The sequence below is a fragment of the Triticum aestivum genome, chromosome 5A (genome assembly GCF_018294505.1).
Source record: "Triticum aestivum cultivar Chinese Spring chromosome 5A, IWGSC CS RefSeq v2.1, whole genome shotgun sequence".
Lineage (NCBI taxonomy): Eukaryota > Viridiplantae > Streptophyta > Magnoliopsida > Poales > Poaceae > Triticum > Triticum aestivum.
In genome coordinates this window covers 464,606,584-464,750,762 of record NC_057806.1, presented here as the reverse complement: position 1 = coordinate 464,750,762, position 144,179 = coordinate 464,606,584, and the positions used below count along the sequence as shown (strand labels likewise).

The 144,179-nt window shown below is 46.4% G+C and overlaps 3 protein-coding genes, 1 long non-coding RNA gene and 2 pseudogenes across 19 annotated transcripts; 4 read left to right on the top strand and 2 right to left on the bottom strand.

Moving 5' to 3' along the window:
* Window positions 1-36,888: 36,888 nt before the first annotated feature.
* Window positions 36,889-43,591, bottom strand: LOC123104049 (uncharacterized). Of its 15 annotated transcripts, none has more exons than XR_006450091.1 (5): window positions 43,107-43,479; window positions 42,951-43,006; window positions 42,335-42,341; window positions 37,462-37,536; window positions 36,889-37,333 (listed from the first exon to the last, which is right to left on the bottom strand). XR_006450091.1 is itself a non-coding variant. In XM_044525771.1 (5 exons), the coding sequence occupies exons 1-4, from the start codon at window positions 43,573-43,575 to the stop codon at window positions 37,462-37,464; spliced, it is 612 nt and encodes a 203-aa protein (XP_044381706.1). In that variant the 5' UTR covers window positions 43,576-43,591; the 3' UTR covers window positions 36,889-37,384. The 15 variants fall into 15 exon arrangements, 4 of the variants coding, with proteins under 4 accessions (XP_044381706.1, XP_044381705.1, XP_044381704.1 ...); XM_044525771.1 differs by having other exon boundaries at window positions 36,889-37,384; window positions 42,335-42,346; window positions 43,107-43,591; XM_044525770.1 differs by having other exon boundaries at window positions 36,889-37,381; window positions 42,335-42,346; window positions 43,107-43,591.
* LOC123104051 (uncharacterized) lies at window positions 43,436-47,022 on the top strand. 2 transcript variants are annotated; one of them, XR_006450093.1, is made up of 5 exons: window positions 43,440-43,829; window positions 43,918-44,202; window positions 44,772-44,873; window positions 45,239-46,042; window positions 46,146-47,022. It is a non-coding gene; the product is annotated as an uncharacterized lncRNA (long non-coding RNA). The 2 variants fall into 2 exon arrangements; XR_006450092.1 differs by having other exon boundaries at window positions 43,436-43,829; window positions 44,772-46,042.
* A 4,717-nt stretch (window positions 47,023-51,739) lies between these two features.
* Window positions 51,740-53,030, bottom strand: LOC123101393 (indole-3-acetic acid-amido synthetase GH3.8-like; annotated as a pseudogene).
* Window positions 53,031-59,092: 6,062 nt separating this feature from the next.
* On the top strand, window positions 59,093-72,453 carry LOC123107187 (wall-associated receptor kinase 2-like; annotated as a pseudogene).
* On the top strand, window positions 61,810-63,899 carry LOC123107188 (uncharacterized). Its single transcript, XM_044529190.1, has one exon. It carries the CDS (start codon window positions 61,940-61,942, stop codon window positions 63,656-63,658), a length of 1,719 nt encoding a protein of 572 aa, XP_044385125.1. The 5' UTR covers window positions 61,810-61,939; the 3' UTR covers window positions 63,659-63,899.
* A 4,959-nt stretch (window positions 72,454-77,412) lies between the features above and the next one.
* On the top strand, window positions 77,413-89,571 carry LOC123104048 (putative wall-associated receptor kinase-like 16). The gene is made up of 4 exons (XM_044525768.1): window positions 77,413-77,986; window positions 87,265-87,724; window positions 87,847-87,993; window positions 88,274-89,571. Exons 1-4 carry the CDS (start codon window positions 77,492-77,494, stop codon window positions 89,452-89,454), a joined length of 2,283 nt encoding a protein of 760 aa, XP_044381703.1. The 5' UTR covers window positions 77,413-77,491; the 3' UTR covers window positions 89,455-89,571.
* Window positions 89,572-144,179: the final 54,608 nt, after the last annotated feature.

Here is a 144,179-nt window from a genome sequence, read left to right as displayed (position 1 = left end):
GATCATTATGATGATGCATTACCGAGTGGGCCCAGAGATACCTCTCCGTCATACGGAGTGACAAATCCCAGTCTCGATCCGTGTCAACCCAACAGCTACTTTCGGAGATACCTGTAATGCACCTTTATAGTCACCCAGTTACGTTGTGACGTTTGATACACCCAAGGCACTCCTACGGTATCCGGGAGTTACACGATCTCATGGTCTAAGGAAGAGATACTTGACATTGGCAAAGCTCTAGCAAACGAACTAAACGACCTTTGTGCTATGCTTAGGATTGGGTCTTGTCCATCACATCATTCTCCTAATGATGTGATCCCGTTATCAACGACATCCAGTGTCCATAGCCAGGAAATCATGACTATCTGTTGATCACAACGAGCTAGTCAACTAGAGGCTCACTAGGGACATATTGAGGTCTATGTATTCACACGTGTATTACGATTTCCGGATAATACAGTTATAGCATGAATAAAAGACAATTATCATGAACAATGAAATATAATAATACTTTTATTATTGCCTCTAGGGCATATTTCCAACAGTCTCCCACTTGCACTAGAGTCACCAATCTAGTTACATTGTGATGAATCGAACACCCATAGAGTTCTGGTGTTGATCATGTTTAGCTCGCGAGAGAGGTTTAGTCAACGGATCTGCGACATTCAGATCCGTATGTACTTTGCAAATTTCTATGTCTCCATCTTGAACATTTTCACGGATGGAGTTGAAACGACGCTTGATGTGCCTGGTCTTCTTGTGAAACCTGGGCTCCTTGGCAAGGGCAATAGCTCCAGTGTTGTCACAGAAGAGTTTGATTGGCCCCGACGCATTGGGTATGACTCCTAGGTCGGTGATGAACTCCTTCACCCAAATCGCTTCATGCGCTGCCTCCGAGGCTGCCATGTACTCCGCTTCACACGTAGATCCCGCCACGACGCTCTGCTTGCAGCTGCACCAGCTTACTGCTCCACCATTCAACATATACACGTATCCGGTTTGTGACTTAGAGTCATCCGGATCTGAGTCGAAGCTAGCGTCGACGTAACCCTTTACGACAAGCTCTTCGTCTCCTCCATAAATGAGAAACATGTCCTTTGTCCTTTTCAGGTACTTCAGGATATTCTTGACTGCTGTCCAAACTCACGACAAGGTTTACATCAGGTCTGGTACACAGCATGGCATACATAATAGATCCTATGGCTGAAGCATAGGGGATGACACTCATCTCTTCTTTATCTTTTGCCGTGGTCGGTGACTGAGCCGAGCTCAATCTCACACCTTGTAACATAGGCAAGAACCCCTTCTTGGACTGATCAATTTTGAACCTCTTCAAAATCTTATCAAGGTATGTGCTTTGTGAAAGACCTATGAGGCGTCTCGATCTATCTCTATAGATCTTGATGCCTAATATGTAAGCAGCTTCTCCAAGGTCCTTCATTGAAAAACACTTATTCAAGTAGGCCTTAATGCTGTCCAGAAATTCTATATTATTTCCCATCAAGAGTATGTCATCTACATATAATATGAGAAATGCTACAGAGCTCCCACTCACTTTCTTGTAAACGCAGGCTTCTCCATAAGTCTGCATAAACCCAAACGCTTTGATCATCTCATCAAAGCGAATATTCCAACTCCGAGATGCTTGCACCAGCCCATAAATGGATCGCTGGAGCTTGCATACTTTGTTAGCGTTCTTAGGATCGACAAAACCTTCTGGCTGCATCATATACAGTTCTTCCTTAAGATGCCCGTTAAGGAATGTTGTTTTGACGTCCATCTGCCATATCTCATAATCATAGTATGCGGCAATTGCTAACATGATTCGGACGGACTTTAGCTTCGCTACGGGAGAGAATGTCTCGTCGTAGTCAATCCCTTGAACCTGTCGATAACCCTTAGCGACAAGTCGAGCTTTATAGATGGTGACATTACCATCCGTGTCTGTCTTCTTCTTAAAGATCCATTTGTTTTCTATCGCTCGCCGATCATCGGGCAAGTCTGTCAAAGTCCATACTTTGTTTTCATACATGGATTCTATCTCGGATTTCATGGCTTCAAGCCATTTGTTGGAATCTGGGCCCGCCATCGCTTCTTCATAGTTCGAAGGTTCACCGTTGTCTAACAACATGATTTCCAGGACGGGGTTGCCGTACCACTCTGGTGCGGAACGTGTCCTTGTGGACCTACGAAGTTCAGTAGCAACTTGATCCGAAGTACCTTGATCATCATTATTGGTTTCCTCTTCAGTTGGTGTGGGCATCACAGGAACATTTTCCTGAGCTGCACCACTTTCCCGTTCGAGAGGTAGTACTTCATCGAGTTCTACTTTCCTCCCACTTACTTCTTTCGAGAGAAACTCTTTTTCCAGAAAGCATCCGTTCTTGGCAACAAAGATTTTGCCCTCGGATCTTAAGTAGAAGGTATACCCGACAGTTTCCTTAGGGTATCCTATGAAGACGCATTTTTCCGACTTGGGTTCGAGCTTTTCAGGTTGAAGTTTCTTGACATAAGCATCGCATCCCCAAACTTTTAGAAACGACAGCTTAGGTTTCTTCCCAAACCATAATTCATACGGTGTCGTCTCAACGGATTTAGACGGTGCCCTATTTAAAGTGAATGTAGCTGTCTCTAGAGCGTATCCCCAAAATGATAGCGGTAAATCAGTAAGAGACATCATAGACCGCACCATATCCAATAGAGTGCGATTACGACGTTCGGACACACCGTTTCGCTGAGGTGTTCCAGGCGGCGTGAGTTGTGAAACGATTCCACATTTCCTTAAGTGTGTGCCAAATTCGTGACTTAAATATTCTCCTCCACGATCTGATCGTAGGCACTTTATCTTTCGGTCACATTGATTCTCCACCTCATTCTGAAATTCCTTGAACTTTTCAAAGGTCTCAGACTTGTGTTTCATTAAGTAGACATACCCATATCTACTTAAGTCATCAGTGAGAGTGAGAACATAACGATATCCTCCGCGAGCCTCAACGCTCATTGGACCGCACACATCGGTATGTATGATTTCCAATAAGTTGGTTGCTCGCTCCATTGTTCCGGAGAACGGAGTCTTGGTCATCTTGCCCATGAGGCATGGTTCGCACGTGTCAAACGATTCATAATCAAGAGACTCTAAAAGTCCATCGGCATGGAGCATCTTCATGTGCTTGACACCAATGTGACCAAGGCGGCAGTGCCACAAGTATGTGGGACTATCGTTATCAACTTTACATCTTTTGGCATCTACACTATGAACATGTGTAATATTACGCTCGAGATTCATTAAGAATAAACCATTGACCATCGGAGCATGACCATAAAACATATCTCTCACATAAATCGAACAACCATTATTCTCAGACTTAAATGAGTAGCCATCTCGTATTAAACGAGATCCAGATACAATGTTCATGCTCAAACTTGGCACTAAATAACAATTATTAAGGTTCAAAACTAATCCCATAGGTAAATGTAGAGGCAGTGTGCCGACGGCGATCACATCGACTCTGGAACCATTCCCGACGCGCATCGTCACCTTGTCCTTCGCCAGTCTCCGTTTATTCCGCAGCTCCTGCTGTGAGTTACAAATATGAGCAACGGCACCGGTATCAAATACCCAGGAGTTACTACGAGTACTGGTAAGGTACACATCAATTACATGTATATCAAATATACCTTTTGTTTTGCCGGCCTTCTTATCTGCTAAGTATTTGGGGAAGTTCTGCTTCCAGTGACCCTTCCCCTTGCAATAAAAGCACTCAGTCTCAGGCTTAGGTCCATTCTTTGACTTCTTCCCGGTAACTGGCTTACCAGGCGCGGCAACCTCCTTGCCGTCCTTCTTGAAGTTCTTCTTACCCTTTCCCTTCTTGAACTTAGTGGTCTTATTGACCATCAACACTTGATGTTCTTTCTTGATTTCAGCCTCTACTAACTTCAGCATCGAGAACACTTCAGGAATGGTCTTTTCCATCCCCTGCATGTTGTAGTTCATCACAAAGCTCTTGTAGCTTGGTGGGAGCGACTGGAGGATTCTTTCAATGACCGCCTCATCTGGGAGGTTAATGTTCAGCTGGGTCATACGGTTGTGCAACCCAGACATCTTCAGGATGTGCTCACTGACAGAACTGTTTTCCTCCATCTCACAACTGTAGAACTTGTCGGAGACATCATATCTCTCGACCCGGGCATGAGCTTGGAAAACTAGTTTCAGCTCTTCGAACATCTCATATGCTCCGTGATGCTCAAAACGCTTTTGGAGCCCCGGTTCTAAGCTGTAAAGCATGCCGCACTGAACGAGGGAGTAATCATCAGCGCGAGTTTGCCAAGCATTCATAATGTCTTGGTTCTCTGGGACGGGAGAGTCACCTAGCGGTCCTTCTAGGACATATTGTTTCCTGGCAGCTATGAGGATGATCCTCAGGTTCCGGACCTAGTCCGTATAGTTGCTGCCATCATCTTTCAGCTTGGTTTTCTCTAGGAACGCGTTGAAGTTCATGTTGACATGAGCGTTGGCCATTTGATCTACAAGACATATTTGCAAAGGTTTTAGACTAAGTTCATGATAATTAAGTTCTAATCAAATTATGAACTCCCACTCAGATTAGACATCCCTTTAGTCATCTAAGTGTTACACGATCCGAGTCGACTAGGCCGTGTCCGATCATCACGTGAGACGGACTAGTCATCGTCGGTGAACATTCTCATGTTGATCGTATCTTCCATACGACTCGTGTTCGACCTTTCGGTCTCCGTGTTCCGAGGCCATGTCTGCACATGCTAGGCTCGTCAAGTTAACCCTAAGTGTTTTCGCTGTGTAAAACTGTCTTACACCCGTTGTATGTGAACGTAAGAATCCATCACACCCGATCATCACGTGGTGCTTAGAAGCGATGAACTGTAGCAACGGTGCACAGTTAGGGGAGAACACTTCTTGAAATTTTTGTAAGGGATCATCTTATTTACTACCGTCGTCCTAAGTAAACAAGATGCATAAACATAATAAACATCACATGCAATTATATAGTTGTGACATGATATGGCCAATATCATATAGCTCCATTGATCTTCATCTTCGGGGCTCCATGATCATCTTGTCACCGGCTTGACACCATGATCTCCATCATCATGATCTCCATCATCGTGTCTTCATGAAGTTGTCACGCCAACGACTACTTCTACTTCTATGGCTAACGCGTTTAGCAATAAAGTAAAGTGAGTTACATGGCGTTCTTCAATGACACGCAGGTCATACAAAAAATAAAGACAACTCCTATGGCTCCTGCCGGTTGTCATACTCATCGACATGCAAGTCGTGAATCCTATTACAAAGAACATGATCTCATACATCACAATTCATGATTCATCACAACTTCTGGCCATATCACATCACATGATCAATCGCTGCAAAAACAAGTTAGACGTCCTCTAATTGTTGTTGCATCTTTTACGTGGCTGCAATTGGGTTCTAGCAAGAACGTTTTCTTACCTACGAATAACCAGAACGTGATTTTGTCAACTTCTATTTACCCTTCATAAGGGCCCTTTTCATCGAATCCGCTCCAACTAAAGTGGGAGAGACAGACACCCGCCAGCCACCTTATGCAACTAGTGCATGTCAGTCGGTGGAACCGGTCTCACGTAAGCGTACGTGTAAGGTTGGTCCGGGCCGCTTCATCCCACAATACCGCCGAAGCAAGAAAAGACTAGTAGTGGCAAGTAAGATGACAAAATCCACGCCCACAACAAAATTGTGTTCTACTCGTGCAAAGAGAACTACGCATAGACCTAGCTCTGATACCACTGTTGGGGAACGTTGCAGAAAATTAAAAATTTTCCTACGGTTTCACCAAGATCCATCTATGAGTTCATCTAAGCAACAAGTCAAGGGAGAGAGTTTGCATCTACATACCACTTGTAGATCACGAGCGGAAGCTAGCCAAGGGGATGGTGATGATGGAGTCGTACTCGAACGTGATTCGGATCATCGATGTCCAAGTGCAGAACGGACAGCACCTCCGCGTTCAACACACGTACGGGACGGGAGATGTCTCCTCCTTCTTGATCCAGCAAGGGGGAAGGAGAGGTTGAGGAAGATTGCTCCAACGGCAGCACGACGGCGTGGTATAGTTGGTGCAGCAGTACTCCGACAGGGCTTCGCCAAGCATATACGGAGGAGGAGAGGTGTTGGGGAGGGGAGGGGCTGCGCCTTGGCTTGTGTTAAGCTCCCATGCGCCTCCCCACTATATATAGGGGTGGAGGGGCTGGTTTCTTGCCCTCCAAGTCCATTGGGGCGTTGGCCAAGGTGGGAGGAAAGAAATCCCATCATTTCCTTCCCCACCGATTGTTATCCCCCCCTTTTAGGGATCTTGATCTTATCCCTTCGGGATATGATCTTATTCCTTCTAAGGGCGGATCTTGGTGCGCCTTGACCAGGGGTGTGGGGCCTTTCCCCCACTACTCACGTTCATGTGGGTCCCCCCATGCAGGTGGGCCCCACTCCGGAACCTTCTAGAACCTTCCCGGTACAATACCGAAAAATCCCGAACATTTTCCGGTGGCCAAAATAGGACTTCCCATATATAAATCTTTACCTCCGGACCATTCCGGAACTCCTCGTGACGTCCGGGATCTCATCCGGGACTCCGAACAACATTCGGTAACCACATACAAGCTTCCTTTATAACCCTAGCGTCATCGAACCTTAAGTGTGTAGACCCTACGGGTTCGGGAGACATGTAGACATGACCGAGACGTTCTCCGGTCAATAACCAACAGCGGGATCTGGATACCCATGTTGGCTCCCACATGCTTCTCGATGTTGTCATCAGATGAACCACGATGTCGAGGATTCGATCAAACCCTGTATACAATTCTCTTTGTCAATCGGTACGTTACTTGCCCGAGACTCGATCGTCGGTATCCCAATACCTTGTTCAGTCTCGTTACCGGCAAGTCACTTTACTCGTACCGTAATGCATGATCTCGTGGCCAACACTATGGTCACCTTGAGCTCATTATGATGATGCATTACCGAGTGGGCCCAGAGATACCTCTCCGTCATACGGAGTGACAAATCCCAGTCTCGATCCGTGTCAACCCAACAGCTACTTTCAGAGATACCTGTAATGCACCTTTATAGTCACCCAGTTCCGTTGTGACATTTGATACACCCAAGGCACTCCTACGGTATCCGGGAGTTACACGATCTCATGGTCTAAGGAAGAGATACTTGACATTGGCAATGCTCTAGCAAACGAACTAAACGACCTTTGTGCTATGCTTAGGATTGGGTCTTGTCCATCACATCATTCTCCTAATGATGTGATCCCGTTATCAACGACATCCAATGTCCATAGCCAGGAAATCATGACTATCTGTTGATCACAACGAGCTAGTCAACTAGAGGATCACTAGGGACATATTGAGGTCTATGTATTCACACGTGTATTACGATTTCCGGATAATACAGTTATAGCATGAATAAAAGACAATTATCATGAACAATGAAATATAATAATAATTTTATTATTGCCTCTAGGGCATATTTCCAACAGGGGAAGGGCCGGCCCTCTCTATGGCGCGCCCTAGGGGAGTCTTACTCCCACCGGGAGTAGGATTCCCCCTTTCCTAGTAGAACTAGGAGCCCTTCCAAGTAGTAGGAGTAGGAGGGAAGGAAAGGGAAGGGAAAGGGAGAAGGAAGGAAGGGTACGCCCTCCCTCCCTAGTCCAATTCGGACCAGCCCATGGGGAGGGGTGCGGCCAACCTTTGAGGCCTTTCTCTCATTTCCCGTATGGCCCATTAAGGCCCAATACGAATTCCCGTAACTCCTCAGTACTCCCGAAAATACCCGAATCACTCGGAACCTTTCCGATGTCCGAATATAGTCGTCCAATATATCGATCTTTATGTCTCGACCATTTTGAGACTCCTCGTCATGTCCCCGATCTCATCCGGGACTCCGAACTCCTTCGGTACATCAAAACACATAAACTCATAATATAACCGTCATCGAACTTTAAGCGTGCGGACCCTACGGGTTCGAGAACTATGTAGACATGCCCGAGACACGTCTCCGGTCAATAACCATTATCGGAACCTGGATGCTCATATTGGCTCCTACATATTCTACGAAGATCTTTATCGGTCAAACCGCATAACAACATACGTTGTTCCCTTTGTCATAGGTATGTTACTTGCCCGAGATTCGATCGTCGGTATCTCAATACCTAGTTCAGGGCCAGTTCTTTTGGTGGCTTAAAAAATAAGCCACCTCCTCCCTAGCTTTTGTCATAAGCCCCCTCCCTTATTTATTGGGGCTTCTGAACTAGTTATGGGATTACTAATCTAGAAGCCTCAATGAATTTTGGGAGCGGCTTATTTTTTAAGCTGGGGAGAGGCAGCTTATTTTTTAAGCCGCCCAAAAGAACTGGCCATCAATCTCATTACCGGCAAGTCTCTTTACTCGTTCCGTAATACATCATCCCGCAACTAACTCATTAGTTGCAATGCTTGTAAGGCTTATAGTGATGTGCATTACCGAGTGGGCCCAGAGATACCTCTCCGACAATCGGAGTGACAAATCCTAATCTCGAAATACGCCAACCCAACAAGTACCTTCGGAGACACCTGTATAGCACCTTTATAATCACCCAGTTACGTTGTGACGTTTGGTGGCACACAAAGTGTTCCTCCGGTAAACGGGAGTTGCATAATCTCATAGTCATAGGAACATGTATAAGTGGTGAAGAAAGCAATAGCAACAAACTAAACAATCAAGTGCTAAGCTAACGGAATGGGTCAAGTCAATCACATCATTCTCCTAATGATGTGATCCTGTTAATCAAATGACAACTCATGTCTATGGTTAGGAAACATAACCATCTTTGATCAATGAGCTAGCCAAGTAGAGGCATACTAGTGGCACTCTGTTTGTCTATGTATTCACACATGTATTATGTTTCCGGTTAATACAATTCTAGCATGAATAATAAACATTTATCATGATATAAGGAAATAAATAATAACTTTATTATTGCCTCTAGGGCATATTTCCTTCACTTTCGCGGTGCGAGGGAGATTATATTTGCGCCTCTTATCCTCCTCACTTTGCTTATCCTTCGAGCTTTGGCTCGAGGAGCCCCTCAAAAATCTCTTCATCTTTTTCTGAAAATTTCTGAAATTTCTAGTAACTTCAAAATAAAAGTGAACCAAACTCAACAAAATTGATAGAAACTACTCCCACAAGTGCCTAGAGACTATATCATGCATTAGAACTACTTGGGACCAAATAAATTTGACATGCAAGCTCAAGAATAGAGTCACCTAGGCAGCAAAAATTTGTAATAAATAAAGCACTAGAACAAAAACTAGTTGGACCATTGGAGGAGTCACATACCAAAGAACAATCCCCCAAAGCAGTTTTGTGAATGGAGCTTTGAGCAAGGAGATCGAAAATGGCAGCAAGATGAGCAAGAACTTGGGTTTGAGCTGGCTAGTGATTTTTTTGGGAGGAAGAAGGAGTGTGTGGTGGCTGGAATAAGTGGAGGGGACCCACGTGGGGTCCACGAGGCAGGGGGAGCGCCCTCCACCCTCGTGGACACGTGGCTGCTCCCCCTGCTATGTTTTCAGTGCGAGATATTCTCAAATATTCTTGAAAAAACATATTTAAATTTCAGGGCATTTGGAGAACTTCTATTTTTGGGGTATTTTTCATTGCATGGATAATTCAGAAAACAGACAGAAAATACTATTTTTGCTTTATTTAATATAAAATAACAAAAATTAAAAAGAGGGTACAAAGAGTTGTGTTTCCTAAATTCATCCATCTCATGCTCATCAAAATGAATCCACTAACAAGGTTGTTCAAGTCTTGTTAACAAACACATTCCGAATAACATGGAACCGAAGAAATTTCGAATAACACTATGTTACCTCAACGGGGGCATGTCCCCAACAATAATAATATCATATTTCTTCTTGATAGTAGGAAGAGGAAATTCAAAACCTTCAATAGTAACAGTTGGAATTTTTCCAATAGAATTGATACTATGGACTTGAGGTTGTTTCCTCGGAAAGTGTACCGTATGCTCATTACCATTAACATGAAAAGTGACATTGCCTTTGGTGCAATCAATAACAGCCCCTGCAGTATTCAAAAAGGGTCTTCCAAGAATAATAGACATACTATCGTCCTCGGGAATATCAAGAATAACAAAATTTGTTAAAATAGTAACGTTTACAACCACAACATGCACATCCTCACAAATACCGATAGGTATAGCAGTTGATTTGCCAGCCATTTGCAAAGATATTTTAGTAGGTGTCAACTTATTCAAATCAAGTCTGCGATATAAAGAGAGAGGCATAACACTAACACCGGCTCCAAGATCACATAAAGCAGTTTTAACATAGTTTCTTTTAATGGAGCATGGTATAGTTGGTACTCCTGGATCTCCAAGTTTCTTTGGTATTCCACCCTTAAAAGTATAATTAGCAAGCATGGTGGAAATTTCAGCTTCCGGTATCTTTCTTTTATTAGTAACAATATCCTTCATATACTTAGCATAAGGATTCATTTTAAGAATATCAGTCAAACGCATACGCAAAAAGATAGGTCTAATCATTTCAGCAAAGCGCTCAAAATCCTCATCATCCTTTTTCTTGGATGGCTTAGGAGGAAAAGGCATGGGTTTCTGAACCCATGGTTCTCTTTCTTTACCATGCTTCCTAGCAGCAAAGTCTCTCTTATCATAACATTGATTCTTTGATTGTGGGTTATCAAGATCAATAGCAGGTTCAATCTCTACATCATTATCATTACTAGGTTGAGCATCAACATGAACATCATCATTAACATTATCCTAGGTTCATGTTCATTACCAGGTTGTGTTTCAGCATCGGGAATAGAAATATCATTGGGATTCTCAAGTGTGTCAATAACAGGTTCACTAGAAGCATGCCAAGTCCTATCATTTTTCTTTTTCTTCCTTTTAGAAGGACTAGATGCATCTATATTAGTTCTCTGAGAATCTTGCTCAATTCTCTTAGGATGGCCCTCGGGATACAAGGGTTCCCGAGTCATTTTACCACCTCTAGTCACAACTCTAACAACATTATTATTTTTCTTACTATTTAATTCATTGAGCAAGTCATTTTCAGCTTTAAGTACTTGTTCTACTTGAGTGGTAACCATAGAAGCATGTTATCTAATAAGTTTAAGTTCACCTTTAACACTAGCCATATAATCACTCAAGTGTCCAATCATATAAGCATTATGTTTCAATTGTCTCCCAACATAAGCATTGAAGTCTTCTTGTTTAACCATAAAATTATCAAACTCATCTAAGCATTGGCTAGCAAACTTGGTAGGAGGGATTTCAGCTTTATCATATTTATAGAGAGAATTTACCTTTACTACCTACTCGGGTTATCAAGACCATGTGTTTCTTCAACAGGCGGCAAATGAAGACCGTGTATTTCTTCAATAGGTGGTAAATTCTTAACATCTTCAGCTTTAATACATTTTTCTTTCATAGATTTCTTTGCCTCTTGCATATCTTCAGGACTAAGAAATAGAATACCCCTTTTCTTCGGAGTTGTCTTAGGAGTTGGTTCAGGAAGTGTCCAATTATTTTCATTAGTCAGCATATTATTCAATAGAATTTCAGCTTGATCAACAGTTCTTTCCCTGAAAACACAACCAGCACAACTATCCAGGTAATCTCTGGAAGCATCGATTAGTCCATTATAAAAGATATCAAGTATTTCATTTTTCTTGAGAGGATGATCAGGAAAAGCATTAAGTAATCGGAGAAGCCTCCCCCAAGCTTGTGGGAGACTCTCTTCTTCAATTTGCACAAAATTATATATTTCCTAGAAAGCAACTTGTTTCTTATGAGCGGGGAAATATTTAGCAGAGAAGTAATAAATCATATCCTGGGGACTACACACACAACCAGGACAAAGAGAATTAAACCATATCTTAGCATCATTCTTTAATGAGAACAGGAATAATTTAAGGATATAATAGTAGCGAGTTTTCTCATCATTAGTCAACAGAGTAGCTATATCATTTAACTTAGTAAGATGTGCCACAACAATTTTTAGATTCATAGCCATAAAAAGGATCAGATTCAACCAAAGTAATTAACTCAGGATCAACAGAGAAATCATAATCCTTATCAGTAACAAAGATAGGTGAAGTAGCATAAGCAGGATCATATTTCATTCTTGCATTCAGAGATTTTTCTTTAAGCTTAGCTAATAATTTCTTAAGATCAGATCTATCATTGCAGGCAAGAAAGTCTCTAGTAGTTTCTTCATCCATAACATAACCCTCAGGAACAACAGGCAATTCATATCTAGGGGGAGAATCTTCATCATCACTTTCATCAATATTATCAGTTTCAATAATTTCATTCTCTCTAGCCCTAGCAAGTTGTTCATCAAGAAATTCACCTAGTGGCATAGTAGTATCAAGCATAGAAGTAGTTTCATCATAAGTATCATGCATAGCAGAAGTGGCATCATCAATAACATGTGACATATCAGAATTAATAGCAGAAGCAGGTTTAGGTGTGGCGAGCTTACTCAAAACAGAAGGTGAATCAAGTGCATAGCTAGATGGCAGTTCCTTACCTCCCCTCGTAGTTGAGGGAAAAATCTTGGTTCTTTGATATTTCAAGTTCTTCATAATGATAAGCAGATATAAATCCCAAGTGACTCAAAGAATAGAGCTATGCTCCCCGGCAACGGCGCCAGAAAATAGTCTTGATAACCCACAAGCATAGGGGATCGCAACAGTTTTTGAGAGTAGAGTATTCAATCCAAATTTATTGATTCGACACAAGGGGAGCCAAAGAATATTCTCAAGTATTAGCAGTTGAGTTGTCAATTCAACCACACCTGGATAACTTAATATCTACAGCAAAGTATTTAGTAGCAAGGTAATATGATAGTAGTGGTAACGGTAGAAAAAGTAATATTTTTGGTGTTTTATAATGATTGTAACAATAGCAACGGAAAAGTAAATAAGAAAAGAACAATATATGGAAAGCTCGTAGGCAATGGATCGGTGATAGAGAATTACCCGGATGCGATCGATCATGTAACAGTCATAACCTAGGGTGACACAGAACTAGCTCCAGTTCATCAATGTAATGTAGGCATGTATTCCGAATATAGTCATACGTGCTTATGGAAAAGAACTTGCATGACACCTTTTGTCCTACCCTCCCGTGGTAGCGGGGTCCTATTGGAAACTAAGGGATATTAAGGCCTCCTTTTAATAGAGTACCGAACCAAAGCATTAACACATAGTGAATACATGAACTCCTCAAACTACGTTCATCACCGGGAGTTGTCCCGATTATTGTCACTTAGGGGTTGCCGGATCATAACACATAGTATGTGACTATAGACTTGCAAGATGGGATTAAGAACTTAGATATATTCATGAAAACATAATAGGTTCATATCTGGAATCATGGCACTCGGGCCCTAGTGAAAAGCCTTAAGCATAGCAAAGTCATAACAATATCAATCTCGGAACATAGTGGATACTAGGGATCAAACCCTAACAAACCTAACTCGATTACATGATAAATCTCATCCAACCCATCACTGCCCAGAAAGCCTATGATGGAATTACTCACGCACGGCGGTGAGCATCATGAAATTGGTGATGGAGGAAGGTTGATGATGACGATGGCGACGGATTCCCCTCTCCGGAGCCCCGAACGGACTCCAGATTAGCCCTCCCGAGAGAGTTTAGGGCTTGGCGGTGGCTCTGTATCGTAAAACATGATGAATCCTTCTCTCTGATTTTTTTCTCCCCGAAAGTGAATGTATGGAGTCAAGGTTGAGGTCGGTGGAGCATCAGGGGGCCCACGAGGCAGGGGGCGCGCCCCCACCCTCGTGGACAGGGTGTGGGCCCCCTGACATGGATCTTTCTTCCAGTATTTTTTATATTCCAAAAATAATCTCTGTTGATTTTCAGGTCATTCCGAGAACTTTTATTTCTGCACAAAAATAACACCATGGCAATTCTGCTGAAAATAGCGTCAGTCCGGGTTAGTTCCATTCAAATCATGCAAGTTAGAGTCCAAAACAAGGGCAAAAGTGTTTGGAAAAGTAGATACGACGGAGACGTATCAATGCACATCATGATAAGCCTTGCAAGCAATGTGACTAATCAGTTAATTACGGGATGATGCATTACGGAACGAGTAAAGCGACTTGCCGGTAATGAGATTCAACTAGGTATGAAGATACCGACGATCGAATCTCGGGCAAGTAACATTCTGATGACAAAGGGAATGACGTATGTTGTCATTACGGTTTGACCGATAAAGATCTGCATATAATATGTAGGAACCAATATGAGCATCCAGGTTCTGCTATTGGTTACTGACCGGAGAGGTGTCTCAGTCATGTCTACATAGTTCTCGAACCCGTAGGGTCCGTACGCTTAACGTTTGATGACAATTTGTATTAAGAGTTACATGTTTTGGTGACCATAGATTCTTTGGAGTCCCGGATGAGATCACGTACATGATGAGGAGTCTCGAAATGGTCGAGAGGTAAAGATTGATATATTGAATGATAGTATTCGGACACAGGAAGTGTTTCGAAATGTATCGGGTACGTATCGAATTACCGGTAGGTTACCGGAACCCCCCGGGGGAAGATATGGGCCACATGGGCCATAGGAGGGAGGCAAGCCAGCCCATAAGGGTGGCGCCCCCCCCCCCCAAGGGAGGAGTCCGAATTGTACTAAGGGAGGGGGCGTGGCCCCCCTTTCCTTCTCCTTCTCCCTCCCCTTCCCCATTTCCCCCTCCGATAAAAGGAAGGGGGCCAAATTGGACTAGGAGCCCAAGTGGGACTCCTCCCACTTGGGGCGCCCCTAGGCCGGCCTCCTCCCCTCTCCCTCCTTTATATACGGGGGAGGGGGATCCTCCAACACACAACAATTGTTCCTAGCCATGTGCGGCGCCCCCCTCCATTGTTTACTCCTCCGGTCATATCGTCGTAGTGCTTAGGCGAAGCCCTGCGCAGATCACTTCACCATCACCGTCACCACGCCGTGGTGCTAACGAAACTCTCCCTCAACACTTTGGATCAAGAGTTCAAGGAACGTCATCAAGCTGAACGTGTGCAGAACTCGGAGGTGTCGTACATTCGGTACTTGATCGGTTGAATCAAGAAGACGTTAGACTACATCAACTGCATTAAACTAACACTTCCGCTTTCGGTCTACAAGGGTACGTGGACACACTCTCCCCCTCTCGTTGCTATGCATCTCCTACGTAGATCTTGCGTGATCGTATGAATTTTTTTGAAATTACGCTACGTTCCCCAACAGGTAAGAAGTATGACGATCACTGCCCACAACTCTTTGTGTTATACTCGTGCATATCATCTACGCATAGACCTGGCTCAGATGCCACTATTGGGGAATGTAGCATGCAATTTCAAAAAAAATCCTACGCTCATGCAAGATCTATCTAGGAGATGCAGAGCAACGAGAGGGGGAGAGTGTGTCTATGTACCCTCGTAGACCGAAAGCAGAAGCGTTTGACAACGCAGTTGATGTAGTTAAACTTCTTCTCGTTCCAACCAATCAACCACCAAACTTACGGCACCTCCGAGTTCTACACACGTTCAGCTCGATGACGTCCCTCGAACTCTTAATCCAGCAAAGTGTCGAGGAAGTAGATGAGTTCTGACAGCACGATGACATGGTGACGGTGATGGTGAAGTGATCTGTGCAGGCACTACTAGGAAAAGGGCTATAGATGGAATGGACACTAATGGCGCACCTGTCATATGGTGCGCCACTACTATATAGTAGTGGCGCACCATGTGACAGGTGCGCCATTAGTGACTAGTAACAAAATGTTTTTTTTCATTTTTTCAAACATACTAATGGCGCGCCATTAGTAGTTAGAACTACTAATGGCGCACCAGCCGTAGAGTGCGCCACTACTGTATTTTTTTACTTTTTTGCAAAACTACTAATGGCGCGCCGTTGAATAGTGCGCCATTACTAGTTTAAACTAGTAATGGCGCACTGTGCCACAGTGCGCCATTAGTATAAAAATTATTTGATGATATTTTCAATTAAAAATAAAAAAACAAATTTGATGATATTTTCAAAAAAAATTGATGATATTTGATGATATCTTCTGTTCTAGTCCTCATGAAAATAACAAATTTGATAAAAAAACAAATTATTAGATGCAACAAGAAATAATGAAAAAAAATGTTACTAATGGCGCACCAGAGGAGGGTGCGCCATTGCTGTCAGAAAAAAATTTACTAATGGCGCACTAGTGGAGGGTGCGCCATTGCTATCAGAAAAAAACTACTAATGGCGCACCAGAGGGTGGTGCGCCATTGCTATAGTGTCTAGCTGGATACCCCTTCGCCCGATCCCCCCTTCCCTCTCCCTCGCCAGATCCCCCTTCCCTCCCCCGCCGCGCCCGCTCCGACGACCCCCGGCCCGCTCCAACGACCCCCGCGCCCGCTCCACACCCGCTCCGGCTCCCCCGCCTGCCGCCACGACTGCCAGCCCGACGCCGCGGCGCACCCAGTCGTCCGAAGCCTCTGCTGCCCCACAGCCGGTACAGGAGCCCAGCAGCGCCTCCCTCCGCCGCCCCTACTGCGTCGCCGCCCGTCCTCCTCCGCCCGTAAGCCACCCTCCTCCTCCGTCCGTCCTCCCCCGCCCGTAAGCCCCCTCCACTCCAAACCCCTGACCCCTTCTTGTCTCGTCTCTACAGGTAGACCGCGCCGGCAAGCGACTAGGATGACATCCGGAGAGGAGAGGAGGGCCTTCTCCTCACCGTGTAGCCGCCGACCTTGTCCTACTCAAGGAGGAGGAGCAGGAGGGGTGCACCCAGCCACCACAGTCGCCGCAATCAAGGGCTTCTTCCACCTAGACCTCTAAATCCACGGCGTCGTCGTTCAGCCACCCAAGGTGAAGGTGCCCCCAACTCCCCTCCGTCCCCTCTCCCCTCCTTGTTTCATTCGATCTAGCAGCCATGGATTTGGGTTCCTCAAGGCTGCCTAATTACTCTACCATGTGTTCCTACTACTAGCTCTAGCCATGGATTAGGGGCTAGTGTAGATGCAAAATAAGGTCAAATCCCTCTCAAATTTAGGTCAAATTAGGTTCAAATCCCTCTAAAATTAGTATGTAAAGCTCACTGTTCTGAAGTTCTGATCAGTTCAGTACCTTAGTAAGCAATAACACAAGCTTGTTGCTAGTTCAGTACCTTTTGCTGCTAGTTCCTCAAGGAGTTCTGCTCAAAATTAGCTCAACAAGTTGCATCTGGCTTTTAGAAAGTTGTTTTGGCTTAAGAGGATAAGTTGTTGTATATACTGTCATAAAGTTCAGCAAGAACAGGGCATCAACAGTGCTACTCTAGTATCTAGTCGGGGAGGGACAAAATGGACAGGGCATCATTGTAGCTGTACTACACAACAAACTATTAGTCTTACGATTAACACTCCTCATATGAGATGAGAGGATTTTTTTAAATGGCTTTTCCCTCTAGCTAGCTTTAAATGGCATCACTGTAGCTGCCAATTCAGATAAACCTGAATTGACTTTTCCAGTGATGTATTTGTCCCCTCGGATTATTGTAAATTATATGTAGTGAAGCATGCAAATTGGATTTGCTATAGTCAACCTATTAATATTTGTCAGTTTTGAAAATTCAGTTTATTCGGTTACTGAAAATTCAGTTAATTCAGTTAGGCACACAAATTTTAGAAATTTTGTGTGCCCTAGTACTTGGTGTTTGTAGAAAATCCAGTTAATCCATCGAGGTGAGCACTGATGCTACAAAAAGAGAAGACATGTATGAGTTTGGAGAAAGTGCCAATTTGATTTTCAGTTGCTAGCTACATGTGATTTATTGTTTCAATTTGGATTCCAGAAATGTTACTGTGTGTTACTATGACCCAACTTTATCTGTACCATAGCATGCTACTATCAGTTATTTTTGAACATCAAATTCAGTCTGTATCTTGTGTTCTTTTTTTGTTCAAAATTTCTCAAACTCTGAATAAATAAAATTATTTGGAAAGAAGCACATGAGTATCAACAATAATTGTTTCTTTCTGCTTGAATGAATGGAGTACAATACAAGTTCAGGAACAAGGGACATTTTTTGCAATTGTGAACTCTCAATGCTCAAGTCTGGAAGTGTTTACAAATTCAAAGAGTTCACATGACTACTGGTCAAATACTCTAGTGTATTTAGTGTAAATCTAGTCTGAAACTAGTAGAGCTCTTGTTGATTTGCAAATTCAGTTTAAATAAAAATTTGGTACATGACTACTGATCATGTATGAAAGATGTTGCTACTGGATGAGCACAAGAACTAATTAGTAGATTTTGATTTTGAATGATTTTGAATTTTTATGACTAGTGATCAGGTTTCAAATGATTTTGAATTTTTATGATTTTTATGCACATAGGTGAAGCCACTGACTACACTTCAGGTTCTACTCCTGGAACACTTCATGAATTTTACTTCATAATTGGAGTATTTTGATGATATTGGGGGGTTTTGTCTCCGACCATCATGTCGTGATGATATTGTGGGGTGTTGTGGGGTTGCAACTGGGTGGGGGTGGGGTGATGAATTTGTAGGTACCCCGAGAGGCCCTTGAGTTTGCTGGAATGTCGATTAACTTCCGTTCCGGCAAATTCGGGTACTTCATATGTCCTATTTTCAGCAAAGGTCATGCTGAAATTTTCCGTGAATTTTAGCATGACTTTGCTAAAAATAGGACATATGGGGTACTTGCGACTAATGCATGGGCTGGGGTATCTTAGTACTTAGTTAAGTAGGATCAACTGCCCCGCCATTCTTGTTGCATTAAACCATAGGTGGCAATAGAGCCAAGTGATTAGGCCCAACTTAGAATTCTCCTTAGCATCGATAAACCCTAGATGATAAACCCAACATAGGTGGCAATAGAGCCAAGTGATTAGTGCCAAGTGATTAGGCCCAACCTAGGGTGCCTCGGCATCGATAAACCCTAAATGATGAAAACTTAACTTGGCTTCTATAGGGTGCCTTGGTGTCGATGAGAACCTAAATGATGTACGCTTAGGCTTTTAGGGTGCCTCGGCGTTGACAAACCCTAAATGATAAAAACTTAGCTTTTAGGATGCCTCGGTGTCGACAAACCCTAAATGATGAGACCATGATCTTGTTCCTTGACAATAACCAACTTTTTGACCAAACTTTTTTCCTATTTAGAGTGAAACATGGCCCACAACGATGAGGTCGGCGGTTCGGGCGGCAAGCAATTCTAGGAGATGTCCCAGGAGTTGGAGGAAGAACCTCACCGCTATGAGGACGCCGCGGAAGACACCGATCCTGACTACACAACCCCTAGTGGCATCGGGGATGACACCACTGATGATGGCGCCGCGGATGCCACCACTGATGATGGCGGCGCATGCACAGATGGCAGCCAACCGAAGAGGCAATGGAAGGACCGGCGCCCGAATGTGCTCGGCACCGTCAGGGAGGAATTTACTGAAGTGAACTCCGACGGGCATCCGACGGCGCCCAAACACGTAGTCAAGGGGTACTCGGTTCAGCTCGGGTGCATTCTCCGGAGCACCGCCTCGATCAACACCGAGAACCTAAGGCATAAGGACCGAGGGAATTTGCGTAGCCTCCTCTTCATGAAGCAGCACGAACGATACAAGTTCCCCGATGAGTTCGCAAACACACGCCTCTCGGGGAATAAAGTGAACGGTGCCGCCCTCACGAGGATGAGCACGGCCCTGTCTACTTGGAAAAGCACGGTGAAGGCAATGATTGAAAAAGGTGATTCTTATGAGAAGATCAAGGCGAAATATCCTTTGATTAGCGAAGATGACTACAAGGAGTTCAAGATCAAGTGCAAGAGCCCCGCAACCTCTGAATCAAGTCAGTGGGGGAAAGATATGCGGCAGTTGAACTTAGGGGTCCACCAACTCGGTCCCGGCAGTTACAGAGTGGCGGAGCCTATATGGGACAAGGAGGACGCGGAGCGTGTCGAGCAAGGCCTACCGCCCCGCTTCGAGAAATACCGTGACAAGCAGACCAGGAACTTTCTCAGGGCCCGGTACAAGGAGGACCCGGTAACAAAGGAGCTTACCACGGATCCGAAGACCAAGGCGCTTGAGCTTGTTCTGCTAAGGAATACACCCCCGCGTAATTAGCTCCATATGGTTGCATTCTAATTAATCCCCAATATTTCTAAATGGTTCACGTTCCTTCCGCAGGACAAACAAAGCAGTAGCGTGGGGTCGTCTCAGAGCTCCCCTTTTGACACCCCTTTGAATAGGGCGTTGAACGTAATGAAAAACAAGGATCCGCTCGGTAACTAAGCCTCTCGGCCAAGGACTTCATCTCCTTGCCTTTGACTGGGCATCCCTGACGCCCTACATGTTTTCGCAGGGTGCCGCCGATGTTCCTTGCACTCTCCTGCACTTCATGGGCGGTGAGTTGGTCGATGTCGCCAAGGGCAGAATCGTTCAACTGGGCAACCCCGCGTTCCACGGTAATCCGATGCCACCTAAAATGTATAGGGTTGAAGTGGTTCGGGTGCTGCTAGGCTACGACGAGTTGTTACCTCCGATTTGACCCGCTGGGGCCGACGAAGAAGATGAGATGACCCTCAGCACCTGCGTAAGCTGGCCCCTGCTTTGGCCGAAGAGCCAGATTCGTTTGGGGGCGGGGGACACCACAGACAAGACCGCCAGTCGTGCCAGCGCCAAGCCATGGCAAGAACACCGCAACACTACCGGACATGCCGGACATCCCTATGGCACAGGATCCGGACATGCATATGGCACAGGATCCGGACGACGACGACAACGACGATGGTACATTTACCAACGTCGATAAGTACTTTGCCGAACATGGGTACGGTGACGAGTTCTGCGGGCCTCCTTCTCAAGAACCCAAACAAGACGACCGCGATCTAGCTGGTACGGCAGAGAAACCCAATTGCAACAGGCGTCGTCTGGCGTTCAGTTCTCAGGAGACGCCTCCAGCAGCCGCCTTCACCGAGCCTCAGATAGCGGAGGTGCCAAATATTATCAGCCCCAACACGCTCAAGAAGGCGGTCTATGAGCAGAACTCGGTCCCATTACAGCAGATCAAGAAGAAGGGCCGGAAACGGTAGACTAAAAAGGGCGCCAGTGCGAGCCAGCCGGCACCGAGTACGATCCGTGCTCAGGACGGGCCACCTTCACCTAAGGATATCTCGAGGAGGGTGCATGTGGCGGGTAGGGCGATGCTGCCGACAAATATGCTCAATGCTGCAACCGGTGCTATGCGGAGTCTACACGACAGTGTTCTTTCTTTGGAGAAGCGGCGTCTCAGAGAGAATGATGTGGCATACCCGGTTTTCGTGGCCAAGGTGCCAGAGGGCAAGGGCTTTGTGGATGGTGACATCGGGGGTACTATCATCCTGCAGTTTGATGACATCGTTCGGCTGTTTTCGCTAAGTATGGAGATGCGGATCATTAGAGACAAGACCCCAGACATCGTGATCGCCGACCCCTTCTACATGTGTGCCAAGCTCTTGAGCAGCGCTGGGGACCGCCAAGTCACAAGTTCACACCTCGAAGACGTCATTCTGGCAAACCCAGATAAGGATAACTTCCTTGTGGCTTACTTTCCCGAGTAAGTCATCCCTTAACCGCCCCGTAACATATGATTTCTTAGATTTCGATCGTTCTTTTTTTCTAACATTCCGTGTTCTGTGCAGTGACACACATTGCACACTCATCCTCTTAAGCCCGAAATATTCCATGGTCACGTATTTTGACCCGAACCGTAACTCCAAGATAGACTACACAAATATCAAGAAAGTTCTTGATGATGTTCTCCCCGGCTACGCCAAATCTGGAGGCACCTTCACCAGGGCAGTTCGTAAGTACGGCAAGCACGTGTTCACCCACAATACGACGTTCTGCTGCGTCAAGCAGCCGCCTGGTGGTCAAAAGGATGCCTACTACGCCCTCCATCACATGCGGGCGATCGTAAGGGACCATCTGTCACAGCCCTAGAATTGTTTGCATTAGTTGCATAAGAGAGCATTCATGCATCATGTCTAAATTCTAAAAGTTGAATTGAGGTTAGTTCAAACCCTCAGAAATCACTTCAGAAATAATCAACATTAAAAATCTTTTTAAATGAGTCCAAGGAAATGTTTCTGTTATTCTGTAAAAATATTGGCAAGAGGTAAAATTCAAACCAATATTTTTGGAGTATCAGAAATATTTATTTTGGGCATTTGAAATTAATTCAATAAATATTTGAATTGAATCTATATTTATTATATAATAAATAGATGTTCAATAATTTTGAAAATTGTTGTGTACCTTTGGAGAAGTCCATTTAGTTCACACAATTATTTTCATGAATTTTGGAAATGGTTTGGTCTTTGAACTAAATCAAAACATAATAGCAAAAAAAAATAGAAAAGAGAACAAATTGAAAAAAAGGAGAGAGAGAGAGGTTACCTGTGGCTTACCTGGTGCCCACTTGGCCCAGCACTGTGCGGCCCAGCCCACTGGCCTGTGCCAGTCGTCGTCGTCCTCCCGCCAGTCGGACAGGGCGCGTGCCCGACGCGCGCGCGTGCTCCGCGTGCCACGCGAGCTGCCTGCCTGCCCTCCCCTGCCACCGCGACGCCTCGCGTCCTCTCCTCGGCCCGCCTCGACCCCCTCATTTGTTCCTCTCTCTCCCCCGAACGCCTCCCCCTCCTCTGTTCTCCCCACCGAACGCGTCTGCCGCTGCCGATGAGCATCACCGTGGCCATCGCCTCTCCCTTGTCCCCTGGAGCTGCCCACGAGCTCCGCCGAGTCCCTCTCCTCCTCCTCCTCACCGAGCCGCCTGATGCCGGAAGCCCCTGGATGCCGCCTGCACCGCCGTTCCCCTCGTCGGCCACCGAAGATCATCGCCGTCGATTAGCTGCCTCCGGTGCCTCCCCGAGCTCGTTGACCCTCCCGTTCGACTCACTGTGAGCTCCTGCTCCCAAACCCCCTCTCTCCTCTGTTGATTTCCTCTTCTAGCCCACTGACCACCACGGCCGAAGCTCGCCGCCGCCGTGCTTCATCGCCGCCGTGGCTGGAGCCGTTGTAGCTCGAAGCCGAGCACACCATCGCGCTCAACGCGTCTCCAGGAGCCCGTAGCCAGCACCAGCTTCTCCCCACGTGCCCCCTAGCTCCAACCCGATTATGCCGTAGCTCCGGCCGCCGCTCGGCTCGTCGCCGGTGTTGATTCCGGTGACCCCGTGACCTGCCGCTGCCTCCGCTAGATGCACGGGAGCAAGGGCTATCGCCCGGTGCCCTCGGCACGTCCAACCGACGCCCATAGCGCGATTCCGGCGAGCCACCGCCGCACTGTGAGGTCGTCGGAGTTCAACTCCGGTGGCTAGTGACGTGTCACATCATTAGCCGCTGATGACCCTGCTAATTAACCCCCTCACTCACTGACATGTGGGCCCCAGCCTGCTAACTAACCTAGCTTAGCACCTAACTAATCCGAGTTAGTTAATTAACTAACTATGTGACTGACCAACGGGCCCCACACGTCAGGTCTGACCTGGACCGAGCCGTTGACCTGCTGACATCACTGTGAGGTCATGCTGACGCAATAATTCCTTTCTGGAATGATTTATTATTTTCAGAAAATACCCAAAACTTCTAAAAATCATAGAAATTCAACTGTAACTCCAAATAAGATAAATTATATATGAAAAATGATCAGAAAAATCCAAGGAATCTGAATATGGCACTTTCATGCATGTTTGAACAAGTTAACCTCACTGAATAGGACAATTCATGATTATGGAATAAATGGTAATTAGTTTTGGAGTTGGAATTTGCTATAGGTTTGAATTCCACTTCAATGAATATGACTAACTGTTGCACTAGGTCAATTCAGTACTTTAATATGACATATCATTCATATGAATGTGCATTGCATTGATTGTGGTTCCTTTTGTGTTTGCCGGTGGTTGTTCCCTCTTAGTAGACGATGTTTCCGACGACGTGATCGATGACACCGATGAAGAGATATACTATCTTCAGAAGCGCCAGGCAAGCAAAAACCCCTTGTTCATTCCGATACAAGCCCACTCTCTCGCTCCTGCTCTCTTTTACTGCATTAGGACAACAACGATTCAACTGTTACATGCTGCGGTAGTTGAACCCCTTTCCTCTGCATGACCTGTCATTGCCACAGTAAATAGATGAAACCCACTAGCATGAGTAGGAGTTGTTTGAGCCCTGATGTGCCTACTCATTCTTGCTTGTTGTCATGCCTGCTACTGCTTAGAGTTGAGTCAGGTCTGATTCATCGGGAATGAATTGGAATGTGGTGAACATGTCCTACCGTTGAGAGCTAAGTGTGTGAACACGATTTGGTAAAGGTAGTGGTGAGAGGCCATGTAGGAGTACATGGTGGGTTGTCTCATTGAAACCGTCCTCAGGAACTGAGTTCTGTGTTTGTGATCCATGAACAGTTACTACCACACATTGGGCTCCGGGCGCTCCAAGCTCTCTCGACTTATTAATCAACTTGATCTCTGTCCAGGAGTTGCAACTAGTTTCTGGTGTTTGTAGGTAGTGTTAGTAGTCTACCAAGTGGCACCCGGTACAGGTGGGCTTGGGACAGACTAGGCACAATGGCACGGTGTACCAAGCGTAGATCTACCCATCGAGGTGGGCTTGGGAACCCTGCACACATCGTTTGGGGCCGTAAGTGACACCCCGGCCGGATCTCCTTGCGGATGGAACCCGAATAGGCGATAAACCTGGACTAGAGACTTGTTGGTTAGTCAGGTCATGGCCGACTCCCTCGCCCGGCTTCTGCTTGAAGGTTGCCGAGGTACATGACGGGTACAGGGCGATAAGTGGCGAGAGCGTGTGTGAAGAAGTACACCCCTGCAGGGTTATCATTATCTATTCGAATAGCCGGATTCCTCGGATATGGAAACTTGGACCCCTTGCATAGTTCATAGACAAGTGAAAGTGGATACTCTAAAACTCGCAAGATAAGCGTGAGTGCTATGGATGGCGTTCTCATAGGGAGACGGGAGCGGATCCATAGTGGTGTATTGGTATGGTGAATTTGTGGACTCGTGTGCGCCACCTCAAAAGAGTTACTTGCAGTCATAGTTCAGGTTAGCCACTAAGTCAAAGCTGGCTTGCTGCAGTTAAACTCCACCACCCCCTTTGTTGATACCGATGCATATGTAGTTAGTTCTGATGTAAGTCTTGCTGGGTACATTTGTACTCACGTTTGCTTAATTTATGTTTTGTAGAGAGACTTCAGTCCCGCTAGTAGTTCTGCTTGGACTTCGACATTTAGCTCGTTACCTCAGCTACGATCTTGTACCTTGGGAGGGTCTTGTAGATAGTCAGGCTTCTCAGCCTTTTTCATTGGTAGATGTCTGTACTCAGACATGTTAAGCTTCCGCATGTGCTTTGACTTGTATGCTCTGAATGTTGGGTCCTGAGACCCATGTTTGTAATATCTCGCTCCTCGGAGCCTAATGAATAAATACTTGAGTCGTAGAGTTATGTTGTGATGCCATGTTGTATTTGCACATATTGAGCATATTGTGTGTATGATTGAAATGCTTGATATGTGTGGGATCCGACAATCTAGTTGTTTATCCTTGGCAGCCTATCATATGGGGAAATGTAGTCTAGTGCTTTCTGAGCGATAGTAGTCCGCTACAGCCCGGTTCACCGAAGTCCTGCTAGCCCAGCACTACTGCTCAGGACACTTGACTGGCCGGCATGTGGTTCACTTCGTTCCTATGTATGTCCCTTCGGGGAAATGTCACGCGGTGACATCCGGAGTCCTGCCTAGCCTGCTACAGCCCGGGTTCCCGGAGTCCTGTTAGCCCAGTGCTACAGCCCGGATTCACACGCTGCTGACCGACATGCTCGAAGTTGATTCATGTATGCATGTCCCCATGGGTTAATGCCTCTTTGGGTTCATGACTAGCCATGTCGGCCCGGGTTCTCTGTCATATGGATGCTAGCGACACTATCATATACGTGAGCCAAAAGGCGCAAACGGTCCCGGGCCAGGTAAGGTGGCACCCGTGGAAATATCGTGCGTGAGGCCGCAACGTGATATGATGTGTTACATGCTAGATCGGTGTGACTTAGGATCGGGGTCCTGACACCATCATCACCTTCTGCTACCAAATAATCTCAAAGATTGGGCCGCGAGCTTGTCGGCAATCCAGGACGCGGACATCAGACAAGAATTCTTTCGCATCCAGTCGGAGTTTTCGGACATCATCCATCAAGATGTCCTTCATACCTCGGGGCAGTTCTTCCTCAGATATCAATCATCCAACATTGAGATAGATGGAATGCTACAAATGCAGGCTAACAACGCCCGCGATTTCATGACCATCACGACAGACGGCGGCTTCATCCATGCTCCTGTCCATGAGTCGAGTCGAAAGTAGTGATGTGTAGTTCTGAAACATTGATTGGCTCATGTTGTAATTAAACTTTAATGAATTGTATGTCTCTTTGGTTTGGACAGTCGTTCAACTTAGATGTAATCGATGCTATTTATTAGTAGGACCATGAATCGTGCTATTAATGTCTTGCTTTTCTCTTCTGATCCTTTTGTTGCATACTTATATATTGCTTATGTATGTATTGTCTGTTGTTTGGCTTGTGCATAGAGATGTCATCGTATGTCGTGTACAAGGGTAAGGTTCCCGGAGTCTATGACGACTAGGAGGAGTGTCAGAGACAGGTTCACCGTTTCAGCAGTAATAGTTACAAAGGGTACACCACTAGGGCGGAGGCGGAATCTAGATACGCCCGCTATCTAGCGGGAGAGAGGAGGGAGCGTTGGAGGAACCGGATGAAGACCAGTTTCATCGCGATGATGCTCATCATGATGACCGCAACTCTCTTCTATGTAATGGTAGTTTAGATGATCGATATCGACTTGTAATGTGAAGACAAACTCGATACTCGCGGTCTCGAGACTTGTAATGTTTTATCTTTGTTCGGTCTTTTGAATTCGGAGACTAATATGATGAATTGTATTCGGAGACTAATCTTATATTGTATTCGATGAATCTGCTGTTGTTGTGTGCTACTGTCTATATTCTGTCAAATAATATATTTTGTAACCTATGCAAAAATTAGAAAAGTAAAAAAACCTAATATTCATACTAATGGCGCATCACTACAGAGTGCGCCATTAGTATGCCAAGTATACTAATGGCGCATCCATCCGCAGTGTGCCATTAGTGTGCCAAAGCACATGGTTAAATATGGCCCCTGGGAGGCATACTAATGGCGCATGGTGTTATATACTAATGGTGCACTGGGTGGTGCGCCATTAGTATACCAGATACTAATGGCGCATCAGTGGTGCGCCATTAGTAATAAATACTAGTGGCGTGATACTAATGGCACACCAGTGATGCGCCATTAGTAGGCAAAACTGGTGCGTCATTAGTAGGCCTTTTCCTAGTAGTGAGGGCTTCACCTAAGCACCGCGAGGATATGACCGAGGGTGTAATATGTGGAGGGGGCGCCGCACACGACTAACAGATGTTGTTGTGTGTTCTAGGCGCCCCCTCCCCATGTATATATAGGTGGGAGGGGGAGGGAATAGCCTTGAGGCACCCCAAGTAGGAGGAATCCTACTTGGGGGCCTAGTCCAATTTGCCGCCCCCCACCTTACCATATTTTCTGAAGGGGCAAGGAAGGAGGAGGGAGGAGGGAAGGAAGGGGAGGCCGAATCCCTTCCCTTCCTTCTCTCTTCCCATCTATACTTCCTCCTTTGGTTAGGCCCATATGGGGGCGCATCAGCCCCTGCTGGCTGCTGTGTTTCCCCTCTTGGCCCATTAGGCCCATATCTTTTTGCCAGGGGTGCCCGGAACCCCTTCCGGTGACCCGATATGTACCCGGTACCCTCCGGAACACTTCCGGTGTACGAATACTGTCATCCTATATATCAATCTTTACCTCTCAACCATTTCGAGACTCCTCGTCATGTCCGTGATCTCATCCGGGACTCCAAACAACATTCGGTCACCAAATCACATAACTCATATAATACAAAATCGTCATCGAACGTTAATCGTGCGGACCCTACAGATTCGAGAACTATGTAGACATGACCGAGACACCTCTCCGGTCAATAACCAATAGCGGAACCTGGATGCTCATATTGGCTCCTACATATTCTACGAAGATCTTTATCGGTCGAACCGTTATGACAAAATACATTATTCTCTTTGTCTATCGGTATGTTACTTGCCCGAGATTCGATCGTCGCTATCTTCATACCTAGTTCAATCTCGTTATCGGCAAGTCTCTTTACTCGTTCTGTAATACATCATCCCGCAAATAACTCATTAGTCACTTTGCTGGCAAGGCTTCTTATGATGTGTATTACCGAGAGGGCCCAGAGATACCTCTCCGATACTCGGAGTGACAAATCCTTATTTCAATCTATGCCAACCCAACAAACACCTTCGAAGATACCTGTAGAGAATCTTTATAATCACCTAGTTACATTGTGACATTTGATAGCACACAAGGTATTCCTCCGGTATCCGGGAGTTGCGTAACCTCATAGTCGAAGGAATATGTATTTGACATGAAGAAAGCAATAACAATAAAACTGAACGATCAATACGCTAAGCTAACGGATGGGTCTTGTCCATCACATCATTCTCCTAATGATGTTATCCTGTTATCAAATGACAACTCATGTCCATGGTTAGGAAACCTTAACCATCTTTGATCAATGAGCTAGTCAATTAGAGGCTCACTACAGACACAGTATTTGTCTATGCATTCACACATGTATTTAGGTTTTCGATCAATACAATTCTAGCATGAATAATAAACATTTATTATGAATAAGGAAATATAAAAAACAACTTTATTATTGCCTCTAGGGCATATTTCCTTCAATGCCCCCACGTCGTCAGATAAGGGGCCACCCATTTCTAATGTCGGAGCACCAGCTGTAGCTCCTTGAGCAGATTCGAGCAATGCGCGAAGCCCGGATAGCCGATGGGCTACCTCTGAATGCAGTGGATTGGGAGGAGGAGGAGGAGAATGAGCCAGGGGAGGATGTGGGGGACGTCGGGGATGCGGATCTGCAGGCGGAGCAGCAGGCCATCCTCGATTCCACTACTCAGAGTCGGATGCGGAGGCGAGACGCCATCGCCGGCAGGAGATGGAGGTGCAACACACCGCGGAGGAGGAGAATATGTTCGCCTACATGGATGAGGTCGAGCAGGAGCAGGAGCCCTCCTACGCGCCCGTCCACCCGGCGCCCGGCACCGACGTCGTGGACATCTCTGACGATGAATATTAGGTAGGATAGTATGTAGTATGTAGTACGTAGAATTTCTTTTGCATGCTTTGTATGGATCTAGAGGTTCAAATATGAGAGATTCGAATGCAGTGGAGCTAATTTGAGTCATGACCGGTCACTGTACGCGACACGCTCGGTCGCGTCTGCAGGCGTTTGAGGGGCCGGATTTGTCAAGTCCGACTGTAGATGCTCTAAGGGCACCACATGATGTATGTGGTAAGCAACCTCAAAACAAACAAACAAAATTAAAGCAAAGTAAGAGCATCTCCAACGCAAACCCCTAAAATGGACATGGTATTTGTCTGCCGATGCATCCGTACACTTCCATGAATAGTGATATGACTCTCATATCACAGGCCATCCAATTGTGTCTGCATACATTTCAAAGCGAATTTGAGGCGCCTTTGTAGTCGGTGGGAACGTCTCCTCTCATTGAACAAACATTGTGGGAAAGTCTAAAATAAATTCAAAAAAGTGAAGCATCAATGCCAAATGTATGACTTGAAGCCTAGTGGGCCGGTTCCAGCACATGAAACCTAACCATCTAGCTACGCTCAGCTCGCGTTTTCTGCACAGTTTATTTGTTCTTTTTCACATGACACAAGAATACATGTGTTTGCACCAAACTCTGTGGGAGAAACAAAAATCCAATATGGAAGTTTGGTGTTTTTCATGATTTTTGATAGTTTCATTCTTGGGAGCATATGTGCCAGAGCTCAACTTGAGGTTAAATGCTTGGCTTGCTCTAGAAACATCGAGTGGCTAAGTATCTATGAACGACCAAAATACTCGACAATGACAAGTGAGCATGGAACGGAGTGTGTACGTCGTGCACATGCAAAACATCTCTCGGCATAGTACGGCGAGGCCGACCACGCCTCCTCCAACACTGTTCACTCTTCGGGTGCTGCTGATCGATGGGAAGCGGCTGCGGCTGGTCGCCAAGAGCCCAGATCCGGTGGGGTTTGGGTGGAGAAGCCCAAGGCCACGTCTGGATCTGGAGGAGGGGACAACACCGACAAGCAGTTGGGGGAGATGTCGCAGCGCCGCGTGCTGGGCAACCAAAACACCCAGGTGAACCCACCCATGAACCCTAATGCTTGTCTGATTTGCAAATCTCCTGAGCATATCCCTGCCAGATGCCCGCAAGCATATTGTGAGAGATGCAGTAAATTAGGTCACCTTGCTTCTGTTTGTGCTGAATTTCTTCCTTGGGACTGCATTGCGCCGATGTGTGCCTTTTCTGCCAAGGGGCAAGGGTTTTATTACATTCATGATTCGTGTACTGCTAGGCAGATGAAAGAGCGTGAAACTAGTGTGGTGATCACTATTGTTGAGGGGCACACTTCTACTAAGGATATGGAATTTGATCTATCTCAATACATTGCTACTGGTTGGAGATGTACTGCTAGATCTATTGGACCTGGAGTTTTTATTGTTAGATTTCCTAATCGTCGGGATGTTTCCAAAGCTTGATATACTGGTAGAATGACCTTGAAATCCACGGGTACTGTGGTGAAAATTGATCCTTGGACCTCGGCTCTTGGAGCCAAAGGGGTTATGGAGAAAGCCTGGATTAAAGTCAGTAATGTCCCCTTGGAGAAAAGGAATGAAAGAAACTTGGCATATGTCTCCTCTCTGGTTGGTGTTCCCTTGGAAATTGATGGGGCTACGCTTCATCGTCCTGAATATGTGCGTGTGAAAATTGGATGCAGGAATGTGGATGAGATCCCACCTGTCGCCGAGGCAGTGCTGGGTGACCACTTCTTCGATTTTTATTATGAGTTGGATCAGGTGTTGGTCAGGGACCCAGATCGTGGGAAAGCAACTGTGACAATTCCTCCTGAGTCTGGAAATCATATGTTTAAGAAGATGAAAATGCAAGCTTCCAATGGGAAAATGAGGTGGGATCTTCCTCCAATGCTGCTGGTACAGTCATTGGTTCTCAGTGTAAAGGCCAGGGAAAACAGCAAGACTCTCCTGAAGACGAGGGCTCGGACGAGTCGCTTGATAACACTCTCCTGATTGACACTCTGGCCATGGAACATGACGAGGCAGAAAGAAATAAAGGAAAAAGTGATCTACCCTTTGGCAAACAGGCTTTTTGTGAAAATGTAAGCACTTCCCCCCTGGTAAAATCGATAAAGTCTCCTGAAAGTTGTGCAGCTTTATGCAGTATGAATAAATCTTATGCTGACATGGTTAAATGTGGTGCCCTCATGAAACCCCTGCAGGAGTGTGGAGTCCTTGAGGGGGAGGGGCCGAGAAAATACATTGTACAGTCCCCTGATTCGTCGATGGGCAACGAGAATGAGGTGATCCCCACCCCACCCCACCCCTTATTATGGAAGAGAATCTACGCTTCAGACTAACCTGATGCGAATTGATGAAAAGGCAGCAGCGGTGGCCAAGAAGCGCAATTTGGAAGGTAATAATAACACTGGTAATACCTTTGAAGTTCTTTCTGATCCAGAACTAATTTTACGGGCTGTCAAAATGGGCGTTGATATTCCTGACACAGATTTTGCGAATATAGATATCCTTCGTGAACTGGAGAAATCTAGAGTTAATGCTTTGAACACTAATAATGGAAATGTCCAAGAGGATAACAAGAGCAACAGTCTTTTCTTAGTTAATGCCAAAGGGGACAAAACTCCTTTACGTATGGAATGGGGGGATGAGAGGAATCCTGACTCTGATACAAACGATTTTACCTTAGTGAGATCCAGGAAGAAAAAATGCAGGAGACCGGTGGTGAATGTTAATAGACCGGTCACTAGAAGTCAGAAAAATAGGGATATGCCATTGGCCAAAGTGGGTAACCTTGTCCAGCTTCCTAACAAGGTTACCAGGGGGGAAAATACTATGGTTGTTAAATGAGTGGGATATTCTGGAATTGTAGGGGGGCAAGGAAAAAGGGAATGTCCACCTGCCTCTCAGATCTTATTAAGGACTACTCCCTTGACTTCCTGGCATTGCAAGAAACGATTAAAAAGAATTTCCATAAAAGTTACTTTAGAAAGATTGACCCCTGTGACCTGTTTGATTGGTGTTGGGTTCCCTCGATAGGCAAATCCGGAGGTATCCTTTGCGGTGTTAAAAAGGAAAAATATGAGGTTGTTTCCTGGAAAGTGGGTAAGTTTATCTTACAAGCCACTATGCACGATGTAGAGAGAGATATGATTTGGGCGCTTGTGGTTGTTTATGGAGCGGCCCAAGATGAATTGAAGGAGGATTTCCTGGTTGAGATGGCTTCCTTCTATTCTCATATTGATATCCCGTATATAATAGGTGGTGATTTCAATATCTTGAGGGGAGGTGATGACAAGAATAAAAACATGAGATATAGTTCCTATATTGATAAGTTCAACTCGGTGATTAATGCATTTAGCCTTAGAGAGATCCACTTATCTGGGGGCAAATACACCTGGTCAAACCACCAGGCTCACCCTACCCTTGAGAAGCTAGACAGGGTTCTTATGAGCTATTCCTGGGAAGATTTATTCCCCTTGGTATCGGTTCGAAAACTAGTCAGAGACATTTCTGATCACAATCCCCTTCTTCTCTCCTTGAAAGATGGTAAACCAGAACCCCCTAGGAAAAAAGAGTTTCGCTTTGATCTTATTTGGCTGAGCAATGAATTGTTTCTTCCTAAGGCCAGAGAAATTTGGGAGCAGCCTGTTGAATTGAATGACCCCATTGACATCCTTAATATCAAGTTGAAATGGTTCAAAAAATATTTTAAAGGATGGGGATCCCATGTTTTTGGTCATGAGAGAAAAAGGAAGAAAGAGATTCGCATAGAGCTTGAAGAGATCGAAAAGTTAGAGGAAGATGGAATTATTAATGCAGAAAATTGTTGCCGAAGAGTTTCGCTCTTGGCTGAGCTCAATAGCATCCTAACTAATGAGGAGTTGTTTAGACTCCAACAATCTAGAGAGAGATGGCTTTTGAAAGGGGACCAAAACACTGCGTACTATCATCGCATTGCAAATGGTAGAAAACGTAAGAACACTATCCAGTCATTCATTGATGGGGATAGTGTGATCGAGGGCACAAAAAATTTACTTGACCATGCTACCTTATACTATAAGGAGTTGTTTGGGGCCGCCCCAGGCAATCTTTTCCACCTCTCTCCTGATACCTGGGGTGAGCATGAAAAATTGAATGATCAAGATAATAAAAATCTGATCCGCCCCTTTTCTGAGGAAGAGGTCAAGACAGCTTTATTTGGTATGGAGAGCAATAGAGCTCCTGGGCCTGATAACATACCAGCTGAGTTCTATAAAGCTTGCTGGGATTTTGTTAAGATAGATATCATGCGCATTTTTGAGGCCTTCCATAACGGAACTTTGGACGTTGCCCGGCTGAATTATGGTGTGATTACATTGATTCCCAAAATGACAGGGGCTAAGAAAATCTAGCAATTCCGCCCCATCTGCCTTCTTCGTTGCCCCTATAAACTAATTACAAAGGTATTAGATAATCGGGTAGCTATCTATGCGGATAAGCTGATTAGCAGACACCAAAATGCCTTCATTAAAAACAGAAACATCATGGATGGGATCTTGTCCTTGCATGAGGTGTTGCATCATACGCACAGCAAAAAGAATATTGGAGTGGTTTTAAAGCTTGATTTCGAAAAAGCTTATGACAAAATCAATTGGGATTTCCTTTTGGAATGTCATAGGATGAGGGGATTTAACGATAAACGGTGCGGTTGGATTAAAAATATTCTGAATAATGGCACGGTGAGCATCAAATTGAATAATGAGACCGGGCCTTACTTTGTGAGCCGAAAAGTGGTTCGCCAGGGCGATCCCCACTCGCCCTTCCTGTTTAACTTAGCGGTTGAGTGTCTCTCGAAGATGATTTTCAATGCTCAAAAAGAGAAAATGATCACTGGCTTAGCCCCAGACCTTATTGAGGGGGGTGTTGTCGTTTTGCAATATGCAGATGACACAGTGTTATGTTTTGAACATGACACCTCTGCTGCAATAAATCTCAAACTGCTCCTTTATATGTTTGAACTCATGTCAGGTCTGAAAATTAACTATCTCAAAAGTGAAATCCTGTGTGTGGGGGGTGACAATAGTATCCTTTCTTACTATGCGGATCTTTTTAATTGCCAAATTGGTCACTTCCTATGCGTTACTTAGGAGTGCCAGTTAGTTTCTCCTCCCTTAGATGCCTTGAGTGGATCTTTGTTGATGAGAAATTTGACAAATGTTGTGAAGCCTGGATAGGCAATGCTGCTTCATCAGGTGGCAGGCTTACACTGCTAAATTCCTCCTTGTCTAGTATAGTCTTTTACTATATGGCTATGTTCCTTCTCCCTAAAACCCTCATTGAAAAACTTGACAAGAGGAGACGTCGGTTTTTCTAGCAAAGTTGGGAGGGACGAAAAAGATACCACCTGGTTCGTTGGAGCAGAGTGTGTCGCTCCAAGGACAAGGGTGGTTTGGGTGTGAAGGATTTACGTAAACAGAATATCAGCCTCCTAATGAAATGGTGGTGGAAACTGGATACTCAAAATGGACTTTGGCAGGATATCGTTAAGGCCAAATACCTGAAAAGGGATACGGTTGCTACAGTGAAAAGCAAGTTCAATGATTCTCCCATCTGGAAAGATATTATGAAAGTGAAAGATTACTATATGCGGGGGAGAATAGTCCAGATCAACTTGGGAAATATAGCCCAAGTCTGGGAGGACTCTTTGAATGGAATGCCCCCTATGCGTGTTCAGTATCCACAGCTGTTTAGCATTTGTAAAATGCCTGAGATTACGGTTGGCGAGCTGGGAGGAGTGGAGGCTGGTGATATGTTTCGCAGGAGGCTAAACCCCCCGCTCGAAAACATGTGGAATGAGATGCGCACAACTGTGCTGAATGCTATCTCTTCAACTAAACCAGACCAGGTTGGCTGGGCTCCTGGACCTAAACACCACTTTACTACTAAAACCATGTACAAGTTGCTTGAAAGCAACCTGGCAGGGTGTGATTACCAGTGGATTTGGAAAGCCAAAATCCCCCATAAGATCAAAAAATTTATGTGGCAGCTGTTTCAGGACGCGGTCCTGACGAGGGATGTTATGAAACGTCGAAATTGGCCTGGTAATGAGAAGTGTTCGTTTCGTGCTGCCCGTGAGACGGCGCAACATCTCTTCTTCCTTTGCCCAGTTGCCAGGGTGATCTGGCGATCGGTGGGAGCAGTCCTGGGCACTGAATTATGCCCCAATAACATTTGGCAATATTACACTTTGTGCTATATATATCTCCCTAATGGTGCTAAATTCTATACCTTCGGCCTTGCTGCCATCTGCTGGGTAGTGTGGAACTATCGAAACAGAGCAACCTTTGAGTTTAAGCTTCCTAAAACTCCTTTTGAGATTGTGTTCTCTGCTTGTGTCTTCATCACCTACTGGGCAGGTCTTTTGAAGGGGGCAGACCGTGAGGCGATGGAGCGTGGGTCGCAGATGCTGATGAGCAGTACAAGCAATATGATGATGATCTGTGCCGCTGCGACAGAAGATTCGGCGACAACTTGATGAATCGCGTCTCCAACTCCCTGCTTTTCTCCCCTGGTCCAGGAGGACAGGGCTGCTTTTGTGCTTTACTCCTGCGCAGGATATGGCCCTGATGGGTCGTGTAGTTTGCATAGTATTCTGCTAGTGTGCGTTGGTTGTTGAGAACTGTAGGTGTCGTCGGATTTTCGTCCCACAGCAGGTATCTCGTAGGCGAGTTCCTGTGGTGGGTTTCCCGGCGATGCTTTGAACTCGCTTTCCCCTTGCCCGTCTCCTGTTCCAGTGTCCCAATGACTGTTATATTTCCGTTATTCGATTAATGGAAAGGGGTAATGCCCAGTTCAAAAAAAATGTACTATCATCGGAATTCCAAGGGTCCCACGAAGACAGCCAAGTCCCAAGTCTTCTTGTCCCTCCAAACAATGAGTGTACTAAACGTGTTAGAAGGTCTGGGGTCGTCAACTATTTGAACTGACCGAGAAATGTCTTTTTAACAGGAAGTGAATCGTTTTGTTTGCGCCACTAGTGATCAAAACTGTTTTCGTTGGAGAACAAACTGGATATTAGTACTTTCGATGATCATTTTCCCTTTAAAAAGCTTTTTTTATTATTATTATTATGCTCATTTACAAGGTGGCCTTAAAATTTAAATGTAGCAGAGTTGCTGAAAGATACAAAGACGGACTTCAACACTACCGTGGGTACGACGGCATAGTGAAAACGACCAAAAACAAAAAGCTATTCTTCACAGTCTCACAAGCATTTCGCTGAACACTATTTTGTGTGCTTGGAGAAATCCACGGGCGCCAAGCTGTCCAAATTGCATAATAACAATATACTTGGAAGTGTGGCTAATTAGTAGATTAGCAAACATATTCATCAACAATCTAGCATGTCAACGAAACCTATATTGTCATTGTAAAAAGAATATATCTCGTCATGCAACCCTTGAAATATGGTTTCGTCCTGCTTTATATATAAAGCCACATGGCTGAATGATACAATGTGTTGAAAAAACTCTTACAAAGCCGATCAAAATAAAAACCGATAAACAAAGAAAGCAACGGAAAACAATGAGCAAGAGATGCACTATTGGACGCCACCATCCGGGAGGATGAGCACTGGAGGGGCTGAACCACACACAAAAAAAAAGCACCACGGAAGCCAACCAAGAATGAACTCGCGTCTCGTAGAGGAACCACCGGACTTCGCCGCACTGCCCACACCAAACTGTTACCGAAGAGGCTCTCCGCCCTCTTGCTCCATGACGTGGAGCGTCGACCATGTCAGCGAGCAGAAAGATCCCAAAATACTGGCGATGAGACTGCCACACACGAAGATGCTTCAAACAATGATCCAAGCCTCCCAAAGACGTCGCCGTGCCGTAACCGGAAGGAACCTGAGCTCCCCGACAACGTCCCCAAGAGGGTGACCACACAACACGTCACTGCTGTTGCCGAATCCAGAGGAGAAAAGAACGGAGGTTACAAACAAACAGGAAAATGGCAATAACAACAGATTACATACCTAATCAGGTTCCGGTTCAGGCTCGTTTCCATCTTCAACCACACAAGCGGTCATGGAAGCTGCTTGCTGAAGGCCCTACCGGATGAGGAAGGCCAAATCAGACTCAGACATGGATTGATGTCTCAAATATGCCAGGAAGTAAGATGGCCATATTAGGCAGGGGTGATAATGCAGCTATTACGCTTTGCCTGTGTCACTTCATCACTTAACCCTAGTCAACTGGTATAGTCGCTCTCTAGTCTCTACGCAAAAAGAAAAAGAAAAAGGAAAAGAAAATAAGAGGTGGTAGTCAATCAGGCAGCCAATAACGAGAAAGAACTACTGTTGCTTTGTTCATTCATCTATTTATAGCCCACGGTAGCGCCATGGTACAGCAAGGAGCTCAGGGGCAAACAGCCACACACCCACTAGTTCACGCAAGGATGAAGCCGGGTTGTTCTCGGCTTCTTTTTATCTGCCTTTCGGCGACATGGGTGCTGGCCACGGCCGATGTACGGGCAGGCCAGCGTCCTGGCTGCCCGGCGAAGTGCGGCGACGTCGCAATCCCATTCCCGTTCGGCATCGGTGAGCACTGTGCGTTGCACAACGGCTTTAACCTTGACTGCACGAGCATCAACAGCACCACGAAGCCTCGTACGGGTCCATTCGAGGTGACCGATATCTCCGTCCCCGACAACAAGATCCGGATAAAAATGAGCTTCTCCTGGCAGTGCTACTCCCCAGCTACTCGCAGTATGAATTACTTTGATGCATGGTTGAGCTTCACCAATACACCATTCTCGATATCGGAAGTGGATAACAAAATTATCGTCATCGGATGCAATGCTCTCGCTTATATGAGGAGCTCTTCTGTGAGTAATTTCAACATTTTTATTATACTGAACCGGGTGAAAGTACTTTCATTAATAGGAGTATTTGGAAAAAAGAACCCGTTACTTCTATTAATTTTCAGCGAGTAAAACCTCTCTAGCTCCATTTTCATTATGTAGATGATGAAACCTACAAGTGTTTTTCAGTTAAGTAGACATCCGTTTTTAATTACAGATAACCAAGCAAAGAACATGCTACATAACAAAATGATGAACTATATTCACCTGTTATCATCTGATAGTTAATCATGTGAGCATGTATGCATTCTTCCTACCTCTTCCTACCAGTGCATTCTTCTGACCTTTCTATGATATCAAAGCTCTGCTGGACTCGGCTTGAAAGATACCTTTAATTTTCAGCTTGCACTTCTACCCCCCAGCCCCTGGTGGAGCTAGAGGTTAAATTCTCTCACCCTCCTTACAAACAGAGCCCCAACTTTTTCCAGCAAGTCCATCTTATTTCTCTTTGCAAGGAACCTTCCGGTTCCTGATGTAGGCCAGGATCATGTCCCAAACTGTTACATATTATTATTAGTAATATTTTTTTAAGGGGACAAACTGTTCCATATTAACCCAGACTTTTTTGTTAAAACAATTTCGTTCCTGCTATTCAATAATCCTCAAATCGTTGCATTAGTTACAAGTTACAGTATTAATGGCAAGACAATCCTTCCCAAAAACTTTGCAAAGATTCAGAAATAACTAACTTAATTTCTAACCTTCAGAACTGGTGCTGATTCCTCCCACACAAGTTGAAGTTTGGCCACAACACAGTAGAGAAGATATTGTATCAATTCATGCGCTGTGAACATTACATTGAATAAATCCTCTAGGTTTCTCCATATACGTTTTCTCCCATCAAATTGTCTCCAGTCATAATTTTATTTTGAGATCAGACACAGAAATGCGTGAGTTCTAGGTGCTATCTTAAGTTTCCAAATAGCGGGGAGATAACTAGGATGAATATTTCTGAAGTTAACGATACCGTGCATAGAGAAAAGTGACTTTTTGTTCCTCCATCCATTTTAGATAAACTTTTCCAATTCATTTGTCGTAGAAAGAGAAAACTCTTACCATTAACCAGTGTGAATAGATTTGCAAGACTTTCTCTACAAGTACTAGTAGTATAAAATAACATTTCCTTAAGATAAAAATGACGTAATTTCTTAATTTAAATCGTTACTCTAGTTAAAGACAACTCATATACCCCCCCCCCCCCCCCCCCTCCCCAAAAAAAAGACATCTCATATCAGTATTGTTTGGTTTGTTTTGTGTGCAGTACGTAATAGGTTGCTATTCCACATGCAAGAATTTCACCCTCGAGAATGGCAAATGCTCTGGCGCTGGCTGTTGTCAAGCCGATGTCCCAAAGGGCATACAGTATTATCGTGGCTATTTCAACGAAAACTACAACACTACTCAAATATGGCAAGCCAATCCTTGCAATTACATGGCACTGATGGATAAGGCAGCTTTCAGTTTCAACACCAGCTATGTCAAATCCAAAGTGTTCTATGAGACATACAAGGGGGGAGTCCCTCTTGTCGCGAACTGGGTAATAAGACCGTGGACTTGCAAGGCAGCTAAAAAGAACATGAGTACCTATGCGTGCCTCAGCAGCCATAGTGCGTGTGTTGATTCCACCACCAACGATCCAGGTTACCATTGCAAGTGCTCCAATGGGTACAAAGGCAACCCTTACATCACGGCTGGATGCCAAGGTACCTCCCGTTTTCCTGCCTTCTACCTCACTTACATTTTTCACCATCTCATGTAGATCATGAGTATACACATTGTATAACTACTTGAACTAAAAACATTTCTTTCCCAGATATTGACGAGTGCCGTGAAAAATCTAATCCTTGCGGCCCAGGGATCTGCAAGAATACGCAGGGGAAATACAGTTGCTCATGCCACCCTGGGAACTATATGACAAATGGTGTCTGCGTACCAATTCCAAAGTCTCCCCATTTTCCTGCGGTGCCAGTCGTAGGTGTGTTCTTCTCTTTGCTGAGTGAGCATAGACATCATCACTACTAAAAAGGGAAAGCTCAACCCCCCCAACCACCCACCCAAAATGACTATTGATTTGGCAGTTTTTTTTCTCAAATATGTTCAATATTCCCCTCCAAAGCTATACTACTTATATTTATGTCTTTACCCCCTACCTTTCTTGGATGCTGGATTTCATGACTTTGACAATGGTTTTGCCCGCAAGGCATTATCCAAGTTCTAGGAAGATCGGATATTGGTTACGACTGCCTCTGACGCTTGTTCTTCATCGAAGACCATGGTGGTGGCAGTGGTTGTCTAGCTCACTGAGCTTGCGCCCCGCCATCAGTGGTCAGGTACTGATTTTTTTTTTCAAAAATGAGGTTGACCCCGGAGTGGTCAGGTATTGATAGGTGATTGTGCATCAGGCAACGAAAAGCGGTGTCTGCTGCTGCCACATGTCATTTTGTGTGTGCAGTATTTGGATGACATGGATGTCACACTGGCAGAACAACCATCCAGGTTGTCAAGACCGATGTCGTCCAAAACTGGTCTCAGTAGTGAAATGAACTAGCCACTATCGTTTGAAGGAGAAACTGATCCAATGATAGTTTTAAAGGGAAAGTGAATCAAATAAATAGTTTGAACGACCAAGAAATTCTTAGTTTGGAGTTTGGACCATGGTATAAAACATAACTCCAACAACAGTACTAGATTTCAGTGGGCCACTGTGTTTGATTTCAAAAGAACAAAACAAGACACTAGTCGCCGAAATTTAGTTTGAAAAGGTACTCATAACTATATTTGGATTGATAATCATGCAGGTGCAAGTGTTGGGCTCGTCATCATTGTGATTGTTATTGCCTTTGCATGCTTCATCCAAGAGAGACGGAAGCTACAGAACATGAAACAGAACTACTTCCGGCAGCATGGTGGCCTCATACTATTTGAAGAGATGAAGTCGAAGCAAGGCCTTACATTCAAAATCTTCTCAGAGGAAGAACTGCAACAAGCCACGAACAAGTTCAGTGAACAACAAGTCTTAGGTCATGGGGGGCATGGGACTGTGTATAAGGGACTTTTCAACCGCAACGTGGAGGTGGCGGTCAAGAGATGCATGACCATCAACGAGCAACACAAGAAGGAGTTCGGTAAGGAGATGCTAATCCTATCCCAAATCAACCACAAAAACATTGTGAAACTTCTGGGATGCTGCCTCGAAGTGGAAGTCCCCATGTTGGTTTATGAGTTCGTCCCAAACGGCACTCTTTACCATCTCATCCACGGCAACCATGGCCGACGTATCCCCTTAGCCACTCGCTTGGGGATCGCTCATGAGTCCGCGGACGCGCTCTCCTACCTTCACTCATCCACTTCGACACCAATCCTTCATGGTGATGTCAAGTCCTCCAATATCCTCCTTGATGGCGACTACAAGGCTAAAGTCTCCGACTTCGGTGCCTCTATCCTGGCACCAACCGATGAGTCACAATTTGTCACACTTGTACAAGGGACGTGCGGGTACCTTGACCCGGAGTACATGCAAACATGCCAGTTGACAGACAAGAGTGACGTGTACAGCTTTGGTGTCGTTCTTCTGGAGCTGCTCACGGGGAAGAAGCCCTTTAGTCTTGATGCCTCTGACCAAGAGAAGAGCCTATCAATGATGTTTATGTCTGCAGTGAAGGAGAATAAGCTTCAGGAGATCTTGGATGATGGGATCAAGCAAGACAACATGGAGGTTCTTGAAGAGATCGCGGAGCTAGCGAAGCAATGCTTGGAGATGTGTGGTACGAATAGGCCATCAATGAAGGAAGTTGCGGAGAAGCTTGATAGGTTGAGGAAGGTGATGCAACATCCCTGGGTGCAACTGCAGCAAGACCCTGAAGAGAATGAAAGTTTACTTGGGCAGCGATCGGCAATGGTCAACTCGACGGTTGTTAGTGCTGAATATTTTAGCATCGAGAAGGAAGCAGTGACGAGTCTGGGATCTGGCCGATGAGTAATCGTACCTTAGACCTGTCCTGGTGCAAGTATCATAAAGGGTATCAATGCAGTGCCACCTAAGGAAAACGATGATGCGGCATTGCAATTAAGAATGTGAGAGAAGATTGTAGCATCATATTGTGGAACAGTATAACACATTAAACGAGAAAAATTTATAAGAAATAGATCATATCCACAACTTTATGTTTGGAATTGGATTCTACAAATGGATAAATGAAATGATAATATGATGCTATGCAGTGTGAATACAGTAACTAAAGTAGTATCATTTTTGGAAAAGGGGACTAAAGTAGTATCATGCACTGTGATATATATTATGCAGTGCGAGTGACCTTATTGTAATATAATCAATCAGTTTGTCTATCTTTATTATCTGTTTCTCATAAACTGTCGATCGTAATATCATCGTATATTATCATGGAGACGGATGGTAAATGTTTGACTTACCTTTTAAATTCAATGTAAAGGAACTAAATATTTTTGCATTACAAGTACCAGTTTTTATCAAGATAGGTCAAATATTGTTATCAATGCAATATTATACCAATCGAAAATTCGAAATCCCGTCGGGATCCAAGCCCTGAGATGGGACGAGGGGAGGAGGCGCGAGCCGAACCCAACCTGCGTGATCTGCGTGAAGAGGTGGAATGAGATCGCCGCCACACGTTCTTGCCTACCTGCGCACGCACGCAAATCGTTTCAAATTTCCATGACGTCAGAGGACGGGAGGAACCGAACCTATGGGAAGAGGGCGAGAAGGCGCTTGAGCGCATCGACCTTGTCGGCGTCGAAGCGGGAGACGGGGAGCGTCAGGAGCCCAGCAGGTAGAGGTGCTCGTCCGTGTCCATCCGCCCCCACCACTCACGAAGCCGTGGCGCCGCTCGCCTGCGGCCCGCACATCCTCGATTCTCCCCGGCCGTGGCGGCGAGGATCGTGACGGCCGTCGTGTTCCGCTTCGGACCGTTGGAGATAAGAGACTTTCTTTTTTAGGACTGTTGGAGATAAGAGACGGGCACACACGGGAAGCGAAGACGTTCACTTCATTATCCGCTTTCCGATCGGCGCTATCCACAATCTGGGCCGGTTTTTGAGAGGGCCTGGGCTTGCATCCCGTGGGCCCAACCACGCGACTGTGTATGTGGGCGACAGATGGGCACTGGAGTCTGTCGGTCGAGCCATTCCTCTTCTGCACTCCCCCGCCGATCTGCAGCTTCTCTCCCCCAAATCCCTCTCCGGACCGCAGCATCCTCGCCGCCGTGACCTTCCACGGAGATGAGGCGCCTTTCTTCGCCTCCCGTCTAATCCCATCCCGCCACCGACGGTAGTGAGGGCGCCGGCGCCCACCGTGGGAGGAGGAGGCGTGTGGGGGATCGCGCATCGGAACGTCTCCGGCGGCCAATAGCAGAATTTTGTTCAAGAATGAACATCAGACCACTCACCATCATCTTGCCATGCTAGTTGGTTGATAAAACTAGAAGTGCACAACGCCCTTATGAGCAAGTATAGTTGAAAATATTTGCGTCATATCTCATGCATGTTTCATTTTTGTTACATTTTACTTGCTGAATGCACAAATGATTCTCTGCAGCTGTCGGAATGCAGAGCTTTTTTGGCCAGAATCAGCTGCGAGTGGGAAGAAGAAAGCTAGTGATAATGAAAGTTTTCGATGGTCTCTGAGGACGATTCTTGCGCGATTTCAGGGGAAATCGAGAGCCTGAGGTTTCAGCTGGATGACAAGGTGAAACAACTACACTACTGGAAAATTGAAGTTGGGAGTTAAACTGACTCTCAAAGTCTCAAGCCCAAGGAGATGAAATGCTTGAACACGCAAACCCAGGAGCTCAAAGTCTGGAACAAGGGCTTGGAAAAGAATGTAAGCTTTCTTGCATGTCTCCAATACAGTAATGAAAATAAATTCATTTATTTATGCCCGCAAACTCACGGAAAAATATATGTACGCAGTAAACTACAGATTATAGAGTCATATATTTGTGTTGATTCAGTTTTTCTACCCTTTAGGTCGTAGAGGTTAGAAGATAGTGAAGGGTTACAAAAGGATTTTTGTGGTTGAGATCTGAATGGCCATTTTTACTTTTTTGCCATCATGCCATGATTATTTGCGTCCATATGTAATATGTTCAAACCATGATGCCATTTTGTAAAGTCGTAGATGCCACAGAGCTGATGTACCTTCTTCTAATTTTACACTTTAGGATTGGACACTCTCTTACCAGTCATGCTATCAAATGTGTTGTCTGCCAACTGTTTAAACTTTACATTCTCTATTAATCAATCTCCGAGCAGTCATGAAGTTCCATACATTAGTTTACTCAAATTTAGCATGGATATGCATCTGCATCTTTCACTTGTTTCCATAGTAATTCCATACATTTCTTATTTGCATGCTCTTGATGATGAGCTCGCTCTTGATGATGAGCTCAGTTGCAGAACTTAGTAAAAGCGGGGTCCCAAGGATCAAAGCATAGGTGAAAGATGTTAGGAAGGGGGGAATTCACATCAACTACCAAGAGAAAAGACTTGCAGGTTTTCATCACGTGTCTGCCTATTAAAGTTGTGTATATTTTTTAAAATTTAAATCTTCCAATATGCATATGCTGAAAATCATGAATGTTTTCATAATTTTTGAATTACTTTCTGTTGACTCAGAACGAAATAAGAGAAATTAGCTCTTAAGAGTAAAATGTATTTGTCTGTTAATGTGGTTGGCTGTAGTTGTTCTTGCTAAGGGAAAATTCAGTTTGTATGCCCACCTTATAGTGTCTACTTCATACTGCAGATATAGGAACTAGTAAAAGCAGTGTGAGATTCAGTTCCAAATCCAAAGCCTTGTACCCCTTCCTTAAAAAATCTACTGCTTATATATAGTTAAAGGTTGATCTTAAATGCAGATGGTGACAAACTATGCTAAATGGTTGATCAAGAAATGGGAAGATTAGGCATCCAATAGCAATAGCAATAGCACAGAGATAGGTTCTAAAAAAAAAGCACGGAGATAAAGCTGACTAGAGGAAACAATTCCAAAAGTTGGCAATAGATGTTGCATCCGGTACTTGTTTCTGAAGTTACTAAAGGGAGGGAAAAGAATTGTGTAGAAACATATTTGGGCAAGGAGGGTGTAGCGCACGAATAATCTGCCACCTACCGTTGCGCCTCTCCTCGCCGCCACTGGCCACCGCAAGCGAGGAAGGCAATGCCGGCGGCCCCGCACTCCTCCTGGATGAGCGGCTGCCATCGGTAACTGCATGTGAGGAAGGTGACACGGCTGCGAATCGGCAGTTTTATTTGCGAGCCAGACTCGCTAGAGCCACGCGTGCCTCTTCGCTGCACGCCTCGGAGAGCGCGGGAGACGGACGGGATGTCTCATAACTCCCTTCCCTCTCTCGTGTCACCGTCCACTCCTTCATTCACACCACTCTCTCACTCTCCTCACCGCTCCTTACTCTCCTCCGATCGCTCGCCCGCCGCCGCGCCGCCCGCTGACCCCATCATCGCCGGAAACAACAATATCCAAGACCGGTGGGTGGCCGGCCTCGTGAACTCAGGCATTGACCTGATGGCAGCCATCCGCGCTCCGTCGCCCTTTTGCACCAGGCCCCATCATCGGGCCGATGAGGTGTCGGCTGCTTCGGTTATGCCGCTGTATCCGGACCTGGTGGTCCTGGGTTCGGTTGCGCCGCTCGAGGAGACATCAGGTGCACCGCTGTTCAGAACCCCAGTGGGTGGAGGGGTTTTTTTAACCCCCATTCGAGTGTTGCCAATGCTTTGTTACTAACACAAGTCATCTTACGTGACAAGATCATGAAGACGGAGTGGGACGTAGCCGGTGGAGGAGCGCATGTCGTGGCTGGCACCGAGGGCGCCGAGGACCTGATAAACTGCTTGCTCAAAAGGGTGAACCTGCCTGGCAGGATCGCTGCCATGAGCCAACCACCTTCACGGGGACGGTCTCTGAGCACCAGCCACGAAGAGGGGGCATGAGAGCCGTTGTGTTTCTACGTTCAGATCAAGGACATGGAGGATCTCACCATGCTCATCATCCCGCCCAAGTTCACGGAGGTGATGAAGCAGCGGCTGGTGATCAAGGCCCCGCGCGTCGTTACACTGTCGGCCAACAAGTGGTGCGAGTTCTGGGTTCAGGTCCAGAACTTCTTGGGTCAGATGGTCCTTAACCGAGGCTGGCAGTACTTCTGCCGCCGCCACAGGATCGTCCCCGGCGACCTCCTCGTCTTGTGAATCTTCGGGCTTGGCCTCAAGGTGCAGATCTACAACCACGACAACTCGATCATGTGCAGGGGTGCGCTGCAACAAGCACAACTGCATTGGCAACATTTCTCTCGCGCTCTAGAAGTCTTAAGTATAAACATGTTAGTAGTTTGTGTTGATGATGTGAACTAGTGCTGCAAACTTGTTTATATTTTGCCAGGATCAACACGTGATGTGAAGTAGGGGGCATGGGATGCCCCTGTTGTCTTAAACCTTAAACCCTACTATTAGTATGCATGGTTATCAGTGGTTGTTTATCTGTTGTTGTGTTGTTAATTAGGTAGTTTGTTCTTATGCTATGCTTGTTGTGCTACAAATGTGATGGTAAGGTCACCGAATTTAAAAGGGATGAGCAGAACACCAACGTGCACGCAGCCAAACAGGTATGATGTGCATCTGCCGACTTCTAAAGCACATATGTGTGCAACCAAAGAGCTAGCCCTAAAATCACCACTGATGCAATACGAACGACCAAACAACATGCAGATATTAATTTTTAACCTGTTTTTACTCGGCCAGGCTGAACTGAGACAAATATGCAATGCTGGTAATATTTGACATGACAACCAGACACACGCTTAGCAACTCAGCTCATTCACTAGGAGGGATCCTGGACGCGTGGAGGTGGAGCCACTGCAAAGCTAGCAGTATCTAGGCACCTGCGTGAAAACGTTGCCCAGCATCACAGTCAAACGATTTTGATGTGTTGCCTTGATATTCCATGAGTTAAAAGCACTGGGAGTCCTACAACTTGCATCAAATGTGATGGTTTGGTCTAAGAACTTGCATTTTGACCCTGTCCAGTCCTTGAACTTGCATCAAATGTGCAAATTTGATCTTGACCAATCACAAAGCGACAAGTGGACGCCTGGTGCCGACCGGTCAGCACGCGGCATTTTGCAAAAAGGCCCCTGCCTTTGGTTTGAATCTACCCGCAGGACACGGTTCCATTCCAAGCAAGGATTCCTCACCATCACTTTGCAAAAAGTATAGGTCACAGCGCACGTAGTATCCAACATTTGAAGCAGAAAAACAAACGTACCAGGGCGGTCACCCCCTTTTACACAAAACTTTTGGCGAGAAAAAAAGACAAAGGGAGGGATCAATGTAAGTAGAAATCGTCTCAGTTTGGACTCGGTAGAAGAGGAAAACGAGCAGAGGAGACGCAACAGCACTAAGGCCAACTCCACCGCACGACCCTATTTTGTCGGGTGTGTCCGTTTGGGGTAAAACGGACATACCAGACGACCCAGCGGCAGAACTCATTTTATTTTTTTGTCCGTTTCATGTCCGTTTCGCCTCATCTCTGGACCAAAGTTGGTCTTGTTTTAAGGCCAAAGCGGACACAGACGGACGCTTTCTGGCCACTCCTCGTCCGCCTCGGTTCGCTTACATGTGCAGTGTGGCCCGCATGTCATACAAATAAAAAGGGCCCACCAACCCACCCACCCACCCACTGTTGCATGCGCCGGCGAGCAAGCGAGGCGGGCGGGCTCAGCGAGCGGGCGTGCAAGCGGCGACGGCGGCGAGCGGGGCGAGGCCGGGGCGCGCAGGGGCGTGCGGGGCGAGGCGAGCGTGCGGGGCGCGGCGCGGCGGCTGCATGCGAGCACGACATGAGGGCGGCTGCTGCCGCTGCCCGAGGGCGAGCGCGGCGCGAGGCAAGGGCGGGCAGTGCGAGGCGGGCGCGGGTGGGGTGGGGCGAGGCGAGGCGTGGCGCGGCGCGGCGCGGGCGGGGCGCGGCGGCAGGGGTGGCGGGGCGCGGCGGGGGCGCGACCGGGACGGCGGCGGCAGGAGGCGCGCACAGCGACGGCAGGCTGGGGCGAGCGGCGTCAGGTGCTGCAGCGGGCTGGCGCGGCGAGCAGCGCGAGCTGGCTGCTGCAGGGTGCGGGCGTGCGGTGGCGAGCGGGCGAGGAGCTGAAGGGCATGCGGATAATTTTGATTCGGTCGCTGCGCTGGGCTTCTCCCACAACTAACGGACATTCATGTCTGTTTTGCTATCTATTGCCACCTCAAACGGATGAAATACGGATAAAACAAACGTCCGTTTAGGGTCGTGCGGTGGAGTTGGCCTAACCGCGCAGTCAAAAAAAGCATGCTGGTCCGCTCCTACTAGCAACAGTACCCCCGAAGACCATTCAAACAAAAGAACGGCCTGACGACCGACCTCGCAGACAGCAGCAGGATCGTGCTTGGGTCCAGCATGCATGACTTAGCAATGGGCAACGCTTGTCATGGCCTGATCATCAAGCCTATCTTGTCTAATCAAGTGTCAACATCGAACAACGCATATACGTAACTCCGACTAGACAGCTATCATCGACAATCAGATTACCGCCGTCCTTGAAGCAGTACAAGTCCATCGACGGCGAAAAGCCGCGGACGCCTCAATTATTGCGGCGATGAGCCATGTGACGCGGTTAATTCTGCTCCTCTTGCAACACTTTCCATGTGAGGCGGAGCCGCGGCGATGAGCCATGTAACACTTTCGAACGAGCAGCAGCAACGGATTCTCAGTGGCAAAATGGAAAGGCCAAAGGCAGGATAATGAAGAAAGAAAGAACAATCGGCATCGGCCTCTAGTCTATGCAGGTGTCGGCTAGCGAACAATAAGGGCCTCTTTGATTCACAGGATTTTCAAAATGAAAGAATAGAAAAAATGCAGGAATAGGGTGACATGTCCCATAGTATCCTACAGGATTTGAAAGAATGTTTGATAACATTAAAAAAACAAAGAAATTCTACAAAGAGGTTTGAGTGGATGGAAATTTTCCTTCAAAATGTAGTATAAATGGATCATATGGAAAAATTCCTAAGAATGCCAATCCTATGAATCGAACGAGCATCACAAGAAAAATTCCTAAGAGTTTAAATCCTCCAAAAATCCTATGTAATTCTTTTGAATCAAAGGAGCCCTAATTGGGGGAAATATATCTTGCAAGTACAGTACTACCACTAACTCGTACGGTTTTGGAGGCATGTTTCGTGAACTAATTAACAATCATACAACTCCCGATAGATAGATACAGACAGACAAGCACATCAACCATTAACCATCAATCATTAATCATACTTCGGCAGTAATCGGACTGTTACATCAACCATTAACCATATTCCAACCTCATTCCTAGCATCAAAGGGGGCACTCACTGAGAGCGGCGTTGCAGAGGCCGAGCGTCAGGTAGCTCGGTATCCCCTTCGTGGGAATGGACTTCGTGATTCCATCCTGTCAGACATTTCCAAGGTATATTAGCCAATATACTTCTGCGTGAATAGTACAAACGTATGGGAGTTGCACAGGTTAAATAGATGGTGCATGTCCGCGTTTTCAAAATGGCACAAGATAAGCCTGCGTGTGCAGAGTTGCAGTGCAATAATTGTTCAACTGGCCCAACGAAAAAGTAGCTTAAAAAGTATCATTTTTATATGCGGCAATTTTCTGTACATGTACAGTCAACGCATCTCTTTTTATATATATAAACTAATACTCAAATTAGTGTGTAATTAGCTACTGATTTATAGCAAACAATTAACTGCCTCTTTTTTTAAGGAGCTTTCTTAAGATGGGCCCCTCTTACCCCTTAAGAGGCAAGAGAAATATTTGATTTGAACCCTCCATTCATCAAGGAAATGTTTGACCAACACAAAAAATTATAGTATGGCAATTAATTTTTTAAAAAGAATTTCTTAAGTATTTCCCACATCTCCTTTTAATATAATAAAAGTTTAGATGCGAGCCTCGTACATATATGTTGTATCTACCATAAGAAGACAAATAATTCTCGTGTTGTAAAATATGATACATATCCATGTGATCATAAAAAATAATACACACAGTACAAAAAACATTATTATAATTCGTCTAGATTCCATCCTAATAATCTTCAGTATGTGTATTCGTATCATTCTGAGAGAGCTGGTAAAGAAAATAGATGTACACATGTAATGCTAGGAACCTGTATGATTGTTTCTTGTGTGAGAAATAAACAAAGCATTCTCCGTTATACAATTTCTTATCTAACAAAAAAATGTGCAAGAACACTAGTACACATGGTTGCTTTGTTTACAGGAAAATTAGGATGGTATTTTTACTGCTTTTTGCTATGATTTTGTCAACTAGTATCCATTTTTGGTGTTTTCCAAAAACAAATCTATGCATTTCCTATTGTTTAGGTCCCAACCGACAAAATAAAACATCCATAGACATATATGATAGAACATGACAAACATTTACTTCCTTTGTTATACATGATGATAAGGTACGTCCAGCAAAACAATAAAAGGAAAGGAATAAATTATAATAATTTATTTCCATAATTATACTGCAACAATGTCCATACTACGCCATGATTAATGATCTATTACTTCATGTTACCTGCTAAGAGGTACTCCCTCAAATTTTTTTACTGTGCATATTAGATTTTACTGTAATCAAACTTTATAAAGTTTGATCAAGTTTGTAGAAAACATATGAACATTTACAAGGACAAATCTATATGATGTGAAAATATATTCAATTATGAATCCATTGTATTGATTCGGTGATGTATATGTTAATACTTTTTCCACAAACTTGTTGAAAATTTATAAAGTTTGACTTAAATATGGAGAGAGTGCTAGTTATATCAGCCATTAGATAATTAAAATTTAACTGTCTATATTGCTTTGGACCATCTTGAAATTTCTCTAGAAAATGTTGTGCGGCACTTCGGGTGCTAATAACACATATTCATTGCCGATGGTTCTACATGTAACCTCCTCCATGATTGTTAGTGGAACCTGCAAACCCATCAAATCACTAGTACCCCAGACGTCCCACACACAGTTGCCCATGTTGGAGGTATAGATGCTGCTCCGCCCATGTACCGTGTTGTCCATCCACTTGGGGCCTGCTGAGGAATACGGTGAAAGACGGCAGCGTGTTCGGTGGTGGCTAATCAAATACCGAGGGCGTGATACCGAGCTGCCTGCAGACCGGCCTCCGCAACGTTTTATCGGCACTCACTCTCCTTCTACTGCTACTGCTACTGCTAGCCGATGACGCCGACGGCAACAGCCAAAACTTTCAACGGGTGAATCGATTCAGGTGGAGCCGTCGTCGTGCTTCGTGGGACGACCGCCGTCGCGCTCTAGACGGAGCGCCGGGCCGGGGTCCAGTGCGGCAGCGCGGGGCTGAAGTGGCTGGACACCACGCGCGAGTCCAGCAGCTCGATGATCGGCGGGAACGTCACGCACCGGGGCGCCTTGTACTGGTTGATGCTGGCGCCCCGGGAGACGGCGTAGTCCATGAGCTCCTCGAACGTGCTGGCCCGGACGACCCGGATCTCGAGCGGCCCGATGGAGCCGTCCACCACCCTGCTCTGCCTGTACACCGTGTTCAGCGCCTCCTCCATCTCCAGGCAGCAGGCGTCCAGCGTGGCCTTGTCCACCGCCGTCGCGCCGGCGCCCGTGCTCAGCAGCTCCCATCCCAGTAGACCACGTAGTGGCCGGGGATGCTCTTGGTGCACGCCTGGCTGGTGTACTCCGCGTCTCCGCCACGGACGCGCCGTGCGGGCGGAGCAGCGCCGACGCGCGCTCCACGGCGCGCTGCAGCTCCGCCTCGTCGGTCTTGCCGGACTCGATGGAGAGCAGCACGTTCTTGCGGCGGACGAACTGGAACTGCGGCGCTGCGTTGTGGAACCCCGTCACGCGGAGGACGTCGCCGACGCGGTACCGGTTCAGCCCGGCGTAGGTGGTGATCACCAGCTCGTACTACCGCCCGGCCTCCACGCAGGCAAGGTCCACCAGGTTGCCCGCGTCAACGCACGACGCCGCGCCGGTCGCCTCGTCCACGGGGAGGAACTCGAAGTACCCCATGTTGGGCATGATGGTGTAGGACACCTCCGAAGGGTCGCAGAGCGGGCGGAGGTTGAGCCCGAAGTAGCACTCCGACGACGCGTACATCGTGCACGCCAGGGGCAGGTCGCCGCTGTAGTACTTGAGGGTCCCGATGTACTGCGCCATGGCGCCGGTGACGATGACGTCGAGATACTTCGTGTTGGGCCAAATGCGCCTGACGATGCCGGCCCAGTCGTCGTTGCAGCACTCGTCCCGGACGAACTGGGCGAGCTCGGGGTCCGGCCGGAGGATGCCCGCGACCGCCTCGCGCACGCACGCGTCGGTGACGCGTGGGCTGAGCGCGCCGGCCTCGATGTCGGCGGCGAGCTCCTTCCAGTTGAGCTAGAGGAAACGGATCGCGCGCAGGAGGCCGGAGGCGAACACGGCGCCGACGCGGAGCACCTCGTGGCGAACTTTGGCATGTCCTACGGGTAGATTCGAACCAAAGGTAGGGGCCTCTTTGCAAAATGCCGAGCGCTGACCGGGCCGGGACCCAGGCGTCCACTTGTCGCTTTGTGATTGGTCAGGACCAAATTTGCACATTTGATGCAAGTTCAAGGATTGGGAAGGGTCAAAATGCAAGTTCTAAGATTAAACCATCACATTCGGCACAAGTTGTAGGACTCCTGATGCTTTAAACTCCTTATAAAAAGCATAGTTGGTGATGATGGTGTGCCTGCCATCCTGCAATATAGGCCGTCCGATCTATCTAACGGATAGGAAGGAAACTATGACAATTTACCCGCACTCCTCTCCACATTTGCAGATAAGGTCTTCCCTCGTTCATCATTTTCTCCGATAAGATTTTGATGTTTCGTGCAACGCACGGGCATCTTGCTAGTCTTCTTCTAAAACATAATACATATGCAAATGCTCATGCGTATGCTCATATACACCTACCCCTAGGAGCATCTTACCCCATATGAACGCACACACATCCTATCCCTATGAACATCTTCAACAGACTGAGCCGGCACATTATTTTAAGATTGATGAAGTCGTCACAGACGTCTTCATAGTCGACGGAACGTCTCCTACCCCTGAACGCACATTGATGGAAGGCTTGAAATAAATTTAAAAAAAATGCGAGCATCCATATCAAGTCTAGGACATAAACTTTGGTGTGATTTGTCCTCTAGCCATCCAATCATAAATTGGTTCGCACTGGAACATAACTTTGATGGGTTGGGATATTACTGTCCTTCTAACCATCCAACCAGAAATTGGTTCGCACTTGAACGTACAAGTTGGGACGGTCTCTTTTATTGGTTTGTGTTCCTATAAGTTGGAAAAATAATCTAAAAATTGACAAGAGATCTCAAAATAACAACCAAAATAGTCTTGATGCCTTGCTATTAAGGAGAACAACCCCTTTTTAATTATCCAACCACGGGTTTGGACTCTCATGAGTTAGGGGCTGGGCGTTCGGTTCCACCGAACCGTTCAGGTCGGTCTTTCGGTCTATTTAAGATTTCGGTTTTGTCAAAATGTTGATCGATCTATAGAAAATTAGCTAACCTAAGATTCAGTGTACCGAAATTTCGGTTCGGTCGTCGGTTCTAGCGAACAGCACCGAGATAAACTCCGGAATCGCTGCCTAGCAATCACTACTTTATTCTGAATATACAGTGCTTATAGGCTACTATAGCTACCTACTAAAGGCTAGTGTCATTTGTTACTCCGTCTAAGGCTGGTCATAGTGGGGAGTAACTTAGACTAGTGTCATATGCATGACACTAGTCTAAGTTACTACCTTCATAATGCAAAATAATATGATAGTAGTGTCATAGATGGCTTTATTTATTAGCTTGTAGACTCATCTTGTCTTGAGAAGCGCTATGTTACTATAACATATTATGTTACCACCTCACATTAAATACTTGCCACATAAGTAAAAAAAATTGAAGTGCGCTATGTTACTAGCTAAGTTACTCCCACTATGACTAGCCTAACTTTATTACTCTGTGCAATCAGCGATGGCGGCTCACTAGATAAAGTACTCCATGTAGTAACAAGAAATTTAAGCCGATGTACTAGTACTCCCTCCGACTATTTTTACTTCACGTATTAGATTTGTGTCAAGTCAAATTTTATAAAGTTTGACTAAATTTATATAAAAGAATATCAATGTCCACAATATCAAATATATATACTATGAAACTATATTTCTTAATGAATCTAACAATATTGATTTGGCATTGTGAATATTGATACTTTTTTCTATAAGTTAGGTCAAAGTAGAGATACTTTAACTTTGGACAAAAATTATATGCAGACTAAAAAGGACCGGAGGGAGTACTAGAACTTCTCCACATTATTTCTCTTTTTATATAGCGGCGGCAGCTTACTAGTTAAGGTTCGCCTCTTCCCGATGCGGCTGTGGGGCTCGTGCACTTGGCAGATAGTGGGTACTGAAAATAGAGTCCATGTTCACATATAAGGCTGGTCATAATGGGGAGTAACATATACTAGTATCATGCATATGATACTAGTGTATGATACTACCTCCATAATGCATAGTAACATAAACCAGTACTCCCTCTTTCCATCTATATAGGGCCTAATGCGTTTTTCAAGACCACCTTTGACTATTGATAAAATTAATACTACATGACATGCATAATGTGAAAATTATATCATTGAAAGCTCCTTTCACATACGAATTTGATGATGTGCTTTGTATAAGTTGCATGCCATATATTATTTCTCTAACATTTGGTCAAAGTTAGCCTCAAAAACGCATTAGGCCCTATATAGATGGAAGGAGGGAGTATCATAGATGATCACATTTATTGCCATGCATGACACAAAGTAGCATAGCATTTAACATGATATGGTATCTACCTATGTTACTATAACCCTCTCTCTCTCTTCTTTAATTATGTGCCACATAAGCATGTTTGCTAGTCCCAAGTGCATGTTACCGGTTATGTTACCCCCACTGTGGCCAGCCTAAAGCACTTGAGTAGCTAGCAACTGGCGCACAGGTCCTGACCTTTTACTCGGTTTTTGGTCTGCTCGGGTACCTGAGGGATAAACCCGAATTCATCGAACTTAGATGGTGTTTGGTTCTCTAGTCCTAAGACTTTTTCTAGTTCCTAGGACTTTTTGAAAAAGACTCACAAGAAGGTGCTTCTAAGGACTTTTAGCAAAAGGTCTTAAAAAAGTCCCACCCTGTTTGGTTTGCTAAGGACTATTTCTAGTCCTAACACAAAAAAATCTCTGGAACCAAACACCCCCTTAGTTCGATTTTCAACATATGCAAACCGAACGTAGCACCGAAGTACTCAATTTCGGTCTCGGTTAGTCCGGTTCATTAGTAATTTGGGCCTCCATAATACATTTAGGGCCTGGTAGTTCATGGTTGGACTTGGGAGTGTGTTTGCAAGCACAGAAGCACAGAGCTGGTGGGTGGAATACAATCTATTTTTATTTGCAAGCAGAGCTAAGATTATGCTTGGTTAAACATTGTTTTGCCCCAAAGAGCTAGTAGGAATACCCTTTTGTGGAGATTGATCTGCTGCCCCGGCCTGGTGGTCGCATGGATGGCGGGAAGCCGGAGGAGATGGAAGCAATGGAGATCCCTGCAGCAGCTCCGGTGGAGGGCAGAAAATGAGGAGAGGAAGAAGACGAGTTGGTTCGATGGTTGGTGTGGTATGGTTCACCCTGTGCAAAACCGAACCGAAAACCAAAAACCGAACCGAAAAAACCAAACCGAACTGAAATTACGGTTTTTTCAGGTTCTGGTTATGGTTTCAGTTTGCAAAATAGCAAACCATATTCAATATGGTTTTTTCGGTTTAAAACCGAAATAATTCAGTTAAACCAAAGAAAACCAGAAAAGCCTACAGAGCGGTGACACACCACGTTCCCAGTTCCCCCCGACACCCCCTCAATCAGCCTCAGGCCCAGCCCAACTGGCCTTTCATTCCCGATTCCCGTTCAACCCTAGACCAGTCCAGCAGTCCCTCACGCGCGTGGTCAGGCACAGAGCAGAGCATGGCGGCGGCGCCCTAGCTCGTAGCTCGTCCCGACCGCAGGTTCTTCTGGGCTTCTGGCGCGCGCATCCATCGGGCCCCGCTCCTCCCTGCCGCAGGTGAAGCTTCGTCCTACCGGCACCGCCACACGGGGGAAGCTCCGCGCTGCAGCCGCCGTGGGAGCCCGAGGAGGACAAGATCCGCCACATCGGAGAAGCTCCGCGCCACAACCGCTGCAGTGGTGAAGCTCTCCGTCACATCCGCCGTTGGAGCCCGAGGAAGAAGCGAGCCGCCGCGCCCGGATGGTAAGCATCTCCCAGATCTCATGCGTGGTTTGTTACTGAATATGGATGGATGTTTTTCCCTTGTTCAGTAGACTGTATACAGCAGCAGAACACTTAATAACATGCATCTCATCTCCCGGATCAGAATATGGATGCGTGTTTTTTTACTAAACATGGATGTGTGGTGTTAGTTCCTATTTAGTTACTGAACATGGATGGATGCATGGTTTCACTAGTTTGTTACTGAACATGGGTGTTTCCTATTTAGTTTTCCAGCAACTCTTTTAGTATTAGTTCTGCTGATGGTCACTGATACTGAATGAAAATTACCTGACTTATTTTTTCAGGTGTCCGAGAGTGTTAGAGTTAACCTTGGTGCTGGTTCTGCTGTTGATCAACCTCTCTCAATAGATCCTGATGTTACCCCTGGCAGTGTGGGGGGGAGTCGCAAGAGGTCAAAGGCATGGATGCACTTCACAATTCAGAAAGATGATCCTGATCATGCTAATTGCAACTACTGTGATGTTGTACTGGGTTGCAAATCCGCATCGGCAGGTACTGCTTCTTTAGTCAACCATTTGAAGATTTGCAAAAAGAATCCTGCCCACATATGTAGCACTCAGTCCAAGCTTACCTACCAAGTTAGCGAAGATGGTAATTCGGTGGTTCCTTGGCAATACATTGAGAAAGAAGTTAGTGAAGCATTTGCTCGCATGATAGTGATAGATGAGCTTCCATTCATATTCGCAGAGAAATAAGGTTTTAGGTTGTTCATGTCTAAAGCTTGCCCAAGGTTCACTGTACCATCTAGGACAACTATGTATAGAGATATCATTGCTCTTTATGAAGTTGAGAAAGCTATGCTTAGAAAATATTTCATTGAATCACGTCAAACTGTTTGCCTCACCACTGATACATGGACATCAAAAAGACAACAAAGCTACATGGTCCTTACTGCACATTTCATTGATTCTGGGTGGAATCTTAGAAAAAAATTATTAACTTTGTCTTGGTAGATGGACACAAAGGGGATGACATTGGGAAATCATTAGAAAAATTACTTATTGAGTGGGGCATTGAGTGAGTGTGCACTATTACTGTTGATAATGCAAGTTCTAATGACACTTGCTTAGCCTACATGAAGAGGTCTTTGACTAATAGGGGTTGTACACATGCAAGAAGTCAGTATCTTCACATGAGGTGTGTGGCACATATTGTTAATCTAGTGGTCCAAGATGGGCTAAAGATAATGTGCCATCCAATAAATAGAATTCGAAGTGCTATCAAGTTTGTGAGAGCCTCCCCAACTAGATTGGATTTATTTAAAAAGTGTGTGCAGCTTAGCAAGGTAGCGAGTAAAGGTTTGATTAATGTTGATGTGGTTACTAGATGGAACTCCACATTTATAATGCTAGAGACTGCTGAGAAATTTGAGAGGGCATTTGAGCAATATGCACTTCAGGATCCCAACTACAAGACTGAGTTAGAAAAAACTGGTCCAGAACCTAAGCCTGATACTCCTGATCAGCGGGGTCCTCCAACTCAAAGTGATTGGGTGTATGTTCGTGAGTTCAAACAATTCCTGCAACACTTCTATCTGAAATTTTATTTTCTTGTTACGATGATTTTCAACTTCACTCTGAAATTCTTTGAACTTTTCAAACGTTTCAGACTTATGTTTCATTAAGTAGATATACCCATATCTGCTTAAGTCATCTGTGAAGGTGAGAAAATAACGATATCCGCCACGAGCCTCAACATTCATCAGACCACATACATCTGTATGTATGATTTTTAACAAATCTGTTGCTCTCTCTATAGTACCGGAGAACGGTGTTTTTGTCATCTTACCCATAAGGCACGGTTCGCAAGTACCAAGTGATTCATAATCAAGTGGTTCCAAAAGCCCATCAGTATGGAGTTTCTTCATGCGCTTTACATCGATATGACCCAAACGACAGTGCCACAAATAAGTTGCACTATCATTATCAACTCTGCATCTTTTGGCTTCAACACTATAAATATGTGTCTCACTACTATCGAGATTTAATAAGAATAGACCACTCTTTAAGGATGCATGACCATAAAAGATATTACTCATATAAATAGAACAACCATTATTCTTTGATTTAAATGAATAACCGTCTCGCATCAAACAAGATCCAGATATAATGTTCATGCTTAACGCTGGCACCAAATAATAATTATTTAGGTCTAATACTAATCCCGAAGGTAGATGTAGAGGTAGCGTGCCAACTGCGATCACATCGACTTTGGAACCATTTCCCACGCGCATCGTCACCTCGTCCTTAGCCATGCATCCACACCTACCCGTTCGGCAAACATGAAGCTGGGGTGTTCTCGGTTTCTTCTTTCTTGCCATGTTCTTCTCTGCCTTTCTGCGATTTGGGTGCTGGCCACGGCCGATGTACCGGCAGCCCACTGTCCCGGCTGCCAGGCCAAGTGCGGCGAAGTCGACATCCCGTTCCCGTTCGGCATCGGCAAGCAGTGCGCGTTCCACAACGGCTTTAACCTCAACTGCACGAGCATCAACGGCGCCATAAAACCTTTTAGCGGGAATTTTGAGGTGACCAAGATCTCCGTGCCAGACGGCAAGGCCTGGATGAACACCACGACGATCTCGTGGCAGTGCTATTCCGAATCCACTGGCGGTATGACCTACTACAACGGAGTGGCGGACTTCACCCGCACACCTTTCTGGATATCGGAAGTGGACAACAAGATCTTTGTCATCGGGTGTAATACTCTCGCTTATATGATGGGTTCTTCTGTAAGTACTTCGCCTTCTTTTTTATATTGAAATTGATCTAATGAAAATGTTTTGGAAACCAATTTTTTTATTTTCCATAGTTCTAATATAACTTCCAGGGAGTAAAAACGGCTGTTTTCAGTCTTCCCCAATACTTGTCCATTATTACAGACAACCAAACAAATGATATCTTCTCTACTTTTAATGGAGTAGTTGGTAGTCTCGCTTCCAGTTTTTTTTTTCGTCCCACCACTTTCGTCCGGTTTTTTTCGTAGGTTAACCGTCGTAGATTTTTTTCGTCGCCTCCCCCACTTCATCGGTTTATTTTCACTTCACCCTCTCACACAACGAAAAAAACTGAACGGATCAGAACTTTCCATACTGACGCAAATTATTTAGTAACGTCTTTATGTAAAAGAATCAATCACAATCAATCTCTAAAGATCAAATTTAAATTAATTAATCTTCATAACGTTTGTTTCCTTCCAAATCACGTCCATAACTTTCCTTCCTTGTTTGGGCAGAAACTGTTTGGTAGCAGAGATTAGGAAGCTTCCTATGAGTGTAGTAATAGGAAGTATTCTTTTTCTTGATGATTCGTTTCCATGCATGATGATAGTAAATTAGGCCAACATTCACCACTATTTATCAACGTCATCAATCGTATCCATTCCTACCAGTTTTAAGGGAATTTGCTCGCTATGTCTTTTTTAAGGGGATCCGCTCGCTAAGTCGTCGTCGCACGTTATTTTCACAAGCAATTCTCCTAAAAAAAGGCGTGGGTATTGGTAGTTGAACGCCCGCTAGGTTTTCCGCCTGTCCCATCCTCGCGTTGTGCCGCCGCCACCCGCCGAATTTCCAGCCGCCCGAGCCCGTTAACTTCGCCAGCCATCGGGTCGACTGCCCCCGCCCCAAACCCCCATCCCCGAGCACTAGCTACCGCCGTGTTGCCGTCCCAAGCTCCACGCCACCGGGAACGAATCAAGCGCCGTCCCGACACCGCCGTCGCCGGCCCAGCACCTCCAGCCTTGCATGGACAGCTTCAATGTGCAGTCTCCCTTGCTGCCTCACCTTCTGCCAGCGCATGCAGCGGCGGGGTTGGACGCGTGCGTGCTTGCTAGCTTGCTCTCCGTGCGTACGTACTTGCTCTGCATGCGTCGCACCGGCCAATGCGCATGATGCGCGTGTGCCTGCTTTTCTGTATGTGTATGCCAGCGTGATGCGTGTGTGCGTTGCTGTGTGTGTATGATATAGATGGCCCGAGTGTGTGCATGTTGTGCTCTGCTCTCTGCTGATCTATGTGTTGGTGCTCCTGCTATATGTTCATACAAATGAAATTTCCGTTAATCTTCTGACATGTTGAGTTGGTTCTCTCTGTCTTCTGAGGGGGTGAATGCAAAGCAGTCTATTAAGCCAGGCACTATTGCTGAGCTAAATTGACAAAAAAATATTGGTAGCCATAGTTGTAGTTTAACTAGTAGCGAATTGTCTGATATGTATAAAGAGCCCGTTGCAACTGAGCCCATTGCTAAATTGACAAAAAAGGTCGCCAGTGTCACTTGATATGTATGAGAATATTAAATGTATTATTAACATGATTAATATTGAACTCTTAAAGTTAATGTGGCCCCGTTGCAACGCACGGGCGTTCTTCTAGTAATAGTTAACACAACAGAGCAGTGCGCGGAGGACGAAAAAAATTAAGATGGGGCGAACTCTAAAGCCTAATAAATGATTTGATGCAATATCAAAATAGCCTTTATGCAATAATAGTACACATCATTTTACGTGATTTAAAATTAATTCAAATACAATGGAAACGCAGGCATATTTAAATAAATCAAAGATTGTGAAGCTATTATCTGCAAATTTACATCATAAATTCACAACATGAAAATGTAGAAATTTATAGCCCTTGGAGTGATGTACTGTTTTTTTTAGAGAGAGCGCGTTTTTTTTATTTGTTGAGAAAAAGAGTGTTTTTATTTGTACTACTATTAAAAGAGCAAACATTTTCTTTCTTAAAACCACCCGTCAAGTGTACCCAGTCTGATTACTACCGCCAGATTACCCCATTTAGTTAGCTCTAATGGCTCGGATTAATCTAACCGGATGCCACGCGTGTACGTAGCACTTACCTGCCGAGCAGACGAAATGTTCTGCCCCACGCACAATCCATCCATCCACCCACCCACCCACGAGGGAAAAGGAGAAAATAACTCCAGCCCTGCATCACCTTGATCCCCTCCGTAATTTTCTCTCATTTTGTTTTCTTCCTCTCTAATCGGCTCCCGTGATCGCACACTCAGCCTCGCCCGCCGCCTGCTATCCTCGCCGCTCACAACGAGCACTTCTTACCAACGCAGCCGCCGCGGATGCCGATGAGCGCACGCCGCTGGCGCTGGGGACATCGCAGTTCGGATGCCGCCGCCGACTCACCCCATCGTCGTGCGTCCCACCCGTCCGCTCGCGTATTCTCATCGAAGAAGACGACTAGATCCTCGGCCACGCCACTGCCACAACGGTCTAGACATCCACGCCACCAACTGGAAGCTGGACTCCCACTCCGACGTGATCCAAGCCAACTACCATGTCCATCTCTGCATCGAGAGCATCCCTCTGAACTCCTGGTCTGATTCCGTCGCGGCTCAAGTGCCGGGGCCGAACACCTTCGTCCATTACTTCGACGTCGCCACGCTTCGACAGGAAGACGCCTCCTGCCTCAGGCTGTGGGCGTGGTCGGCTGATCCCTCGGCCATCCCCAAGGTGCAGAATGTTACCATCGCCCCGCGGGTTGCCACTGGAGTTGGAGGTGCTCCGTCCTCGGCCATTGGACACAGAGGCTCTCGCCGACGCGCCATCGTGCACTTGGACAGGATCGAAGACTACACGCCCGACGCCGCCGGCAACATCCCGCGCCGTCCACTCATCGACCCATTCACCTGGCGTTTTGGGGTGGTGGACGGCGAGGATAGAGCGAGGGACCGCCATGAGCCACCTCCTCGCCACCGTGACGACGACGAACGCCACCGCAGAGATGACGACCGAGACCGGGAAGATCGTCGTGGACGCGACAATGACAGGTCGCGGTCCTCCACCTCCTGGCGGGACCGCTTCTTCCGCAGCAGGTCACGGGCGCCTGAGCGCCGCGCGGACGAGGATCGCCAGGACTCGCGCCGCGAAGACCGTGGGCGCTACGGACGGCGCCGTGCTCGGAACGGCTCCCTGGAGCGCGCGGCGGATGGGGGCCCTGCTGAGGGCCGGGCTCGTGGGCGCTCGCTGCCGCCTTCTCCGCGCACTACGTCCAGCGATGTGATTGAGATCGCTACCTCTGCTTATGGCTGGGGTTGGCTCTGTGGAACCGCGGGCCTGGTGAACAAGGTCCAGCCCTCCCTCACACTGGATGACCGGCATGACGGCAACGAGAGGCTCCTGCCGACGCAAGATGTGTTGGCCACGCCTGCCCCAACTCCGACCTCGCCCTCCTTGCTGCTCTGGATAACCACAACGAGCTCCACACCGGAATTTGTTCTGGCCACACCAACACCACCCCGTTTGGAGTTACAGCCTGAAGACAACTCCTTCATCAGCAACTGCAGGCCAGCATCGAATCAGCAAAGCTTGGAGGCAGAACATGAAGCGAACTCCAACAGCTCCAACAACGAGTCACCAACGGTCCTCTCTGATCGTCCAGAACAGCTGGAAGACGAAGAAGCAGTTGTCACGCCCATCTTCATCCCGCGTATGCCGGCGCTGCTTCCAACTCCAGCTCCAGGCTCCACTCCCCCTAGACGCCCAACTACACGCAGGAAGACTCTAGCTGGAGTGTCTGGTTTTCAGCTACAGAGACAGAGCCCCCGGCTACGTGCTAAGAAGAGAAAGATGCCAATTGCCAAACTCGCGGAGCAACTTCTATGTCGCCGCATGGGGATCGTTGCTGATGGTCAGCAAGTCACTGAGGAGGCTATCGTCAAGTTTGCAGAGATGTTCCAGGGGCGACTGCCGGACATGGCAGTGGCGGCCTTGCGTGCCCTGTTCCAGCTTGACTGTGATCTCGCCTCGGCGGTTGAAGATGCCCTCATCCAGCATGGGGGAGAAGGAGGCCCGGACCTGAGCGAGCCTGCCGCGGCGGATGCTTGAATGCTGCTGCCTTTCCATGATGTAGCCCAGTTTCTCATGTTAGTCTACCTTAGTACTGCTGGTTATACGCCTGTTTTCAGATGCTTGTGCATGCTGATGCTGTCGGTCCTGGCGAGACCTATGTGTTTAATGTTGTTTCCCCGGGTGTGTGTTAGTCCTGATGTAAGCTTGGTGAAGCCATGTTAGAACAAAATCTATCCATTCTGTGTTGGAATGTTCGTGGGCTAAATTGCCCTGATCAACAAGCTACAGTCCATGCAACTATTGCTGCCTCTTCCTGTCATCTGGTGTGTATCCAAGAATCAAAGCTTCATACAATTGACCCTTTTGTTGCTGCCTATCTAGGAGGACATAGACTAAAGAACTTTGCACAAAGACCTGCTGAGGGCACCAAAGGCGGCATCTTGTTGCTCTGGGATAATAGTGTTGTAACCATCTCCAATGTGCAGACTGGAACATATTTCCTTTCTGCTTTTGTCTCCATCAACAACACTTCGGACGCCAAAACCTTCAAGCTAACAACGGTCTACGGGCCGACTAGAAGCATCCACAAGGATGGTTTTTTCGCGGAGCTGACCTCTCAAAAGCCGGCGTCGGGCACAAAATGGCTCGTTAATGGGGATTTCAACCAAATCTACCGCGCCAGAGACAAGAACCGGACAAATGTTGATCGTAGCCGCCTTGTTCGTTTTCGCAACACCCTAAACACTTGTGAGCTCAAAGAAATACATCTCTAGAATAGAAAGTTCACCTGGAGCAATGAAAGAAACAACCCCACGCTTTGCAAGCTCGATGCCTTCTTTTGCAATGAAGAATGGGACATCAAATTCGCCACCCACCTCCTACATACTTTGTCCTCCTCGCTTTCGGACCACTGCCCATTACTGCTTGCTAATGATGATGGCCCTAAGAAGCCCAAATCATTTCGCTTCGAGAACCACTGGATCAAGATGCCGGGTTTCCAAAAAATTGTCGCAGATGCTTGGAATGAAGATTCCTTACATGTGGAGCCATATCATAGGCTCTTCCATAAACTCAAGACCACCAGCCACAGATTGCGTTCCTGGAGCAAATCTCTATTTGCAAAGGCAAAGGTCCAACTTCATCTGGCCCTAGAGGTCATCCTACACCTTGATCTTGCTCAGGAACAAAGAGAGCTTTCTCTTGAAGAAATGGACCTTCCAAAAAGGCTAAAGAGGAAAATAATTGGATGGGCTGTGTTGAAAAAATCTAGGAAAAGGCAAAACTCAAGAATCACTAATCTGAAAGAGGGAGATGCCAACACCCGCTCTTTCCACCTCCGTGTGAACCATCGTAGGAGAAAAAATTTCATCCATCGCCTCAAGCACAACAATGGTTGGGTCACGGGTCACACGCAAAAGGAAGAAATTATCCATCGTCACTTCAAGAACATCGCCAAGAAAGGCCCTCCACGCAATATTGATATCAACTGGAACATTTTACCGTCCCCTGATTGTGACCTTCGGGATTTGGATGAGAATATCTCTGAAGAGGAGGTGAAGGAGGCTATCTTTGCCATGCCTGCGGACAAGGCCCCGGGTCCTGATGGTTTCACTGGCGCCTTTTTCAAGTCATGTTGGAGCACAATAAAGGGGGACATTATGATGGCCATTAGACACTTCTCTGATCTTCATGCCTCCCACTTCCACTGGCTAAACTCTGCGGATGTCGCCCTCATCCCAAAGAAAGATGGTGCTGAGGATATTTTAGACTTTTGCCCCATTAGCCTTATACATGCCATTGCGAAGATTATAGCTAAAGTCATGTCCAACCGATTAGCCCCCCCACATGAATAATCTTGTCTCTCAAGCCCAAAGTGCCTTCATCAAAAGGAGATGCATTCATGACAACTTCATGTATGTGCGCAATCTGGCAAGGCGTTTCCACCGCAACAGAACGCCCGCTCTGCTATTCAAGCTTGACATTAAAAAGGCCTTCGACTCAGTTAGATGGGACTACCTCCTTGAGCTGCTAAGCCACCTGGGATTCCCTCCGCGTTTTCGGGGTTGGGTCTCAGCCCTTCTGTCCTCCGTGTCGTCACGAGTTCCGCTCAACGGTGTTCCTGGCTGCCCCATCCCGCTTGGCCAGGGGCTAAGACAGGGAGATCCAATGTCCCCTCTTCTCTTCGTGCTCGCCATCGACCCTCTTCACCATATACTTCGAAAGGCCACTGAGCAAGGCGACCTACACCCGCTTGGCGGTAATGCCATGGTGATCCGTGCCTCGCTTTATGCGGATGATGCTGCCGTGTTCCTTGCGCCCATTAAAGCTGACGTTGATTTTTTCACGGACTCCCTTGCGCGGTTTGGAGAGGTCACCAGTTTGACCACGAACTGCTCTAAAAGTTTGGTTGCTCCGATTCGGTGTGGAAACTTAGACCTTGATGATATCCTGCATTCCTTTCCGGCCAGCCGCTCATCATTCCCCATGAAATACCTTGGTTTGCCTCTATCGGTTAAAGGTCTGAAGCGCATCCACTTCCAGCCGCTCGAAGATAAGATCGCTACCCAGCTCACCCCTTGGCTTGGCAAACTAATGGCTGCTCCGGGCAGAGCGGTACTGGTCAAGTCGGTCATCACGGCCATTGCCATTTATTACATGACGACACTAAATCTTCCAGTTCAGGTCATGAAAAAGATTGATTCCCTTCGATGAGCTTTCCTATGGGCTGGATGTGATAACGTCACTGGTGGCAATTGCAAGATCAATTGGGAGCAGGTGTGCAAGTCCAAGGCTCATGGTGGCCTAGGTATTTTGAATCTGGACAAATTTGCTACAGCCATTAGAATCCGCTGGCTTTGGGCAGAGTGGGTGGATCCGGTTAAGCCTTGGGTTCATCTGGGAAACCCATGTGATGAAAATGATAAAGATATCTTCGCGGCGGCCACCAAGGTGTTCGTTGGGGATGACCTTCGTGCCTCTTTCTGGGAATCTGCATGGCTAGATGGGATCAGGCCCAAAGACATTGCACCACATATTTTCGAAATATCGAAGAAAAGGGGCTGTTCGGTCCACAAGGCTTTGCAGGACAACTTTTGGGTCTCCAAGGTGAATACCGCTGAAATCACCAACGTCAGTCATCTTACTGAGTCCGTCAACCTTTGGGGAAAGATTTCACATGTTCATCTCCGTCCGGATGTGCCAGATTCTATTACCTGGAAGCTCACTAAGGATGGACTTTATTCGGCGGCGACGGCCTACAAAGCTCAGTTCCTTGGTTTGGTCGACACAGCAATGCCTTTGATGGTGTGGAAAAACCGGGCTCCCCCCAAATGCAAGTTCTTCGCCTGGCTCGTTATCAATAACAGGATTTGGACGGCGGATAGGCTACATCGCCGGGATGGCCAAACTGCCATCTTTGCCCCCTATGTAAGCAAGTTCAAGAGTCGGCTGCATACCTCCTATTCCAATGCCACTACACCGTCAGAGTTTGGGGGATGATTAAGACTTGGCTTGGCCTTGTTGATGTGCAGCCTGCAGATTGGGTGGCTGTAGGTTCCGTCAAGGATTGGTGGCAACTCAATGCCTGTAGCATCTCGCAATCTCGGAGGGCGCTCATCTCTTTAATGATGCTTATCTCGTGGGAAATTTGGAAGGAGAGAAATGCTTGTGTCTTTCGCAACACCGCGGTGCTGGTGGGGGTTATTGTTGCTAAAATCAAAGAGGAGGCTTCCATGTGGTGCCTGGCAGGGGCAAAATTTTTGAGTAATGTAATGCCGCGAGAGTAATGCTTTGTAATTCGGCCTTGGGCCAAAACCTCTATTTCTTCTTCTTAATCAATGAAAATGGCAAATCTTTTGCCTTATTTCAAAAAAAAAATTACTCCGAGGTGTAGAAAGGCACTTTCGCTGTTCAAGCTCCATCTCATCCATCACATCTTCGGTATCTAGGCGCCGGTGTCAAAACGTTGCTACGGCCCAGCATCACGATCAAACAATTACTCTTTGATGTGTTGCCTTGATATTCCAGCTAGAGACATGTGGGATTTTCGCGTTCTTCGAAACAGTCGCTCTGCTCCAAGATGGCCGGGGCCCAGGAGGCAGTACGTTTTCTGAGAAGCTCTCGCTGCACGAACGAACGAGGTTCCACTCGTTGGTCCGCCGTGATCGCGGCTCGCCAGAAAAAGAAAGCCCTAGCATGTGGACCAATTCACAGTCCGTAACACGTTTTGTCCTCAGACTGCGCCTGTTACTCGTAGAGACTTTGGATGCAGTGAGGCGGGCCGTAAGCACCACACGTAAAATAAGACGTAAATATTTTTTCCCTATATTTTGAAAAGGAAAAGAACACTTATTATCGTTGCAGCTACGCACAACCGTGTCGAGCTGTCAACTTGGACGTGCAAGTTGAGCCAATCTCTTCGTCGGTTTGTGCTCTAAGTTGGAATAATCTTTTCGTGTGGTTCGATGATTAGGTGGATAGTAGTATCCCCAGTCCATCGGGGTTTAAGTTCTGATGCTCGCATTTATTTCTGGATTTATTTCAGAATTTTTGGCGATGCGCGTTCAGTTGAAGGAGACGTTTCCGTCAACTACGAGGCGTCTTTGGTGACTTGTTAATCTTAACATGAGCGTCTCATCCACCTAGTGGGGGCGGTGCAAGTGTGCATCATGGACTTTTAGGAAGTTTTTTACGCGCCAAATTATATTGAAAGGGCTATCTTTTGTACAATTGCGGGAAGGGGGGGTGCTTTTCCAAGATCCTGTAAAAAAAGATTTATGAGAGGTGTTGGAGAGCTTTTTTTGCCTCGACTTCTCATAAAATGGTAGTTATTTGAGGTTTATGAGAGTTGTTGAGTTCTAACCATCCAATCATAAGTCACAGGTTGGCTACAAAAATACAAAAGCTTATTTGACTTGTAAGATGAAAATAACATCATTAGGGCATCTCCAACGCAGACCTGTAAACCTCCCGCATACGTCTAAACCACGTTGTCAGGACAACAGAAGCCATCCAACACGGACCTGTATCGGTCCGCGGCGTGGTCCGGACGCGATTTCTTTCGCAAGCCAGAGACAAACGCGGGGTGGGGGGGGTGGGGGGGGGTGCTCTGCGGGGGTCCGGACAGATCGCGAGCCCGCTTCTGACCGTCCTGGCACACCACAACCCCCCCCCCCTCCGCGCTCGCTTCCCGCCCGGCACCAGTTGCCCGCTTTCATGCCGTTGTAGAGCGCGCAGCTCCACAATGAAGGTGTCTCAGGGCGGACGCAGCCTCTCGCTGCCTCCGCCATTGAAGCGGTGTGCCAACCAAGGGCGCCGCCTGCTGCACACCCGGCTGAACACGCCTCCTCGCCGCATTCAAACGCCTCTATTAAACCCGTGTGGAAGCCGAGGAACCTACTCAAGCCACACGTTTGTTCACGAGCGGGCCAACATTAAATGCAACACCGGACAAGCTCCTTTCGTCCGTCCTCTATTTAAATGAGGCCAAATGCCGGGCAAGAATCACACCACCAAGTCCGCCGCTCCCCATCTCCTCATTCCACCACTTTCTCCACCCTTTCGATGGTATCCGACGAGCAGGAAGACCAATTCTCCGGCATAAAAGCCGGGTGGGTGGCCCGCCGAATACGAGCGAGGCAGCTCGCTGCTACTCCACCCCCCTCACCTAGCCCGACGAAGCATGTCACCGCCCCAAGCCGGCGCATGGTTCAACAACTCGTCGCTCCAAGCCAGCTCACGGAGGACTGGCGGGTTGCTCCAGGTCGGCACGACGGGGAGCACAGCGGCATGGCCATCGTCGCTGTCGTTGACGACGCCGTGTCGTACCGCGCCTCCAGTTCCTTCGACCACGTCGTCCGCTATCGATGCACGCGTACCTGTGCAAATGCAGGCAGAGAAAGAAGCCGGCTGCGGGGAGATCGATGAGTCGGCCGCCGGCGCGTCCGCGTCCGCCGCCAACATCGAGGGGGAGTAGAACACGGGAAGCCGCCGCCGGTTGGTCCCAGGAAAGCCACCGCCAAGGTGAAGCCTGCGTACACAGCCGGTGTCTTGCCCGGTTCTTCAGCGCAGACCATCTTCGACCCACCGCCTGGGCTCCACGTAAGCGGAGACGCCCCCTTCCACTTTGATGAGCGATAGGGAAGCAAGGCGCTCTTTGCGCTGAAACATATACCTCCAGGGATCCCGGCAGTCCGGTGAGCAGGCTGACGGACATGGGAAGACAAGTCGCGGCCGGCCGTAGACTAGCATAGTGTATATGTGTTGTGGTGGAGCTCCGCGCGACCGTACGTACACATAGTTTTACCTTTTTAATTAAAATATATCCAAATTGTAAACATTTTCGTCTGGTTTACGTGAAATTCATCATGTTTATATGAAATCTGGACTTATTTGAATGAATTTCGTCCGGTTGGTTCGACTTGTTGTGAGAATATATACGGCTACGGTTGGATGGCGGCCTCCCGCATCTGTGTCAGCGGACCGGACCTTCCTATTCGCGAATGGATGCAAGAGAAAATTTGCGGGTTGCTTTTAAAAATGCCCCTAGATTCTACCAACATACATAGTTTGGTTCAAGACGTCACATATTCTCATGTACTACTACACTTTTTGGGTGCAGTATTTAATAGGTTGCAAGTCAACGTGCGACGACACCTTGATGGATGGCACATGCTCCGGCGCCGGCTGCTGCCAAGTTGATGTCCCGACAGGCGTACGGTTTTATAATGGTAATTTCGACCAAAGCTACAACACCACGGAAATATGGCATTACAGCCGTTGCAGCTACATGGTATTGATGGAAAAGGAGGCTTTCAACTTCCGCACTAGCTATGTCGAATCCACGGTGTTTTATGATGTATACAATGGGACAGTTCCACTCGTGCTGAACTGGCGGGCAGGACCGCTGAGTTGCGACGAAGCTCAGAAGAACATGAGCTCCTATGCATGCGTCAGCGACCACAGCGCGTGTGTAAACACCACCGGCGACAAGCCAGGTTACCGCTGCAGGTGCTCCGATGGATACGAAGGCAACCCTTATATCCAGAACGGATGCCAAGGTTCTTTCCCTTTTGATGTCTTGTACATTTGACATGAACGCTCGTGTACCTTGATTCATGAGTCACATGTGTATGCACACCTTGGAAGTTGATCCGGAAAAAATGTTTCGTTGCAGATATTGACGAGTGCCTTCAAAATGCTACTATCTGCGGCTCTGGAATGTGTGAGAACACGGCAGGGCATTACACCTGCTCATGTCGACGTGGAAAAAATTGGACTAATGGCAATTTTTTGAACCGAAGACTAATGGCAATTGTCAATCCCGTTTTCTAGTGATGCCTGTTGTAGGTGAGTTATTCTCTTTGTGAGCACTATATATAACATACATACTACTTATGAATGATTATTCGGACATCTGTAGGAAACTTACAGACTTTATACTATTATTATAGTCCAGTCCACTATTATTATGTTGTTGAACAAGTAACAACGACCCGTGTTCGGCAAACTTTATCTTGGCCTACCAAACTCATCAACCAGTATTTTTCTTTCTCCTCGACAGAGTACTTTAAGTTGTCACTGCTCAACAAAATTACATTAGTATTGAACAGATGTATTATAAATATAACTCTATGTGCATGGATAATGCAGGTACAACTGTTGGACTAGTCGCCTTAGTGACTGCTTTAGCATCTGCATGCATGATCCAAGAGAGAAGAAAGCTACAGAAGATGAAACGAGACTACTTTCGGCAGCATGGTGGTCTGATATTATTTGATGAGATGAGGTCAAAGCAAGGTATTTCATTCAAAATTTTCACGGAAGAAGAACTACAGGAAGCCACGAACAGGTTTAGTGAGCAACAAGTACTGGGTCAAGGGGGCTATGGGACTGTGTACAAGGGGATTCTTGAGGGCAACGTGGAAGTAGCGGTGAAGAGATGCAAGACCGCCGACGAGCAACAAAAGAAAGAATTTGGTAAAGAGATGCTAATCTTATCTGAAGTCAACCATAGAAACATTGTGAAGCTCCTTGGGTGTTGCCTCGAAGTGGAAGTTCCCATGCTAGTATATGAGTTCGTCCCAAATGGCACCCTCTTCCAGCTCATACACGGTAACCATGGCCTACGTATCTCCTTGGCTACTCGCTTGGGGATCGCCCACGAGTCGGCCGATGCGCTCTCCTATCTTCACTCATCGGCTTCGACACCGATCCTCCATGGTGATGTCAAGTCCTCCAATATTCTTCTTGATAGGGACAACAAAGCCAAAGTAGCTGACTTTGGTGCCTCCATCCTGGCATCAATTGATAAGTCACAATTCATCACACTTATACATGGTACTTGCGGGTACCTCGACCCGGAGTACATGCAAACCAACCTGCTGACAGACAAGAGTGACGTATACAGCTTTGGGGTTGTTCTTTTGGAGCTACTCACGGGCAAGTTACCTTTTAATTTCAATCCGGATGTCCTTGTCCATGAAAAGAGCCTAGCGATGATGTTTATGTATGCCATGAAGGAGAATAAGCTCGAGCAAATCTTGGATGTTGAGCTCAAGGACGGGGATAACACAGAGATTCTTGAAGAGATTGCGGAGCTAGCGATGCGTTGCTTAGAAATGTGTGGTGACAATAGGCCATCGATGAAGGAAGTTGCTGAAAAGCTTGATAGTCTGAGGAAGGTGATGCAACATCCATGGGTGCAGCGGAACCCTCAAGAGATGGAATGCCTACTTGCGGAGCCCTCATCGGTGGTCAGCTCGACAATAACCAGTGCTGAATATTTCAGCATCGAGAAGGAAGCTGTTAATAGTCTGTAGTCAGGTCGTTAAGTAATCACGCCATCGCTTTGCTTTGTTTATTTTGTATTCGAAAGCAAGAAATCAGTAGCATCAAAAATAGAATAAACAGTCAATTGTTATAGGTACCTTTATGTTACTGTTCATTTTGCCAATTATACATATACAAATTTCGGTGTTTATATGGTTATGTATCTTCTGGAAAAATGCATATATATGTGAGTTATTATTTCATCAATTTTGCACAGTTCGCTTTTCAAATTTGATTTAGTGTGGTAAATGCTTGATACATTGTCTAAATCTTTGTATTATATTACCAGTCTTTCGCGAAAAAAAGCAACACTGTTCAAAAACATGTGTTTTGAAAAAAGTTAAGCATATATATGGAAAATGTAAAACATATACAAGGTAAATGTTTCAGTTGTATATGAAAAATGTACAAATGTGTATGGCACAAAGCAGACATCGAAGCATGTATTTAAAAAAATTAATCATTGTTTTAGAAAAATGTCAAACATGTATAAAAATGTACTTGATGTATATAGAAATTGTAAACATCAAAACACACATTTAAAAAATGTTAATCAGGTATTTTAAAAATGTTGAACATGTATAAAAATAATGTTTCATATGAATACAAAAAATGTACAAGGTGTATGAGAAGAAAGTAGACATCAGAACGTATATAATAAAAGAATAGACATAAAAAAAATATAAGTTTTCAAATATTTTAACCATGAATAGGGAAAATGTTAAATTTCTATATAAGAAATGTTCCTGATGTATCAAAAAATGTTTAATGTGTACGGAAAAAACATGCATTGAACAAAAAAAGAAACCGATGAAAATTGACAAAAAGCACATGAATACGAAGAAAACCAGTAAAAACCAAAAGAGAAAAACAAATAAAACCAAAAATAAAATATAACCCAAAGAAAACCAATGAAAAAATGTTAAATGTGTATAGAAAAAATGTTGACCATGTATCAGAAAAATATTAATCTTTTATTTGAAATCTTTTACTCAAGCAATTGAAAATGATAATGTCTATAGAAAAAATTGACCATATATTAAAAAATGTCAATCTTATATTTGAAAAATGTTAATCAACCATTTGAAAAATGTTAAAAGTGTATATAGAAAAAAATTGACCATGTATTCAAGAAATGTTAAACTTATTTGGAAAAATATTAAACATGTACTCCCTCCATACCAAAATAAGTGTCTTGAGCTTAGTACAAATTTGTACTAGAGCTAGTACAAAATTGAGACACTTATTTTGAGACGGAGGGAGTATTAGAGAAATCCTCTTGATATATATGAAAAATGTAGAATAAAAACCAAAATAAACAAAAGAGCCAAAAACGAAACAAAGGAAACCAAATAAAAAAGGAACATGAAAAACAAAACAGAAAAAATAAGTGCAAAAGAATGGAGAAAAATGAATACCGCAAAAAGAAACAAAGAAAACAAAAGAAACCATTGAAAAATCATGAAAGAAACAAAACCCGAAGAAAATACGGAATGTGTACGAAAAGGAAATCGAGGAAAACCCTGAAAGAAACAAAGAAAATGTAACCATACAGTGAGAAGCTGTTAAAAGTGTACATGAAAAATGTGCCTATTATATAGCGAAAATTCTGAATCTGTACAGAAAAGAAACATGTGTTGAACAAAAAAGAAACAGATGAAAATTGACAAAAAGCACAGGAAAGAGAAGAAAACCAATTAAAACCAAAAAGGAAATAAAATTCAAAAGATAACAATTTGAAAGAATGAATATAAGAAGGAACAAAGAAAAAAGAAAATCAAGAAAACAAATAGAACAATGAGGAAAAACAAAGAAAGAAAGACAACAAATAAAAGACCAGTGAAATCCAAAAAGGAACGAAATAAAAAAATAAAAGGAGAAAATCAGTAAAAACCATGAAAGAAACCAAGAAAACCAGCAAAAACAAAAAAACAAAAAACCGAAGAAACCACTAAAGAAATAGAAGAAACGGAAAGAAAAGGAAATAATTTTTTTTTTGAAAAATGAAAGAAAAATCAGGCAAACCAGTACGACACCGAGCGAGCGAGCTGAAGCTAGTGAAGCGAGCAAGCGACCTAAGCTAATGAGCCCGCCCAATATGCGTGCAAGACCCTAGCTCTACAGCTCTGCAAGAACCCTAAGCAAGCAACAACACTAGACGGCATTGAATCAAGCTCGAATCACACCGATTAGCGGCGTTGTCGACGGCGGAACCGGCACGTGACAAACGGAGCAGAGGTGAGAAGAGTGAGGAAGACGACTCAGAGTACTCCGAAGGGAAGATGCCGAATGGGCAGACGAGATGAGCGGAGGAGGCGCCTTCACACCACCGATTAACTCCGGCGACGATGTCGTGGTGGTTGATGTCATCAGTAGGCGATCACCGCTGAGCTCCTGTCGGCCCCGACGGGACAGAACGTGGATGGCAACGAAGTAGAATGTGTGCAAGGAGACAAATTTAATATAGTTGAGTTCTCCTATGGGTCAAATAGGGAAAATGGTAGGGGAGCTTGCGCAAAAGTGCATACGACGATCAAAGCAGGCGTCTCAAACCCGCCTCATACGCCCGGGCGGGCCACCCGATCATGATTTTTCGATTCAGACAAACTCCTCAAACGAGTCTTAAACGCCCGGGCTAACCGGCACCTCTCATATCCAGCCCAAATATGGGGCAGATACGAGGGCGCATGGGCATGTCCATCACGTCGAACCCGGCCCACGCTGGCCCACCCAATCCCACATATATTCGTTCTTATCCGCTCGCCGGACCAAACCCTAACCACTTCACAACCGTCTCCCCTCCCCTCCCTCCGCCACCCGAGCTGACCTCCAGCGATTTCAAACCGTCTTCGGCATGGCGGGCATCGGATCTGACTCGACCAGTCCGGAAACGTCGACTGAGGTGTCATCCCATGCAGGTTGGAGGAGGCAATGGCGGTCCACATTGCACTCCGCCGCTCCTGGGAGGACAACGGTCGGCCGACGGACGGATCTGTCCGGCGCGACTCCATGGCGTTGGCTCAATGGGCACTCGAGTCCTCTTGGGCTGGATCATCGCGGTCCCGGCAGCCGGAAAATCTCTCCGTCCACATCACCGGCCGGGCAGACTATGAGTCCCACCGAAAACGGGTGGCCCGCCGTGGGAAGGAGAAGATAAGGGCCGCCGAGGCCCGTATCACGGTGGGAATGGCGGCGGTGGAGGCGGCTGATGCGGCGGCGTGGGCGGCCGCAGAGGAGGAAGCGATTTGCGCCCACATTGTGAAGAAACGGCAGTGGAGGAACACACGCGCCCTAATCCGAGAGCATAATCGGGCGGTCCGTGACATGGCCGGATTGCCACTGGAGGAGAAGGAGGACAGCTCCGACAACAAGCAGATCCGACTCGATCCCTACTGCGTCTTCCATCGATACTTCTGCGAGAAGCATGGCAAGGGCCCAATCCTCTAGAAAAGTTAGGTACTCGATCACTCTCGGTCTCTCACTCAGCGACGCCCGAGATGGCCGGGGCGATGCAGTAGTACGGCCGCATCGTGTCGAAAAGTCGACACGGCCTAGCGTCAGGTTCAAACGTTTGATGTGTTGGCCTGATGATATCCCTAGCCAGTCCAGAGACATCTGGAATCCTGGTGCTCTCTGAATCAGCTACTCTGTTCCAAGATGCGCGGAGCCACTCATGACCGGAGTGTCGCTGTGAGACAGGCAGTACGTACGTCTTCTGAGAAGCTCTCGCTGTACTACTACGACTGAGAACGAGGTTTCTACTCGTCTGGTCCGCCGTGATTGCAGCTCGCCGGGAGAAAACCGGCGGGATGGACCGATTCGCACTGCCGTGGGTTCTCCGTAACACGTCCTGTCCACACAGTACTCCTGTGTTCAGTACTCGCAGAGACCTGGGATGATGTCTCATGCGAGCCGGAAGCACCGCCGCACGTAGTGTCGTTAGATATTCTCTGTATTTTTCTAACAAAAAAATGTATTTTCGTTGCGACCATGGACGGACGCGTTGAGTCAAGGTCGCCCCAGTTCACTGGATTGGACGTGCATGTCGGGGCGGTCCCTTTCATCGGATTGTTCTCGTAGGTTGGAAATTTCTCAGAAATAATCTTCTCCATGGAGAAAAGCGACAAGGGATCTTATCTTAGAAGTAATGACCGAAGCAACGCATCAGGTCTTCACGACTTCAGGATCGCGACGGACAGCTGAGTTACTATTTTTTGAAAAAAAAATTTGAAGCTGCGGCTGAATTACTAAGATACTCATAAGGACAACTCTAACTGATCTCCTATAATCAGTTAGATAAGTAAAAATTCACTTTTACTGCTCTAATCAATGCATAGCCGATCCCCAACCAATGTTAGTGGAGAATAAATTATCCTTAGTCGTGCTCCACCTTCTTATAATCCTTCATCGCTCGGGCTTGGAGAAAAAATTTCCTCCCCTCCGCGGCCTCCCCCATCCCACTCTCACGCCACATCTATGCTGGCGCCCTCACCCCGCCCACCCCACGCCTGCCACTGCCCGCCATGGCGGACGTTCCCTAGGCTCCGCCACGGTCCTTAACCCCTGGATTTGAGCCTCTCTCGCCCCATCCACGGCGCAAATCGAGATATCTGCAGCTGCCGCCGCCGCCGGATTTGATGCATCCGGCCACTGGCGACTACGCGTTTGCAAAGTATTAATGCATGTCATAAAAAATTAATTGTTAGATTTGTACTCAAATGTAATTTCAAATGATATTATTTTTGTAATTAGTTAAAATCATGATCAAATATAATCTGAAATACGAGGAGGCTAGTAAATTAGGACAGATGTAGTATTACGTATAAATATACAAATTTTGGCTCAAAATATGAGAGTGTAATAAACCCGGATGGAGAGAGTGCCCTATTATTTAAATCTAATAACTACAAGTCAAGTAGTAGTCAACCTCCAGTTGGCCATTCACGAGAACTATTAGCTAGCATCTATTTATAGCGCACAGTGGCACTATCGTCAGGTCGGAGCTCAGCAGCACACACCCACGCCTACCCGTTCACCGCAATGATAAAGCTGGGGTATTCTCGTGTTCTTCTTTCTTGCCATGCTCTTATCTGCCTTTCGGCGATTTGGGTGATGGCCACGGCAGATGTACCGGCGGGCCAGCGTCCCGGCTGCCGGACGAAGTGCGGCGACGTCGACATTCCGTTCCCGTTCGGCATCGGCGAGGAGTGCGCGTTCAAGTTCAACCCCGGTTTTGATACCAGCGGCACTGGCTTCAGCGGCTTTAATATCAACTGCACGACCGGTGGCGTCGAGAAGCCTTTTGTAAGTGCTCCATGGTCGGGTGGTATGATCGAGGTGACTAATATCTCTTTGCCTGACGGCAAGGCCTGGATGAACGCCAAGACGATCTCGTCGCAGTGCAATGACGCAGCCACTGGTGTGACTTACCAATATGGATACCTGGACTTCACGGATACACCTTTCTGGATATCGGACGATAACATAATTACCGTCGTCGGGTGCAATGCTACAGCTTATACAAGCAGCTCTCGTGTAAGTATTTCTGCTTCTTTTATTATACTGTTTTTTTTTCTTTTCGAATTGATCGAGGTGAAATTGTTTTGAATATTAGGTTTTGATTCTATTAACTTCCAGGCGGTAAAAACCTGCCCGGAACAACAATTTTTAGTTCAATACATACTCCATCTACATATCTTATATAGACAAACCCCACAATAAGTCATTAATTGCTATTTTTTCTGCACACGCGCGCTTTCACATCATTCAAATTGTTTTAGCCATTGAATTTGCTAGCTTGGTCAGCTAACGTCCATCTGATTTGAACATAAGAGCCTCTCTATCATGCAACATGCATAGTGGATCTTTAATGGCACCAAATTTCATTCATGACATGTTCAACTTTTTTTTCTACATGACATAGTTTAAGAGGGTGTTTGGTTTCAGGAACTTTTTTGTGTTGGGACTAGAAAAAGTCCCTGGCAAACCAAACAGGGTTGGACTTTTTTGGGACTTTTTACTAAAAGTCCTTAGAAGCACCTCCTTAAGAGTCTTTTTTAAAAAGTCCTAAGGATTAGAAAAAGTCTTAGGACTAGAGAACCAAACACCACCTAATTCTTAAGGAAGAATCTATATTGTATACAATACAAAAAAAATCAAATCTCTAATACCGCGGCAAAGCGTGGGGTATCGCCTAGTATTACTGACAACCAAGCAAATAACATGCTAACAATACACAGATTTTTTTTATACCGAATTGATCCAGGTCAGTCACAAAAAAAAATTAAAATTTTGATCCAGGTGAAATTGTTTCAAAAACTAGTTTTTGATTCCATTATTCTTTTTCTAGAGTACGCCAAGATGTATCATAGCTTTATAAAAGACATAATATTAATTACAAAAAAGCTAGCACTTGGTGCAAACAACGAGCGTAGCACACACTCCACACCCTGATAAGACCAACGACGGCCACCACGACAAAGCAAGTTACAAACAAAAGCACCTATCCTAAGTTGAAACACATCACCATGTCATGACCGACACCAGACACCTCCGAAGGCCAAACTTCCGCGGAGCTTCTCTTGTCGACGCACCACCCACTCTGAATGCCTAAGAGGAAGAGGCAAGTGGATGGCAGGACTCGATCTGATCCGAGGGAGGCATCATCTTAGACACATCGGTGATGGGCAAACATAGCGCCGCCAAGGATCAAAAAGGACCGCAGCGAGCACCGGAAAAGAACAACAAGGAAGCATCCATGCCTCCAAACACACCAAGCTGCCAACGGAGGAACGACGTCTAGGACGCTGTCATTGTGCCGATCCAACTCCAAATCGAGGCTTTCGCTTGGAGACAATCACCAACTCCAAAAGAGCAAGGGAAATGATGAACATGCCTTAGAGCATCTATAACCGAATCATCCCTCATACGCCCGCGGACGCGCCCGGCCAGTGACCAGACAGAAGAGAGAAAGAAAACGACCTAACGGACCCCTCATATCATCCCTATACGCCCGGGTTGTCCACGAACCCTCATATCCATCTCAAATATGTGGACGATATGAGGGCTCGCGGACGCGCCCGGGGATTCCGCCACATAGGACGTGACCCCATTTCGGACCACTTTTTCTCTTTCTTTATTCATTCTTTTATTTCTCTCTCTTCATCTCCACCAATCACGTGCAACTGACCGGACATAAGGGAAGAAAAATGAGGAGTGTGGCTGCGCGAATGGATAAATAGGGGCTCAAAACAGACACGCCCGGTCACTGACCGGGCGTGTCCACGGGCGTTTAAGGAATCATATTTTCTATGTCTGGCTGTAGATGATCTCAGTGACGCCTCCAAGGAGGGGAAAGACAACCACAAATGCAACCGCCACCGGCCCGGCGAAAGCCAAGCAATATTTGCATCCGCGCATCGCCCATCTCCGCACCTACAGGGACTTGGCGATACCGTCCAAGTATCCACACACCGCCCCACCGCATCACCTTGTCTACGTAGCCACAAAGCCGAGGGCAGGCGACCGGCTGCATACACGGCAAGGGGGAAAGCTTGGCCACACCACCAACTCCCAATCTAGACGGAGAACCGCATCCACCCCACTCCTCCAGCAATGGCAAGGACCACCCGCGACAGTCGTCGCCCACTCCAAGGGACGGCCTTGTGACGACCAGACCTGCCTCACCACAAAGAACTCCCATACCAGCACCACCAGGAGGCATCGCGGCTCGCCACACCGTACAGGAGTGACCGGCCGCTCACTGCTCGCTAGAACTCCAATCTGGCCAAGCCATCTCAGCGTCGTCACCCGCCTGACTGTGGGCTCATGCCGTCGCCTCCATTCAGCACCGCCTCCATCATAAGCGCGCCACCGCACCGCTGCCACACCCCGTCAGACTCGCCGCTCCACCATGCCCCCCTGCCTTGCTCCAGTCGCCTCCCTCACACCCGACCAACTTGGGGCTGGCCCGGCCCGAACCCGCCATGACGAGATGCATGGCGCCGCAAGCAGGCAGCTCACACTACCGCGACGCACCGCGATCGACCAGTGCGTTGCGCCACCCTGCTCCACCACCTGCATGCGCGCCCAACCAAGCAACGATGTGCCGGCCTCCGAGCACCGCCACCAGATCGAAGGAAGCCCCCCGCGGCCCCCACTCCAGCCGCCAGATCGAAGAAAACATGCCTGCCCATACCCTTTGGCTTCACCAGAAAACCCATCCCCTTTTCCCCAGCTGGCTATGGGCTACCATGCTAGCCATTCTCCGTCGGTGCTCGCCTCTGTCCCGTTAGAGCCGTGCGCGAGGTGACCGTGACTTAGAGATATGCTCTACGCTGCTATCTGCGCTCCCCTGTAGCTCGCAATTGAGAAGGTGTTTCCCTCTTGCTCCTTGTCCCCGGGGCATTGCTTGCCATGGTGTGGTGATCGTGGGCTCTGTTGGCACAGATCCCGTACGTCGATGCTGCCCGTCGAAGTACTTTCTCAACGAGGTTCCTGGCCGGTCCTTTTGGCCACAGCAACGCGCGTGTAGACTACAGACGCCTTAGTATACGGTGGCACACACACGTACACAACTGGTCTAAGTAGGCAGGGAGGGAGGTGGATGGATAGTTGACGTACTAGTACATGCACATGCACGTACAATACAACCAGCCACTGGATCGATTGATCGAGGCGCTAACTCGCCGAGACACACGTACGTACGCAGGAACACGAGGGTATGATGGCTACGGGAGCGTGTCGCTCCCGCGATTGTTTTCTCTATTGATCTGAGTTACCAAGTACAGGGGATACATAAGTATATATAGTAGCTAGAACTAGTAGAGCTAACCTAATCGGTTTCCCACTTCTAATCCTAGTCCTATACGTGACTTGTTCCTGTCCAAGCCGGACAAGGACTCGTGGTTAATTCCAACAGGCTCGTGGCCGTCACTTGACATAATTGTCCACCTCATCTGGTACAACTCATTGCTTGTCGAACAGAAGTCCTAGCTACACATCTAGTCTGTGGTCCGAGGCTCGGTGACTGCGCGCACCAGGCCGCTCCCCATCAATTCCGGTGTCGTGTACCATTTGCTCCAGTCCAGCGGCGACACTAGATTGGACGATATGCTAATCATCATCGTGTGAGCTGATGGAGATCTTTTCTAACCCGCCGAGTAGAACTACTGGTACACATCTAGTAGTATTCTTCTCCATGGGTATCGAGTCCGTGCTCTTGTTTCGTTCAGTTTTGGTTTGGAGACAACCATTCAATCTCCATGGACATCTAGAACACATTCTTTGGCCCCGGCCTGTGGGGCTCGCCTCATGCTAGTTGCTAGGTACTCGAGGCGCGCAACCCTAGCACCGACATGATGCCATCAATCTGGCGGGCTTCCGCCTCCATTTTCATGCTCTAACTCCTTTGCGTCGATCGCATGGAGCTCGACGACCCTTCAACCCAATTCCCCCGATGTTAGTGAGCGCACCAACCTAGATAGGTTGTCCAATGATGCTAAACATACAAAGAGTTACACGCTGACTAGGATTTTTTTTTCTTTCTAACTAACCTCTCTCCCTGATTTTCATGAGGGTGGGCCCCTCTACCCCCTTAATTTCGAATCAAAACTCACTAGCCTGTAAATCCTCGTAACTCTTTGTATGTCTAGCATTACTCATAGGTTGTCAGTCTCAAACCGATCCCCTAAAAAGCTATAGAGAAGAAAAATTTCTGATTTACTTCTCTAACTTGTACCTAGCCGAACATTTAAACCATTAGAGGGGTAAAATTTTTACTCCTCCACACCGTTGATCTCGTCGCAAATATGGATCGAATCGACCAAAGCCCCAAGCTAGCTTCATGTATAGGAGTTCCCGGCGAGATACGCAAGTGCCGCTAGTTCATGTAGATCAATCAAGTTAGGTGCTTGGTAGCTTAGAGAATGCAACGGCGTGAATGGACACCATGGGCGTGGTCGCTGCTGGGCGAGGCGCCAGACATCCATGTCATCGCAGCGAGCAAGTCAACAACGCCGGTGGAGACGACGGAGGCGTAGTAGATGAGCTTGTGGCCGTCAAAGATGTCGGTTGGCGCCTTGTACAGAGCCGCCGGCGTTGAGGATGACTACGATGGCGTCCTCTCCGTGGAGCAGGTCTACTCAGAACAGAGGAAGAAGGTGAAGCGCGCCTTGTCAGTTTCGTCCATGGAACAACTTGTTCATCGCCATGGCGGCGGCAGTGACATCACCGGCCGTGGAGATCCTAGAGCTGCGCGTGTCGGTGGTGAGTGAGAAGGTGCTGGGGATGAGCGAGAAGGTGCCATGACCAAGGTATGTTCCGTGCTCGAGGAGCTCCGCCCCAGGTCATCACCTCTGACTCCAGCTACCGCATGCTATCCGGTGACTCTGTATCTGCTTCCGTTACGCGGGCGACGACGCATGTGACCCACAGGCATGTTAGATGTGCTCTCGTGTGTTGCTGGCGTGGTCACCACCGTCGCCGCTCGCCGAGCAGGCGCATAATAAGTGTTCGACGAAAAGTATGAGCCAAATAAAATTTCACTCCGCTAAATTTAGGAGATCGGCTAACCAAAACTTAGTGAAGTAAATTTACTCTATTAAGGTTTACTCGACGGTTTACTCCTCTATTTTTAGAGGATCGGCTAGAGATGCCCAAATGCCGAACAACCTCACTGGGATGCCATTCCTCGTTGTGGCTAATGCAGCCTATGATGCAGCAACATCACCACGCTGCTTCTGGAACATCTGCATGCAGCAACATTGGTGTTGCATTTACAACATGCAGCAACGGTGATGCTGCGAGCCACATCAAGAGCGATTGTCGATGCAACATCAATAGCGATGGGCGTCGCCCCCTTTGGGGCTCCGCCATAGGGACATCGTCATGCAATGGTAATGATGTTATATTGCAACATTACAATGGAGACAACGCTGCGTTGGTGCAACATTGACGATGTTGCATTGCAACGTGCGGTAGTGGAGATGTTATGAGCAACGACTGGACCAAATGTCAATGCAGGACCAAACGTCGACGCAGCACCGACAACGATGTTGATTTCCAATATGTGGCAGCTATGTTGAATTGCAACATGCGACAGTAGTGATCTTGCATTGCAGCATGCAATAGAGGCGCTGGTGCTAGCGACGGTAGGAGCAGTCGCCAATGATGTGATGTCGACGCTGCAAAGGTCACACAGTGTTGTGGGAGGTCACTTGTAATGCGACGATGCTATCTGCGGGGATGATCGCTGGTGCCGGCGTGCTGTGACCGGTGTTGCTGTGCCACGGGGAAGGTCACTGGTGCTGCCAAGGACGCCGGCCGTGGACGATGTTGTGGTGAGGAGAAACGAAGCAAATTGTTCTTCCGACGCGTTCACCGCGTGCTGTGCAATGGTGCTAAACGAGCATTTTGCGTCAACTGGTCTAATGGCTAGGCACTTCTAGGTCGGATGGATCGGGCAGCTGGGGCCAGACTGACAGCGAATGTTTTTCCCTCATTGTGTATGTCCTGTGTGCTAACATATTTCTTTTAACGTACAAATATGTTATGCAAGTATGTATGAAAAAGAACCACCAGAACAAGCAACCATGCAACTCAACTAAAGAAAAAGCAACCATGCATGGTATAAGACGATATATTTTTTCATTCTGTAATTTTTTAGCTATAGTAAAATCAAATCAAATAAAAAATATTTTCAGTTTTAATTATTATATTATTAACCATAATATTCGTGTTCCCTACAATATTTGCAACTAGGTCCCGCAACAATGCATAAGGTATCATCTAGTTATTAGAAAAGCTTATCTTGACGTATTTTGGTTTTGAAGGACACTTTACTTTAAACATTATGAATTAACATGCAACACTTGCTCTGCACATTATAGAATTATTAGAAAGAGTAAAATACACTAGTGGTCCTAAAAATATTTCAAACGAGTCAAGTAGGTCTCAAAAGTTTGAAAACGCAAATGTAGATCCTTTATGTTTGTAAGTCGTTCATCGTGGGTCCTATCTGCGTCTGACCAGGCCATTTGGCCCGTTGACTCACGTCACATATGCAATATTTTATCAGAACCCCCAAGTTGGCTTTTCTTTCTCACTTGTGGTCCTTCTTTTCTTCTTCACCCGCGTGCTGCCTCCTGCTCCTCGACCAGCAACCGCTAAAGGAGTGAGTAGGGAGAGGGCACCGAGAAGCAGGTCCGTCGCCTGGGGTCGACCCCTCTTGCGTCGTTCGACTTGGCCGCCACACCATCACTGGCATGCACCTATGGTTGCCCACCTGGCGCTTCAGCTCCAGGGAGCTAGAGGTCCTGTAGATGGTCGTTGCGCGCCAACACAGCCATCCTGGAGCACGTGCACCAGCCACAGCCCACAGGAGCACGTTGAGCGACATGAGACTGTTTGGTGTGACGGTGGACACGAGGTTGCGGAGCGCGCCCGCGGCAACGAGCCATCAACGTAGGAGCAGGCTAGGTAGAGCGCCCTCAGACACCACGGCGTGCCGCGGGCTGTTGTTGTTCGACGTGAGATTTTGCAAGCACTCCGCCGCGTAGCACTTACTCCATGAAACCGACCATGTTGTTCGACGTGAATTTTAAGGCATCAGGAGATTCAGAAACTACTAGAGACGTCCCCCGTGCCGCTCCCGCGAGCGGCCCGGACGGAACCCTAGATCGCCGCCGCCGCTCCCTTCCTTCGCCTTCCTTCTCCCTCGCCACCGCCAGGGGACGCCGCCGGGCAAAGCCCGCGCGTGCGGCGGCGGCGGCAGGGCTCCTTCCCTCCTCGCGAGGCTCCTGGGCGGCGCGGGACGGCCGGCCCTCGCGGCGGCGCTCGGCTCGGCGGCAGGTCGGGTCGCCGGCGGATCTGCGGGGCTCCCTGTTGGTGGCGCTGCGGTGATGGCGGCGGCGTGGTCTGCGTGGGGCGGCGAGGCGCGGGCTCCTCCTCCTCCCGATCTGATGGCGCCGCGGTGGCGCCGGCGCTCGGGCGTGCGGCGGGGTCCGCGAGGGTGGTCGGCGCGCGACGTCTCCCTCCCCGATCTGATGGCTCCACGGTGGCGCCAGTGCTCGGGCGGCGGTTGGCGTCGACAAGCGGTGGCGGGCGCTGGGATCTCGGCGGTGCTCCGGCGTGTGCAGGCGGCGGCGGTCCCTGAGCGCGGTCGGCAGCTTCGTCTCTGACCCGGACGGCGCGGGGGATGGCGGCGGCCCGGCATGGCCGGCGATCTGGATGCGGTGGTGCCGGTGGCTCGCTGATCTGCCGGTACTCCAGGGTCTGCCTGGTGGTGCTGGTGGTGACGGCGGCCCGTGCACGAGAGTTGGATTCTTTCGAACTGATCTGGGTGAAAACTTGCCTTCGGCTTCTGCTAAGGCCGGCGGTGGCGGCGCTATCTGCGTCGTTCCCTTCTTGAAGGCATCGCCGTGGAGAAGTTCAAGGCCACTCTCTGCTACCTCCGGGGGAAACCCTAGATCGGGTGATCGGATGACGGCGGCGCTCTGGTGTCGTTCCTCCCTTGGGGGCGTCATTTTTGAAGGTACACACGTGATCGAGGGACCAGAGGACGGATTCTTTGGTGGAGCGGTGCTTCATCCTACACACTGATGGCGACGGATCTTGACGGCGTGGCGCAGTGCAGATTCGGAGTTCGCTGTGAGAGGATGGACTCACGCAGGAGGACGGCGCTGTCGAGCGTCGTGGTGGCGTCGATGGCAGAGAGACCTGGCACGGTACATGCAACAGTACAGCTCTGAAGATGGGTTTGTGGCAGGTGCCTGCGGCGGCCTCATACCCGGCAGGCGTCCTGGTTGAGGAGTGCGCCGGACTGGTAGGTGCCCCATACCCAGCAGGCGTCCTGGTTGGGACCTCAGGTCTTAGATGTTTAGGTTTGGCTGCGATGTCTGTTTGGTATTAGGCCCAGACTATCTGCGCCCCTTCATCAATTGGATAGGTGTAGCGACAATTGTTGCTTAAACGGTGGCTTTAGTCTTGCTGTTGTATGGCTTTGTAAGGTTTTGTGATAATAATTAATAAAGTGGCCGCATGCATCGCCCAAATGTAGAGGCCGGGGGTCATCCTCCTTTTTCTAAAAAAAATGATGTCGTGGTCCTAACAAACATGTACTCCCTCCGTTCTTAAATATAAGTCTTTATAGATATTTCACTATGAACAACATACGAATGTATATAAATGTATTTTAAATATAAATTCACTCATTTTGCTCTGTATGTGGTCTAGAGTGGAATCACTCCAAACAGTGGCGGAGCCAGAAACTGAATATAAAGAGGGCCAAAACATGTCATATAATATTAGAGAGGGTCAAATCATCTAAATCTATATAATTTTGTCTGACAAATGAAAGATTAGGAGTACATATAGGTATATTTGTGAGCACATAGGGGGGCATTGGCCCCTGCCAGCACCCCTGCCTCCGCCACTGACTCCAAAGACTTATATTTAGGAATGTAGGGAGTATGCCGCATGCATGGTGACGAATCTCAACACACATGACGGGGAGAAAAGGAGACAAGCCACAAGTGAGATGAAAAAGTCTACCACGAGGGTCTTGGCAAAATATTGCCTATGTGGCTTGAGTCAACAGGATATGTGGACTAGTCAGCCGCGGATAGGATCGACCCGCTGTGGACGACTTACACACATATATAATGTTTTTAAACTTTTAGAAGCTACTTGACACACCTCGAATACTTTTAGGACCGCGGGTATATTTTACTCTATTAGAAATCAGCATTCCTTTCCTGAAAAAAAGGTAGTGTAAGTTTGGTTCAAGACATCTCATATACACTTTCTTAGTCCAGTATGTAACAGGTTGCTCGTCCGAGTGCACTCCGTACTATTCCCCTCAGAATGACAATTCCCCTCAGAATGACACATGTGATGGTGCCGGCTGTTGTCAAGTCGATGTCCCGAAAAACGTACCGGATTATTATGGCTATTTCAACGACACCACCTTAGAAACATGGACAGAAGACAGTCCTTGCAGCTACGTGTTACTGGTGGATAAGGCGGCCTTCAGTTTCAAAACCACCTATGTCAAATCCAGACTGTTGGAAGAGACGTACAAAGGTGGAGTTCCTGTTGTGCTGAACTGGCGAATAGAAGCGTCGAATTGCGAGCAAGCTAAGAAGAACACGACTTCATATGCATGTGTTAGCAGCAACAGTATGTGTGTGGATTCCACCACCATGAAGCAAGGTTACCGCTGCAATTGCTCCAATGGGTACAAAGGCAACCCATACATCACGAACGGATGTCAAGGTGACTTCCCTTTTGCTGCCTTGTATACATTTGACATGAGCTCTCGTGTACCTTAATTGATTTACGAGTCACCTGTACGAGCCGCTTGGCAACATGAACTGAAAACAATTGTTTTGTTCCAGATATTGACGAGTGCCTTGAAAATGCTAATATCTGCGGCTCTGGAATCTGCGAGAACATGTTAGGGCATTACACCTGCTCATGTTATGGAGGGAAAGATTGGACGGATGGCACTTGTCAATCCCGTTTTTCGGTGATGCCTGTTGTAGGTGAGTTCTCCTCTTTGTGAGCACAATATATATACACATGTTGCATATGAACGATTAATTGGACATCTGTAGGGCACCTACGAACTTTATACCATGATAGTCCACCGGTAGTGTGTTGTTCAACAACAACCAGTGTTTAGCAAACTTTATCTTAGCCTACCAAACTCATCTACCAGTACTTTTCTTTCTCCTCAAACAAAGTACTTTAAGTTGTCACTGCCCGAAGAAATTACATACATTGAACAGATGCATTATAGCTCTACGTGGATGGATAATGCAGGTGCAACTGTTGGACTAGTCGTCTTTGTGATTGCTATAGCCTGTGCATGCATGATCCAAGAGAGAAGAAAGCTACACAAGATGAAGCGGGACTACTTTCGGCAGCACGGTGGTCTGATATTATTTGATGAGATGAGGTCAAAGCAAGGTATTACATTCAAGATCTTCACGGAAGAAGAACTGCAGCAAGCCACAAACAAGTTCAGCGAACAACAAGTACTAGGTCAAGGGGGCTATGGGACAGTGTACAAGGGGCTTCTTAAGGGCGACGTGGAAATAGCTGTCAAGAGATGCAAGACGGTTGATGAGCAACAGAAGAAAGAATTCGGAAAAGAGATGTTAATCCTGTCCCAGGTCAACCATAGAAACATTGTGAAGCTCCTCGGGTGTTGCCTCGAAGTGAAAGTCCCTATGCTGGTATACGAGTTCGTCCCAAACGGCACCCTCTTCCAGTTCATACACGGTAACCATGGCATGTGTATCCCCTTGTCTACTCGCTTGGGAATCGCCCACGAGTCTGCGGACGCGCTCGCCTACCTTCACTCATCGACTTCGACGCCGATCCTCCACGGGGATGTGAAGTCCTCCAACATTCTTCTTGACACGGACAACCAAGCTAAAGTGTCTGACTTTGGCGCCTCCATCCTGGCACCAACTGATAAGTCACAATTCATCACACTTGTACATGGTACATGCGGGTACCTCGACCCGGAGTACATGCAAACCAACCTGCTGACGGACAAAAGCGACGTGTATAGCTTTGGTGTTGTTTTGTTGGAGCTACTCACGGCCAAGTTGCCATTTAATTTCAATCCGGATGTCCCTGCCCACGAGAAGAGCCTATCGATGATGTTTATGTATGCCATGAAGGAGAATAAGCTCGACCAGATCTTGGATGTTGAGATCAAGGATGGGGATAACACAGAGATTATTGAAGAGATCGCGGAGCTAGCGGTGCGATGCTTAGAGATGTGTGGTGACAATAGGCCATCGATGAAGGAAGTTGCGGAGAAGCTTGATAGTCTGAGGAAGGTGATGCAACATTCATGGGTGCAGCGGAACCCTGAAGAGACGGAATGCCTACTTGGGGAGTTCTCATCGATGGCCAGCTCGACAATAACTAGTGTTGAATATTTCAGCATCGAGAAAAAAGTTGTTAACGATCTGCAGTCTGGTCGTTAAGTAATCACGCTAGTGCTTTCATTTGTTTATTTTGTATTCCACGGCAAAAAATCAGTTCCATCAAAAAATTAAATAAATTGCCTATTATTGTAGCTACCTTTATGTTACTGTTTGTTTTGCCAATTATACATGTATAAATTTCGGTGTTTATACGGTTATGTATCTTCTGAAAAAATGCAGATATATGTGAGTTATTATTTCGTAAATTTTGCATAGTTCGTTTTTAAAATTTGATTTAGTGTGGTAAATGATTGACACGTCCTCCAAATCTTTGTATTTGATTACCATTCTTTCGCCAAAAAAAGCCATGATTAGACAAAAGTATGGTATCATGCATAACCCAATTCAGGCTACTGGACTTCTACATGAGCCTTTTTCTTTTCGGCGGGGAAGACACAGGTGCGGCTATGTCTCGCTTCTAGCAAGACAAACCTTCCGCTTGCCAGAAATGACGTGCTAATCGGCCGGCTCAGTGGAGCTGTTCGCTTGATCGTTTTTCCTTCGTTCACTTGATTAGTTTTTTTCTACTTTTTTCTATTTTAAAAAATTCTAAATTACACACATTTTAAGAAAATTACTTAAGTTTGAAAAAATGATTGTGCAATGTTTAAAAATGTTGATAGATTTTTAAAAAATGTTTCAACACTTATTTGAAAAAAAATGTTTAACTAATATTCGAGGAACAATGTTCAAAAACATGTGTTTTGGAAACAGTTAATTATATATTTGAAAATGTAAAACATATACAAGATAAATGTTTCAGTTGTATATAAAAAATGTCGACCATGTATTAAAAACATGTTAATCTTCTATTTAAAAAATGTCAATCAAGCATTTGAAAAATGATAAAAAAATATATAGAAAAAAATGAGTGTGAATTCAAAATATGTTAAACCTATTTTTAAAATGTTAAACATGTATTAGAGAAATCTTCTTGATGTATACAAAATATGTAGAATGAAAAACAAAAGAAACAAAGAAAAAAAACCCAATGAAAATGAAGAAATAAAGGAAACCAAATAAAAAATAACATGAAAAACAAAACCAAAGGAACAAGTGCAAAAGAGTGGAGAACAATGAATATCGATAAAGAAACAAAGAAAAACAAAAGAAAACTTTTGATATCAAGAAAGAAAAAAACAAAGAAAAAAGGGAATGAGTATGAAAAGGAAAATCGAGGAAAACCCTGAAAGAAACAAAGAAAATGTAACCATGTATTGAGAAAATGTAAAAAGTTATATGAAAAATGTTCCAGTTGTATACAAAAAATGTTGAATCTGTACAGAAAAAAAAACATGTGGTGAACAAAAAAGAAGCCGATGAAAATTGACAAAAAGCACAGGAAAGATAAGAAAACCAATTAAAATAAAAAAATAAAATAAAAATCAAAAAATAACAAAGCAAAAGAATGAAGTTCGGAAGGAAACAAAGAAAAATGAAGAAAACCAAGAATAGAAACAGAACAATAAGGAAAAAACAAAGAAAGAAAGTCAACAAATAAAAAGTGGGTGTGTCTAGGACTCAGTCGACTGAGACTTCGCGAAGTCTAAGTCGACTGACGTCACCTATAGCAGATTTGGCCTGTTTTGTCTCCCTCCTTAGTAGGTTCTAATTCCCCTGTTATGGGCTTGAGTTCTGGGCTTTTTTTTGTTTGTCTGTTCATTTTCTTGTTTACACTGTTTGCTTGTTCGTCTATTTTGTCAAGAGAAAATAAAAACTACACCCCAGAACAAAGATAACGAAAAAGCACATCTGAAGGTAAACCACAAGAAAATCATTTTGTTCCCTTGCTTCTTCTTCGTTTCTTCTTATTTTTGTCAAAAGGATTCTCATTCAATTTGTTGCATGCACAAGTCAGCTTGCTCTGTGTGTGTCACTTTGGTTAGAGTTGGGTTCAGTTAGTGAAATCCCACGGACATGTCTAGCTCACACACTCTGCACGTGCGTGCTGTCGACATACCCCAGATACACTTCAGTCAATTGAGGAGAATGTGCTCCGTAAGCTCCTCTTACAAAATCAATTCGCTCAGTTCTTTAGTTAAACAAAAACAGAGTTGCGGTGCTCGGGAACAAGGCGGCTACTTCAAAAAAATTATGGAACACAAGCTACTTCAAAAAAAAGAAAGGCTACTTCATCTTTGATTAGAAACATGAAAAATTGGCCAAGAAAATGGGGAATCCTCCATTTCGGAGCAACCGGAAATTGGGCTCTGCTCGAGCAAAAAATAACATGGGCAGAACAAAAATAATCGTTGGCCCCTCGGTCGCTAATCTGAATTTTGGGCTAGTCTCTTGCACTGGGACCTCTTTGTGAATGGTAATTTTGAGACAAATAGGTGGAGAAAAAAATTGACTCGTAGTGGTGTTGGATTTTGGAGCGCAAACACGACGACGGGGATTGATATACATGGATGGGTAGGTAGCTTATGCGCTCTGCAGGGCGCGAGCAGCCTGGAGTCACGCCTGCATGGCCGTGGATATCGATGCCGATGACCTACGTCATAGACACCTTCGTGGTACGGTCACCCGTGTTCGACCTTCTCTCTCTCTCTCTCTCTCTCTGCCTGTATCTGAATTCAAACAATGACGGTTGGATATTTCTAGGAGAACGCTAGAAGACGTTGAGGGTTGGGGCCACATTCCAGCGACTTGAGAAAAATGAAAAACAAAAGGTAAAAAAGAAAAATGCAAAAAGAAAGCTTAAAATATAAGCAAAAAAGGTACCCCCCCTTATAAAAATATAAAACATTTTAGGTCACTATTTAATTTATTTAAAAAGTTTAAAGAAAAAACTCTATATTGCACTCGGCCATGACTCCTTAATTCATGGCTAACTTGGTTTGCATGAGAGGAAACTTGAACTCTTAATTTAATTTAAATAACCAAATGAAAAAAATGAAATACCAAAAACTGGGAACTAAACATTTTCATTTTTCAAAAAAGAATTGAAGGTCTTCATGAGTAAAAACTCTTAAAATATTTTTTTTATCCTAACAAAAAAAAGACCAGTTGCAACCATGTTAGAAGACATGTAGTTGCACTCCGGGGGGGGGGGACGCTTGTAGTTGCATGCTTAGTATATAAACACACAACTGCTCAGCATCTCCGGCCGCCCCTCCGAAAAAATAAAGTTCAGTTACAGTCGGGGCAATAATTACAGTTGCATGCCTAGTGTACACATACAAACACCCCCTCCCCACGCCACCCTTTCGACAAAATAAACTTCAGTTCATAGACATGCAATTGCAGTGAGGGGCGATACTTGTAGTTGCATGCCTAGTGTACACATGCAATTGCCCCGGGTTCTCCCGCCACCCCTCCAACAAAACAAAGTCTAGTTGTGTCATACTAGAAGACATGCAGTCGTAGTCAGGGGCCATGCGTGCAGTTACAAGCATAGTGTACACATGAAGTTGTATCCACTCTCCTGATGCCCTTCGAAACAAAAGTCCAGTTAAAACTATGTTGTACGACATGCAGTTGCAGTCGAGGGCGACACTTGCAGATGCATGCCTATCGTACACATGAAACTGCCCCTGCCTCTCCCGCCGCTCCACCAACAAAACAAAGCCCAGTTGCATCGTGTTTGGAGACATGCAACTACAGTCGAGGAAGACGCTTGAAGTTGCAAGAGCCTAGTATCACACATGCAATTGCCCCTTCCTAAGAAAGCACCACAGAGTTGTAATTGACTTGAAGACATGCAATTGCAGCTAGGGACGATAAATGCAGTTGCAGGTCTAGTGACAGACTTGCAACTAGCCGTCCCAACAAAAATACCATGGAGTTACAGTCGCGTTGAAGACATGCAGTTGCAGTTGGGGTGGCACTTGTAGTTGAATGCCTAGTAGCAAGCATGCACTGCCCCCTTACCTGACAAAAACATCACATAGTTGTAGTCGAATTGAAGACATGCAGTTGCAATTGGAAACGACACTTACAGTTGCATGCCTAGTGACAGACATGAAACTGTTCCTCCCGATAAAACTCTACAGAGTTGCAGTACCATTGAAGACATGTAATTGCAGTCAGGGCGACACTTGAAGTTGTGTATTGGTGGCAGACATGGAACTACCCCTCCCCCGACAAACACTACCAAGTTGTAGTTGCGCCGTAGACATGCAGTTGCAGTCACGTAAAATACATGCAGTTGCAGTAGGGGGCGAAAGTTGCAGTTGCGTGTTGGTGGCAGACATGCAACTATGGCCCTCCTAGACAAACATCACTAAGTTGAAGTCGTGTTGAAGATATGCAATTGTAGTCGGAGGCGACACTTGCAGTTGCATGTTGGTGGCAGATATGTAACTGCCCCTCCCTCGACAAAGACCACAAAATTATAATCACGTTGAAGACATGCAATTACAGCCAGGGTCAACACTTGCAGTTGCGTGTTGGTGGCAAATATACAACCGCTTCCTCCCCGTGACAAAACACCACCCAGTTGCAATTATGTTGAATACATGAAGTTGTAGTAGTTAGTGACACTTTCAGTTGCGTGCCTAATGACAGAAATGCAATTGCCCACACTTGCAGTCATTTTTCTCTTGTAGGGAGCCCACACTTGGAGTCTCTTTTTTTTGCGAGGAGCCCACACTTATAGTCGTCGTATAAAATTAAAAAATTGGAAAATGAGATATATCTTACACATGAGAGTCACATGTGGATTGCATGCAGATGGTACATGTGTGCATAGCAAAAACGAAAAAACCCATACAGGAAAAAGATAAAAACTAGATATGTGCAACTATATTACAAAACTAGTTATATTGAATAAGTTTTGAAAAAAAAGAGTTTTAGACGGACGACGAACACCAACGAGTGTGCAACTACAATTACGCGCAAAGAGAAATTAAAAAAAATATACGTGTTACATTAAAAGGTTTTCTATTCATTATAAAACTTGTAATTTTAGAAGAACAATTATTTATATGAAAAATGTTTATATAATTTTAAAATTATTCATGTATTTACAAAAATCCTTTAGAAAAGAAGAAGTGGGAAAAACAAAAAGAGAAACATGACAAAGCAGGACAAGAGAAAAAAAGTCAAGTTCACAACTAGCGTCCGCTGCACCACAACAAAAGCAAAAAGTCAAATGAAAAATAAATAAGAACAAGTCATAGGAGAGGCATGGAAAAAGGCATCCACACCTCCTCATTCCATCGTTCAAAACCCCTGCCTCGCGAAAAAAGGAGCCCAAACAACCAAAACACACACAAAAAAAGAGAACCGGGCTGGACACGTGTATTAACAAGCCTAAAGAAACAAACCCACTACGGCGCGAATCTTGAAGCAAAGTAATGAGCCGACGGTTGACGCATCAACTGAAACTTCGCAAAGTTTCAGTCGACCGAGATTTAGCAGCATCGATGAATGAAACAAAGTAGCTATGATGAAAAGAATAGGCAGCACACAAACAAAAAAATCCATACGAAAAAGAAATCAACAAGTGAAGAAAATGACGAAATGTCTGTTATATAAAATTTGTCGAAATGTCTGTTATATAAAATTATAGATGCTCAACAATTCCAAAAATAAGAAATAAAAAACCAAGTAAAAATATCATAATAAAAAGAAAATAACAAATAAATAACCTAAAATAGAAAAGGGAAAAGGAAGGGAAAAGGTACAGGTGTATGTACTGTACACACAAGCCCAACAAAAAAGGAAAATCAAAAAATATTTTCATGGGATATCTATGAGAAAATAAAAAATAAAAAAAATGAAAAGGACCGCAAGCCACAAACCAAGCAAGGCCACATCCCCGTAGCGGCGCCCTGCAGATTTACCCGCTGGGACAAAGCCCATTACACTTTGAACGAGAGGAATACTTTAGCGATAAAACAAAGATCAATATAATCGTACAGCTAATCTCATCGACTGAGACATAACTATTTCTCAGTCGACTGAGAAATAGCATAACCGATAAAAATCAGTGAAAACCGAAAAAGAAACAAAGAAAAGAAAAAAATAAAATCAGTAAAAACTATCAAAGAAACCAAGAAAACCAGTAAAAACAAAAAACTGAAGAAACCAGTAAAGAAACAAAAGAAAGAAAACAAAATATGAAAAAATGAAAGAAAAATTAGACGAACTAGGACGGCAGTACGCCACCGAGCGAGGGAGCTGAAGCTAGTGAAGCAAGCAAGCGATCTAATCTAATAGGCCAGCCCGATATGCGTGTGCTTCAGGCGAGAGGAATGCTATACTCATTGTAAGAGAGGAGCAACTAAGAGCATCTTCAACAGGCGCCGGTCGTGCCGCATGCAAAAAACATGTATGCCGCGCGCGCATCGCCTGTTTTATCGCGGCGCGCAGCGCTGGCTCCAGTAGCCGCGCTAAAATGCAGCACGCGCGCGCCGCTCCAGCAGCGCGCAAAAATACAGTACGCGCGACTCGCACAAACAACATATGCATTTAAAAACAAAAGCAAAAAAAATCAAAAACAAACAAAAATAAATAGTTCAATTTCGTTTATTACAACTCAAACAAACCGTTTATCGTTCAATACAACAAATAGTTCAACAATACAATAACGAACGCACAAATCATAATGCTCTTTGTCGTCCATTCCATGCCCACCACTCCTCAATGAGATCCTTCTGAAGATCATTATGCGCTGCAGGACACCGAATGTCATGATAGGAGGCAACAAAATGGGCCACCCTTTCAGCCCTCCGTCGCACTCGCACGGGATATCCTAAGAGCTCATACTGAGAGTAGTGTACATCTTGGCCACGCTCATTCTCGATGATCATGTTGTGCATGATCACACAATCATGCATTATGTACCAAAGCATCCTTTGATCCCAAAAATCTAGCCGGTCCTCTCACAATAGCAAATTGGGCTTGCAAAATCCCAAAAGCTCTCTCCACATCTTTTCGAGCCGCTGCCTGAGCATTGTGGAAATCAAGATTTTTCTTACCTTCTGGCTTTTTCAACGGCTTGACAAAGGTTTGGCACTTTGGATAGATGACATCCGTTAGATAATACCCATAGTTGTATGTACGGCCATTTGCTACAAACTGCACCGGTGGCAACTCCCCATTTGCAATCTTACTCGTCAGTGGTGACCGGTTGACAACATTGATGTCATTCAAAGATCCAGGCATTCTGTAAGTGCATCTAGTGCCACCCCTAGTTGGTTTTGGAGTATTGACGACAAACCTAGTTGAGGGACTAATGTGTTTGTGAGAATTGCAGGATAACACAGGTAGAAGTCCCTTATTGATTCGGTTTTCCTATCAGAGATGACCTCTAAAAATGTATGAAGACATTGAAGTCAAAGGTGGTATATGAAGATATTCACATTGAAGACTATGACAAGAGAAGACACCACATGAAGCCTATGGAGCTCGAAGACATAGATCTTTTGTATTTCTCTTTCTTTTGTGTTGAGTCATAGGAACCACCGTACTGTTAAGTGGGGTCCAAGAGAACCAGTCAGAATGACTGAAGTGATGCTTAAACAAAACCTATGTCTTCGAGTGAAGACTATGAGAGCGAATCTTGTCCAGAGTCAAACATGTCAGCTTTGCTTGCAGCCCAAGTAAAGTTACCGTGTGAGTTTGAAATCTGACCATTGGAACACGTGTCAGTTCCTTAGTGACCCAGGGTCATTTCGGACAAATCAGGTCGGGTTGCCAAGTGGCTATAAATAGCCCACCCCCTACAACCATAAACGGTTGGCTGCTCAGATTAAGAGTACGACTTTTGTCGTTTGAGAGCAACCCACCTTGAAGCCTTTGAGAGAGAATTCCTTGCGACGATAAAACCCTAACCACCCAGAGCCAAAGAGAATTAGGCATCACTTAAGTCTTCTTGTTTGTGTGATCTGAAGACTTATTACACTTGAGGACTGTGCATCCTCCAGCCGGTTAGGCGTCGAATTCTGAGCATCCAAGAGACATTGTGGATTGCCGGTGAACGAAGTCTGTGAAGGTTTGGGAGTCTACCTTGAAGACTTACCAGAGTGATTGGGCGAGGTCTGTGTGACCTTAGCTCAAGGGGAATACGGTGAGGACTAGGTGTCCTGAGCTGCGTGTTCAGGACTGGGTGTCCGGGACTATGTGTCCTAAGGTTTAAATACCTAGCCGCCCTAACCAGACGTACAGTTGTCACAGCAACTGGAACTGGTCCAACAAATCATTGTCTTCAACGAGTCACTGGTTTCATCTTCTCTTCCCTTTACTTACTGTTATTCCTTGTGAAGTCATTGTATGTTTGCACTATCTTTTGTCTTCACTGAGTGACTGCATGTTCTGTCTGGCTTCACAATATCTTCCTACCTGATCCTTACTACATTGCTGCTATTAGTCATTGTGCTTTCACTCTATTGAATACTTGACTATGGCTTGCCTAGTGTAGTCTACCTTCCGCTGCAGGGTATTAGGTTTATTTCTATCGTTTGTCTTCATAACTCCCATGTTTTGAAGACATTCATAAAAATCGCCTATTCACCCCCCCTCTAGTCGATATAACGCACTTTCAATTGGTATCTGAGCGAGGTGCTCCCTTATTCTGTGTGATTTGGTTTAACCACCTGGAGTTTTAGCTATGTCGACTGCAGGGATAATTAAAGTCTCCGCTGCGTGCCCCGTCTTCGATGGAACTGAATATCCCTACTGGAAGAATAAGATGCGCATGCATCTTGAAGCCATTGACATCGACCTATGGTATGTCGTCGAGAACGGCATTCCCAATGCTGGAGAAGGTGTCACTGCTGCTGATGTCAAGAAATTCATTCAACTGGAGTCTACTACCAAAAATATCATATGTGGTCATCTGACCAAAGGACAGTATGGCCGTGTGAGTGCTTTGAAAACATCTAAGCTGGTCTGGGACTGGCTCTCCAAGGTCAATGAAGGCGTCTCAACCCAGAGAGATCAGAGAATCAGTGTCCTTCGCAACCTCTTCAACCGCTTCAAGCGAAATGACAATGAGTATGTCCAGCTCACATTTGACCGACTCACTGACATCACAAATGAGCTTCAAGCCCTCAGCGCTACTGAGATCACCAAACATGAAGTCGTCAAGACACTACTGAGATCACTTGATAGTTCGTTTGACACCCTAGCCCTGATGATTCAAGAACGTCCTGATTTCAAGATACTCGATCCATCTGACATAATTGAGAGGCTCAACACACATGAGTTTCAGCTTTCTGAGAAAAGAGATATCTACGGTCCAAACTATGGGCGAACTCGTGCCTTGAAGGCAAAAGCTGTCTCCTCATCTGAAGAAGAATCTGACAGCAGTTCTGATGATCCTGAAGGCATTGGAAGGGAACTTGCTATGCTTGTCAAGAAGTTCCAAAAAATCACCAAGAAGAAAGGCTTCAGAAAGTCTTCCCGATCAAGCTCAAGGAATGATGAAGCTTCTGCTCATGACTACAAGAAGAAAACATGTCACAAGTGCAAGAAACTTGGCCACTTCATTTCTGAGTGTCCACAGTGGGACAATGAGAACAAAAAGAAGAAGAAGAGCAAGGAATATGACTCCGACGACAAGAAGAAGAAGAAATACTCAGAGTCTTCTTCCAAGTCTTCCTCAAAGTCTTCATCACACAAGAAGAGCTCATCTGGCAAGGCACGTGCGTTTGTTGGCAAGGAAATGGATTCAGAGGAGGAGTCTGCTTCTGAGGAGGCGAAGGTGGAGTCTGAGGAGGAGTCCGATTCAGGCGTCGCAAGTCTGGCTACAGCATACGTTGCCAAGTCCATCTTCAACACTGAAGACAATGACTTCATCACCGACACCAATGCAAATGACAAGGACTACACCGCTTCTACCTACTGCTTCATGGCACGCGGTGCCAAGGTAAACACACGCACTACTCACTATCAAACATCTAGTGACGATGACTCTGATTGTGGTTCAAAACCCAGCTACAAAACACTTGCTAAAATTGCAACTGAACAACAGAGAGCTATGGAACATATTCAAAAACTGTTAGACAGAAGCGATGATCTGTTAGGTGCTGAAATGACTCGATCTGAATCCTTAATTGAAGACATAAAAAATCTTCACGTTAAGTATCAGGAACTTGAAAGTCGTCATGAAACTCTCTCAACAACTCATGAAAAGCTTTCCTATGATTATCTTCAAAGGAAGCAAGATCTTGAGAAATTGAGAGCGGCTCATGAAGATCTTCAAAAGGAAAGCGAGTCACTTCGCGCCAAACAGATCAGTTCCGCTCAGGAAGGATTTGAACCACCATGTCTTAAATGCATTGAGCGTGATAATGCTACTTTTGTTGCTGAATGTTCTACTGCTACTGCTGTTGCAATATCTTCAACTGTTGATGTGGTAACTAACCCCTCTGCTGAGGATACCACTGCTATTGCTGATGAGAATGCTAGGTTGAAGACATTTCTTGAAACAGGGATGTACAAAAGTCTTAAAGGGCATCAGACACTATGTGATGTCCTCAAAAAGCAGATACTGAACCGAAACCCGAGGAAAGAGGGTGTTGGGTTCGTAAGGAATATGAATGCTGATGGCTCTTACTGGAAACCTGAGCAGTACCCCAAAACCACGTGGGTTGCTGCAAAGGAACATTCAACAGATCCATCCAATCTATCTGGCTTCACTTGTGCTAACCCCATTATCATTGATGAATCTCTTGATGCAAACTATAAACTGTTTAAGAATCAGAATGGTGAAGTGTTTGCCAGGTACATTGGTACTAACTGCAGGAATGGACCGCCTATGAAGAAAATCTGGGTTCCAAAAAGGTGTCTGGAGAATCTTCCTATGAATGTCATCATGACACCTCACATGAAGAAGACAAACCTCAGACCAAAGGCTTCATACGGTCCAAAGGCTTCATACAGACAGAGGACTCACCTGAGTCGCACTAACGCAAATGTTTTGCAGGGAAGCCATACTGAGGTATATGAATATGAGAGCGGTTCATCAAACCTCCATGTTCATAAGACCAAGAACTATTCTGCTTATTCTTATGAGTACTATTGTCCGCCTGCAAGACTGTTTGCTAGGGCTCCAAAGCCAAAGTTCTCAGATGTTGCACTTAGACTTATTGCTTCTAAGCCACCCTTGAAGATGTGGGTGGCTAAGAAAGCTTAACTCTCTTTTGCAGGGAAAGGTCTCCAGCAGAAAACCAAAATCGCCTGACGCTATTGCTGGGGACCTTAAACATCTTGTAGGGCGCAAGATCAAATGCCCGAATGGTCTTAGTATGTACTTCGTTCCTGAATCGCTTGCTACTCTCCCTATTAGTCCTAATCCGGATCTAAGCTTTCATAACCCATTGGGTCGACAAATGTTTTTGCTTCACAATGCTCTTGGTGAAGCCTATCCCCCTAACTGCACTGTAGGATACGACACCAGCTTCTTCAGAATGGATTATTGATAGTGGGTGTACAAATCACATGACTGGCAAAAGAAGCCTTCTTATGGACTCAACCTTACGTCCATCCGACAAGAGCCACATCACATTTGCTGACACTGGTAAAAGTAAGGTATTGGGTCTAGGTAGAGTTGCAATCTCAAGGGATCAACACATGGATAAAGTCATGCTTGTTGAATCCCTTGGCTTCAACTTAATGTCTGTCTCAATGCTTTGCGATTTGAACATGATCGTAATATTTGGAAAATATCGTTGCCTTGTACTAATGGAATCTGACAAGTCTCTAGTATTTGAAGGGTATCGAAAAGATGATTTGTACGTGGTAGATTTTTCAGCAGGACCACAACTTGCCGTATGTCTTCTAGCAAAAGCTTCAGAATGCTGGCTCTGGCATCGGAGGCTTGGGCATGCTGGCATGAGGAACCTCCACACCCTGGCAAAGAAGAAGCATGTCATAGGCATCGAGGGCGTCAAGTTCAAGAAAGATCACTTATGCGGTGCCTGTGAGGTAGGAAAGATGACGAAGGCCAAACATCCCTCGAAGACAATCATGACCACTACTCGACCCTTCGAACTGCTTCACATGGATCTTTTCGGTCCCACTCATTACTCAACTCTTACTACTACTGCTTGTCTCTATGGCTTTGTCATTGTTGATGATTATTCTAGATATACTTGGGTGCACATAATCCTTTACAAGACTGAAGTGCAGAATGTCTTCAGACGCTTCGCCAATCGAGCTATGAACAATTATGGCGCCAAGATAAAGCACATCAGAAGTGACAATGGCATTGAATTCAAGAACACAGGACTTGATACATATCTTGATACCTTGGGCATCACACATGAATTCTCGGCCCCGTACACGCCACAGCAGAATGGTGTCGTCGAACGCAAGAACAGAACACTCATTGAGATGGCCAGAACGATGCTAGATGAATACAAGACTCCAAGAAAATTCTGGCCTGAAGCCATTGATACTGCATGCCATACAATCAATCGTGTTGATCTTCACAAGCTTCTAAACAAGACATCTTATGAGCTCCTTACCGGCAAGAAGCCAAATGTCAGTTATTTCAGAGTATTTGGTGCCAGATGCTGGATCAAGGACCCACATCACACCTCAAAGTTTGCACCAAAAGCACATGAGGGTTTTATGCTTGGATATGGAAAGGATTCGCACTCCTACAGAGTCTTCAATCTCTTTCATTACAAAGTGGTTGAAACAGTGGATGTGCGGTTCGATGAGACCAACGGTTCACTAAGAGAGCAACTGCCAAATGTGCTAGATGAAGTTCCATCCAGTGAATCAATCAAGCTAATGGGAACTGGAGAAATTATACCTTCTAAAGCTCATCCTGAAGAAGAACTTATCATCTCAGCACCTGATCAACATGAAGACAATGCTCAACCTGAAGACATTCCTTCTAACAACGACAATGATCAGCAAGAGCAAAATCTTCGCCCTGTACATCCTCGCGTTGCCAATGAAGTGCAGATTGAAAGAATTATTGATAGCATCAATGCACCCGGTCCACTCACTCATTCAAGGGCAACTCAGCTAGCAAATTTCTGTGGCACTTTGCATTCGTCTCAATAACAGAACCCAAGAAATTTGAAGAAGCCTTCATGGAATCTGAATGGATTCAAGCTATGCAAGAAGAGCTTCAACAGTTTGAGCTGAATAATGTATGGGAACTGGTTAAGCGTCATGATCCACGGAAGCACAATATAATAGGCACCAAATGGATATACCGCAACAAGCAAGATGAGCATGGTCAAGTTGTAAGAAACAAAGCTCGTCTCGTTGCTCAAGGATATACTCAAGTGGAAGGCATTGACTTCGATGAAACATTTGCTCCTGTGGCTAGACTTGAAGCCATACGCATACTGCTGGCCTATGCAAATCATCATAACATACTTCTATATCAAATGGATGTGAAGAGTGCTTTTCTCAATGGCAAGATTGAAGAAGAAGTGTATGTTGCACAACCGCCTGGCTTTGAAGATCCAAAACATCCTGACATGGTATACAAGCTCAACAAGGCACTGTATGGCCTCAAACAAGCCCCTCGGGCCTGGTATGACACACTCAAATACTTCCTGAAGAGCAAAGGCTTCATACCTGGTTCCCTAGACCCCACTCTCTTCACGAAGACATATGATGGTGAACTGTTTGTGTGCCAAATATATGTGGATGACATTATCTTCGGCTGCACCAATCAGAAGTATAGTGAAGAGTTTGGATATATGATGCAAGAGAAATATCAGATGTCCATGATGGGAGAGCTGAAGTTCTTCCTCGGTCTTCAAATACGACAACAACGCAACGGCATCTTCATATCTCAAGAAAAGTATCTCAAAGATTGCCTGAAGAAGTTTGGTATGCAAGACTGCAAAGGCTTCACAACACCAATGCCAGCCAAACATCATCTGGGTCCCGACGACAATGGTAAAGAATTCGATCAAAAGGTATACCGCTCCATGATTGGTTCTTTACTTTATCTGTGTGCATCTAGGCCAGATATTATGCTTAGTGTTTGCATGTGTGCTCGATTTCAAGCGGCACCAAAGGAGTCGCATCACTTAGCTGTGAAGCGAATTCTTCGATATTTGGCTCACACCCCAACTCTAGGATTATGGTATCCAAAGGACTCAGAGTTTGATCTGGTTGGATTCTCGGATGTTGATTATGCTGGTGACAAAGTTGATCGCAAGTCTACATCAGGGACATGTCACTTTCTGGGATGATCACTTGTATGTTGATCTTCAAAAAAGCAGAACTGCGTATCTCTCTCCACTGCGGAATCTGAATACATTGTTGCTGGATCTTGCTGCACTCAGCTTCTGTGGATGAAGCAAACACTCAAGGACTATGGCATTCATCTGAAGCAAGTGCCACTCTACTGCGACAACGAAAGCGCCATCAAGATTGCCAACAACCCAGTTCAGCACTCGAAGACAAAGCACATTGAAATTTGTCATCACTTTCTTAGAGATCATGTTGTGAAGGAAGATATTGATATCATACATGTCAACACTGAAGAGCAATTGGCAGATATCTTCACCAAGCCCTTGGATGAGAAGAGATTTTGCAAGTTACGATGTGAGCTAAATATCCTGGAATCCTCAAATGTCCTGTGATCAGGCACACATCCTAACCCTTATGCATATTGATGACTTAGATGTGCAACACACGAAGTAAAGTATATCTTCAATCAATGAAGACATACATTCTAAGTGTGAATACATTAATGTGGAATTTGGCTTCGGAGCGCCACGATAATTGTGCGTCGTGTCTGGGTCTAATACTTTCTATACGGTGGGTAACGCCACCACCAAATGTTCTGGTTGAAATGTTTCACTCATGGCGTTATATTTGCTATGTCTTCACATTTGGTTTGGCTTCAATCTCAACATATCTTCATGATTATCTTAACTATGTTGATTATATAGATATATATATATATATATACTAGTGTTCTGTCCTCTACAGCATTCACTTATAGCTATGTCTTCTTGTTGAATCTTTTGAACTAAGTGAATGTGATCGGACCCTAACCTCTCTATGCTTTCTATCTCAAATTCTATCTCTCCAAATCATATGCATTCTATTGAAACTGTCGAATGTCTTCTCTGCGTCCTTGTCAGCAGAAGATACAGAGACAACCATTAAGTCCGTTTTCAATGCTCATTCCTCCACATGAAACCCGGAGAAGTAGGAACAACCACCCGACAATCCAGGCGTGTGTGGGACATGGAACAAACCCCAAAATTCCGCATAATGGCCACGTGTTCCTCAGATGCGAATCGCCAGGGGCACCTGTGTAATAACGCAGTGCCGCCCATGTACCTATAAATACACACTTCACAGCGGTCATTATCTCTTATTTCACTCTCGCACGAACCCTAGCGCCACCGCTAGCCCTCGACGACGCCGGCGACGAAGCGCTTCGCTGCCGCAACCTCTCCGACGCCATCTTCACGCCGACCGCGGACATCGTCCTCTCCGCCGTCTCCGTAGGTGTCCTCCGTCGCCAAGTTAGGGCACGGAAGATCGAACTGCTCGGCCTCATCTTCCACTCCGTCTAGCAGTTCTTAGTGTGGTAAATAAAACTTCCTTTTTACAGCACCGTTGATCCTATGGCTTTGTCACTTTCTACCACAAGCAGTTTCTATTCACACAAGTTAGATCTCTCTCATACTGCATCTCATAACATGCCTAGTATATTCACTTATGCTTCACAAAGTAGTTAGATTCCTCACTTGTACTGATCTATGGATTCGTATAAATCTGGAACCAACTCCTTATCTATGAGTGAATGTCTTCGCACGATGAGGTCAATGTCTTCTAAACTGATTTATCTTCAAAATCTTCTGAGAATGCATATGACCTCTTCCCCTTCCCTCGCACCTTAATGTTGTCACAGGTACATGTCCGTGGGAGAATCCTTTGGTTCTCATAGTCTGCATTCATTTGCAGAATTCTTACAGCATCACATAAATTCTCCCGAAGCCAGTTCCTGTTTGTCCAGCAAGCGAAAACCTTTGAAGCCTTTGAACGTGTTGAAGCCTTTCAATTTAAAGTTTATGGCTTCAGAGAAATCAGCAAGGAAGGGTGGCAGAAAGCGTCGTGGAGAAACATCCAGAGATCTGCCAGATGACCTCTCAGAACTGTACAAGACAGATCCTGAAGAGGATTACAATCAGCGCAAGACCCGAATCCAATGGATTCGAAGATATTGGGCAGAACAATGGTTCAAATACCGATTTGTAACCCAGGAATATGCTGAGAAAAACGCCATCAAGAGACCGTGGGGAGACATCCTATACAAGAATCTTCTACCCAGGTCCAGAGATGAAGCCATTGATCAGGGCTTCTATCCCTGCATGGTCCGTGGGCCACAGCCTGCTGATGCACACCCATCGTCACTACTATGGTGTCGTGACGACAATCTATTCAAGCGTAACTTCCAGTTTGCCCAGAACTCAGCGAAGCAGAACAAGAAGACTTTGGGGTTAGATTTCAACCCTGGTCCCTCTGCTCCCTGTGTCGATGGAACTCGCGAAGCAGAACCCAATGTCATCGGTCCTTTCTACAACCTTGAAGGCCTCATCACCCATATCTTGGTTCAAGGGACTACAGTGAATGAGCCTGCAGCTGACGCTGAATCATATGAAGCGCCTGTAGCACCGAAGCCAACCAAGTTGAAGAAGCCTAAAGCTTCAAAGCCTGCCCCTTCACCAAAAATCTCAAGGGCAAAGCCACTGGCAACTGCACCTCCTGAAGACAGTGTGCAGTCCGAAGATTTATCACGCATCTCCAAGCCCCAGAAGGTCAAGATGCCTCTGCCACACACCGGCCAAGAGCTAACAGCTGCTGCCATTCTGCGCAATGATGCCATTGATCTGTCAAGTGATGAAGATCTTGCAGATGACGCTCTTGAGCAACTCATCAAGAGCAAAGAAGAAGCAGAAATCTTCAATGATCTGCCTCTCTTTGATGTAACCATCATCCACAACTTCATTGACGAGTGGTTTGACACGCCAAACATCAGCTTTGAAGATCTGCAACTACCCATTGGCCTCAGTGTCGCCTTCCAAGGCGCCATTACTTCAGAGCTAGCTGTCGCCCAGCGCATTGTTGAACTGAAGCAAAAGATTGACTATGAAAAGGCTCAGTTCAAGAAGCATATGGCCAAGCTCAGCGTGCAAGAAGTGAAGAACTTCAAGGGTATAATGCACGAGCTCAAGGAAGCCTTTGTAAAGAAACGTGCAGAAGCTCAGGGTTCGCGTGAGCGCATGAAGGTTCTGGCTGACAGATGTGTGCAAGCCTACAATGAGGTTGAGAAGTGCAAGGCCCTTGGGCGTCCTAGCATCGACCCCAGGATGGCCGCAAAGAAGAAGAAGAAGCCCGCTATGGCTGAACCCGACGCACCAAGGCAGGAAGCAGTTCCTATTGTCTTCCCAACTAAAATGACTGGCTCGAAGCCAAAAAGCCGGTCAACCGCTTCAGAGCTCAAGAAGACGAGGACTGCTGAGGCTGAAGCCAGGAAGAGGAAACATCCTGAAGCCTCTCCTACTGCCCCCTCCAAGATGAAGAGGAAGACCAAGAAAGATCGGGCTGCTCCCACAGAGCCTTTAATAGTTGAACCCATTTCTATGGTCTATCCTGACGCTGAACGCCAACTGACAGTCCATGAGCCTGCTTTCATAGAGGCTCATGAAGCTGAAGACTTTCCAGCAGCTGATCCCATCGCTGCTGAAGACATTGGTCAACATGACCATGTAGAAGATGGTGCAGTCCTTCCTCAGCTCGAGAACAGCGAACTCATCAGCATTGGTCGTCCACTGACGCCAATTGCACAGGATGCTTCATGGGCGGATCGCCCATAAGAGGAAGAAGACTTTGAGGCCAACCAACTCCAACTACACAGGCGTCGCCTGCGTTGCGCAGGCTTCACAAAGGTCCAAGGCCTCAAGTCTCTGCTGAAGACAATCCGGCTGCATCAGCCACGGAAGAAGAAGTCCCACAAGTTCCCTCTCCCCTGTCCAACCAAGAAGCAGTTCTCAAGGAGAACGTGCTTGTGACCGACCCTCCAGCTCGTCAAGTGGAGGATGAAAATCTTGAAGCTGCCACCACCACCACCAATGAAGCCACTGCTAATGTGGAGCCCTCCCCAACGGAAGACGAAGACAGCGAAGCCACTGATCCCGTCACTTCTGTTCCTGAGTCTGCTGCCGGTCCTCAGTTCGACTATCATGTTGAGCACATGCCTTAGGTACAGAAGCCAATCCCAAGATTGCCAAGGTTCCCAGGTCCTGCATCAGCACTTGGCTCCTTCAATATCAATGGCTTCAGGGCAGACAACACATTCTTCGATAGCTCCAGGAACCCCTACTCAAGGGAAAGGATATCATCTGATCGGTTCTGGAGCTATCCGCAGCGAAGCTATTACTCATGCATTCTTTACAACCAAGGTCGCATCTTCCCACACAAGCGCCTTGACATTGAGGCTATAGCTGGTCTGCCCTGTCTGGAAGAAGCTCTGGATTGCTTCAAGGAAGTTGGACTACTTCCGTTTGTTACTGACCAAGAGCATTGGAATGAAGAGTTGATGCTCCAATTCTATGCCACACTTCACATCCGCGGGTATAGCAGAGATCCGAAGACTTGAGTCCTGGAGTGGATGACTGGAAACGTTCATCATGAAGCCAAAGCCTTTAACATCATTGAGCTCACTGGTTTGCCCACTCCTGGCGATCTCTACGAGCATGGCTGTCAGCTGCATAGTGAAGCTATTGAGAGCATCTTTCAGAAGCCTGAACCTGATATGAGTCAAATGCTCAGCATGATGAAGCCATTGCCCCAAGATGCTGCTTATCCCACGGAGTTCTTCGTTGAAGGCCTTGAGTATCTGCCAAGAACTATTTATCACATCATCAGGCGAACTCTCTGGCCCATCAAAGGGCACTCTCCACATGCCAAGCTTGAGGGTGTAATGAAGACTTTGGTCTTCTATATTCTTCATGGAAAATGCTTCAATGCACAGGACTTCTTCATTCGCCAACTTGCTGCATCAGGCTCTGATCTGTTTGGCTTGAAGTTCTACGCCCCATGGGTAATGAGGCTAATCAAACTTCACTCCGATATCTCATATCAGCCATCTGCTCGCAATCATCGGATTTTTCTGCCTGATGTGGATATCTCTATTGAAGCCATCTATCCTGAGCCTGCCAAAGAACCTCTAAGTCTTCAGAATGCAGAGCATCAGAGTTTCTCTCAGAACATTGAAGGAGTTGAAGCAGTCACTCGTGTGTATCCTTTGGCTGGCACTACACGTGCACCACACCCTGCTTCCATTGAAGCCACTGATAGCACAACTGCTCCACGACCCAAGAGGCGCACTCGTGTTCTCAATGACCGAGAGCTTCTTGTGGCTCTTCATCAGAAACAGGATAGGCATCATGACTGGCTGAAGCGTCAGATGCAAAGCCTCTTGGTGGATGTTAATCGCATTCGCAATCTTGCCACCAAGAATGCTTTCGTTGCCCATGAAACCTCTCGCCGCACATGGAAAGGGCTAACGCTGATGTGTTCTGAAGATGATCTTCAAGAGGATGGCTTCACTAAGCGATTCAAGTTTGACTCCACACCTCCTTGAAGGGTTGTGCTGCGATGAACTCCATCCCTTGAAGACTCTGAGTTCTCTTCCTCTGATGCAACTGTGACTTCCAGAGTTATTGAGGATGAAGACGATGCTACTTCACCGACACCTCCTTCAGCACGCTTCAACTCGGCTCCAAGCTCTTCAACACCGCCAAACACCACCAACGACCCTGCTACTTCACCTACTCCTCATGGGAACGAGTAGATGCTCTATGTCTTCAAACCTTTTTGGTCCTCACTGACAAAAGGGGGAGAAGCATATGAGGTTGATAGTCTTCAAGCGGGTCCATATGGGCGGGTGCTTTATATTTTGCTTCGTGCTTACAACTCTCGTTTTACTACATTTGGTTCTTTGAGTTGTAACACTTAAAATCGATGGTCGTCTGCTACTTATCTGCCACCTTGTTTTGCGATGATAAATTCCGCATGTGCGACGTAAATTCCGCACTTAGATCATTCTGCAGACGTCCATTTTCCATTATGCATGTCATTATCTTCATATACTTTCACATGCATAGTGGATTGTCATCATAAGTTGAAGTGGATCTCCACAAGTACAACCTGCCATGTGCATTTGCATTCCAAAAGAAAATTACTTATATGCACATCTTCAGGGGGAGCCCTTGCAACTTATGAAGACAATTCCTTATCCTTTACAATTTCATAGATTATATTCCCCGTTGAAAACTTCAACTAGTTTGTCATCAATCACCAAAAAGGGGGAGATTGTAAGTGCATCTAGTGCCACCCCTAGTTGGTTTTGGAGTATTGACGACAAACCTAGTTGAGGGACTAATGTGTTTGTGAGAATTGCAGGATAACACAGGTAGAAGTCCCTCATTGATTCGGTTTTCCTACCAGAGACGACCCCTAAAAATGTATGAAGACATTGAAGTCAAAGGTGGTATATGAAGATATTCACATTGAAGACTATGACAAGAGAAGACACCACATGAAGCCTATGGAGTTCGAAGACTTAGATCTTTTGTATTTCTCTTTCTTTTGTGTTGAGTCATAGAAACCACCGTACTGTTAAGTGGGGTCCAAGAGAACCAGTCAGAATGACTGAAGTGATGCTTAAACAAAACCTATGTCTTCGAGTGAAGACTATGAGAGCGAATCTTGTCCAGAGTCGGACAAGTCAGCTTTGCTTGCAGCCCAAGTAAAGTTGCCGTGTGAGTTTGAAATCTGACCGTTGGAACACGTGTCAGTTCCTTAGTGACCCAGGGTCATTTCGGACAAATCAGGTCGGGTTGCCAAGTGGCTATAAATAGCCCACCCCCTACAACCATAAATGGTTGGCTGCTCAGATTAAGAGTACGGCTTTTGTCGTTTGAGAGCAACCCACCTCGAAGCCTTTGAGAGAGAATTCCTTGCGACGATAAAGCCCTAACCACCCAGAGCCAAAGAGAATTAGGCATCATTTAAGTCTTCTTGTCTGTGTGATCTGAAGACTTATTACACTTGAGGACTGTGCATCCTCCAGCCGGTTAGGCGTCGCGTTCTGAGCATCCAAGAGACATTGTGGATTGCCGGTGAACGAAGTCTGTGAAGGTTTGGGAGTCTACCTTGAAGACTTACCAGAGTGATTGGGCGAGGTCTGTGTGACCTTAGCTCAACGGGAATACGGTGAGGACTGGGTGTCCTGAGCTGCGTGTTCAGGACTGGGTGTCCGGGACTGTGTGTCCTAAGGTTTAAATACCTAGCCGCCCTAACCAGACGTACAGTTGTCACAGCAACTGGAACTGGTCCAACAAATCATTGTCTTCAATGAGTCACTGGTTTCATCTTCCCTTCCCTTTACTTACTGTTACTCCTTGTGAAGTCATTGTATGTTTGCACTATCTTTTGTCTTCACTGAGTGACTGCGTGTTCTGTCTGGCTTCACAATATCTTCCTACCTGATCCTTACTACATTGCTGCTATTAGTCATTGTGCTTTCATTCTATTGAATACTTGACTATGGCTTGCCTAGTGTAGTCTACCTTCCGCTGTAGGGTATTAGGTTTATTTCTATCGTTTGTCTTCATAACTCCCATGTTTTGAAGACTTTCATAAAAATCGCCTATTCATCCCCCCTCTAGTCGATATAACGCACTTTCACATTCTAAAGAATGCATACCAAATCCAAGTCTCTTGATCGGCCACCGCTTCAAGGATTATAGTGGAACCCTTTTTTGGCCGTGGAATTGCCCATGCCATGCCTTTGGACAATTCTTCCAACTCCAATGCATGCAATCTATTAAGCCAAGCATGCCAGGAAAGCCGCGAGCTTTGTTCATCGCCAAAAGCCTTGCGACGTCTTCAGCGGTGGGAGATCTCAAATACTCCTCGCCAAACACTTGCACAATTCCGACTACGAAGCGCTTGACACACATGATAGCTTGGCTCTCACCCATAGCTAAGTGATCATCAACTAGATCAGCCGGTATATCGTATGCCAACATACGCAAAGCGGCTGTCACCTTCTGAAAGGTGCTATGCTCGAGCTCTCTGGCGGCATTCCTCCTTTGCTGAAAAAAGCGGTCATGGCTCTCTAGTTTCTCTGCAATGCGCCTGAACAACTCGGTGCTCATCCTAAACCGGCGACGAAAATACGACTCGGGGTATGTGGGATTCTCCGCAAAATAATGCCTGATCAATCTGTTGTGAGCATCGATCCTATCCCTCCAAATTTTTTGCCGACCCATAACCAAACCACCGTGTTTCGGTTTTTTATTAATATGCATAGCTAGGATCATTGCAAGATCCTCCTCCTCTTCCATATCAAATTCTTCTTCGGAAGAATCATATGACGAACTCATCTACAATGTTGAATACTATGCTATAAATAAAAAAACTACAATCAACATGCACGAAATTCATGGCTTCTGAGCAATACATACCTTTTAGGCGTTTTGTCGAACACCTAGCGGGCGCCGAGCGGCAGCGAGCGCGCGGGTGCTGTTCATCGGCGGACCAGCACGCGCGCGGGGCGTCGGGCCTAGAGGAGGGCCGGAGAAAGCGTGCGCGGGGCGGGGATAGGCCGGGGAAGCGCCGGAACGGTCGCCGGGTGGCGCGGTCGGCGGCGACGGCGCGACTGGAGGAGGGTGAGAGGTGCGAGCGAGCGCGCGGGAGTCCAGCGCGCGGGAGCGGGCGCAGCAAATAAGCGGCGCGCGATTGCGTTTCGGCCCGCGCGCTGGACTACGTATGCCGCGCGCGCGGTTTTTGCGCGCCCGTTGGAGCAGCTCTTCCGGTTGCGCGCGCGCTAAAAGGGGGGATTTTGCGGCACGGCGCTAGTTTGGCGCGCCTGTTGGAGATGCTCTAACTGAGGGATACCCCTTGTGTGAGCTCCTCAAGGGCCACTTTTGGTGGGTTGAGAGCGCGTCACTTGGTTTGCTCTCAGCCGCCGCTACGTGTTGGTGATGGATGCTCCGTTGAGATTTTATTTTATTTTTATTTTTCTGTAAGCATTTTCTAGTTTTAGATTGGGTTTTTTGGAAGAAAAAACATCGGCTTTACATTGTTTGATCGATTTTCTCTTGGTTTTGGACAAAAAACAATTAAAAAAATTGTGCAAGAAAACATGTTTTTTTATCCTACGAGAAATACATATTTGCTTATCCTGGAGACACAAGTTTGCTTCAGTGAGAGGCACAATTGTGCCTCTTGAGAAAGGGGAAAATACTTTTTCTTCTTCTATAAAAGGTACATATTTGCTTCTTTTGGAAGCACATGTTAGCTTATGTCAGAGGCACGGATATGCCTCTCGTAAAGAGAAAGAAATACGTTTATTTTCTTCTGTGAGTCACAGATTTGCATCTTGTGGAGACGCAGGTTTGCTTTCGCGAAAGTTACATGTGCCTCATGGAAAGGGAAAAACATGTTTCTTTTCTTCCGCGAGAGGTACAATTGAAATGGAAAATAAATGAAAAAAGCATGCTTTCGGCTAAGTTCTTTCTGATTTTTTCTGTAATTTTTTTTTCAAAACCTACATGGGATGTAGTTTCGAAAATCTCGACGTGAGAAATCTAATGGTGAAAATATGGAATTTGGACGCACAATTTAAGAGAAAACATTTTGAATAAACGAATCTACGAAAAAAAAAGAAAGCTCCCACTTGTCGCAACCTAAAAGGTGGGAGTGACCTTTGCATGGGGTACCCAAGTTTATTAGTGATTTTAGTGAGATATAACATTCGTGGGAAGACATTGTGTTCAAATTCAACATATTAAGCCATCTGAGGTACGGGAGGCGTTTTGGCTTCAGGGAGCATTTGTTCCTAGATGAACAGTACCTAAAAGGAATGGGTAAAATATTTTTAAAAATTCTGATTTTGTTTGTGGATGTTCGCATTAGTGTCGCAAGCATGCTTGACAATTTTCACGGGAAACAGAGCAGTAGTGTTTTGTCGGTGAAAAAACCAAATTTAAGGTGACATTTTTAGGTAACCTTTGGTGTTTAATTTGTTGTTTTTGCACAGGTAAAAAATGTTTAACCTTTTTACTAAAACTTTGCAGCTAATATTTGGATGTGACTATGAATACATAAAAAAAATTAGATTTTTTTGACATTTCAAAAACCATTTTTCGCGCGCAGGAGCACGTGCTCCCGTGCCAAATTGGATTTCCGATCGGAGGTAGACCAACAACGTTTTGAAGGTCTGGTGCCCTAGCCCATCGTAATCATTTTGCAGGTCCATCGTATAGCCCAGTCCAGGCTGTGTTGTATTTTCTCCCCGTCATCGGGAAGTGAGAAACTACTGCAAGTCTGCACCACAAACAGCATACAAACGCATCGAGCACCCCCCATACGTCGGAGCCGCGTACACAGAAGCTGCCATCGTATTCATCGGTCGCTTCGCTCCCCTTGCCCCGCGGATGCACGGCGGCCTGCCACCATGCGGCGATAGAGAGAGTTTTTTGGAAGACGTTTACATACGGTTCACCGGCCGAGCGTTCGGCCGGTCGCACCGCTTGTTCTCGCTGCAGGCCCATTTTATCGCTTCGTAGGTGTCTTCTTCTTTAATTTGCTGCCTCCCCTTTTTCTCTTCTTCGCCACTATCCATGCGCTAGCTACAACAGCTTTACGGCCTGCTCGGTGCCCAACCTCGCCCTCCACCGTGGACGGCTAGCCCCTTTCACATCCGTCCTGCGGCCATGGTGCCCAACCCCGCTGCCATGGAAGCCATGGTTGTGTGGCTTCGACCGTCGTTGTCCACCTCGTCATGGCGACGCCATGGCCGTGCTGCAAGCTCCAGCCGCCATAATGGAACCATGTTTGCTGCGTACCCCGGCGGCACCCATGCATCACCAGAGATGGTTTTTGCTGCAAGCGACGGTCCGAATCACTGGAACCGACGAGTGATCATGCTGGAACCATAGGGAGAGGGCACTCGCCGGAGTTGTCCTGTGAGGGAAGCTGCGCCCTGTATGCAAGAAAAGCTACAACCAGCCTGCGGTGAAGCTGGAACCAGCGGTGGAAAATGTTACAACTGGCTGTTAGTTTTGCTGGAACCAGCTAGGCGGGGGCTGCGCCCAGCGAATGAGAGAAGCTGCAACCGGCAGCGAAAAATGCTACAACCTACGGCCTAGGTAGCTTCAACCGGCAACGTAAAAAGTTTCAAAGAACAACGAAGCTGGTCGTCGAGGCACTTCCGCAACATAAGCTTCAACCGGCGGCCTATAAAGCTATAACCGGCGACGGGAAAACTTCAACCGAAAATACGGAGAAGCTGGTGGTCGAGGCACCGAGCACAAAAAAGCTACAACCGCGGCCTAGAAAGCTTCAACCGGCGACTGGAAAAGCTTCAACCGGCTAATGGAGATTGCAGCGAGGCGAGCTGGGAACTCGGTGCCCATGGTGACCATGGCGGGTGAGGAGGAGATGCGGCTGTGATCAGGGCCGGTCCTGAAAGTTTGGGGGCCCGGGACGAGACTAAAACTTGGGGCCCTTAATATACACATCATAACAATAGCTATGAATATAAATAACAAATAAACGATTTTCAATACCAGTTAAATACATCCAAAACCAGTGTGCATAGCAAGTAATTTTATACATATTACCTTATAGAATTCTTCTAACATTCTTTGAGGCGGAGTAACTTATGATGGGGTTGATATCAATATCATCCAATATTTTTTCTCAATGCATAATGTTGCTAAACCATTTACCTCTCTTGAGTCGTTGCTGACCTCAAATAGCTGTTCACAAATTTCAACTTGGAAAAGGTTCTTTCGACCGACGTGACAGTCCAAGGCACGGTAAATAACATGCAATAAGCAATGTACTCCCTCCGTCCCATAATATAAGAATGTTTTTGACACTACACTAGTATCAAAAACGTTCTTATAATTTGGGACGGAGGGAGTATATTTTAGGATAACATCCGATGAATTTCCTACATTCTCAATACTGTTAGAACAAATCATCTTATCGTTGTAATCTCAACCTCTTCCTCTGTCTCCTATTGTATTCAAACTCTTGTACTAATCCTTGTGTGCCAAGGCAAGTCCTTCGGCCCTATCAATATATATATATATATATATATATATATATATATGTGTGTGTGTGTGTGTGTGTGTGTGTGTGTGTGTGTGCACGCGGCTCCCCTCGTGGGAGTGGGAACGCTTCATACTTTTACATGGTCATCAGAGCCCCTCTTTCATACATCTAGCCACAAACCAGAAAACAAAACCCTAGATCATATTCGCGATCGCCGTCATGTCTTCCTCAGCCGGTGTCGCTCTGAACCTTGGTTCACCTCCATCAGAAAAGCTTGCGAGGGGGAATTTCATCCTCTGGAAGACGCAAGTTCTCCCAGCCCTGCGAGGAGCGCAGGTTACTGGGCTTCTGGACAACTCCGACGCCGCTCCGCCCAAGACGGTGGGGGTCACAAAGGCGGAGAAAACCACGGCCCAAGAGCCGAATCCTCTGTATGGAACTTGGATCGCCAAAGATCAACAGGTTCTGTCATATCTACTCAACTCCATGTCTCCTGAGATCCTTGCACAGGTCGTCGGGAGGGACTCCACCTTCAAGCTCTGGACTACAATCAACAACCTCTTCGCCTCACAATCGCAGTCTCGGATCACCAACCTAAGGATTGCGATCACCAACACCAAGAAAGGCACTATGTCTAGTTCAGCATACATGGCGAAGATGAAGAGCCTCGGGGATGAACTAGCTGCTACTGGCCGCCCTGTCTCTGATCCGGAGATGGTGGACTACATACTTGCAGGATTGGACCGCGACTACGACTCCGTGGTGGCGGGATCGGCGCTATCAAGAACAACATCACCGCTGATGATCTCTTTGCTCAGATCTCTGCCTTTGATCAAAGGATGGAGATGTTGGGCGACTCGTCTTCAGGCGGGTTTCATACATCCGCTAATGCAGTCTACAGAGGCCGTGGCTCGTCCCGCAACAGATCCTATCGCGGGCGAGGAGGAAGGGGGTGCGACCGTAGTGGTGACCGCGGTGACCGTGGTGACCGCCAGCCTTCTCCCTCCAATGGCAGCAGCAGCTTCAGAGGACGCCCTCGGCAGCAGCAACAACAGCAGGTGCATGAGCAGCATGACTTCCCAGAGTGCCAGATATGTCTCAAGCATCATCTAGGGGGTGCACGCGTCTGCTGGTGGCGTGTGACGCCCCCGATTCAATCGTACACTAATCATACACGCAAACGTGTACGATCAAGATCAGGGACTCACGGGAAGATATCACAACACAACTCTATAAATAAAATAAGTCATACAAGCATCATATTACAAGCCAGGGGCCTCGAGGGCTCGAATACAAGAGCTCGATCATAGACGAGTCAGCAGAAGTAACAATATCTGAGTACAGACATAAGTTAAACAAGTTGCCATAAGATGGCTAGCACAAACTGGGATACAGATCGAAAGAGGCGCAAGCCTCCTGCCTGGGATCCTCCTAACTACTCCTGGTCGTCATCAGCGGGCAGCACGTAGTAGTAGGCACCTCCGGTGTAGTAGGAGTCGTCGTCGACGGTGGCGTCTGGCTCCTGGGCTCCAACATCTGGTTGCGACAACCAGGTAGAAGGGATAGGGAGAAAGCAACCGTGAGTACTCATCCAAAGTACTCGCAAGCAAGGAGCTACACTACATATGTATGCATTGGTATCAACTGGAATAAGGCTATTATGTGTGGACTGAACTTCAGAAAGCCGAAATAAGAGGGGGATAGCTAGTCCTTTCGAAGACTACGCTTCTGGCAGCCTCCGTCTTGCAGCATGTAGAAGAGAGTAGATTGAAGTCCTCCAAGTAGCATCGCATAGCATAAACCTAACCGATGATCCTCCCCTCGTCGCCCTGTGAGAGAGCGATCACCGGTTGTATCTGGCACTTGGAAGGGTGAGTTTTATTAAGTATCCGGTCCTAGTTGTCATAAGGTCAAGGTACAACTCCAAGTCGTCCTGTTACCGAAGATCACGGCTATTTGAATAGATTAACTTCCCTGCAGGGTTGCACCACATATCCCAACACGCTCGATCCCATTTGGCCGGACACACTTTCCTGGGTCATGCCCGGCCTCGGAAGATGAACACGTCGCAGCCCTACCTAGACACAACAGAGAGGTCAGCACGCCGGTCTAAATCCTATGGCGCAGGGGTCTGGGCCCATCACCCTTTGCACACCTGCATGTTGCGAACGCGGCCGGAAGCAAACCTAGCCTAGTAGGCGTTCCAGTCCAATCCGAAGCGCGCCACTTAGTCGCTGACGTCACGAAGGCTTCGGCTGATACCACGACGTCGAGTGCCATAACTGTCCCCGCGTAGATGGTTAGTGCGTATAAGCCAATGACCAGACTCAGATCAAATACCAAGATCTCGTTAAGCGTGTTATGTATCCGCGAACGCCGACCAGGGCCAGGCCTACCTCTCTCCTAGGTGGTCTCAACCTGCCCTGTCGCTCCGCCACAGAGTAACAGTCGGAGGCCGTTGGGAACCCAGGCCCACCACTACCTGGGTGGAACCACCTGCCCCTTCAGCCCCCATCTCCGAACAGTATCACAGGTAATGTAACAGTGTAAAGTATATAGTATATGCCCGTGATCACCTCCCGAAGTGATCACGGCCCAGTAGTATAGCATGGCAGACGGACAAGAGTGTAGGGCCACTGATGGAACACTAGCATCCTATACTAAGCATTTAGGATTGCAGGTAAGGTATCAACAGCTGTAGCAACAATGACAGGCTATGCATCAGGATAGGATTAACGGAAAGCAGTAACATGCTACACTACTCTAATGCAAGAAGTAGAGAGAAGAGTAGGCGATATCTGGTGATCAAGGGGGGGGGGGGCTTGCCCTGTTGCTCTGGCAAGAGAGAGTGGTCGTCAACACCGTAGTCGATCAGGGCAGCAGCGACGTCAGTCTCGTAGTCTACCGGAGAGAAGAGGGGGGAGAAACAGTAAATACATAGCAAGCAAGTGCATAATAGGACAACAGGCAGAGCTAGACGTGTTCTAACGCGGTATGAGGTGATACCGGTGAAGGGGGAAAACATCCGAGAAAGTATCCCCGGTGTTGCGCGTTTTCGGGCAGAGGAGCCGGAGGGGGAAAGTTGCGTGTTTGCTATGCTAGGGGTGTGTGGCGGACGAACGGGCTGCGTATCCGGATTCGTCTCGTCGTTCTGAGCAACTTTCGTGTACAAAGTTTTTCCATCCGAGCTACGATTTATTTTATATTGATTTTCTACAGTTTAAATCATTTTTAGAATTCATTTAATTAATTTAATTCAACATTATCCAAAACAGTGTTTGCTGACATCATCATGACGTCAGCACGACATTAGCATGACATCAGCAGTCAACAGAGGTGTTGACTGGGTCGCTGACGTGTGGGTCCCAGCTGTCATTGACTGTTTAGTTAATTAGGACTTAGCTAATCTAATTACTGTTTAATTAACTAACTAGTTAATTAGATTAATTTAAACAGGATTAATTAACATAATTAATTAATAAATTAATTAGTTATTTTAATTATTATTATTTTATTTATTTATTTTCTCTTTTTTTTATATAAAACATTTTAGGGGGCGGGGCCCGACTGTCATAGGCCCCTGGGGCCATAGCGGGCGCTGGGTGCACGGGTGCCGGGCAGCGGGCGCACGGGCGCCAACCCGAATGAGCGCCCGCCCAGGCCAACAGGGGGAACGGCGAGGCGTCGTCGGCCACCGCAACGGGCGGCCGCAGCCGCCGGGGAAGGAAAGGGGGCCATGGTGCGGCCACGGTGCGGCCAGGCAGGGCGCGGGCACGCGCGTGGAGGCGCGGCCAGAGCGTTGCAGCGCGTGCGGGGGAGGAGGCCGCGGCAAGCAGTTGCAGAGGGCGCGGCGGGGGCCGGTCCGGTAGGGAGAGGCTGGCGGCTGTGGGTGCTGGGCGGGATGCGCCCGGAGCACGCGCGGGAGCGGCGAGTAGCTGCAGGGAAGTGGCAGCGGCAGGCTGCAGTGGCGAGGACGCACGGGGCCGATGGCCAGGTCCGGTGATGGGAGAGAGGGGGAGGGGAAGAGGGCTCACGAGGCCCTATAGATGTGCAACGGTAAGCTCGGGGAGGGGCCGGAGATCCATTTCTGGCGACGAGGCGGCGCAGCGCCGGCGAGGTGGTGATGAGGAGGCACGGCGCTTGGCGATCCGGCGACGGGTGCGGCGAAGACGACGTCGAGCAGCGCCAGGCGGCGAGGCATGGTCGTCGGGGCGCAGCGGGAGGCGTTCGGCGCGCGGCGAGGTGGCCCTGGCGAGTCGGAGCGGCAGGAACCAGTGAGGCGGCGACGAGGCAAGTCCCGATCCAGATCGGATCGGGGGGGGGGCGTAGTGGGGGCGAGTGGGCGGGTTACGGGTTAGGGTTTGACCAGGGTGGGGGATATGGAGAGTGGGGAGGGCGACCTGGGCCGGTTTGGCTAGAAGCTGGGCCAACTGGCCTAGTGGTGGGGTTCCTCTTTCTTCTTCTTTTGTTTGTTTGTTTTGTTTTCTTTTACTTTTTCTTATTTTTCTTTTCTGTTTTCTTTTAGCTCCTAATTATTTTAGTTTCTTTAAAATACCAAGTTAGCACCTAAATTAGTATCATCAAAATAGGCCACTGCCAAACCTAGTTTGGACCCAAAATAAATTAGTTTAATATATTTTTATTTTTCAAAAGCAATTAAATTATTATTTTAGCCACTGTTTTTAAATAGTTTAGGGCATTTAAACACTTTGTAAAAGGTTGGTTCCACCACCGAAACTAGTTAGGGATTATTTGCCACATGATGAACATTTTAGTTTTGATATTTGAAAACTTTTATTGTTTGCTTGATTTTGACTTTGAATTTGAATCGGTTTCGAACTAACGCGGGATTAGCGACAATAATCGAAGTGATGTGGCATCATTAGCAGAGGTTACTATAGCTTAATTATACGGGCGTCACAATTCTCCTCCACTACAAGAAATCTCGTCCCGAGATTTAAGAGGTGGAATAAGGGGGAAAGGTCTGGTTACGAAATCCTAACGAATCTTCTCGGTCTTGGTTGCTCTTCTCGAGGTGGTCGATCCATAGCGCTGACATCTTCATTCCTTTGCTTCAGGTCATCACGATGAACTTGCCGTCCTTCCTTCAGGATCTCCACCGTACTTACGAAAGGGTGAGAAGGGAAAACCCTATAGGACGGATTCTAACAAGATCGAGCATCAGACGGTTAACTCAGGGGGAGAAGCATAAGTATCTCTCGAATTGAAACTTAAGAAGATGTTGAGAGCAAAGCAAGAAGGTACTATGAGAAGTTTCAAACGGATAGGCAAGCTTTCGATGCCTAATCAGAAGGTGAGAGGGGTTCAGAGCAACGAGAATAAGAATTGCGTCTGATACCCGAATAGATCACTTGGGACGGTGGCCCGTGAATTACATACGAGGCCACGCACGAGGAATAACTTTGGAAACCGGGGGTGTACAGGAGAGTCAGGTTTCGATCCTGTGGAACTGTGGGTTATGGGCCCACCATGTGGTTAAAAGTAGGAAGACCGTTGGCATCTTACTCGGTCATGATAGCAAGACATGTCAGAGGGTAGCCTGTCAGTTAAGTTGGCAACAACGTTGGTACCAAGGGCGAGGGACGAAGAGAACCATTTTCCTGCTCGTTGAATGAGGCGGGCCATTAGGCAAAGTTCCCGTCCATCGGTGGATACCGGAATGTCATCAACAATAGTAACAGGTTCTTACTGACAGAGTTGTACACCGAGGGGCTTACAAAAGCAGTGTCTTATTACTGCTTAAATCATATAAACCTCAAGAAGGTTAAACAAAACAATGGAAAGGAAAATGTGATTATCAGATTAAACAGAACAATGGAAAGGAAAATGTGTTTAAACGCATATTTCAGGGGTATATCCTCCACAAGGACAAGCAGAGCATGATATCCATGACATGATAGAAAGTAGAAAACCATTTAAGTAATGGGAGAGGAATTTTCATGGCATTATCCATACAATGGTGTTTGGATAATGGATAAAGAAAACTTAGCATTGCGCTTTCAATGCTCTTATTGAAATTCGGAGTACCACAGACATGCTTTGAGATAGTATTGACATGGTCTTCAAGCAAAGGTTGGACTTGGATATACAAAGTATTCATCAGGAACAACTTATATAAGTCTTACAATTTCCTCATGGAAGAATGGCTAACCTTGCTGAAAAAGGAATCTATAACAATAGGGCCTCCGGCCAGGTGTGCTAGGCACGACATCACCTTACCGGGTCACATAAAGACCAATGTTATAACTCTTGGAAATAAGTTACAACCATCATATCTGACCGAGATTCAGATCAGATTGGCAAGATACCTTTCGGGATGCCTAAGAAGAAAAGGTGCAACACAATTGATGAGTTGACATTGTAAGATTCTCGGGAAATTTACTACGGTAGCGAGTTCCGAAACAAAAGCTCATCACTAAACCAACGAAGGGATAAGGTGGTAGCTAATGAACTCAGTGACAATTCATCGAGACTCCTAAAAGATGGGTTTCCACAATTATGTGAACAAGGAGATAACATTAGTCAGATCAAATGATATAATGATGTATGCTCGAGAAAAACATACATAGTTAAACATTGGTTGAAAGGTGCGCCCGACATATGGGTTGGGTTGCACGACCAATATCAGAATGGTGATTCAACAATCAATAGTCTAAGAATGAACGGCCGGCCATTAACTTCAAAGCAATTGGGTTGCTAGAAGTTTTGAAGTCGCACATCATAGTTCGATTGTCGGTTTTCCGGTTAGAAATAACACGGGGACCAAGGAATGAATGGATATGGCGAGAAGTATTATTATATCAAGAATTCTTAAGAGGTGGTGAAATTTCTCACCACATTCTTGACAAAAAAAGATGGTAATACTCCAAGGTAAAGAAGAATAATGTTGGATAGCAAGGAACTCAAGGTATAACACAAAACTCAATCAAGTTTGTGTTGAACAAAAGGCAATAAAGTGGTCAATGGTATCACAAATCATCAGGGGCAAGGATGGTATTTCTCATCATGAATTCAATTGCTATCCTGGAAGAGCTCAGAATGTTGATGATGATCATGATACATTTGTCGAGAGATTCCATGAAGATGTAACCGATAGGCGATGACATCAAGTTAAAGGAATGATGAAGCGAAAGGTTATTGGAACCACGGGTACGACACACACTCGAAATCAAGCTTGATGTTCAAGGCGAAATGATAAGATGAGGAAGATCGACGTAAGCTTAGCTCCTCGTCAAAAGTTGTGCTCCGGGAATAAGGACTAGGTAGCATAGTTAAAATTTAGCACGATGATATAGCTGATCAGGCTAGGAATGACTTGAAGGATTACTAAACTCATAAGCAATGAAAATTACTTAGAGTTATTGAATCGGAGTGCGGAATCGATTCACTTATCGGTGTTCTCGAGTGACTAATAACTCAGAGCCCGTGGAAAATTGGATCAATGAGAATGTAGAACTTGATGAAGAACTCATAAGAAGTTATGTAGTTCCATGATAATCTCGAGATACCAGGGGGTAATACTCGACGATAGATCAAGGTAGAGGTTGGACTAGGGTATTGCTCTGCAGAGGACAAGTGCTTTACCTGGTCCTTGAAATAGAATCAAAGGAGAACAATCATGGTCGGAACCACGTCCACGGATACAAGATGAACTTATAACAAGGGGATAATTATTTTAAGAGAAGCTTCTATCATAAGGTATACATCGTGTCCATGGGCATGAACACAGGGTTCAAGGTCGACTCCCACTTGTTCAACACATAACCTTTCATTCACCTCTCGTATTTCGAAAATGACATTAGTTGTTGAAAGTTTTTACCTGGTGTAATACCAGATAAGTATGACCCGTGTAATATTTCGGGTTCACGCGGATTAGGGAAGGCGTAGGTTCAACCCGTCAGGGTATCGTGGAAACATATAACACAAGCTTCAATAGTAAATACGACCAGCTCGAAAGCAGAGCATGGTTGGCCAAGCAGATGATACCATTTACCAAGGGCATTATGTATCAGGTAAAGAACTCACAAGAATTTTGGTTGTGAAGGACATTGTCGGATAATAACCCGACAATGGGTATGGCGATCCACAACGGGGCTGATGTGAGTATCGGTACTCAATCAAAGGAAGAAGGAATGCCATGGCATCGGGTTATAGGAACAACTGACTAATTCAAAGCTTAATGCAAAGAAACTTTATGATCTCCAAATCAAGGGATCAGAAGCAATCGTTCTGATCGAAAATGAATAAGTTCAACAGACTTGGAAGCACAAACGATCAAGGCATTGATTGGTCAAGAACCAGCTCATATCCAAATGACGTCTGAGCCGGAAGGATGAATCCTAGGATTCGACTGAGGAATGCGAGCATCCTCAACATATTGAATCAACGGACTTAAAATGATAAAGACAAGGGAGGCCAATAAGATTACGAAACTTATGGGATTAACCATAATGCAAGCAAGCGAGAATTTCAAGAGCAATAGGCTGCTCGGGATTTTCGGAAGATCGAATGATATTTTGAAGTCTTTGGCGAAACACCTGAACAACTGGGAATGAGTGGATACCCGATAAGTGCGAGAATTATCCGTAGGGGTGTATATGTGGATAATGAACTGCAAGGCAGTAGGCACAAAGTATTCTCGGGAAAATAGAGAGAATTTCCGAGGTATCTTGTAATAACAAGATTAACTGGGAATGAAGTTATGGATGACAAGTGTATGTAGCTTTCCATATGGACTTATCGGTGGTATGGAATTGCAACGGCGAAGGACACAAAGGTCTCGGGGAAACATCGGAGAGTATTGTCAGAATCTTCTGTTGCAGCAGGCGATCATCTGGCCTGAAGGGGCTCTCCGGGAGGAAGTATTTTCGAGAACCTAAAGTTATATTTTAGCAAAATCACTTAACCCGAATAGAAGAGAGTTCAGAGTCCCAGAGTAAAGGTCGAGGAATAAAAAGATCCTACTACCACCCGATGGCGACGTGTGCCCGTAAGACACACAACCATGTTAGTAAAAGTGTTGCAATGTCTAGACTCGACTTCGGCCAAAGAGTTGGAAAGGGGGATTCCTAGAGGCAGTCGGCTCTGATACCAACTTGTGACGCCCCCGATTCAATCGTACACTAATCATACACGCAAACGTGTACGATCAAGATCGGGGACTCACGGGAAGATATCACAACACAACTCTACAAATAAAATAAGTCATACAAGCATCATATTACAAGCTAGGGGCCTCGAGGGCTCGAATACAAGAGCTCGATCATAGACGAGTCAGCGGAAGCAACAATATCTGAGTACAGATATAAGTTAAACAAGTTGCCATAAGATGGCTAGCACAAACTGGGATACATATCGAAAGAGGCGCAAGCCTCCTGCCCGGGATCCTCCTAACTACTCCTGGTCGTCATCAGCGGGCAGCACATAGTAGTAGGCACCTCCGGTGTAGTAGGAGTCATCATCGACGGTGGCGTCTGGCTCCTGGGCTCCAACATCTGGTTGCGACAACCAGGTAGAAGGGATAGGGGGAAAAGAGGGAGAAAGCAACCGTGAGTACTCATCCAAAGTACTCGCAAGCAAGGAGCTACACTACATATGTATGCATTGGTATCAACTGGAATAAGGCTATTATGTGTGGATTGAACTGTAGAAAGCCGGAATAAGAGGGGGATAGCTAGTCCTTTCGAAGACTACGCTTCTGGCAGCCTCCGTCTTGCAGCATGTAGAAGAGAGTAGACTGAAGTCCTCCAAGTATCATCGCATAGCATAAACCTAACCGATGATCCTCCCCTCGTCGCCCTGTGAGAGAGCGATCACCGGTTGTATCTGGCACTTGGAAGGGTGAGTTTTATTAAGTATCCGGTTCTAGTTGTCATAAGGTCAAGGTACAACTCCAAGTCGTCCTGTTACCGAAGATCACGGCTATTCGAATAGATTAACTTCCCTGCAGGGGTGCACCACATATCCCAACACGCTCGATCCCATTTGGCCGGACACACTTTCCTGGGTCATGCCCGGCCTCGGAAGATGAACACGTCGTAGCCCTACCTAGGCACAATAGAGAGGTTAGCACGCCGGCCTAAATCCTATGGCGCAGGGGTCTGGGCCCATCGCCCTTTGCACACCTGCACGTTGCGAACGCGGCCGGAAGCAGACCTAGCCTAGTAGGCGTTCCAGTCCAATCTGGCGCGCGCCACTCAGTCGCTGACGTCACGAAGGCTTCGGCTGATACCACGACGTAGAGTGCCCATAACTGTCCCCGCGTAGATGGTTAGCGCGTATAAGCCAATGGCCAGACTCAGATCAAATACCAAGATCTCGTTAAGCGTGTTATGTATCCGCGAACGCCGACCAGGGCCAGGCCTACCTCTCTCCTAGGTGGTCTCAACCTGCCCCGTCGCTCCGCCACAGAGTAACAGTCGGGGGCCGTTGGGAACCCAGGCCCACCACTACCTGGGTGGAACCACCTGCCCCTTCAGCCCCCATCTCCGAATAGTATCACAGGTAATGTAATAGTGTAAAGTATATAGTATATGCCCGTGATCACCTCCCGAAGTGATCACGGCCCAGTAGTATAGCATGGCAGACGGACAAGAGTGTAGGGCCACTGATGGAACACTAGCATCCTATACTAAGCATTTAGGATTGCAGGTAAGGTATCAACAGTTGTAGCAACAATGACAGGCTATGCATCAGGATAGGATTAACGGAAAGCAGTAACATGCTACACTACTCTAATGCAAGAAGTAGAGAGAAGAGTAGGCGATATCTGGTGATCAAGGGGGGGGGGGCTTGCCTGGTTTCTCTGGCAAGAGAGAGTGGTCGTCAACACCGTAGTCGATCAGGGCAGCAGCGACGTCAGTCTCGTAGTCTACCGGAGAGAAGAGGGGGGAGAAACAGTAAATACATAGCAAGCAAGTGCATAATAGGACAACAGGCAGAGCTAGACGTGTTCTAACGCGGTATGAGGTGATACCGGTGAAGGGGGAAAACATCCGAGAAAGTATCCCCTATGTTGCGCGTTTTCGGGCAGAGGAGCCGGAGGGGGAAAGTTGTGTGTTTGCTATGCTAGGGGTGTGTGGCGGACGAACGGGCTGCGTATCCGGATTCGTCTCATCGTTCTGAGCAACTTTCGTGTACAAAGTTTTTCCATCCGAGCTACGGTTTATTTTATATTGATTTTCTACAGTTTAAATCATTTTTAAAATTTATTTAATTAATTTAATTCAACATTATCCAAAACAGTGTTTGTTGACGTCATCATGACGTCAGCACGACATCAGCATGACATCAGCAGTCAACAGAGGTGTTGACTGGGTCGCTGACGTGTGGGTCCCAGCTGTCATTGACTGTTTAGTTAATTAGGACTTAGCTAATCTAATTACTGTTCAATTAACTAACTAGTTAATTAGATTAATTTAAACAGGATTAATTAACATAATTAATTAATAAATTAATTAGTTATTTTAATTATTATTTTATTTATTTATTTATTTTCTCTTCTTTTTTTATATAAAACATTTTAGGGGGCGGGGCCCGACTGTCATAGGCCCCTGGGGCCATAGCGGGCGCTGGGTGCACGGGTGCCGGGCAGCGGGCGCACGGGCGCCAACCCGAATGAGCGCCCGCCCAGGCCAACAGGGGAGAACGGCGAGGCGTCGCCGGCCACCGCAACGGGCGGCCGCAGCCGCCGGGGAAGGAAAGGGGGCCATGGTGCGGCCACGGTGCGGCCAGGCAGGGCGCGGGCACGTGCGTGGAGGCGCGGCCAGAGCGGTGCAGCGCGTGCGGGGGAGGAGGCCGCGGCGAGCATGTCACATCCCTAGCTGCTGGTAGTGCTCTAGGCTAGCTCATGTGTGCATCATGTTTAAATTCTGAAAATTTGAACTGAGGAATTTTGGAAGCCTCAAAAACTTAAATAAAAGAGGGGCAAAAACCCTAGAAATCTCATTCATTGCTCCAAAATGCTCTACTTAAATGTTTGATAATTTTTGGTAAGGGTTCTGGTCCCAACCAAAATATTGAACATTTTTAAGGATTTATTTTTGGGACTTTGGATTTAATTCATTAGCTATTTGAATTTGAATTATATTCATATAATTGGAATATAATTTCGAATACCCCTGAAATATTTTATAAGCTTTTGGAAAAGTCCATCTAGCAATATAAAATATTCAGAGGAGTTTTTGGCATTGTTTGAATTATTTTAAATTCAAAACAGTGGCAAAATAAATTAAATAAAAATAAACAGAACAGAAAAAAAATAAAACAGAGCAGAGGACTACCTGGCGCTCACCTCAGCCCACTTACCTGGCCCAGCTCCTCCAGCGCGGCCCAGCCGGCCCAGCCCATCTCCACTCCCTCCCCTGTCGTCTTCCTCCCTGCCAGGAGGACGGGCACGCGCCCGGCGCGCGCGGCCACGCGCCCCGGCCACCTCCTGCTTCCCGGCCACCTCCTGCTTCCCCCCCGGCCTCCCTAGCGACGCCACGACGAGGCCTCGTGTCCCCTCGCTCCTCTTCCTCCCCCGCTGCATCCCCTCTCTCCTCTGCTCCCTCTCTCTCGCCCGGACCGAACGGAGCCGCCGCCACCGACGAGCTCCCTCGCGGCCACCGCCACCCCCTCTCCTCCCCGACGTGCTCCCGAGCTCCTGCACCTCGTCGCCAACCCCCTCACCGAGCCACGTGACCGGAAGAGCCCCGAAGCACCGCCCCGACGCTTTTTCCCCTCCTCGGCCACCGAGGATCGCCGTCGTCAAATTCGTCGCCGTCCGGCCTCCCTCAAGCTCGCCGTCCACCTCTACAGGGTCTATGTGAGCTCCTCTTCCATTTCCCCTCCTCCCCGCGCTCGTTCCCGCACGCTAGCCGCCCTTTCCACCGGGGCCGTGAGCTCCTCGCCGCCGGCGATGACGCGGACAAGGCCAGAGCCACCGGAGCTAGCTACCGAGCACGGCAACGTGCTCCACACCTCACCAGGAACCTAACACACACACTAGCTTCCCCTCCCGTGCCCCCTAACGCCAACCCCGACCTCGCCCGAACTCCGGCCGCCGCCTCCCTCGCCGCTGCCGACGCCACAGCCAACCCCAACTCCTCTGGCTTGCTCCATTGGATGCGCACGAGCTCGAGCTCCCTGTAGAACCCCTCCGCGCGTCGAATGGGCGCCGGAGCAGCCATTCCGGCGAGCCACCGCCGCGTCTGGTCGTTGCCGGCGGTTAGACGCCGGTGGATTAGCCGGGTTGACCAGGGATTTGACCCCCCTGGGTCACTGACGTGTGGGCCCGTCCCCTGCTAACCTTTGGTTAAATTAATAACTAAGTTTAATTAAGCCACTGACTCACTGACATGCGGGCCCGGGCCGACTAATTAAACTAGGTTAGGTTTAAATTATATTAGGATTAGCCGTAGTCACTGACCAGTGGGCCCCACTGGTCAGGTTTGACCCGAGCCGGCCCCTGTTGACTTGCTGACGTCATGCCAACGTCATGCTGACGCAGTAATGTTTTCTGGATTTAATTTAATTCTGAAATTCCAGAAAATGCCTATAACTTCTAAAAATCATAGAAAATTAACCGTAACTCCAAATTAAATAAATTATATATGAAAAATTATCAGAAAAATTCAAGGAATCCATCTGTACCATTTTCATGCATGTTAGAACAACTTATAGCTGCTGTTTAGCACAAATCAATTAAATGGCATTTGAATAATCACATATGGAGTTTGAATTTGAATCTTGTATTCAAACCAACTTCATTTAATCTGTTGCTAGTTGCATTAGCTCAAAACACATTCATTTTGCCATGTCATGATCATGCATCATATTGTGCATTGCATTGATTGTGTTCCCTTCTGTGTTGCCGGTATTTGTCCCCTCTCGATAGACGTGATACCGATGATGTGATCGTTGACACTGATGAAGACTCAATGTTATCTTCAGAAGTGCCAGGCAAGCAAAACCCCCTTGTTCATTCCGATACAATCCCACTCTCTCGCTCCTGCTCTCTTTTACTGCATTAGGACAACAACGATTCATCTGTTACTTGCTGCGGTAGCTGAACCCCTTTATCCTTTGCATGACCTGTCATTGCCACAGTAAATAGATGAAACCCACTAGCATGAGTAGGAGTTGTTTGAGCCCTGTTGTGCCTACTCATTCATGCTTGTTTGTCATGCCTGCTACTGCTTAGAGTTGAGTCAGGTCTGATTCATCGGGGATGAATCAGAGGTGTGTGAACATGTCCTACTGTGTGTGAGCTAAGTGTGTGAACACGATTTGGTAAAGGTAGCGGTGAGAGGCCATGTAGGAGTACATGGTGGGTTGTCTCATTGCAGCCGTCCTCAGGAACTGAGTTCTGTGTTTGTGATCCATGATTCAGCTACTACCACGCATTGGGCCCGAAACCAATGGACCCTCTCGGCTTCTTGATCACCCTTGTCCTCTGTCCAGGAGTTGCAAGTAGTTTCTGGTGTTTGTAGTATGCTGGAGGCCGTGCGCAGCGCTGACCGTAGGGGTGGGCTGTGATGCGGTAGGCACGTGGCCGGTGTAACCGGGCGCCCGTTTGGTGTCTCGGGAACCCTGTTCACATCGTTTGGGGCTGTGAGCGAAACTCCGGCCGGATCTCCTCATGGATGGAACCCGAATAGGCGATAAACCTGGACTAGAGACTTGAGTGTTTAGGTAGGTCGTGGCCGACACCCACGTTGGGCTTCCGCTTGAAGGTTGCCGAGTACATGTCGTGTAAACGGCGGTAAGTGGTGAGAGCGTGTGTGAAGAAGTACACCCCTGCAGGGTTAACATCATCTATTCGAATAGCCGTGTCCGCGGAAAAGGACTTCTGGGTTGCTTATATCAGTTCATAGACAAGTGAAAGTGGATACTCTAAAATACGCAAGATAAGCGTGAGTGCTATGGATGGCGTTCTCGTAGGGAGACGGGAGCGGATCCATAGTGGTGTATTGATATGGTGAATATGTGGACTCGTGTGCGCCACCTCAAAAGAGTTGCTTGCAGTCGTAGTTTAGGATAGCCACCGAGTCAAAGCTGGCTTGCTGCAGTTAAACCCCACCATCCCCTTGTTGATAATGATGCATATGTAGTTAGTTCTGATGTAAGTCTTGCTGGGTACATTTGTACTCACGTTTGCCTATTTTATGTTTTTGCAGAGAGACTTCAGTCTCACTAGTAGTTCCGCGTGGACTTCGACGTTTAGCTTGTTACCTCAGCTACGATCTTGTGCCCTCGGCAGGATCTGGTAGATAGTCAGGCTTCTCAGCCTTTTTCATTTATAGATGTCTGTACTCAGACATGATAGCTTCCGCTTGTGCTTTGACTTGTATGCTCTGAATGTTGGGTCATGAGACCCATGTTTGTAATATCTCGCTCCTCGGAGCCTATTGAATAAATTACTTGAGTCGTAGAGTCATGTTGTGATGCCATGTTGTATTTGCACATATCGAGCATATTGTGTGTATGTTATTGAAATGCTTGGTATGTGTGGGATCTGACTATCTAGTTGTTTATCTTTAGTAGCCTCTCTTACCGGGAAATGTCTCCTAGTGTTTCCACCGAGCCATGGTAGCTTGCTACTGCTCCGGAACACTTAGGCTGGCCGGCATGTGTCCTTCTTCGTTCCTGTGTCTGTCCCTTCGGGGAAATGTCACGCGATGAATACCGGAGTCCTGTTAGCCCGCTACAGCCCGGTTCACCGGAGTCCTGCTAGCCCAGTGCTACAGCCTGGATTCACTCGCTGATGACCGACACGTTCGATGCTGGGTCATGGATGCCTGTCCCTGTAAGTCTGTGCCACTTTGGGTTTACGACTAGCCATGTCAGCCCGGGCTCCTTATCATATGGATGCTAGCGACACTGTCATATACGTGTGCCAAAAGGCGCAAACGGTCCCGGGCAAAGGTAAGGCGACACCCGTGGGAATACCGTGCGTGAGGCCGCAAAGTGATATGAGGTGTTACATGCTAGATCGATGTGGCATTGAGTCGGGGTCCTGACAGCGTTGGTATCAGAGCTTGACTGCCTGTAGGATTACCAAGCCAAACTGGTCGAAGTTGAGTCTAGAAATTCTTTAGTTATATAAGGGAATTGATTGTGGGATGGAACGTAAGGCTCTTTTTACTCCTTATACCTTATGCCTTCTGATCTGAGTCATCTATCTTTCCTGCGGGGATTAAGAACTAGGCTATCTCTTCTTTCTATCAGGATCACGTGTTACTAATCCGTAGACTTATAAGATTGTTGGACTTAAGCCTCGTTCAGTTTCTACTACTTCTGTATGTTAATTGTTGATCTCGAAATCTTGATATTGTGCTTCTGAGTGGTTATGCCACCATTTTTGTGAATGTCTCGAATCTTTTCTGAGCATTTACAGCCGTTATGCTGTCCGAGTCATTCCAGGTTTCTAAATAGTCTGATGCATTTGCAAAATCCTTTCCTCTGGTTTCGATGCTCCTTTATGCCAGCTCAATCACACTAATTGTTGAGTTGAGGTATTCTATTGCCTTGACATTTATGTTGGAGTTACTATTATGACCCTAGGTGTTTAGGGAGTCACCTAGTAATCTAGCAATGTTTTGTGTTCCCAGTGTGATGATTCTGGCCTTCTATTCTCGAAAGCATCCCGTGATGCTACTTAGTAATAGGTATTCTATTCCTGGGTTCTTAAACCCGATATTCACCCTACTTACATCATGTTGATAGTGTTGCTAGTTCCTTTAGTATATTAGTAACCTTTGCGATAGTCCTCGAGGTCCGTGGTATATCCTTCTTCCAATTACCATGAACCATTCTTGGCAGGAGTTCTTCTGAACCAAAAGATGACAACAAGAGTGCTCTCGATGAGTTCTCCATTCATAAATCGTGACTCTGCCAGTTCTACCTTTCTGCATGGGTTATCCGGAAGAAATATGTTGAACTTGGTTCGACATACTAATCCTATGCATCCACAACTCAGAAAATTATATGTTCTTTGAGTTGTTCCTCTTAGTTGATTCTGACCCTCGTCTATCAATTGATAGTCAAGAGTATGCGTGCGTTCGTTTATCGATGCCTATTACTCTTGTGGTCCGTCAAGCCATTCTATTGCAGAATGACTAGGAGAAACAAACTCCAGTACCTCATCCATATCTAGGATTGGGTCAAAGTAGTTGTATTCCGCAGATCAAATGCCAATCCAGCTTTTGGTTCTGTTCTACCTTGGAGTATTACCCCCTTTATGTCAGAATTGTCATGAGAACTGCACCAACTTTCATGAATTTTGACGTAGTAATACTTCTCACCATCATTAGTCATTCCTCGGCCTCGTGTTGATGCAACCGGAATGTCGACAAATGAATTGTGATGTGTGAAATCAATACTCCTAGCAACCTCGTTGCTTGGTAGTTAATGGACAATAACTTCATTCTTAGCGTGTTGGTTTTTGAATCATCCTTCTAAGACTGATCGTGCTACCTAGTCCTTATTTCCTGGTGCACCATTTCGATTGATGAGTTAGGATCTTGTCAAGTCCTCACTCATTTGATCATATCATCTTGCCCTCAAAAGCGAGATTGTTCTCGAGCTTAGTAACATATCGGTGGTTCGTGATTTTCCGAATATCTTCTCGAAAGTATCACCAGGCTGTCACCTGACTGTTATGTTGAGCTCGTGATCAAGTTGGTTTCTTGTGAACCACCTTCTCTCCAAGAATCGGTGTTAGATATCCCTGAGCTAGTTGGTTAAGCTAGACAACAACTTGGAGAGTTGGAAGATAAAAGCTTGCCTGACTTAGTTCGTTCCAAAGGGATATTCTTGTGTAGTGTGTGTTGAAGAAAGATGATATCTTCATCGATTGGTCCTTGTGATCAGTTGCTGGACCTATTGTCTTATCAATCCTTTGATTTGAGTGTGGGCTATCGTCAAATCAAATCAGTACCAACGATGCTCGTAATGTTGTCTTATTCGTGGTTGATCCCTCGAGCATACACCATTACATCTTTGGTCTGACCAATGCTATCACCGTGTTCACTTAACTATGGAATTCCTTTTAAAAGGAAACCTAGATGAATTGTTGTTGAGCCCATTGACAACATCCTTATCTCCTCCATGATTTTGTTGAACATTAAGTTAGTGTTGGAAACTTTTGAAAGCATTTGTTCATGCTAGCTCATGAAGCATATGTTTGGATGAAGGTAGTGACTTCCTTTAATTCATGTGCATCTGATGCAAGTTGCCGCCGTGGATTCGAGAAAGTCAATGTTGTTTCCTTTGGAATCATCCCAAATCAGTCATGCATACGTGCGAAAGTATTCTGTGGTTCGGAGACTTGCAACCTCCATTCTATATGTGTTCCGTAGCACCCCAAGCCACTGACTGATTTGTTCGAGAAAAGGAGTTAAGTGTTAATCCATGGTAATGCACAAGACTTCGATACCCTCGTTGATGGTTCCCCCTCCTGAACTCGGTAGTGTTTTATTGTAAGACTACCATGAGGGCATGCTTGTCTGGGACAACGTGTTCACATGTTTGTAGCAGAACCAGCTCATGTTTTGGAGCTTGCTATCGTAGTTCATTCCCCGAGAATCTCGCAACGTCATCTCGTCGATTTGTGTTGCAAACTTCCGTTTTTCTTCCTAGACTCGATGAGTCTGGAATATCCTGACACCAACCAGATCTGAATCTCAGGCAGATATGATGGTTGGAATATTTCCCAAGAATTATAATATTGGTCGCGCGATAACCGGTAAAGTGGATGTCGTGGCCAACACACCCAAGCCGGAAGACCTGTTATTATAATATCTTGATTGATGAAGTTGGCCACCTCCCCATAGGGATTTCGTAGGATTTACTCCCTAGTTACCCCTATGGATTTCTGTGTTCCGAAGTCCGACCTTTTACTTGATGTTCTAGTTATCAAACCATATCTATGAATGGGATACACTAGCACATCAAGGAGAACATTAGAAGCGGAGTGCTAAATGTCTCTCGGTCGATCATCCAGATTTTATTTCCTTGGCCCCGCCAAGGGTGAAATCTGAGAAGGTGTTATCTTCCTTTGCATCTGCATCCTCCATCACCATTCATCATGGTAGTAAGTTGTGTTACCGGACCCTTGACACGGATGTTGATAAAACCTTGATGATTATGGAAATGCTCAAGTTCTTGAGAGCACGCACAAGCGCTACGTGTTATCATCAGCTCTAACTGGGATTCCTCTCAGTTTCCTCGGCAAATGCTATGACCTTTTCAAACAGTGAATTCACTCTCTATTGTTGGGTTCTTCCCCAGTTACCAGAATCATTCCCAGCATTTGCATTTTGTTCCCAGCTTGCACCGCCAATGTGCCATTCTACCATGGGTCTCTTCCATTTCCGGTGATAAGCAAAATCATCCATTACGTTGTCTTCAACAAGGTAATCCACATCATCCAAGTCCGAGTATGCCATTCTACCGACCCCCGCCAATCGATTGCTGTGATTTGCCTTCGGCTGATATAGAGAGTCTCAATGATCTCTATATCAAAGGTAATTCTTTTTGCCACTTAAGATAATAATCTACGAATCACCCTCCTCCAGGATGTTTCGTCGTGGTATCATGGCAATTCAACTCCTCGCTACGTTGACAACCGATCACCACCTTCTTAAGTGTGGAATTGTTGTCCACCTAGTGAACCTTCGTCATCCGTTTCTTCCACCCCTCTCGATGTGTATCTCGTGTCTCAACCCGAGAGATGGTTCTATGTCTCATTCCGTGAGTATCTGGTTTCGATCTTCGAGAAGATCGATCCCTTCTAGAGTTTTCCTTTCCACTTCTTGTCATGATTAGCTGGAGTTCTCAGAGCAAGACGACAAGACAAAGATGGTGTTCAAATCAACGTTCATTTGAAGTGCAACCTGGATCGTGAAGATTGTACTAGTTTGCGTTTCCCCTTCATCCTACCCTACGCTTGAATCTCGAGACGAGATTCTTGTTTAGTGGGGGTGAGTTGTCACATCCCTAGCTGCCGGTAGTGCTCTAGGCTAGCTCATGTGTGCATCATGTTTAAATTCTGAAAATTTGAACTGAGGGAATTTTGGAAGCCTCAAAAACTTAAATAAAAGAGGGGCAAAAACCCTAGAAATCTCATTCATTGCTCCAAAATGCTCTTCTTAAATGTTTGATAATTTTTGGTAAGGGTTCTGGTCCCAACCAAAATATTGAACATTTTTAAGGATTTATTTTTGGGACTTTGGATTTAATTCATTAGCTATTTGAATTTGAATTATATTCATATAATTAGAATATAATTTCAAATACCCCTGAAATATTTTATAAGCTTTTGGAAAAGTCCATCTAGCAATATAAAATATTCAGAGGAGTTTTTGGCATTGTTTGAATTATTTTAAATTCAAAACAGTGGCAAAATAAATTAAATAAAAATAAACAGAACAGAAAAAAAAAACAGAGCAGAGGACTACCTGGCGCTCACCTCAGCCCACTTACCTGGCCCAGCTCCTCCAGCGCGGCCCAGCCGGCCCAGCCCATCTCCACTCCCTCCCCTGTCGTCTTCCTCCCTGCCAGGAGGACGGGCACGCGCCCGGCGCGCGCGGCCACGCGCCCCGGCCACCTCCTGCTTCCCGGCCACCTCCTGCTTCCCCCCGGCCTCCCTAGCGACGCCACGACGAGGCCTCGTGTCCCCTCGCTCCTCTTCCTCCCCCGCTGCATCCCCTCTCTCCTCTGCTCCCTCTCTCTCGCCCGGACCGAACGGAGCCGCCGCCACCGACGAGCTCCCTCGCGGCCACCGCCACCCCCTCTCCTCCCCGACGTGCTCCCGAGCTCCTGCACCTCGTCGCCAACCCCCTCACCGAGCCACGTGACCGGAAGAGCCCCGAAGCACCGCCCCGACGCTTTTTCCCCTCCTCGGCCACCGAGGATCGCCGTCGTCAAATTCGTCGCCGTCCGGCCTCCCTCAAGCTCGCCGTCCACCTCTACAGGGTCTATGTGAGCTCCTCTTCCATTTCCCCTCCTCCCCGCGCTCGTTCCCGCACGCTAGCCGCCCTTTCCACCGGGGCCGTGAGCTCCTCGCCGCCGGCGATGACGCGGACAAGGCCAGAGCCACCGGAGCTAGCTACCGAGCACGGCAACGTGCTCCACACCTCACCAGGAACCTAACACACACACTAGCTTCCCCTCCCGTGCCCCCTAACGCCAACCCCGACCTCGCCCGAACTCCGGCCGCCGCCTCCCTCGCCGCTGCCGACGCCACAGCCAACCCCAACTCCTCTGGCTTGCTCCATTGGATGCGCACGAGCTCGAGCTCCCTGTAGAACCCCTCCGCGCGTCGAATGGGCGCCGGAGCAGCCATTCCGGCGAGCCACCGCCGCGTCTGGTCGTTGCCGGCGGTTAGACGCCGGTGGATTAGCCGGGTTGACCAGGGATTTGACCCCCCTGGGTCACTGACGTGTGGGCCCGTCCCCTGCTAACCTTTGGTTAAATTAATAACTAAGTTTAATTAAGCCACTGACTCACTGACATGCGGGCCCGGGCCGACTAATTAAACTAGGTTAGGTTTAAATTATATTAGGATTAGCCGTAGTCACTGACCAGTGGGCCCCACTGGTCAGGTTTGACCCGAGCCGGCCCCTGTTGACTTGCTGACGTCATGCCAACGTCATGCTGACGCAGTAATGTTTTCTGGATTTAATTTAATTCTGAAATTCCAGAAAATGCCTATAACTTCTAAAAATCATAGAAATTAACCGTAACTCCAAATTAAATAATTATATATGAAAAATTATCAGAAAAATTCAAGGAATCCATCTGTACCATTTTCATGCATGTTAGAACAACTTATAGCTGCTGTTTAGCACAAATCAATTAAATGGCATTTGAATAATCACATATGGAGTTTGAATTTGAATCTTGTATTCAAACCAACTTCATTTAATCTGTTGCTAGTTGCATTAGCTCAAAACACATTCATTTTGCCATGTCATGATCATGCATCATATTGTGCATTGCATTGATTGTGTTCCCTTCTGTGTTGCCGGTATTTGTCCCCTCTCGATAGACGTGATACCGATGATGTGATCGTTGACACTGATGAAGACTCAATGTTATCTTCAGAAGTGCCAGGCAAGCAAAACCCCCTTGTTCATTCCGATACAATCCCACTCTCTCGCTCCTGCTCTCTTTTACTGCATTAGGACAACAACGATTCATCTGTTACTTGCTGCGGTAGCTGAACCCCTTTATCCTTTGCATGACCTGTCATTGCCACAGTAAATAGATGAAACCCACTAGCATGAGTAGGAGTTGTTTGAGCCCTGTTGTGCCTACTCATTCATGCTTGTTTGTCATGCCTGCTACTGCTTAGAGTTGAGTCAGGTCTGATTCATCGGGGATGAATCAGAGGCGTGTGAACATGTCCTACTGTGTGTGAGCTAAGTGTGTGAACACGATTTGGTAAAGGTAGCGGTGAGAGGCCATGTAGGAGTACATGGTGGGTTGTCTCATTGCAGCCGTCCTCAGGAACTGAGTTCTGTGTTTGTGATCCATGATTCAGCTACTACCACGCATTGGGCCCGAAACCAATGGACCCTCTCGGCTTCTTGATCACCCTTGTCCTCTGTCCAGGAGTTGCAAGTAGTTTCTGGTGTTTGTAGTATGCTGGAGGCCGTGCGCAGCGCTGACCGTAGGGGTGGGCTGTGATGCGGTAGGCACGTGGCACGGTGTACCGGGCGCCCGTTTGGTGTCTCGGAACCCTGTTCACATCGTTTGGGGCTGTGAGCGAAACTCCGGCCGGATCTCCTCATGGATGGAACCCGAATAGGCGATAAACCTGGACTAGAGACTTGAGTGTTTAGGTAGGCCGTGGCCGACACCCACGTTGGGCTTCCGCTTGAAGGTTGCCGAGTACATGTCGTGTAAACGGCGGTAAGTGGTGAGAGCGTGTGTGAAGAAGTACACCCCTGCAGGGTTAACATCATCTATTCGAATAGCCGTGTCCGCGGAAAAGGACTTCTGGGTTGCTTATATCAGTTCATAGACAAGTGAAAGTGGATACTCTAAAATACGCAAGATAAGCGTGAGTGCTATGGATGGCGTTCTCGTAGGGAGACGGGAGCGGATCCATAGTGGTGTATTGATATGGTGAATATGTGGACTCGTGTGCGCCACCTCAAAAGAGTTGCTTGCAGTCGTAGTTTAGGATAGCCACCGAGTCAAAGCTGGCTTGCTGCAGTTAAACCCCACCATCCCCTTTGTTGATAATGATGCATATGTAGATAGTTCTGATGTAAGTCTTGCTGGGTACATTTGTACTCACGTTTGCCTATTTTATGTTTTTGCAGAGAGACTTCAGTCTCGCTAGTAGTTCCGCGTGGACTTCGACGTTTAGCTTGTTACCTCAGCTACGATCTTGTGCCTCGGCAGGATCTGGTAGATAGTCAGGCTTCTCAGCCTTTTTCATTTATAGATGTCTGTACTCAGACATGATAGCTTCCGCTTGTGCTTTGATTTGTATGCTCTGAATGTTGGGTCATGAGACCCATGTTTGTAATATCTCGCTCCTCGGAGCCTATTGAATAATTACTTGAGTCGTAGAGTCATGTTGTGATGCCATGTTGTATTTGCACATATCGAGCATATTGTGTGTATGTTATTGAAATGCTTGGTATGTGTGGGATCTGACCATCTAGTTGTTTATCTTTAGTAGCCTCTCTTACGGGAAATGTCTCCTAGTGTTTCCACCGAGCCATGGTAGCTTGCTACTGCTCCGGAACACTTAGGCTGGCCGGCATGTGTCCTTCTTCGTTCCTGTGTCTGTCCCTTCGGGGAAATGTCACGCGATGAATACCGGAGTCCTGTTAGCCCGCTACAGCCCGGTTCACCGGAGTCCTGCTAGCCCAGTGCTACAGCCTGGATTCACTCGCTGATGACCGACACGTTCGATGCTGGGTCATGGATGCCTGTCCCTGTAAGTCTGTGCCACTTTGGGTTTACGACTAGCCATGTCAGCCCGGGCTCCTTATCATATGGATGCTAGCGACACTGTCATATACGTGTGCCAAAAGGCGCAAACGGTCCCGGGCTAAGGTAAGGCGACACCCGTGGGAATACCGTGCGTGAGGCCGCAAAGTGATATGAGGTGTTACATGCTAGATCGATGTGGCATTGAGTCGGGGTCCTGACAGAGCAGCTGCAGAGGGCGCGGCGGGGGCCGGTCCGGCAGGGAGAGGCTGGCGGCTGTGGGTGCTGGGCGGGATGCGCCCGGAGCACGCGCAGGAGCGGCGAGTAGCTGCAGGGAAGTGGCAGCGGCAGGCTGCGGTGGCGAGGACGCACGGGGCCGATGGCCAGGTCCGGTGATGGGAGAGAGGGGGAGGGGAAGAGGGCTCATGAGGCCCTGTAGATGTGCAACGGTAAGCTCGGGGAGGGGCCGGAGATCCATTTCCGGCGACGAGGCGGGGCAGCGCCGGCGAGGTGGTGATGAGGAGGCACGGCGCTTGGCGATCCGGCGATGGGTGCAGCGAAGACGACGTCGAGCAGCGCCAGGCGGCGAGGCGTGGTTGTCGGGGCGCAGCGGGAGGCGTTCGGCGAGCGGCGAGGTGGCCCTGGCGAGTCGGAGCGGCAGGAACCAGTGGGGCGGCGACGAGGCAAGTCCCGATCCAGATCGGATCGGGGGGGAGCGTAGTGGGGGCGAGTGGGGGGTTACGGGTTAGGGTTTGACCAGGGTGGGGGATATGGGGAGTGGGGAGGGCGACCTGTGCCGGTTTGGCTAGAAGCTGGGCCAACTGGCCTAGTGGTGGGGTTCCTCTTTCTTCTTCTTTTGTTTGTTTGTTTTGTTTTCTTTTACTTTTTCTTATTTTTCTTTTCTGTTTTCTTTTAGCTCCTAATTATTTTAGTTTCTTTAAAATACCAAGTTAGCACCTAAATTAGTATCATCAAAATAGGCCACTGCCAAACCTAGTTTGGACCCAAAATAAATTAGTTTAATATATTTTTATTTTTCAAAAGCAATTAAATTATTATTTTAGCCACTGTTTTTAAATAGTTTAGGGCATTTAAACACTTTGTAAAAGGTTGGTTCCACCACCAAAACTAGTTAGGGATTATTTGCCACATGATGAACATTTTAGTTTTGATATTTGAAAACTTTTATTGTTTGCTTGATTTTGACTTTGAATTTGAATCGGTTTCGAACTAACGCGGGATTAGCGACAATAATTGAGGTGACATGGCATCATTAGCAGAGGTTACTGTAGCTTAATTATCCGGGCGTCACATGGCGCTACGAAGAGAATGATCAAGAAGAAAAGGAGGCGCATGTAGTCTCCTATGGAGTTGACACAAATTGGTATGCCGACAGTGCAGCAACAAATCACATCACGGGTGAACTTGACAAGTTGACCATGTGGGAGAAGTACAACGGAGGTGACCAAATTCGCATGGCAAGCGGTTCTGGTATGAATATTACACATATTGGTAGTTCAATCGTTAAAAACCCCATGAAAAATTTGCACTTGAAAGATGTCTTGCATGTTCCAGAAACTTCCAAAAATCTTATTTCCGTTCATCGTTTCACTCTTGATAACAATGTTCTCATAGAATTATATCCTTATTTTTTCTTGGTTAAGGACTTGGCAACAAGGAGAATAATTCTTAGAGGACGGTGCGTGGGAGGTCTCTACCCACTCATATCATCATCATCTTCATGGTCTGATAAACAAGCAAATATTGTCATCAAGCCTTCTTCATCAAGGTGGCACAGTCGTTTGGGTCATCCATCTTCAGTCATAGTTAAATATATTCTTAGCAAAAATAAACTCTCTTATGAGCCTAGTCTTAGTGTTGAGTCAGTTTGTGATCCGTGTCAACAAGCTAAAAGTCATCAATTGCCTTACCCTATTTCTATTAGTGTATCTACTTCTCCATTACAACTCATCTTCTCAGATGTATGGGGACCAGCCCCTACTTCAGTTGGGAGATTTTCCTACTATGTAAGCTTCATTGATGATTATAGTAAATTTACTTGGATTTATTTGTTGAGAAAAAGATCCGATGTATTCCAAGTCTTTATCAATTTTCAAAACCTTGTTGAACGCAAACTGAACTCCAAAATCATTGCCATGCAAACCGACTGGGATGGTGAGTATGAGAAGTTGAACTCTTTTTTCAAAAAACTTGGCATCTCACATCATGTCTCTTGTCCTCATGCTCACCAACAGAATGACTCTACTGAGAGAAAACATCGTCACATTGTTGATATGGGACTAGCACTGCTAGCAAATGCATCCATGCCACTTAAGTTCTGGGATGAAGCCTTTTTAACTGCCACCTACCTCATCAACTTGCTTCCAAGCAAAGTTATCAAACTTGACACACCTATTACACGTCTCCTCGGTGTTACACCCAACTACACATCACTCCGTGTTTTTGGGTGAGCATGTTGGCCCAATCTCAGACCCTACAACACACGAAAACTTACTTTCCGCTCTAAAAGATGTGTCTTCTTAGGCTATAGCCCTATTCATAAAGGGGTTAAATGTCTTGATGTTCCTACTGGTAGGGTCTACATATCTAGAGATGTTGTTTTTGATGAGTCCGTGTTCCCTTTTGCATCACTTCATCCCAATGTCGGTGCCCTCCTTCGCAAAGAAATTCTCCTTCTTCCTACACATCTTCGGACTTTTGATCATGGGGGCGATGATTGTACTAACCAATGTGATGATATTCCTACTGGTACTGCTCCTACTCTTATGCTTGCGCAGGTCCCTGGAGAAAACGGAGCTCAAAATGGTCAAAATCTCGAAAATCCAGGTCAAAATGATCTTATATTTCATGCTGAAGAAGGAGACGAGCCGGACACGGACAACGAGGACGATCCGGCGGCGCCTGGCACGCCTGCACGCGCGGAGTCCTCGGATCACGCGATCAATTCCCCCTTGGATCGCGCTCCCACTAGCAGCGGCTTCGGCTCCCGGTCCAGCCAATCCCGTGGCGCCGCATCGTCGACAGGTGGGGACAGCAGCGGGACCGCATCTTCCTTGCCCCGCGTGCGCATGCAGTCGCGGTCGGGCTGCGGATCCACTGTGCTGCGCCGCGGGATTACTTCCCGCGTGCCTACAGGAGCGGCGGCCACACCGGTGGCCACAGGATCTCCTGTGCGGACTGCGCCAGAATCTTCTGCGTCAGCGCCTGATTCTCCCGGATCAGCTGTGGCAAGTGCACCTGCGGTCCAATCTGTGGCTTCTCCAAGAGTCAAGACTAGACTACAAAAAGGTATACGAAATCCAAAGATAAGAACGGATGGAACTATACCATATGGCATGTTGTGTATTTCAGGAGAGCCAACAACTGTGAGTAGTGCACTTGATGATCCCAAGTGGAAGAAGGCAATGGATGAGGAATATTCTGCACCGATGAGAAACAAAACTTGGCATCTTGTACCAAACCAGAAAGGTAAAAATATAATTGATTGCAAATGGGTATACAGAGTCAAAAAGAAGGCAGATGGCTCCATTGACAGGTATAGGGCACATTTGGTTGCAAAGGGCTTCAAGCAACGTTAAGGCATTGATTATGAGGACACCTTTAGTCCCGTTGTGAAAGCTGCAACTATCAGACTTGTGCTAGCCATTGTTGTTTCCAGAGGATGGAGCCAAAGACAGCTAGATGTACAGAACGCGTTTTTGCATGGTGTTCTGGAAGAGGAATTGTTCATGAGACAGCCACCTGGGTATGAAAGTAAGAAATTTCCATATTTTGTTTGCAAGCTTGATAAAGCACTCTATGGCTTGAAACAAGCACCTAGAGCATGGTATTCCAGACTGAGCTTACAATTGAAATCTCTTGGCTTCATTGCTTCAAAGGCTGATACATCCCTGTTTATTTATAACAAGGCAGGAGTGGTTATTTTCTTACTTATATATGTTGATGATATCATAGTTGCAAGTTCTTCACAAAATGCCACTAATGCTCTTCTGCATGACTTAAGTTTAGAGTTTGCCTTAAAGGACCTAGGTGATTTGCACTTCTTCCTAGGTATTGAAGTCAAGAAAACTCAAGATGGCATTATGTTAAAACAGGAGAAGTACATCACTGAACTTCTGTCTCGTATGGGAATGAAAAATTGTAAGCCAGTACCTACACCCTTGTCTTCCTCAGAAAAACTTTCAGCATATGAAGGAGAGACACTTCAAGAGGAAGAAAGTACAAGGTATAGGAGTACCGTGGGAGCATTGCAATATTTAACTCTCACACGTCCGGATATCTCATTTGCTGTCAACAAGGTTTGTCAATATCTACATGCACCTACTTCTGCACATTGGACAACTGTCAAGAGGATTGTAAGATATGTAAAGCATACTATGGGAATAGGACTTCATTTCAAAAGTTCTAATTCCACTCTTGTGAGCGCATTCTCTGATGCTGACTGGGAAGGATGTAGTGATGACAGAAGATCAACTGGAGGTTTTGCAATATTCTTTGGTTCCAATCTTATTTCTTGGAGTGCCAGAAAACAAGCCACTGTGTCATGTTCAAGCACAAAGGTTGAGTATAAATCCTTGGCTAATGCAACTGCTGAAGTTATTTGGGTTGAATCACTTCTTAAAGAGTTGGGAGTCAAAAATAATCGTATCTCATGCTTATGGTGTGATAATTTAGGTGCAACATACTTGTCTGCAAACCCGGTGTTCCATGCAAGGACAAAGCAC

What these genes read in the sequence shown, in the direction of transcription:
- LOC123107188 (XM_044529190.1), top strand. Translation starts at nt 61,940, where the DNA reads ATGCCGCCGCCGACTCACCCCATCGTCGTGCGTCCCACCCGTCCGCTC.
- LOC123104048 (XM_044525768.1), top strand. Translation starts at nt 77,492, where the DNA reads ATGATAAAGCTGGGGTATTCTCGTGTTCTTCTTTCTTGCCATGCTCTT. An exon ending in CTTATACAAGCAGCTCTCGT is followed by an intron (nt 77,987 to 87,264) that starts GTAAGTATTTCT and finishes TTCTTAGTCCAG; the next exon opens with TATGTAACAGGTTGCTCGTC. An exon ending in CATCACGAACGGATGTCAAG is followed by an intron (nt 87,725 to 87,846) that starts GTGACTTCCCTT and finishes GTTTTGTTCCAG; the next exon opens with ATATTGACGAGTGCCTTGAA.
- LOC123104049 (XM_044525771.1), bottom strand. Translation starts at nt 43,575, where the DNA reads ATGCTGCGGTCCGGAGAGGGATTTGGGGGAGAGAAGCTGCAGATCGGC. An exon ending in CCCGCTTCGACGCCGACAAG is followed by an intron (nt 43,007 to 43,106) that starts GTCGATGCGCTC and finishes GTGCGTGCGCAG; the next exon opens with GTAGGCAAGAACGTGTGGCG.